Raw genomic sequence first — 144,179 nt, 5'->3', positions numbered from 1 at the left:
AATTCACCACCAACATATGAGGTCGAGCATGACAGTTAGGTTTACACAATAGAAATTTTCTGTTTCCTGCATGTTCTCTCTCCCTACTGCCCACAATGGCAGTTCAAGTTGATCTCTTTAGCAATTCCCAAATACTCCACTGATTTGTCTTGTAAAAAGTTTCTTCCCACGATTTAAAACTATGAAAAGATGCATTCATTTACCATATTTGCCCATGAAATGTCTGCATTTTTTCTCAGAAATATGTTGAGGGCATCTGTTCACAATCTACCAGTAATCTGTTACAACTAGCCAAAACCAGAGACATTACGTGTGCTAGTTTTACCAGAAGGTCAAGGGTCAGGTTGGACTGGGTTATAAAGCTGCTACTTCTTTGCAGCTGCCAGACTGAGCCCTTTTACAAATAAAAGTGTAGTAACAATTCTTTAAAAAACAACTGTCTAATATCCATTTTCAGAGATGGAGTGGAGTTCCAGCTTGCAAGAACTTCCCTTTATGCTATATTTGGTTCAGACTGACTCTTCATGACAGCACAGAGAGTGATGGAGTGCTGTAGCTACATCTCCTGCCTAAGGACTCAGCCTGTCTACAAAGGATGTTGCCCGCAAACCACCCTCAGCACATCTAAGGAGTCTATGTCAACATGTTTCATATACAAACTTCTTATGAGAAAGTCTCTTTTTTATGTAATCATAAACCTAAGAGAAAAGGAAACTGTGATTAGAGCAAGTAACGAGAAACAAAACATCATTACAGTGGGAGAAGACAGGTAGAAAGCAGGGGAAGGCAAGGGCAACACAGGGGGACTGTATGGAGTGGCTGCTTGGTTTGGATGAATAATGCTAGAAGAAAGCTTGAGGGGGTATTAGTCTCTTTTTCTGACAAAGTGGCAGGTCTCCTTTCCCTGTGAGGCTCTGGAATAACAATGCTTCTCAGACATTAACATGTTATAGCTTTGGGACTCTGAAACCAAAAGTATTTTTCACTTGGCATCAAAAACATCAGTGTCTCTCTGCTTTTTCCTAGGAAGTTCAGAGTAAAATTCATGTTTGCAAAATTTAAAATAGACAGTCTCTACCCACACATCTGTTTCTACTTAAAAGAAAATGACAGCAGGGGAAAAGATTTTCTTTGCATTTTGTCTAAATCTTACCCCATCCCTCCTGCTCCAGAGCCTGTTTTTACTGGTTTCATCCTTGCAAAGAGATTTCCTGTATCCCTGACTGTCACAAGAGCAGACAGCTACTACAGATCTACTGGCAAAGTGTGTAATGAGTGTAAGAGTGTTTACCCTAGTCAGGAACAAATTTGAAGGTTTCATGTTCATGATGCCAGCACTCCAAAATATCTCTGAGGCAAGATCACCTACTAAAAGGCCCAGGTAATGTCTTTCTCGAGGGCTGTGCTCGTTTACCAGGAAGAAATGTGAGCTGTCCACTTTAGCTTCCAAGAGCATCAAAGGTATGTTCAAACGCCAGGAGGATTGCAAGAGGGCAGCAGTCCAAACCTTTATCCACCACAAACTGCCCACAAACAAAATTAGAAACCATCAAGTGTCAAAACCTGACAGCTGAAGAGTAACCTAATTGTCTACTACCAGGAACAGGCTATAGTCCTCGGGGTTGACTAACCACAAACAGAAACAGTGATTTGAAGATTTATGGAAGTGTGAATCTGTTAAAAAGAGGAGGAGTCGTAACCAGTCACACAGCTTAACCTGCACAGTATGGGTCTATAAATGCCAAATAATCCTTAATTGGTGCTGTACTTTCATTTGGAGCACCCCAAAATCAGTCATTTAACACCAGGGAGATTTTTGAAGAGTTTTTTCAACGTGGATAATAGTGCTAGAATAACAGTTATTAACTTCAGCAGAAGCACAGGTCTAGCTCTTATGGGCCAAGCGTATCCCCCAGCTTCACAAGCATGTAGATGCAAATATCCACTCTGAAACAAGCTATGAGTAAAATTGTTAAAAAGCAAACTGGACCTGAGGTACCACTAGTGAAAACATCCTTGGAACATTTCAGAGACCTGTTCCTGATGAGGCTTCAGTATTACTTCGAGAGCAAGAACCCCCACGGATTCAAAGATTCCTGAAAACACCGTCTGGCGCTAAGAAGAAAAGTAGCATTTTTCCACAGGCAGAACACCTATAAAGGCTTGTTTTGTGATGGAAAGTGTGTTGTACCAGCAGAAAGGGAAAGAGGGGAGACAAGTGTGCTGCAAAACCTCATCATGCATCTTGTATTTTGGAATGTAGATTTTTGAATAAAACAAAGCAGCTGATAACAGAGTGTGAGTTTAGCAAGTGACTCTCCTGTCAGCAAAAAGATTTTGGTAAGATATCTGTCACACAGGGACTCCAATATCTCCAAGTCTGAGAAGAAGAAGGTCAGCAGACAAAAACACTATCTAGAATTGCTAGAACTGAAAAGTGCTAGAATTGAAAAGAAAACAATTCCAGAAAGACAGTAGTTTTATTGAGTTATGAGTTGTCTTTTAGCATCACATTATTATCTCTGGATGATTTATGTTGTCCTAGGAAAGCTCTGGTGAGCAAAATGTTCAATCAAAAAACATGAGTTCAGTAATTCCTCTGAGCCTGGCATAAACAAAGGTGTTTTATGCCAAGTGGACATAACCAGGCAAGATCTTTGACATTCCTACTGCAACAAGTAATTGTTATTATCCCAGCTTTAGATATGACAATAGCTTTCTTGTCTCCTTATATAAGAAAGACCCATCATTTGCTTTATTAGGCCTGGTAATCTTCCCAGTAACACGACACACAGAATGTGGGGAAAGTTGTGACTAGTGCAGCGTGCTCTTATTCACAGCATTATTAGCTTAAAGCCATATGAAGTCTCTAGTTCCTGGTGCTTTAGTGAGACCAGAACTGAAGGGAAACAGTCTTATTTACCACATGGTGTCCTTTCCTTTCTAAGAAAAGCTGCTGTTATCTTTGTAGCAATAGTTTATTACTGTAGCAATGGCCTATTACTGTAGCAATAGGCAAAGGTAATTTACTTCTTTTGTATCTCAGAGAAGAGTAACTTAGTAGAATTGATTTTTGCACAGGTCTCGAAGTTTGGTCAGCACAACAGTATGGTCACGTCATGATGTGAATGAATCCTCAATGCAATAAACTTGTTTTAAAGCAAACTTTCAACCTGTTGAAGCCTCACATTGGGTTTTGGTGGTGGTTTGTTGTTTTTGGTTGGTTTTTTTTTTTCAGTTATTAATATCTTTTTTATTAGGGGAATAGCCAGAAGTTACAAGTGACCTCAACCCATGTTAGGTATCCAAATAATAAAAAAGAGCAATGTCAGCCTGGAACAATAGTGTCACTTGTCCAAAATCATTTGACAGATTTCATGTGTGTTGTTGCATCACTACAGCAGAGCCTAGTGAAGGCTCATTTCAGCACATGGGGAATGAATCCTTGGCTGAACAGCCTCCATTACACAGATCCTTGTGACCTTTCTTCAGAGGTGCACCAGCAATTGCATTGCCCAGAGCAGCTCTTTGAAGTGCAGCAGGTTTGCTTTTAACTTAATTTTGCCTTTGGTGTAACTTGTGGAAGACTTTTCACATCCATAAGAAGAAAAGAAATATTAAGAAAGGATCTTTTTACTTTTAAAAGATATTGGTTGTCTCAAGCTGGACTGCTAGAACAAGGCTGCAGAAGATGGATTAACAGTTTTGGCACTGCAGAAGTGATTGCAGATCTGCAGTGTATGACACAGCCAGACTTGCTTTTGTATAATTTTTTAGAACATGCCTTCTTGGGGAAACAACATTTACATGTTTCTTCTGTGTGAATTTACATTTTCAGGACTATTCTAGCTGTGAGCATCCAGAACATCTCAAGACAGGCTGCTGTGCTAGTCTGCCTGAGGGATCATCTGAATTTCCCTGATGAGGTTCAAGTTTGATCTCACTTGTGCAGTGATGTGGTGCATAAAGGACCTACTTCAGGTTGCCTGGTATTAATTTTCAGGAGATCAGACTCTGACCTGATACAGCCTTCGTGGTTTGTGTGTGTTTATTTCTGTTTGAACCCCTTCAAATTGAGTTTCTAGATACACACACAAGGGATGACTGCAAACATTCTTCTCACAACCAGTGCGTTGTAAATCCTGCAGCTCCTTGGTGCAGTATTTTTTTTTTAGGACTGTAGCAATTCCCCATCCTTTTACATCCCGTGACAAAGGAGAGTGAAGGTTCACTGGCTGGATTTCCAAAAGGGCGGACAAATTTATTACCACTAATAATATTTTCAGCTATGAAATTAAATCAGCTGAGCAGCCAAAGCTTCTGACTGAGGAAGGAGGAACCCACATTTGGGACTTGCTCTGTGTAACACATTAGCAGTCCCCAGTCAGTGCTCAGTCTCCTCTGTCCATGAACTTGAGGGGGGGAGAGTGCCGATGGCTCAGCAGGCTGGCTCCTTGCAGGCATTTAGGGCTCCCCTGCCACTTGACAGCTTAGAAGGACATGGGAACAAGGAAGGCAAAGCAAGAGAGAGAGAACAGTGTGGGAGAAACAAATCTCAGTTCCTGGACACTATGAGCAATGTCTCAGGGAGGATGGGGAGGGCTTGGGCCATCTGAAAAGACAACCAGCTGTGTTGGCTCAGAGTGCAAACTGGTGATACTTGGGGCAGAAATGTTTTCCAGGGTGACATGTGGCTGTGGTGTCACAGCATGCCATTGCCCCATTTTGTTCCGTATGTCTTTGCTTCTTCTGCAACATCGAGTACTGGCCAAGGCTGACAGATGAGGAAAGTTTCCTGCAATAGCAAAGATAGCTTATTTCTCATTCCTCACTCCCTCATCCATCACTCACACCTGTCCCCAGGCTGCAGCTCACCAACCCTCAAGCGTTCTCCCTCCCCATCTCCTCACAAAGCAGTTTATTTTTTGTTAGGGGGATGTCAGTGCTCACAGACAGAAGCACTCCCCACATACAGCTTAAGCAGCACACCTGAAGGCCTGGCAAGCTGTGGCACAAGAGCAAGAATGAACTTCCTGTGATGGGGTGGAGCCAAGGGATCACTTTTTGTTGTCTTCATACCAGAGGAAAATTTAACATGTAACAACAACTGAGATGGGAAACTCTGGTCTTTTCTACCATACTGTGGGCACAAGATCCATCCACTGTTTTCAGAAATGTTCTTTTTGTGTGTATTTTCCATAAAAGCCATTTCTGGCAAAGTTTGTCTTGCTGCACCACTGACTCTGGCAGGGTTTTAACCTTATAGAAAATGCTTTCACAAATGTCATTCATTGGCCTTTTTCTACCCTCTCAGTTTCACTACGTTTTATATTACATTTAAATATTTTTTTTAAATGTCCTTACTGTCTGAATATTTAAGAGTTTTAAACAAAACTTTTGCAATGCTATGCAGCATCTGACTGGATCATCAAAGTACATGGAGCATTATTAATATCTGCTGATTAAATGTACAATGATGGTTCATCACTTTAAGTAAAAAATAAGCTTTAATCCACAGGAATTTCACTGTGAGATTCAAAGTTGTTTTCCTTTCCTTTTTCCCAAAGTGCAAAAGTATTTGAAACTAGCTATAGATCAAGCTTATAACAGGATCATTTTAGTTTTATTGTGCTCCTGGAAGGAGATAGGAGTCAGGCTAAATCCAGAGTATCAATAGCAATTTTGAATACCTTCTTGTGCACATCTTGAGAGTCTATTTGTTAGAGATGGGTAATGGCCATAGCTTCATCTTAGACCTTTGCTACTAATATTAATCTGTTTCTGCTTATGACTCAGAGTGCATTGCTGCCATAACACACTGAAAACCCTAAAACTCAGTAACAATGAGTGCATTCATTATCTTAGCAGAAAAGGAGAGGAAGGTGGAGAATGGTAAACTCATTTTACAAATTGAAGTTATGGCTATTTATTATGAGTCATTTTACTGTTTGTCTCACCATATTACCTCACTGGAATATCCGCTGAACTTCATGCTGAGAGACAGCCTGTGCCCTTGGGAGCCTTTCTACCCAACTAGACATGGACCACCTGGGGGGGGGATACGCAAACCCTGAGAGAGATGGCTCCCATGGGGCTCAGACAGGGCAGTGGGGTATGAGCAGTAGTCCCAGCTCCCACAGGCTGCTTCAAAAGGGTAGACAGCTCCAGGAGAGGAGGAGCAGTTTCTTCCCCTCAGGCTTCTACCTCTCAGAACTAAAAGTAAGGAAAAAAGATGGGTCCCCCTACTCCACCTATAAGCTTCATCATCCTCCCTTGAGGACCTCTCCGTGATTTACTTGTTAGACTCAATTCCAGATCTGTCTCTGCAGTGAGAATAAAGGAAAAATTAAAATAAAACTGTTGGACATCAGCAAGTAATGTCTCCTTCATTTCTGGCCACACTTCATTTGAAGGAGTGGGATCTCTCAAGCAAGCTGAAAGGTGTTACAGACATCAGGAGAACCAAAGAAAACTCATTTCTATCCTTTAGCAGCAGAGTGGATTGCCTGAGACTCTGTTTACCATTCTTCTGAGGCAGGATTTGTTTCATTCACCCCAAGGGCCAGGTGGACACATGCAGGAAGAGAGCTATCAGATGTCGAGCTCTAACAGCGTTCTTATGGCGGGTCTGTTTTCCCCATCCAAACATCCATTTCTTCCTGCATGTCCTGAAATAAAAACTCTGACCCCAAGCCTATACAGCAAAAGCTGTCCTCAGTGCCTTCTTTCTCATTTACTTTCCATATTGTCCTTTATAGACTTGGCACCTTGATCCCCCCTTCAAGCCTTCTGCAATGCCTTGTGGGAAATTCTTCAGCTCAACCAGTTTTCAGAACTTCTAAAATTAAAAATATATATGTAAGAAAGAAAAACAAAGAATTCCAAACGCCAAAATACAGCACAGAATCATTCAGATATTAACTGAAACATAAGCAAATAAACATGTCCAATTGACCAGAGTGGTGCATTGGTTACACAACCTTCAAAACAAGGTCAGGGCTGAGGATTTCAATGTGTTTGTTTCTCTGAGTCATAAGTGTATCAGGCTCCCTAGGAAAGGCCAGCCAAAGGAGATCACTCTCTGTCTTCCTTTTTGCTTCATTCCACTGGCCATAAACAATTCCCGTACGTGATCTTGAGTGGTACAAAATAATTGGAATTGGATCTGGTTCACAGAGAGCACACCAGTGTCCCTTAATCATCATTTCTGTCTCCCTCCTGTCAAGTTCATTATCTCAGCATGACTTTTCTGCTCTGTTTTGTTTCTATTTATACGACCTTTTTTCCCCCTAACTAACTTACTCATTGCATTGAGCCAGGTGTTTGGTAAATTGAAATGAAACACCTCAGTCACAGAAATAAACACAAAATAAATAAGGGATATTTTATTGTTTCTGCAGATTATTAAAAAAAAAAAAAAAAAAAATCGATGTTCTCTTCAAGATAGCATGAAATTTGCAAATGCCTCCTGTCCTCGTCTTTTAACAGACCGATTAGTGTCCCAAGAGGGTACCAAGCAAGGGTGGGTAATGGAAATCTGTCATCTTGGACTTAGGCTTTGCAGGCATTGCATGGCTGAGGTCTCTGTTACTCTTGATTCAGCGGAATAATTCCTTAAACCAGTATTGAGAGTAGAGATTGTTCACTGTATTTCCATACAGCAGATAATGCAGCCTGTCAACAGGTAGCAGCACTGTCCAGTGTCCTAAAAATTTCTTTACTTATCTTGTATCAACTCTCCTTGAGCTGCAGCAGCAGCATCTGCTGCACTTAGAACACATTCTCGCACCTCTTACTGCAGGGGCAGAAGTCACACAGCAAGGACACACACACACGTCTACACCATATAATCCCTATAACTCCCTGACTGCAGGAATGGGTTTTTTCCCCTGAGTTCAGCTCTATTTCCACTTCCACAGAGCATTTCTTGGTGGAGGAAAGTTATCACCCCAGACCCATTGGATTAACATTTATTACAGCTTACGCAGAGCCACTGATCTGTCAAGCACAGATCTCTCCTCTCTTCTGAGGAGAGAATAGGGATAGCACATAGTCATTGTTCTTACAACAACAGACCCTAGGCAGGAAAATCTGGACTAGAAGTAACTCTTTCTTTCTAACAAGCACCTCAGGATGTGAGCAGATTGATTGGTTTCCATTTTTCTTGCTGTCTCCACAGCAAAAAGAAAGCTAGAAAACTTCATCACACACACGTCTGCAATGAGAGCAGAGGTCAGCACTGGCACTTGATGTGGTTTCAAAACTGCAGAAGCAGTTCCCCAGGGTCTATTCTACTTGGCAAGCTATATTTTTTTCCTTCATGAAATGAAACCAGATACAAATCTGGGATTTCTAGTTGCTGTAAAGGAGAAACGGTGTACCACATGGTTCATTATTTGGGGTTGATCAAGACCTACCCACCTGGAGTTTTGACTAACCTTTGGATGGGTTTTCTCCCCATACTGCCTAGAAAAATAAACATTATAAATATCTCTTGCAATGGTCTTCTCGCTGACTCATTTGTGCAAACTACAATAGTTTGAGTGGCTCAAATAAAGGTCAGCTGAGCATTCAACTTTGTACCTTCCTAATCGTGGAGAGTTTTCCCCACCACAATATCATCTAGCATTGACCATTCTAAGATCACATCAAATTACACACACTACAATGGAGGCATTTGCAGGTACTGGAGGTATTTGCATGTATTCCCAGCATAGAATAGAATCATAGAATCATAGAATAGTTACGGTTGGAAAGGACCTTAAGATCATCTAGTTCCAACCCACCTGCCATGGGCAAGGGACACCCCACACTAAACCATGTCAACCCAAGGCCTCATCCAACCTGCCCTTGAACACCGCCAGGAATGGAGGCACTCACAACCTCCCTGGGCAACCCATTCCAGTGCCTCACCACCCTTACAGTAAAGAATTTCTTCCTTAGATCCAATCTAAACTTCCCCTGTTTAAGTTTGAACCCGTTACCCCTTGTCCTATCACTACAGTCTCTAGCGAAGAGTCCCTCCCCAGCATCCTTATAGCCCCCCTTCAGATACTGGAAGGCTGCTAATAGGTCTCCACGCAGCCTTCTCTTCTCCAGGCTGAACAGCCCCAACTTTCTCAGCCTGTCACCATATGGGAGGTGCTCCAGTCCCCTGATCATCCTCGTGGCCCTCCTCTGGACTTGTTCCAACAGTTCTATGTCCTTTTTATGTTGAGGACACCAGAAGTGCACACAATACTCCAAGTGAGGTCTCAGGAGAGCAGAGTAGAGGGGCAGGATCACCTCCTTCGACCTGCTGGTCATGCTCCCCTTGATGCAGCCCAGGATATGGTTGGCTTTCTGGGCTGCGAGCGCACACTGCTGGCTCATGTTCATTTTCTCATCAACCAAGTATATATCTGCAAGTATAGCTGCTAAAGTCAGGTTTCAATGGGAAGCAATAGGAAATTTTCATTCCAAGCAATATAAATATTAAAAAATGACCATTTTGCACAATTTCTCTCAAAGGATTTACAACTGGTTTAAATTCTTTTCAACTTTTTATTTCAGAAAATATTTATCCTATTTCTGTAGAAGAAAATATTTTTAATTCATTTTCCATTAAACTCTAATTTCAAGTATGACTTTATGATGGAATCAGGCAGTAAAAATCTGTGCTATGCCTACTCTGGAAATGCAAAATGATAAATTTTAAAATGTAATGTTTTTTAATGGTCAGCGTTCGAATGATTAGCAAAAAGGGATCAGTATATCACCACAGTTGACAGAAGACAATAAACTGCCATGCAGATTTGTGGTCTTCAAATAGTTTATTTAGTTGCAGTCTCAGACTATAGATGAAGTCTCAGAATATGGATTAAAAATATTAATCTCAAATTCACTAACAAGGCAAAAACAAGCAACACAGTCCTCTTCAGACTGCCCCAAGCTGTTAAGTAATATGCAGCACAGAAAGAACTTCATACAGATCTCAGTCTTTGGCACGCTCCCTAGTATCTGTCTACACCAGGTACTCTCTCATGGCCCAAGGTAGAAGAGTTTCAGGAGGCAGAAACTTCCAGCTTTGCTATTTCCCTGGAAAACAGAAACTTCTATTTGCACTTTTACCAAAGATTAACAAGGAAAAGAATTTGTATCCCGCATTGAGCTGAAAACAATCCCTGACTTCTGCCTGAATTTTTTTTAGCAGCATCTGCTTTGTATCTTGCTCATCTTACGAAGTCCTTTTGATTTTGAGTGTGTGGCAGATGTCCAGGATGCCTTTCATCCCAGAACCTGTGGTTGTATGCTCTGAAGGATCAGCCAACAGCAATAGTAGCAATATTGCCTCACTCTTCAAGGAACAGCACGAACATGCCCCTCTAGGATTTGCCTTGCAAAAGTTGCAGCTGGATATTCCTGGTGCATAGGATTTGTCAGAGAGACAGAGGTATTTAGAGAAATATGCCAAAATTTGGGTATTTCACAAATGTTTTAAGAAAAAAATAAATTATATTTTGAATGCAATCAGAAGGATAGGTCCTCCATGACTTCTCCTCAACCACAGGTCGCAGACAACAAGATCTTCTCTTTTGACACTGTATTGACAGATTTCATTCCAGTCTGCAAATAGGAAATTGGAGGTTGGGGGGAAGGAGGATCTGTCCCCCAGCCCTACAAGAACTGAAGTTGAAATTCATCTTTTTTTATTCCAACTCTTACAAAATCAAAGAAAACAGATGTAGTGAGGACTCTGTGACCCAGCAAGGTTTGAGATGTAACCATTCACAGATTCTGAACTGTGAAATATATTCTAGCTTGTTCATGGCCTGGAAAATAAATGCATTTGACAACAGTAGGGCTCAGCAGCTGGTTGTTGTATTAGAGCTGGCCAGCTGGAAGCCTACAGTTTAAAAAGTGTAATCTAGAACACAGCGGTAAACAAAAGGATTTGCCATAAACGTCTGAGTAGCTAAAAGGTCAAGGAGAAAATACAGGAACAATGGGAGAGAATAATAACGTTAGATCAGTTATTTACTCACTAAGTCTGATAGGAAAGTTTGAACTAAACATTTAGGTTATTCCTTGCTATAGAGCACATCCAAAGTGAATGATTTAACACCACAATGTTTATGAGAAAAATATTCTGTTAGATGCTGAGAAAAAGTAACACTTTTCTATAGAGAGTTTCTCCTGAGGAATTCTCCAGAACTGGTGGCAATGTCCAGTGTCCAGTGCATCCATGTCCACTAAGGGATGGATTCATCACACCTAGCTTTGAGTCACAAAAGTATAGACATCCAATCTAAGTTGACCACAGGCAATGGAGAGTGCTAGGTATCTTCCCAGAATAGTTAATTTCACTGGTCTTTGCCATCTATCTCTGTCCAAAATGCTCACAAGACGATTTTGAGAGCCACCAATATAATCAGGTGCTCAGCATCTATTTGAGGGCATGAGAACATTAAATATTCTGTAGGCCACGCCTGAACTCCCAGCACATTCTTTTTGAGCAGGCTGGAGGGAAATAGCACAAGGCTTGCTGCAGAGGATCATGAAGTCTAAGAAAACAACTGTGATAGACCATGAGGGCTGTACATGAGCGTTTGCAGTGGTTTTTCTGTAAGCCCAAATAACATTTCTTGTACACAAACTGATCATGTTGTTCCCAAAGAGAGCTAAAAGCACTAACTACACCTCTCTTCCGATACCATACATGTATAAGTGATACCAGACTAGAAGAGGAAGGTGGTAAAGTTAGAGTAACTTCAAAGACTTGCCTTAACAACAACACTGCAGACATAAAGGGATAACGGATTCCTTCTCACATTAAGCCAGTTATTTTTATGTAAATTCTATAAAAAGTTTTTTGGGAAATGTAAGCACAAGCATTCAAGTAAGTCAACATATGTCCTGATCTACAAATATGCTCCAATCAATCAGTGAGGAAATAACACAGATATAAGGAGCTAATGAGGTTATGGTCAAAGGCACCAAAGGGCCAAGGTGAAAGACTGAGGACTTTTCCAGAGACTGCACAGTGGATTTTGCTAGTATCTCACAATATCATAAATGGGTGAAGTTGTTCTGTTTCCTAATTTTCAAACTGAGAAAATTATTGGGCTGTTGTCAATAAGCAGAGGTCTGAATAATAAATCATCTCACTGATGATTTCCAACTCATTTTGCTGTGTACTAGAGAAGGAATGGCTCTCATAACATTGGATAAAAACTCACAATAAGGGGTCAGTTTTCTTACCAGGAGATATGCTATACAGATCTTCTCCAAATGTAAAGGGAGGCAAAATAGATTTACTGATTTTTTGGCTTTTTCAAATGAATGAAAAGATAATGAAAACGTACTACGAGAAAACTATACCAGCACATATATATTAACACTATATTACACTAGGTAAACTGTAGAAGCATCCACTACACCATATTCAGTTTTATTCACTAATGGAAAAATCCTTTAGATTATAGTAAGAGTGACGTCCAAATGGCCCAATAGAAATTACTTTATCCAACATTTGTATCCCTCCTATACAGTTCTCTAAATTGATTTCTAAATTCTGTAAGAAGACTATCACTGTATTAAAATCTATTGTACTTTTTCCATAAGTTCTACGTGCAAAAGTGCTTATAGCAAATATTCCCATGTTCTCCTGCAGCAGAAAATCTCCAGCAAAACCTATGACCTTCTGTATATCCATTTCTTAATATTCAACTGATTGATACTAGAGAATAGAGAACTTTCCTTTTCTCTGGAGTTACTGGCATTTGGAAAGAGACCCCCTGCAATCCATCCAACAAGGTTCAGTGATGTGAGAAAGGAGACCACTAACACATCAGTGCTCTATAATATTGGAAGGGAGACCCCCTTTTTCACTGGATTAGTGCCTGGAAAATCTGCTCCCCTTATGCTTTTTCCATGTGATTTGCTGGAGTTCACTCTTGCTCCATTACTGGGAAGGCCAGGACATATCCCCTGGCAGTTTTTACAACTTTTATAAACTGGAAAGTATTTTGCTGGCTTGAACTTTGCTTGCCTAGAATCTATGAAAGATGCTGCTGTTATTGTTGGGGTGTTAGTTGAGTTGAATCATGTTATTCATTCCTGTTCAATGGGGTGGTTTGGTTTATTTTTAAAGCTTTGTTATTTACCTCAGGCTGTCAATTAATTCAATTCCCAATTGCTTATTTGTGCTTTGTCCCTTTGGTTCATTCCAGTATGAGAAGGAACTCGAGGGGGGAGAAGGAGAAAAATATGTATTGTTCCAGCTTGGTTTCCAATTTGTTATTTTAGTTTAGGTGAGAAGGCAAATCTGCAGTGATTCAAATACCTGCAAGGTGAGAAAAAGATGGGTGTTCTGGTGCCAAGAAAGGAAGCCTTTTTGCTGAGGAAAGTCTAGTTTGTCTTAATAACAGCTGTGGTTTCAGCATCTGTCAAATCTGAGAAAGCCATGTATGGGGATCCTCAGTGTTCCAGGTGAAAAAGAACAGTGGGTTTGTGATAAGAATTTGCATGTATTGAATGTTAGATCAGTGGCACATCGTGATGTTTTTTCTAAGGTGATGACTGGGCCTCCCTGAACTTCCATTGGCTGAAATACTGACTTGAAATCCTGGAAGTGTGTGTGTGTGTGTGTGTGCATGCAGAGGATGGGGAAAGCAGAGGCATTCTTAAGTATCCTTCCAGTTTACATAAAACATGTAAAGATCTGAAAATGGGTATAAAGTTGAGATCATAAAGTCATTTACCATTCAGTGCACTCAAAAATTTGCCAACAATTCATTCACTTACTTACTTGGCTCCTTGCCTACAAAATTCACTGTGGAAGGATTTAAACAAAAAGTTTTATGGAAATGGGAGACCAAGTCAAGACTATATTCCTGTGCTGCTGAAGAAATATGTTGAGTAAAGTGAACATATTATTTAGTGTGCCTGGAATAGAGTTTTAGGCTTTGGTTTGAAGCTGGCGATTTGTGTACTTTGAACTCTATACTAGAAATAATACCAACCACTGGTGTGTGTAAGACGAAATCCTGGGATTGCTGTTATCTAATGGTTCATTTTGCTGTTAAAGAGAAAGCTATTGTGTCTGAAAGCAATCACACTGGAAAACAGTTGGGGGAGTACATAAAAAAAAAAAAAAAGCAGCCATAAACTACTAGGAAAACACCAATTTTGATGTTTCTTTTTATCTGCTATATACTATTATAAATGTGCCATGTAGCTGCAGTTACATAGAATGTGTTATGAAATACCAAGGCTAGTTTCTACCACCAGCATTAAGATTTAAAGGTAGGAAAAAAAGCAAACAAACATGTAATATACATGTTTGTCTGTGCTGGTAATTTACTTGTGAATCAGCTGAGAAAGGGTCACTGGGACCTCACCAGATCATTACATAGAAGAGCAAACAGGTGGGTATAATCTTAATCCCAGAGCACCCTTGGTTTACATCATATTGGAAGCCTACCAATCTGCTCATGAACAACTTCAGTCTGCTTGACAAGTAGACCATGGCCTTCTCCTGACTCTTTGAAGCATGCAGCAAGTTGTTCCCAAGACTCCACATCAACGAAGTGCTCTCCCGCTGTGTTCCATTGGCTGTTGTCCTACACAAGGGCACAATATGTGCTTGGTATCAGTGGCAGCAAAGTACCTTGTGAACGACACATGTAAGAACTTTTGGAAAGTTTATTTTTATCTGTGTCAAAATAGAGTGCTTGAAAGAGACACAGCTTGGAAGAAAAGAGATGTCAAACATATTCTTCAAATGTAGCATTTCTAAGAGGCCTGGACCTGTGTTGTATGATTTGGATCTCCATGCTCATAAAAACATAGAAAAGGTGGGGCAAATCATGGTGAAATAATTTCTGGCCTTGTCTGAAGTAGCCCAGATGAGTGCCAGTGTAGCTGAAATGGATCTCAACAGTTTTGTTTCTCCTCATCAAAATAAGCGTATGTTCTCAGCTCTGTATACAGCACATGGATTGCAAACCCACAGGGCACGGGCAGATGAGCAAGGATACTGGGAAGTCTGTGCAGAGAGAAGGGACTCATTGAATTAGCTGAATTTCTGTAGATGTAAACAGACCCTGCTAAGCAACATAAAATATAATAACTAACGAGCCATAGTTCAGTGAGAATCATTGGCAAAATGACATCACCTCTGGCTTAATTTTTTGTTACGAAATTATAGTAAGTAAATGAATTTGCAAAGTTTAATTTCAGTACATTTGCTCTGGGCAGAAATTAATTCTTCCTTTTCTGTATGGGCTTTGCTCCTTCCTCATTTTTGTCCTATCTAAACCCAACATTACCTAAACAGTGCTCCTGGACAACTTTCTCACCAGGTTGAAAGGAGAGCAGAAATTCAAGTGAATAGGGAGAACAGAGTTCAGTATTGCTCCCAAAATGTGTTGCGGAGTGTGGTAGTTGTTTATTACTGGTTTTAGGCAGACAGTGAGGAATAGAGGGCTAATCCTGAACTGTACCTTTCTTCAGGAATGACCCTCCAAATTGCAGGGAGAGCATACTGCATTACAGTGGTGCATGCATGCCTACTGCTAGTAAAATGATCCGTGATTCAAAATAAGCCTATTTATTTTAGCATGGAAAACTACGCGATGTGCCGCATTCCCTGACATTGGTACATGGGCTCTGGCAGACCACCCGCATGCTCTCTGGTATATGTCATCCACAGGATAGAAGTAAAGCACTGTTGAGATCTGAAGTTATCGATCCAGTTCTCAGACAGAGATCATTTTGTGGAGGATGACTAGATTCTAGGCCAAAAAAAAGGGTAAATCAGGTCTTCACTTTTGTTACTTTTCTAAGTAACAGAAAAATTCCTCAAGGATAAGTTTCACTTTTCACAGAAACAACTAAAACCAGAGCATGTACCTACTATTTAACAATTCCTCAAAATAAGCCTGTCATTAGGAGGTGGCAAATACAGTCTGGATCTCAGTGTTTATTCCCAGTTCTCAACAAGAATGTCCCTGAGGGCATGCTGTACAGAGACCAAAACCCATGAAGCGCCTGTAAAATGGTTACAACTGGAGAAGAAGTGCCGGCTAACACTAAGCCTTTTAAAATACTTTTAAAATAGCAGCACTTCAAGAAAATGTATTGTAAGCAGCTTCAAAAACCCTGATCTTTTCCTGTTGACAAGAAAGCTGCAAAAATGAAATTTACATTTCAGATACCCAACACAAAAGAATAAAGCAGATTGCATGAGTGTCTCACCTGTGCAAGAAAAAAAGAGCAGACACCATGAGTGCAGGTCTGATATCCCACAGTAACCCAATGAAATCCCAGTATGAGGGCTATTTAAAACTTTCCATCCTCCTTTGAAGTCCCTCCTAAGAGGACCCTAAAGTACATATTATATCAGCATATACATGACATCATGGACTGCAATGCAGTTTGGAAGCTGAATCTCCTGAACACAAGAGGAATGTTTCTCAGTAACTCCAAAGCAAACACTTGAATATTCAAGGGTGCTTTGAACTAGGACAAAACTTACCCAGGCCCAAGGCTTCACAGCAAGTCTGCAGCCTTCCAGGCTCTCAGCATGCTCACTTTCAAATCTGTGCACCACCTTCTCTGTATGGCTGGAAACACTGGGCATCTCCAATAGATATCTTTCCCAACTTCTCCAGAGGTTCTACATCCCTCTATTCTGACTTCACCATTCCACATAACCACATCCTCAGAGGTGAGAACTTTTATTTCAGTACCTTTGCTCTAGGCATAAATTAACTCTTCCCCTTCTATATGAACTTTGCTCCCTCCTGACACCACAGTCCTCCATCATTTTCTTCTATTATCACCTCCACAATCCAATTAACATTGCTTGTCCAGGTGAAAACTCCAGACCTACAATTTTCCCATGAGTCTAAATTAGCTGTCAGGCACAACTTTGGCATCTGATTCTGTGTAAAAGAAACTGCATAGCATGGATTCAGCAATTACCCAACACTCAATAAATTCTCTACTGCTTGATTTACCTTTAATAATAAATTGAGTCAAGTCATGACTTAGGAGGTAACTGATTGCCAACAGCAAAATACTCATCCCAAAGGCACCTCCTGGGTTTGAAACACTATCCAGGTGTCTACTTGATTCAAGCAAACTTCTTGTGTCTCTGAGTTTCTAACTGACTCCCACAACTCTGTCATTTTAAGAAAGGATCCGCTCTATATATCGGCATTTTCAGACCCACCAACCTAGACAGGAATGGTGGATGGGAGCAGGGAATGATCCCTGGGGTTTTCTCAGGTCTTCTGCAGAGTTGCAGAAGATGCCAATGGCCTTGTAACTCCTCTTGAATATCACACTAAAGTGGATGCAGGTGGCTCACAACTCCATTGTCTATCTTATCCACTCTACTGGACGCTACCCCAGACATGGAGTTTGGTTTTGGTTACAGAAATCACTAGCACCCAGATCCTTTTCTTGTCAAATATAACTGCATGCTGCGAATGAAAACCAACAGCTGGGGAGCCAAGGACACGAGAGCAGATGTAAGGCTTCTTGCTTGAAACTTTGTTCCTTATCTAACACTTTTACTATATTTACGGAAGAAATAAGCACAAACCGGAGATCATTGCTTAAGTTTTTTCCAGAGTTCACTAACTGCCTCCTAGGAAAAATCTGATGAAGAAATACAGCCAAGCAGCTTCCCCACAGGTTGGATTTACGTGAATTCAGATCTCATGGCTCTGTTCTGAAGTCCTTTTCCCCACTCCTGTCAGTTGATGCACTCCCAGTTCTGACAGAGACACCCCATCTTGGTGACCTCATGAGATGAAGAATCCACCTCTTCCCTTGATAGTTTTTCTCATGCACTGTTAAAACCATACGGCCGCAGATTCTTCTTATCTTTTCTTGTATGGATCTAAAATTAGTACTTCCTTTACCCTAGACATGAAGGTATTCAAACAGAGCAATCAAGCTCACTTCCTTTTTGATAATCTGAACAGATAACAGTTTAAATATCACCATATGAATAATTTATCTCTTCAGCTGTTTCTGGTGTTCTTTTTTAAATTCTCTCTCTAATTTTCCATTTTTTCCTGATGATTGGTTGACAGCAGCATTGAATCTTTAATGTCTGGCATGTTCAAAGCAGAATCACTCTGCTGCTCTCCTAGGTCTCCTCAGCCGTGTCCCAGTTTCATGTTGTAAGTTAATCACCAGCTATAAGTCCACTGTAACCCCTTCTCCAGCTGCTGTGTTCTCATTTTTGTATATGACTGCCAGTTTTGCTCCACTGGCAAATTTTATCTATTTTATTTTTCTTCCTCCATGTTACGGACACATTGAAGATTGCCAGCTCAACAGGGCCCATTGGAGAGCACACTTTGAAATAATTCCTTTGATAATGGTTCTCCAATGACAATTACTTTTTCACTGTATTTTGCGAGATTCATCTCACACACTATCCTTAATCCATTTGAAATGCGTTGTTACTGTGAAGTGTTAATTCAGATACCATGCTGTAGTAACCAAATTGCTTTACCAAGTCTAAACCACTCCGTTATGCAACTCTTTTGCATTAGTTATCAGAAACCTCTTCAAAGATTTATATAGCATTTGTTTAACAATAACTTTTCATGCATTATGCTGTCATCATTTGTAGCCTCGGCTTTTAACCATCATCTGATATCTGTATCAATTGTCTGTTATTTTATCCAAGACCTAATTCAGATCCAGTATTTTTCATCTGAACATAGTATAGTAGTTTTCTTACATATTGGCAGAACATTAGCACACTTAAATTTTATGAAATGTCCTCAGTTTTTTCAAAGATTTATTTAAAAACAGTATCAGGAGGCCAAAGATATTCTCAGCTTTAGAATTTCTGGACAGAAGTTATCTGTGTCTGATGGTAAAGAATTTAATACAAATATATTGACTTCTATCAATATTAAAGGATTATATTTTTTAATTGGTGCAGTAAGCTTGCCACTCCACCATGGTTTTAGTACAGAGACATCCTTTATTTTCTGATGCTTCCAAATCCCACTCCTGTTCTTGCATCCCTCAAGCAGAATTGGCCTTTTCCCTAAGAAATCAGCACTTGGAGGCCAGTGCTTTGCCCCCTCCATCACTTCAGGTACTGCTGCATTCCTGTGGCCCATTCCCTGGTGCAGAGCCAACACCAGGAGCATGGTCTGTGAAGGACCTGGCAGCCACACAGACCTGAGCAGCTTGACAGGATAAAGTCACCTTTAGCTTTTGGCTGTAGATGCCATGCTCTGCATGAACAAAGACAGAGTTTCTTTGTTTCAGGAGCTAAGGACTTGGCAGAGAAGATAAAACATCTTAGATAAAGAACTTATGTCAGTCTCCACTTGGCTATTTCTGAGCTTTCTGAATGTTTTGGCAAACTTCAGCCCTCTCCACAGGACCTGGAAAGCAACTTCTTTACTTTGTAGTACAACCTGCTTTGTTTCCACAGGTTGCCAGTGACCTAATCATGGTTCAGGCTAGTATAAATCTCTGACCTGGCCAGCACATTACTGCAGCCTGCCAATTAGATGTCTGCACTTCATACACAGCTTTATGTCTTAACAGTTGAACATTTAACACTGAAATGGGGAACTCCAGATTTTACCCAGTGAACTGGAAAGTTCTGGGCAAATTATCTGCTGCCTCACCTGCAGCCTCGATATTACCTCCAGAGCCAAAGCCCAGAGCTGGGTTTCTCTCCATCTGATAGCTCTTAATTCAGATCAGACCCCAGAAGACATACTGCAAAGCTCCTGTGGGTCAGCATTGTTGATTGCAACCAAGAGCGAAGCAGACCTTTTGGTACTTTTTAGACAATCAAATGTTTACAGTTACTCAGTTTGATTAACAGCTGCAGCCATGCTCAGCCTGGCTCAGCTCAGAAAAATTACACTGTCCTGTTTACAGCTCTGGGTAAATGGAGGTAGGAAAGATAAAAGATTTTCTTTATAAACTACTGATATGTTGCCTAAATCTGGCTAAAGAGGCAAAATATCAACAGCTGCGGAGCATGAGATTTTTAATTCTTGGACAAACTATTGCAGTTGTTTTCCCAGTGATCTGGCCAATTCACAGCCCTGCAGCCAAGATACCACTGAAATAAGGCAGCTTGTGAATTGGCTGGAGGGAGAGTAATGAATCTGAGATTCTCCCCCAACCTCTGCTGCAGATTTGCTGTGTAAATAGCATTGTGCTTTCATTTACACCTCTGTGGAGCAAATAAACTGGCACAGTGAGGGCAAATAAAGGAGTTCATTGATTCTTTGGAACATTTTGAAGACAAATACCTGAAAACACCAGAGCAGGAAGATTAAAAGAAACATAAATAGAGAATAAGAGCATCATTTGTGAATGATAAAAACATAATCAGAAACTGTTGAACATTATTAAATATTTTTGAAAACTTGAACATTTTTATTTTGTAGCACCCATGCTCCTTCTTGGTCAGTCACCAACAGGCTACCACAGAAGCAGGTTTTCAACTAGTACTTGTTTATTCCTGTTAAAATCTATATGTGAATCAGGCAAGAAGACTCCTAAGTACAAACAAGTATTCACTACTTGTACTGGAAGATATAAAATTCATGGAAATTTAGTTTTTCATCCAATATAAGGACTGTTTATCAGTCACATGTGCCAGCCACGTCCTCAAACGTTGTTTATGTACATTCACAAGTAATGAAAAGTAAAAGAAAGGATTTACAATGCCTGTATTTAGACAGAGACACTTCAGAATGAATAATATAAAAAGCAAGGGCAACAGCTTGCATACAAATTTGGTGTAAATCCTGCTAGCTCAACTTTAATTTGAAGATATGCAGAAATGCCTCCGCATTGTGCTTCAGGTGTTAAATATGCCCAGGGAGATAGCAGTCTGCTGTAGAGAGGTGATCCTCCGTTGTGGGCATAGACAGATGCAGAGCAGCGCTCTGCAGCCGTGCCTCTAGTGTAGCCATCCAGGCCACTATTCCTACCTCAGAGAACAAAGTCTGACAAACTGCTCCTTCCTGGTAGGAGGTTTCAGTAGCTTTGTGCGCTTACTGATAGCATGTTTGTCATACTCTGGCTGCCATCCCTCCCATCCAGGAGAGAAATTGCCTCCTTCCCTGCCTCCTGCCTGTTCCCAGACACTCATAAGACCTGCCAGGAACCCTGTACCAACCATGTCACTCCTCCCTCTGAGCATCTCCACTCTGGTGGAAAGCAGCAAAGCCCGGGCTCCTCCTGGTCCAGACTTGTAAGGAGCTGCCTAGGCAGAGAAAGCAGGCAAAGAAAACTGTTGGGGACCTTTGCCACCATCCATTCCTAGCTGAGCAAATAAAAGGTTTACAGGCTGCCAAGGAGAGCTAACAGGAATTATAAGGAAAAGAGGCACAAGATGAAAGGAAGCTGGCAAGAAGAGTGGGGTCCAAGCAAAGGGGAATAAAGAAAATCCTCAAGAAGCAGCCAAAACAGTAAGAAGATACAGTCTTGAAAAGTCTGTGGCTACCACAGCAGTATTTCTGAGGATTTTTACAAAGCAAAGCAAGCTATTCTTGCCCTATCCTTTGTTTACTATCTCATAAAGGAATAACAAATGAGAAGAAAAACATGCTGCAAAACAAATGAAAAAAATCAAAATATTTTCAAAGTTGCTGCTTCAATTCAGCTTTCTTGGATCATTCATGCAGCCTGGAGTTCAGTGTAACCAATATATTTATGTGTATTTTTCCTAATGAAGTTCCTAAACACTGCTGTCAGTACTGTATTAAGCTGAAAGGGGAAAAAAGTCACATTAGGATCCTCTTATTCGTGTATATGTCTCTCTGTTCTTGAAGAGACGTTGCCAGAGAATGCAACCGGGGAATCATGAGTCCACAATCCTTTATATTCACATAATGTCCTTTGGGATTGTGTAAATTCTAGCACAAAGCCATATGTTACGTGATCATGGAGAATAAGCATTTAATAGTTACTATTATATACGGCTATGATTTTGTTTTGATGGATCAACTGAGCATTGTTTGCATAGCAAGCACCATAGAGTCTACATTTCAAGCCAAGTGGCTAAACAAAGCAGTACCGTTTCCCATATGTTACGTGAACTTCATTATCACCCTTTTCTTTTGGAACTGGGGGTGATGTTCTTTTCTTGCATGCATTGCTTTTTTGGCATTTTGTACTTAAATCTTCAGAAAGAATGTCATAGCAAAAAAATTTAGGAGGGTTTTGTCTCATCAACCTTTGAGGAGAGTCTCAAGAAACAGGAAACAGGATATTCTCCCAAGCAGAGAAAGCAGAGCCCCACTGTTCCAGTAAGGACCAACACAAGAATATCCAGACAGCAACACTGATCCTTTCTTTTGTCTGCAGTTTGAGGCAAATCTTAAGGTGATGTATCAGCTCTGATTGTGCTGTGCAGCATGTACCTTTGAGTTCAGATACAGTGTACCCAGTCTGCCGGACCGCCCAGTGTTGGACTGATTTTCAGTACCAACGTTCAAACAAAACTTTGAATCATTTTGCTGTCTGGAGCTCAGACACAGTGAAGGGTGAGAGGGATGGGAATGCATATGGTGGAAGAAAGAATGAGAGCCAGGATGTTCCAGTGTTATCCTAATCCACGCATATACTTCGTTCTCTTCTGGTCTTTTTCAGTGGTTTATACAACAGCAGTCCTGAGTCTAGCACAGAGTGTACCTATGATCAATTCCATGTAGGGCAATTTTGAACATGATTATTTTTTTCACTGAGACTGTCTCAAAGCATGTAAGGTGCCTGGAACAAACACCTACAAGCCTGGTTCTGTGTACAGAACAGGCAAAGTGAATGTAGAAAAGCTGACTGGTCTTTGAGGAAAAACCGGTGCCCATTAATATTGGTTGATTCCTCAGTAAGACACACACACTTCTGGGTCATTCACTTCAATACATTTCTCCTTTATAAGACACAGACGTGGGTCTCAGTGGCTTCTGACTTAAGGCAACCTCAGTGAAGTGAAGGGAGGTAGCTGGGCAATCTTGAAACTTCCTGGCACACAGAAACATATCTGCAAGTTCGCTCCACCCATCTAAAAACTGTTCAATCTGGACAAAAGGAATTTAAAGCAATTAAAACCTTCTATGAGAGAAATTTCAAACAATTTGATGTAAAACATGAGAGTAATCAATGCCACAGCATGCTGAGTTTAACACACATGACCAATTTGGTGGCCTTCTATGATGGGACTACGGAATTGATGGACAGGGGTAGAGCAGTTGACGCCATCTACCTGGATTTGTGCAAAGCGTTCGACACTGAACCACATGACATTGTTGTCTCTAAATTGGAGAGATATCAATTTGATGGGTGGACCACTCAGTGGATAAAGAACTGGCTGGATGGCTGCACACAAAGAGTTGTGGTCAATGGCGCAATGTCCGGCTGGAGACCAGTAACGAGTGGTGTCCCTCAGGGATCGGTGTTGGGACCGGTCTCATTCATCTTTGTTGGTGACATTGACAATGGGATTGAGTGCACCCTCAGCAAGTTTGCCAATGACACCAAGCTGGGTGGTTTGGTTGATACACTGGAGGGAAGGAATGCCATCCAGAGGGACCTTGACATGCTTGTGAGGTGGGCTGATGCCAACCTCATGAAGTCTGACCATGCCAAGTGCAAGGTCCTACACCTGGGTCGGAGCAATCCAAGGCACAGCTACAGGTTGGGCAGAGAAGAGATTCAGAGCAGCCCTGCAGAGAAGGACTTTGGGGTGTGTTGGTCGATGAGAAACTGGACATGAGCCAGCTTCAGTGTGCGCTCACAGCCCAGAAAGCCAACCGTATCCTGGGCTGCATCAAGAGGAGTGTGACCAGCAGGTCGAAGGAGGTGATCCTGCCCCTCTACTCTGCTCTCCTGAGACCTCACTTGGAGTATTGTGTGCAGTTCTGGTGTCCTCAACATAAGGAGGACATGAAACTGTTGGAACAAGTCCAGAGGAGGGCCACGAGGATGATCAGGGAACTGGAGCACCTCCTATATGGAGACAGGCTGAGAAAGTTGGGGCTGTTCAGCCTGGAGAAGAGAAGGCTGTGTGGAGACCTCATAGCAGCCTTCCAGTATCTGAAGGGGGGCTATAGGGATGCTGGGGAAGGGCTCTTCGCTAGAGACTGTAGTGACAGGACAAGGGGTAATGGGTTCAAACTTAAACAGGGTAAGTTTAGATTGGATCTAAGGAAGAAATTCTTTACTGTTAGGGTGGTGAGGCACTGGAATGGGTTGCCCAGGGAGGTTGTGAATGCTCCATCCTTGGCGGTGTTCAAGGCCAGGCTGGACAGAGCCTTGGGTTGGCATGGTTTAGTGTGAGGTGTCCCTGTCCATGGCAGGGGGGTTGGAACTAGATGATCTTAAGGTCCTTTCCAACTCTAACTATTCTATGATTCTATGACTCATACAGTACCAGTAAATGCTAGTCTCTGGTTAACACTCTGATTGCCAGGAGGTCAGTGGGTTCAACAGACCCAAGAATTTCAACTCTTCTTATCTCTTCATCTGTACCAGCATAAAAATTTATATCATGTGAGTATCTCTGTGCTACTAATGTGCCTTGCTTGAACATGATTGAGAACCCCAAACCTCAGGCTCATATGTACTCTTCCTATAGATAAGACTGGAAATAGAAAATATGTGTGGTAAGAAAGCTAAATGTTATCAAGAAAAATACTACTTCAGATTGCATTTGAAAGTCATGTCATTAGAGACTTACTGCTTTTATTTTCCTAGCAAAGTTATATTGAATGTTTTACATCTTCATTTGGATTTTCAAAGGTCCTCTAATGGTAGTAGGAATCCAAATGAAAGTGTTACAAGGCTGTAGCCTTGAAGGACTTGAAATATATTTTTTCCTTCCTATTTAAAGTCATGGCCAAGGCTATGGATAAATCATTCCTGAATTTGGTTGTCAGTTACTAACAAAATTAACTTTTTATCTGAGAAGCACGCATATGCCACAAAAGCAATCAAACCTAAAGAAATAATATTCAAACCTAACTTTATCCTTATTTTTGGGATACAAACAAATTCCTCTCAGCCACCCGCTGAGTTACCCTGAAGAAGAAATGCCACTGGAATTTATTGCATTTGCATAAAACACAAGCTGCCTTTCTCTGTACTGCATGAGCATCAGTACTGCCACAATTCTACTCCTTAGGTGGCAAAAGTTGTCAAACCTAACTAATATTAGTAATTTTGGCTGTAGCCCTTCAACATAGCTGAAAAAAACCTTGGGTAGCATTTAGGCCAGAGAAACTAAGTCAAGCTGGAGCCTGAAACACTTTCATCCTTCCAAAAGGCTGTTTAGTTCCCTTAGACTAGCATTAAAAGCATTTTCCAGCCTCCATGTGACTACTCAGTTGAGGCAATGCAGTGGTATTTCATGCCTACCTATCTCATCACAGAATCACAGCATGCTTGAGGTTGAAAGGGACCTCTGGAGATTTAGTCCAACCTACTCAGTCAGGATCTCCTAAAGCAGGTTGCCCAGGATCATGAGCCATAAGCTCTTGATTGGCTCCTGACCTGACTCATCACAAGGCAGAGCTCCACGCATTCCAAGTGGACTCCTATTTGTAAACCAGGACAAATTTCAGACCCTAATGCCTGAATATCGTTTTCCAGCCCCGAGGAAGAGCCTTTGGATTTGCATAGAAGAGGTTGCTGAGCTGGATCTGGGAGGACGTCCAGAGGGCTAGGTCTCCTACTGTACTGCCTGGAAACTACGCCTGGGTATAACTGGAAGATCAGCAATATGTAGCAGATATCCCACAGATGTGTCAAGGCCTTATCCCAATGAACATTGCAGGCAGAGATACCATACTTGCACACACCATCAGGGCAAAATGTCAGTGTTATGGCTGACGTTTCCCAACACAGTGGCTTTCTGGTGCATGAAGTGTGGCAATGGGCTGAGGGAGCTTTGTAAATACCCTGTGGTCTGTGATCTCCTGGTAGAAACACAGAGCCCTTTATGAGCAGATCTTGGAATAACATGAGAGGTCTTGATGGCAAGCCCTTGACTTTAAAACTGAAGTTGGACTCATGGAAAGACTCTCCCACTTCCTGCTTTGTTCAGCAAAATGAAGTCAATACAATTTGAAGCTGTGGTTCTGCTATTAAATGTAGGCCATTCAAACGCAAAGTGATCTACCAGGTCTGGCAGGTATCCAAGGGGTTGCACTGAACAAATGTACTTCTCATAGTCTGACCGTGCCTAGTGATCCCGTGTGGTTGCTGTGCATTAGGATGCAATCTGAATTTCACTTTCACTGGGATTTTGCCAGTTAGTCTAGTCGTAACCTCATCTTCTGATTGAAGCCCTCATTAAAATGAAAAATGGTTTAATAGAAAATTTCTTACGGGGCAAAAATGTGAAAAATGCAATCTTTTGTTCTCCTGCAAAATACAACGTGGAAGTGGGAATGAGCTGATGAGCGTAGGCTATTCTCAGCCTGAAAATTCAAGATTTCAAGCTATCTAAGAGAACACAAGTAGAAAGAAAAGCCATTAACTTGTTAAATACCATATGGACCATCAGGGGTTTTACTCCGAAAGTGCAGAATAGAAGGACTTTTTCTAGGCTGGGTTTGCAGACACATCTTGTCAGAGTAAATGTGCACTCTAGTTCCTAGCCCCTTGAAATCCTGAAATCCTGTACATTTCTGGAGTTTGCTGATACAGGAATGGTAACTAGTTCTGGTGGAAGTTTTTCCATGATCACAATTTTCCATGGGAAAAGGCTGATGCTGTGGCAACTTCAGAAAGAAACTTGGCACATTTCCGGCAGAGAACTCGCTGCTTATTTGTAATTTCAGCCCACCTATGCTATGGAGTCCTGGTTTGTCTGTACACACCCTGGTGGGTCAGCTCTTTGAGGTCTTCACCTTTCTACATTTGCTCATGGTCTCCAAGAAGATGCGAGGGATCTGGATGGAGGCCTTTGTTTTTCCAGATGTCAGAGGCAACTCCAAGCTGAGTAAGCAGCCTACTAGCTCCCCAGTCTTTATTGCCTTACTGTATGTGCCAGCCCAGCAGCCAAGCAGTCCACTCCATGGCAAGCTCCCTGTCCATCCAGCAATTTGAATTCTCAGATCCCCAGGCTTTGCTGTTCCCTGCATTGCTTATGGAACAAGAATAGCTGTTCACTGGCTCCTAGAGCTCATCTGGGACTTTGAGGGTCTCCTTTCCAGGTATCTGACTTGCCATGTTCCCTGCTATCTTGAAAAGCAAGACAATATGGAGGCAGGAAGCCTGTCTGCCTACAAATCAGGCAGGAGCAGCAAGGAGAGCAGAACATTTCATTTTTTTGTCTCATGAAGGAATATTTCCTGGAAATCTCCCCATGTTGGGAAATAAACCCCAAAGTCTGCCCTTTGACATTTTGTCCTTGTTCAAAACAAAGCCCTTTTTACAATACAGCAACATTTCCCAGGAAGATATTCCTTTTCTGCCAGCACCACGGATGGGGCTATTGGTTAATTTTGTTTCAAATGGGAGCCAGATACACATTCCCTCTCTCTCTGAACTGTGCACACAAAAGAAGGATGAGGAAAGCAGAGCTAAATGTGACTAAAACTTTGAATTTCTGCAGAGCGCTATTCCTTAAGGAAAAAATGCCAAGGATGAGTCCTGGAGTCTCAGGCATTTCATTTGAGATATTTTTTTTTCTCAAAAATAAAGGCTAAAAGAGTCCTTTTGCAGTAAATGGCAAATTGCAAAAGCAGAGGAGGATAAGCATCTAGAGGAAGGGCTAAAAGACCATGAAAATATCAGAATGTCTTTTTATTATATTACTTTTTAATCCAGACTTTTATGTTAGGAAGTTTTCCCAACTAAATATTAATGAAGGGGTTAGGATTTGAGAGGAAGTGGGTGTCGCAACTCATTTTATTTTATTTTATTTATCCTTTGTATAGAACACACAAAGAAGCAGAACATAAAAACAACTATTTTCTGTCACAGCGAAGGCCAGTTTTAGGGGGAAGGTTCTTCAGTGGGTTACCTGCTGTTAGGGACCCATAAGCCTGGAGTCAATATTTTTAGCAAAAAAAAAATCCTTTCTGCTTTGGTTATAGATTTTGCTATAATATAGGGCCTTGGAAACACCAATTAGACCAAAAGAAATAACTGAAATTAGTTACTTAACCAGGCCCATTTTCTGGATATCATTTCCTATGCTTCATTTAGAGAAAATACAGAGAATATATGTTCTCAGTGAATCTTAGAGAAGACTGGGACTTGAAACTCTTGTATCTTTCATATAATTTGGCAACCTCCTGGAAAGGAATTTGGAAAAAGCACTACAAGAGGAAACCTCACCCTTCTTACAGGTTTCCCTTGGGGACAAAGCTATTTCCCTTCCTAATTATGTATTTTTATAGGTGTCGTCTTAAGTAATGTATTAACTGCATACAATAAATATGAAATGCATAGGGATGTTGCTGGGTGTTAGTTCTTGTTGTCATTTACTTACTTTAAAATGTTTTTTCCACTCTATCTGCCAAAGGACTATGTAGGATGATGATGGTGTGCATATACTATGACATATATAAAGGGCGTGCAACTCCATCACCCTTAGTGAATGTCCACACTTTGAAGAAAAATGCCTTAAATCTCCAGTCTCCTCCACCCAAAATGTGTTTGTTTTTACATCATCCTTATAGTCTTTATTTTAATCACTGTATATTAGATTACCCTGACTGTTCTCAGCATTCAGATCATCTTAGAAGGTGCTTGAAAGTGAGATAACAGAGAAGATTATTTGTATTAAGGTACTGACTAGTGATCTGGAAAGTGCAAAAGCATAAAATATTTCTAAAGAATAATAATAAAAGCATGCTGGTATGTCTCTTAAATGAAACCTGAAATTATATTTTCACAACTATCTTATTACACAACTTTGTTTTCTTAAGCATTTTCATTTAAGCAGCTATCATGAAATCAAACTGCTGTGGATAAAAAAGCTTTTGGATGAATGAAGAAAAAAAAAACCCACACTACTCTATTAGAAGTAGTAGAAGAAGGTAATTTGGTAGGTAATTTTGAAGAAGGTAATTTTGGAAGGTAATTTGCATTTACTCTATCCCGGCTCTACATCATGCTTCACTTGAATATATTCTCTGTTATGACTTCATAGGTGGGAGCAAAGACGATGAATGGGTAAAAGGATACATACCACCATGTAGACCATTGATCGCAGTGGTTTCAACTGGAGGTGGGAAAAAAGCTCCTTCCAAATGTATTTTTCATAGCCAGGATCACACATGGTGAAAGTCATTTAATTCATTTTTTCAGCTTCTATTTCCTTTCCTCAAGATGTCTTTTTTTATCTACAATTGTGGAGACTGTGTTTTATATTCATTAGGCCAAGCTTGCCCCTGGTGTAACCCAAGCCAAATGTGTGGTGTTGGGCCAGGAACATTTTCAGCCTCTGGTCTCCTCCTTTCTGGGTTCGCTACCACCTGAAACCAGCATCCTCCCCTGAGGCATGGCTTTCGGGTTGGCTAGTCAGCATGCACAGACGTGAGGCAATACTTTCTGCCCAGGGATTGGTAGCTGCCTGTGAGTCCTGTCTACAAATTGGTAAATTGAGATACCTCTGGGTGTTGTGGGAGAGTAAACTATATACAGACATCTCTCACTTCCAAAATGAAAGTTTAAATGGCAAGTTTAGGGGCAGGTGCTGCACTGGGAAAGCAAAAAGTGCTTAATCCAGGGATTTTGGCAGGTCTCTGAATAGTAGTATGGAAGCAGAACCACAGCCACATTACTATGTGCTGTTACTTTTCACAGCTCACGTTGCAAGTCAGCTCTTTGACATTACAAACTCCACAACAAACGGGAAGTACTAAACCAGTATTCCAACGAACCCTGAATTTGGGCCTGTATTTAAGCTATAGCTGTCTTTTCTTATTTACTGTCTCACTGTGGCTTAAAATAATAGAATGTGCTGTGAATCTTTGGCAGTGCATAAGCTGACTCCCTCTAGGAGGAGAGTTCAGCCCAACTGTCCACATTGCAGTGCCTAAGCAGAAAGAAGCTGGGTGATGCTTGTAGATGATTAGAAGCCTTCTTTCATGTACAGACTAAGAAATTTTGAGTTGACAGGGCTTTAAGACTAATAACGTTCAGAACTTTGAAATCCTGTCTTGTTTTAGAATTGAAACAAGGTGCAGGAAAATCAGGTTAACTTTTATCCTTTGCTTTTATTGCTACTAATTGCCACATGAATAGCCAGAAACAATGGGGAAAATGCATACTTAAGATAGTCTGCATTTTTCCTCTGGCCTTAAGAAAATTGTATAATCCTTTTCTTCTGTTAATTCAACTGCTCACAAAAATATTATGCAATAGTATCCAAGCTCCCTGTACTTGACACAGATAATGAGAGAAACAGCAGTCAGAGCCTCCAGTACATCTCCTTGAATGGCTGGTATTGCATTAGGACTGCACTGCACTGCACCCTTTACATGAAAACTGCATAAAAATCAGAAAATGTTTTCTTGAAGAATAGAGCGGTAATCCTTTTTTCTTTTTCCTGTCCCTTTCCAAATTATGCGAGTTCCCCAAGTCTGAATCAACACAACCAAACTGCAGCATTTGGTGCTACTTTAATACAAGGTCATTGAAGGGAAGAAAAGTCAAGAGATTTAACTCCTCTTAATTCTATTGGTGCAAATGAGGAACAGCTCTTTGAGAATGAATGCGGAGATTAGGTGTAAAATAAATATGAACTTTTTGTGGCTAACATGCCTGGTCCAAGGCCCAGTTCCCCTTCTCATGGTAGGAACATCCTTGAACCTAATAAGAGAGTCAGGCCAATACATTGTTTCAAAGCCCATGTCTTCAGATAAAACCGAAATGTGTGCATGTAACTGTGCAAAATGTTTGGTTTACAGCAGAGGACTAACGCATCTATACAAACCCCTGATAAGTGAAGGAACAAGAAGTTTGCCCTGTGACATAGTAATGATGACACTCACATGTTGTTGACCTCAACAACATCAGTAAAAGGTGAAGTGCCCTTCCTTCACTGGATTATTAGAATAAGGCAGTAATTTCAGTTTATTGTTTCACTGGATGTCTTCTCTCCCTGCCACCATCTAGAGTAAGTGAAATAAAGAAACCACCTTTTTTGGCAGTGAATATATAACCTAGGAGCCAAGACAGCAAGCAATTAACTTCCTTCACCCTCCAGAATCATTACGTATCCAATACATAGAAAATAATGAATTAGGAGGGGCTGGAGGCACTTGGGTTTGTGATGTTGGCCAGTTGGAAAAAAGAACTGAAATTATGCAGGATCCAGCAAACCTAGGGCATGAACATGAGTCAGTAATGCCCCATAGCTACAGACAAACTCAACAACACAGTGCAATGTCAAATTATGAGTGCCATATTTAAGATGCACCGAGTGACGCCTTCAGCCTACACAGTACTGGCATACCATGTAGTGGTGTAACCTTCTGAGAGGACTGCACTGCTAGAGAGAGGAACATGTGATTGGAGAAAGTACAGAAACCAACCCAACAAAAAATAGCAGAGGTGTAGAAAACATGACCTATGACAGACTGAAAGACCTGGATTTGTTTAGAAGAGAGCAGACTGAGGCGAGACATGATAATAACTGCCAAGTATGTAGAAGGTTGCTACAAGGGGAAGGTAATGAATTATCCCCTGTGCCTAATGGATTAAGACAGAGAGTAATGGGTTTAAATTGCACCAAGGGGATTTCCCACCTAGGAGGCTGTGGAATCTCTGTCACCAGAGGTTTTGAGGAATAGTCAAGGCAAACATCTGTCAAGAATGGTTTAGAAGTAAATGCTTTGGGCTAGTGGACTGGTCTTTGAAGGTGACTTCTCAAGGGTTTGTCTTTCTTCTGTGACTGGATGACAGGATCAAGATAATTGCTGTATTATCTTACAACCCTTTTCTGCTCAGAACAGGATTTTGTCCAGTAACTAACAAAGCAAAACCCAACAAATCACAAACTCTCTTTTTTGAATGGAAGGGAAGGCATGAGTTCATTTGTTTACATAAAGTATAGCAATGCAAGTGTTTCATTATGGTTCTTTTAACTTTGGCCACAACATAAAATTAATCTGGAAGCTCTTCATTAAAGAATGGAATGTAAATCACTTAATGTTAAATCAAATTCATCATAGCGATAATTCTTCTCATTCATGCTACATCATTTACTCTGGTCCAATATCTTCATTTTAGCAGCATTTGGCTTTCATGAAAAAATATACAAGAAAGGCCTTCAGCTAAATAATACCTTTTGGATTAAGATATTTTTCAGGTAAAGATACTGTATTGACATAAAACATGTGAAGATTTAACATAAAACACAGAACCTGCTTGTCATCAGTAACTGCTGTAGTCCTCCTCAGGTGTATCCAGCTTTCATAGTTTACACTGTTCCATCACCAAAAATGTGTTATTAATAGAAGTATTCTGTTCTCCCTTGAAAGTTATTAAAATGCCTGAGGTATTCCACTCCCAGTAGCACCATGCTCATGAAACCAATCAGAATTACTCCTACTTTACTGTAGGACAGTAAATTCTGAAGAGCAGAATTTGGATTGATGATAGGAATACTGGAGCAGAAGTCAAATTTAGACAACAAGATAAAAAGTAATATCTTCCAGAGCGACATCTTACTGTCCTTAAATAAGATTACTCTTTTAAATCTGCAAGGATTTCAAGGAAGGCATTGATTCAGTCTTCTTTGAAATCCTTTCTGTTGGTATGCATTCTAGAACAGTTCTTCATGCATTGAAGCAAGGCATCCTTAATTATATTGATAGCACTCTCATATCACGTCACTTCATTTTTATTTGTCAGGCACACCCTAACATCTTTTTAAATTGTTTTAAGCAATTTTATTGATGTTTTTTCTCTTGTAACAAGATACAATAACACAAGCAGGTCTGTTCATTGGTTAAAAGGGAAAATATTATTCATAATGCAGTTTTGATAAGATGATTTGGTATGATTAAATGATGGAATAATTGAAGGAAAATAAGTGCCACTGACTACCTCCAGATATTCCAGGAATATTTAACTGTGTATTTAAATGTAATCATCATGTGTAATGGAAAGCAATATAGTCTTGAAGAATACATCTAAAGAGCACTTCTTTCATGGTGAATGGCCAAGAGAAAGTGAAGTTTTTTCATGGTCTTGCTCTTCCCCTCTTCCTGACAGTGCAACCCAAACTTGTCCATCTTTTCTTTCATTCTACACAGAAAAATGGGTAATACCTGATATTTTGCAAATCACTTAATCCCAAAGAGTTTTCAACAGGATCCGCTTCAGAGCAGTGCTGGCTGCTCCTCCGTGCCTTCTGACCTTTACAGCACCAGACCAAAGTGCTGTGTAAATCCATTTCAAGAATTCCACAACATTTGGTAGAAGATGTTCATCTGGGAAAGGCTCCCACATAACAGCACACACAGAGTCAGAAATACACCACTCCTGTCCTTAACATATAGGATAATCAAGGTCAGATGTGACATAATGACACGGCAAATATTTAATGAAACTAGACTATTCTTCTGCCAACTGTTTCCCTGTTTTCCTCACACATTGCCACATATTCCTTCAAAGCCACGCTTCTAACTTTCGTTAAGATATTTGGAAGATACCCTATAGTCACTTTATTCCAAAATACCTCACAATGACCTATTAAATATTTACACTTCCAGCTGTCTGTGTCAAGTGTTTATAGCTGAGATATGCTATCCACTTTAGCTAACCAGGAACTTTTCCTATCTGCTTTCAGGACTGTCTCGTTTCAAATAATTCTGTCTCTATGCCAGAAACTGAAAATACAAACTGTTTAAAACCAAAGGTATAGTGCTTCTGCAGATAAAACATTATGTTGAAGAGTAATCTTTTATGACTCTTTAATAATTAAGTAGTGTCCTGTGTCCTTCTATCAATCAGATCTCAGAAGGAAAAGCTAGTAATCATGAAGGTTTTAAATATTATAAGATGGTAGCATCATCTGCAATTGTTTTTTCCTCCTATGTGCCATTAGAAAACCTGCTTTCAAGCATTTAACTTTGCCAAACTTGAAGCATGTCAGCTAAAGTTTTCCATTCTCAAAACCACAAGAATTCAGGCATTTCTGGGAAACCCCGGGGGGGAGGGGGGGAGGAATTTTTTTTCTTTGCTTTTCTTTTTTTTTTTTTAAACATATGAAAAAATTGTTGTGAATTTCCATTTGAAAAGTTCTTGTGCCTGTGTGGTCAGATTCTCTCTCAACCCCTGAGGGAAAAAGGGGTTAACAAATTCTTGGTCTACTGAAGAGCTGCACATCTGCAAGTTCTGAACAGATGAAAGCCTCTATTCAGCATGGATTGATGATGCTGTGGTTATGGCCAAAATGCCCCAAAGGGCTTTTCTGTATAGCAAAAGTCCTTGATGAAAGTAACCAGAAAGCATCAGACAGCTGAGCCTTACCTCAAGGAAACAGAGATAATACATTAGATTTGGAAGAAGAGCTCCTCATGCAGAGATAAACTTATCCAGGATTAAGAGGGAGTTTTGTGATTCACACTGGCTGACTGAGGACTGACAATAATTAGTCCTAGAAGATAGGAGATCTGGAAAATGGAAGCCTTTCCCTTTACTTCAGTTCCATGAGGGTTACGACAATGTCCATTCTCGCAGCTCGAATTCAGAGTTTTTCTGTGCGTTCTCTGTCTTGAGCCTTGAGAATGCTATCCTGTTTAAAAATGTGGCACTTTTAGAAGAAAAATAATAGTAATAATTACAGTTCACATCTCCTCAGCAAATGTTTCAAACTCTCCGAAGAGTTGGTCATTACTAAGCAAGTCACAACAGGGGGTTGAAGAACACTTTTCTTGCAAATACAGCTATGAACCATGCTGGTTTTCTGTATTTCAGGTGTGTTGTCCAGAGCACACAGATGAGAAATTTAGCTAAATGCTCATTGAAGACCATCATAAGGATCCCTGTGGGGGAGCTAAAAATTCCAGCCTTGCTGATAATCTGTGATTGTAGTGTACCAGTGTGCAGCCACAGCATAGAAGGTGTTCTCTTGGTTAATTTGATTTTGAACAGAAAAGCATTTAGGTGACTTATTTCAGATTTCTTTTAATCACACCAGGTCTGATTCTGATGTTCAGACTCCTGCTGAGTACGATCTAGATGCACTACATTCCTATAGTTATTGATGAGACTTGTGTTTTAGAAAATGTCTGAATATGATACAAAGTGACAGTAAATTATTTTCCTTAGCAAAAAACAGCTAAAGCCTTTTCAAAAGAACATTTGTTATGGAAATTAAACAACTTAGTAATCTGATTAATGAAGTTTAGTGATTCTGTTCTGGCAAATTTAATGGAAATCACAGCACAATTTTGCAAGGAAAAGAAGAAATCTGTCTCCTTCCACAAGTCATATACACGCTCTCTACTCTTACCTAGAGCCAATGACCACTATGAATGCCTATTAAAAAAAAAAAAAAAACAAACAAAAACCAAAGAGTTGTTTAAGAAATCTCTTCTAAGATCAAGTCAAGTAAGCTAGGAAGAATATAAGAATTTAAATTTTTTTCCCATAACTTTATTTTCATTTTAGTTAAATAGTTTAATTTTTAATATTTAAGCAGTAATGAAAAGACAGAAATAGTTTCTTTACAACTAAAGCTGTTTTAATAATATCAGACTGCAGCAACAAGGTAATATTTTAAAAAGATCTTCCTCACATATTCCCTAAGAAATTTATAGAATGTAGTATAAAGGGTAAACCAGTACAATTCTGCCTTCAAACAAAAATCATGCTGATTCCAGTAACCCCAAAGGAATGTAGCAGAAGAACTCTCATGGCATTTCAGAAAGACATACAATTCTTCCCTCTTTTAAATATCTGGTCACAGACAGATCTAGCTTTAAAAGTGGAACAGTTGTTATTTTAACTGCATTTTCAATCAAGACTAAAGGAGTTTCAGTCTAGCAAAGCAATACAGAATATACCTAACAAAGCACCCAAGCAGTCCTCTGAAAGCCATTTCTGTGATGACTTGCTAGAATGAAGTCAGAATTAGTAGTGGCTTTCTTTTCTTGATCTTTTCCTCTAATTTTTGCAATAAAGGTAACAGATTGTACAACAGAAAAAATTTGAAAACAGCCTGAGGAACCTGCAGAAAACAAAGTAAAAAGAAAACTGCATTTTAAAAGGAAATATTATACTGCTTGCCTATGGCCAGTTACCACTCTCCTTTCTGTCAGCAAGTCATTATTCTCAGACCACCAGGAACAAAGATACACAAGCTGGCAAATTTCAGGGTAGAAACAATCGGAGTTTGCCATCCAAGGTGGCTGTGGTGAGCTGCAGTTCAAAAGAAAAGAACATATGGCTTTAATAAAGATCTTTTAAGTGAGTGAAGTTTGCTTTAGAGCAATGAAATGAATGAAGAACATTAAGAAGACATTTAAATTACTTCTATGTTAAAAGGTCCAGGATTCACTTCAAAAACAGAAACAAATTAATCTATAGACTCTTCTCAACCAAGCTAATCTAAAAATTCCATTTTACTTAGATTTTTATTTTCCAGCTATTTTCAAATTTGTGTCAACATCCGTTAACACATCAACAGTCTGCAAAACCAAAGCATATGTTTAAACCACATAAAGTCAAACAGCAGCCACTCTGTATGACTCAAGAAGGGAGCCTGGAAGAAATAAGAAAGAGCTGGAATAAATGAAGATGGAAAATACTATGAATTCAATCAGGCATACCAACAAATGCAGTTTTCTGATTTTTGTTGGTGTTGAATGCAGTATAAGAATTTCCTTTGTGAAAGAGTACTTTGAAAAAGGCCAAAATCCTTTATGAAGAGGAAAGTCTCAAAGGCATGCATAAAGAGCCTTCAACTGCATTAGCTTTCTTTTACCAGTCTCAAAAAATCTTAATTATAAAAAAAGAGCAAATACTATTTTCTGCAATTACTTCTACGAACAAGGAGTTGAAAACCTGCTGTAGCTCAGAAAGTGATGAACTACACACGTGTAGTATACTACTCTAAAACTGTGTTTTAATTTATATTTGAAACCTCTACAGTAAAATCAATATACTAATTAAAATCTAAAAAAACCCAACCCTTACTATTATGTATTCAAAATTTGGCATCAGTTCTGTGAATAATTTGAAACCTATGCAAACACTACAGTATTATGGAATATTAGAAAGAGTATGAGAGCATGGACTATTTTTCATGTCAATGAATGTATGAGTAGCGAAGGCCATAAAGCAGGGTAGAGAAAGTTTAGGGTTTGTACATTTTAGAGGAACTTCAAGGTTTACAAAGCACCTACAACACCTGGTGCCAGAATGGGGGGAGAGCAGCTTCTTGACCACAGTCCTCCTTTATGTGATGGGCTGCAAAAGGTGTAATAAATTTCTTTTTATAATAACACAGTATATATTTTGTTTCAGACTTATCTTTGGAGGGTGGAAAATATGCTCCTGTAGTGATGCCACCTAAAAAATGTGTTTTAAATTAGAGAACTGGAGGTTTTTAAGCCACAAACAGTTGGTTATGCATAGCAATACATATAAAAAATATTTTGTTTTAATTTTTCATATGACATGCTTATGTGTACACAATGTAAGTTTTAGGACATACTGTACTTTAGGAAATAATAAGAATCAAAGCAATTCCAGCTAGTTTCACATTACAGGCACAAAATATGATTTTTGCTTCATTTTAGTTCGTATAAATATGTATAATATGCAGAGAAAAAAATATTAAAAAGGTCCACAACTGCACAGCAAAAAGTATAATCTTGCCAAAAATCCAGTATCTCAGAAGACCAGATGGGAATATAGTTTTTAGGGGGTTAGCTTTCATTATTCAAATTGTTGTTTGAAAATGGAAGGGCATACGTAGAACCAAAACTGCCAGAAGCAGACAATGTGGACTGCTATGTCTCTGTAAAGCCATAGCTCAAGCTTCAAAAAAAAAAAGAATTCTTCAAGTCAAGCATACAATTACAGGAATAATATATAACATATTATATAATATTATATCCCTGTTACATACAATTTATAGGAATAACTGCCACAAATTCTATTTTCAAAGTAGAAATCAAATTCAGGAAAGCATTTATTTATGATTTGGCTAGTTAATCTTACTGTTCCCCTCATTTTTTATATGGCTTATATGGATGTGATAGAAAAAAGTAATCAAAACAGAAATGAAAGTTAACATAATGAGTTATTACTTAGTTAATACCTCAGTAAGAGACTGGAGAAATACTTACATATAAGTAACCTAAATGTTGTTAAGTACCAACTGTAACTCCAACTTCTACACAAGAGCCAGCAACTGCTGACTGTTCATTACGGAAGTTTAGAGCCCTTCTGCATTCTGCCTTGTTCTTGACAGGTAAAATAAACATACCAAGTTAGACAAATACACAGATTTTCTAATTCAGCTTACACTTTTTTACATCTGCTTTTGAATAGCCTAGTGGCATTTTCACATTATAGACTTTAGTTCCAGGTCATCTTCCTAACATTGTCTGGGCTCCTATTCCACTTGTTGCAGAGGCTTGTCATTGCCTGGGCTTCAATACACCAAAACCCAACTTGAAAAGAAATAAATGCTTTTCAAAGGAAGTACTAATTCATTACACAGCCATCAAACAGCATAGACAGCAAGTTCAAGGTTTAAAGTAATATCCCATAGCCTTCTGGTCTATTAAATTAGCATGTTTTGAAACTGGTCATATGGAGCTGCTTCCCAGCCACCTCAGTTATTATATAGAGAACTATGAAGTAATAAACAGTAAACAATGTCAAATTAAAAATAAAAATATTTTTTATTTGTGTACCTCAATTGATTTTGTATAAATAACTTACATACCAAAATCACAAATTGAAGATATTCAAAACCAGAATCATTGATTTTTAATAGAATCAAGAAGTCCTATGCCAGAGCCTGTCACCTACTGAATTGCTCTGATTACAAACTAAGTATTTCTGTCCTTCTAAAAGAAAGAGTAAAAAAACCCACTAACTAAATTAACTAATTGCAACTTTTCAGTTGACCCTCACAGAAACAGGGAGTCTGCAGCTGGACAGTGAGAACCCATCCTGCAGCACAGTGTCCCACTCACCCCACAGACTGGCCCAGCTGGTCCTGCTATACTGCGGTGGCAGTCCTGGGCATTGGCAAGTGGTACTGCTGGCCCTGGCAGCAGCCCCTGCAGGACGAAGTGGCAGGGACTTCCTCATGTAGGAACTTAAGATGGACAAATGTCATCAATCAGAGCAGCAGAGACAGGTCTCTCTTCAATGGATATAGTCAGTGTATATTAGAACAGATTTTTGGTTTTACCACCTTTGAATGAATAGATATAAACTCTGAATTTATTAGTGTCACAGTTACAGCTGAAATATAAAACTCTCAGAAAGCAAATTATGTGGCTGAAATTAAATTGATAGGATACCACTAAACACTAGAGTGTATCAATCAAATCAAAACCACCCATACTGTAGTACTTACTGCTGCTCTTGAATCTTGCATTGGTTTGACAGCTAGCAACAATCAAGAGCAATGCGAGAAGGAGACATTATGGAGCTGACTTTTATTATATTTTTCTTGCTCAGAAAGTGGTGTCTAAAGCAATGTAGAATTCCCCACCTTTACTCCTGAAGATCTACAGTACATGAAGGGTTTACCAGCTCTGGTTTTGTGGTGTAATCCAACAACAGAAGACATGTAAGTAGGACTTTGAAAGATTTGTTTTGTTGAAAGATGATTACTTAATTTGACAGCTACACAACAAGCGTTCAATCAGTTAGATCAAAGCCACATGTTTTTTTGACAGACTGAAGACAGAATACAAGGTTTTATTGTTAAGATAGCTGTCCTACTGCAGAAATGAGAACTGAGAAAATGCAGAAAACAGGTTAGCAGCTTTTAACTATATAACCATGATGTGTTTCACTGGTTAGCCTTCTTCCAACAAATTTGTGATAAGCCTAACAGATCACCCAAGGCTGCCTTCACCCAGCCCCAAACATTCCGTTTTCCCATCTTATTTCTTAGTATTTGTGCAAATGTATCACAGGCTCTGTTCTTGGCAGCCTAACTTCTATTTTCTACCTGTCTGTTTCTACATATCTGTGAGAATACAGAATTTCTGCACTTTGATTTTTCACAGAAATGTCATCCCAAACCCAACCTTGAGTTTTAAAACTTTGGTTCCCTTACGATTCAGATTAAGCTCATCTCCTCTGGACAGATGTTCCTGGAACCTCCTGCACAGTTTCCTCCAGGTATCATATTTCTAAATGTATTACCTGTTCCAGCACCTGCATCTCTTTGCTGTCAGCTTTTAGTATTATTCATGTGCTCAAAAAAACCCAGAAGTCTCATCTATATTTAACATGACATTTTAATAGGCAAGTAAAAACAGTAATTTCCACACATCAAAACAAATCTTTTGATGTGTGAAATTTACTCGACCAAAATATAGTATGTGAAGCAATCTTAAACCTATCTTATTGCTTCTAAACTAACATTCAGAAATCTTTTTCATTTAAATCTAATAATTGAAGAAAACCTGAATAAGATATCTCAAATAACTACAAACTCCTGAAACGGATATAATTTGTTTGGCTTTGCCTTCTCAAAGAATCTGTATAAGCAAGATAATAAAAAATATATTAAATATCCTCATCTAAAAGAATGTAAGCCACTTCATAATTTCCTGCCTCTAGAGCTAGTGAAGAAACAAATACCTGACAGAAGATAGTTAGAATGCTTACAAGACTACTGGAAGATAGGTCAGCACAACATCAGTGCAAATATTCTGAGTATAAATGTGATGCAGAATAGGATCTTATGGAAAACTCTGTACATTTTCCAGCTTTAGGATATAAGCCAATGCTTGTTAATCCCAGCAAGCGAGTTTCCTCTAACTCCAAGGGGCACTGAATCAGTTCTTAATGTAAAAAGCCAATTACTGGAACAACACACTAGATTTACTCTTTACAACTCACAATGATCAAAAAATCTAGTTTCACTGCTTGCTACTAGGCTATTAATGACAACTTACATAGGCCCCCAAATGCTGTTTTTATTTTAATAGGCCATATTAAATATTTCCATTCCCAAAAGCATGCCATTTTGGCAGTAGACCCTCATGTGTGCAGAGCACTAGGACAAAGTAGGGTAAATGTTCCTTACATAACTAAATACATATCAGTACACCAAATCCCAGCAGCTAGAACACAAGTGAAAGCAGACACTTAAAAAATAACTGAAAATAAAAATATGTCAGACTGAACAGAAGGTTGTGGTGAGCAATGGCAACATTGGAAAATGGTTCAATAAACATAACAGTCATGATTTAAGTACTCTCATATATGAAGCGTTGTTTGAACTTTGCCATTGAAGTTGTTGGAGAACTACTGGGAGAATGTTTCATACAAAGTTTGTATCGTGAACCTAAAGAAATTATTTTTTCCTTTCTTTAATGTAAGCTTTGCTCACTACAGACATCCTCTTTCTCCAAACTTATTTTTTTTACTGAAATAATTATATTGGCTTGGGCTTTATGACATCATACCTGGTTTTCTATCAAAAACAATTATTGTTTTTGTTATTGATTTCACAGCAAGCAGAAAGCTGAAGTTTAAAAGAATGGTTAATTTAAAACCCAAAACCATCCTAGTAATAAAAAGTGAACTTAGGAAAAGTCTCATTAAGCACAATTGCTTTTTTCACACAATCTTTTGTTTATTAAATTTGGTTCCAGCATGAAGTTCTGTCTCAGCAGACGTTCCATCTTGGTGCTCTGACACCTTGGGGGACTGCTCCAAGATTACACAGAGCCTGGCACTTCGAAGCAGCTAATTCCATTTCAGGTTAGTATTTATCAAATGCAGCTTACCACTCACTTTTAAATGGGTGAGGGGGGAGGCTCACTCTGCTAATGGGAATGCATTTGTGCTATGTAAAGAAAAATCACAAATGGCAATACCGAAGAAATAGGTGTGAAATTAGACAGGGTCAAGGTACTGAAGCACAACAATAAAGTGCAATTCATTACTCTCTATGCTTCATGATTAAAAGAGAAAGTTCTCTACAGACCACATCCCTTTTAACAAGAAATCACCACACTCCACCTCCCATAACATAGAGTTCTACATATTATTGTTTTAGACATGTAGCTTAGTCCATTGCAGGGACTATCAGATGTATCAGTTTTCAGTAACAGTAACCACGATTTGTCATTAGTGTAATTACAAGGTAACAGCAGTGGAAGTAGATAGATACACTACATATAAACTCTTATAGTAGCCTTCCATGAGAGTTATCCAGTCCTTTCAAATGCACATCTTGGATTTTTCACTTTTTACTGAAATCATACATTGGTGTATCACTCAGTTTACCTACAAGAAAGAAAACATAATTTTGTGCTAAATCCTCAACTTATTAAGATCCAGAAGAAAGTAATAAGAAGGATGTCTAGAGCGAATAGGGATTGATGGATGTGCTGGCTTTGGCTGGGGTGGGATTCATTTTCCCTGGGTAAGCTGGTACGGTATTATGTTCCCAAGAGAACTGACTTTAAGAAGAAAGCAAACAGGGAAAACAATCTCTCAACAGAGTAACCACTATGCGCACAGTTTATGAATAAAAATGCTAAGAGAAAAAAGATAAAAGATAGCCCAGAAGAGCAGGAAAGAATGGTACTAGAAGCCATAGTTCAGAGCCATTGTACAGTAGGAAATGAGAAAATTTAGTAGTCAAAATGCACAGGAAGAAAAGAAAACCAAAACAGAGTAAACTAAGAAAACATTTGTTTCTCTGAAGGCATACATGAGCTGACAAAAGCTCCAAGTGGAAAAAACATCGTATAGCAGACATATAAACCATGCCCTGTCCCAAGAAGGAGTGGAATATACGTACCCTTCTTAAAATAACCTAAGTTACAAAGCCTCTGCCTTCAAGTGCTAATGAACACCCACCTGTGCTGTGACTGTATGTATGTGCTTTGGCACAAAAAAAAAAGGCAACATACCGTGAACGTTTCCTCTTCTAACTATAACACTGCATTACCACCCCACTGGTAATATCATGCCATACACTAACAATGCATATTTATATGGCATAGATGCATGAGTTCATATTCATGCACATAAATAAAGTTTATTTTTACTTTCTTCAAACTTCAGAAATTGGTTATGTGTTGGTTGTGTTTCAGATAAAGAACGTCCCAGAGCCTTTCTTACTGAACCCACAAAGGTTCAGAAAGATGCATTTAAACAGGAGTGCTATGCTTCTATTACCAGGTCTTTATAAATACACATCAATTAACATATAAAAAAACAAAACACAATGTAAAATACAGCTGCTTTGCCTCGGGATACTATATTGCAGGAATTAAATATGTCTTACCTCAGTGGTTCATGTACATAAAAACATCTTTCCATTGTTAGAATAACACAACCTAAACCTATACTATTTGTTCAGAATTTGCAGTATCTAAACAGCCTGTGAGCATTCATATCTTTTATTTCCTTTGAGAGTTCGTACTCAGAGTCAGTGCTTTGTTTCTTTCTGATAAAAAGCTAAAGAATGACTATGTTCCTGGATGAAGCCCTGCTCCCAGTGGAATTGAGAGGAAAGTCACCAGCAACTGGAAAAAGCTGGAATTTATCTGTAGGCATTTGTGGTTTATACCACCAACAAAGCCTACTACTTCAGCTTCAGGTATTCATATTGACTGCTACATCTGTTTTGCAGTCACAAAAAGAGACTCAGTGAACATTATCTTTCCTTAAAGATCTTGATGAGATTGAAATGTGGAATAGGAATGTCACAAAAATATTTTCAGTTCTAAGAACAATGAAAATCTTCGGAATAGATTCTCATTTCTGATCAGATTTAAACTGGATAGTTCTACTGGTTTCCACATTGTAACTCCAAATTTTCATTGTTTTGACCGATATCATAGTCAATATTTGAGTTGCAAGTGATGCTTCTACCACAAAATTTGACCATGCAGTTAATTCTCAAGATGGTCATCTCAGATCTCCATAAAATGGTTTAAGGAAAAGTATGCACCTCAGAATGGAATCTTTAAGAACAACATGCTGAGTAGGAAATTGTTTGCCAACAGACCATAGGAGCAATGATGAAATCAGGGATATGCCTTAAATTCTGTCCTTTCCCACGGTTCAGTGGCTTACTGTGGACTAGGTAGTCAAAAGCTCACTTCACTCTGGATTCATGGTCTAGAACATTTTGCTTAAAATATTTACGGGCTGCATTGCTGTAACTGTTGGCTGGCAACTGTGATCCACAAGGGATTTTTTTAATATTATTTTTTTTTTTTTAGCTTCTGAATGTTTTATTTAGTATTAACTTAATACTTAACTTCAGATATATATATATATTATATATATAATTCAAACAGCAAGCTCTCTAGATAAGGACTACCGTGTTTTGGGGTACTATCAAACAACTGATACTGCATAAAAGAAACTGATGCTAGGAAAAAAACCACCAGTATATGTTATGGCATGTGGTTGCAATTCTGTGCTCAGAGTTGTTTCAGTGACAGTCATTTACAGATGAATCAAATAATAATCTTCACTGACACTTCCCCACAAAGGGAGTATAGGACATGAAATAAAAAGAATATTCTAGATCAAGAAATGTTGTTCTGTTTCATATATTGTCAAGATCTATCTGTTGCTAAAATGTTTTCTGTCCTTACACCTTCAATTAGAAGTCTGTTCCAGGTCCCCACTTTGTTGATTACTGGGCAGGAAACTAGGAAGGATTTTTTAAGTTTTTCCACGATTGTTGTTTCTAAGGAATCCTTTTTGAAAGTTTCATGGCTGGACCAAGACTTCTACTAAGAATTCCACATATTCACACTTCACAATATGTGAGAATTCCATACAATTCTCCTTTCCTTGAAGTTCCCAAACACAAGTTCCATGAAGCAGACATAAATTTGCACAAATCAGAGGACAGCTGCTAATCTGGTTGTTTATGTTTTTCAGCCACATATCCACATGTATCTCTTACTTATTCTATTTCAAATGTGCAGCACAGTAATAAAAGATTTGTCATAATTACGGTATATTGAAAGCAGTCCTAAAGCAGTCAGATTGATGTCAGGTTGCCCACAGAGATTGTTCAGTTGTCCTTGGAGATATTTAGAGACAGAGATATCTGAAGATACTGCATGATGCACAACAACAAAGAGTGTAACAGAGGACATTATTGTACTCAGTCATTAACATATGAGAAAGAAGGATGCCAAGATTAGCTAAACTCTTGAGTACATAAAAGCAAACTTCAACTAAATTCAAAAGAACAAAAATACATAATGAGCAGCATGAAAATGTCTAATAAACCATTTTTAATGCAGAAAACACTTTTACTATATTCTTACAATAGTGATTTTTTAAAGTCTGCAAAATACACTTCGAACTCACATGGCTGGACAAATAATCAGGAATGATTTCCAGATCATTTTCTTTAATGATGGGTTTGAAACAACTTAAATGTAATCTCAGACATTCTTCAAAAGCCTGCCTTAATCTCTGAGGCTGCTAATGTTTGCATGACATCATTGTCATTACAATCCTGTCTCTTCACTCAGTAACTAGAAAAGCTGAGGGAAACATGAAAAGGAGTTTTTACTAGCATCCTACTCAGGTGTATAATTTCAAATTCCACTTCAAAATTTGGACATTAGCCCACAGAAAAATACACTGAAACCCCAAAATTCTTTCATGCAAACCTAGCCACACAAGCGTAGTCAAGCAGTCCCCTTCAAAGTAGTTGTTTTATACCCCTAATTATCCTTGATACACCAGAGGAATGAATTTTTCTTTCTAAAACCAAAGCATATATCAGAACTTAGAAAGCTCACATTTCTTCTTTTGTTATTCCACATTCAATTGACTGAACATTTTTACTTAGAGTATATTGTTGGATTTTTTTTCTCAAAACCCTGACATGCTCATACAACTTGCACATTTAAAGCAGTCACTTCATCATGAAATGACGCTTCACAAGAGAATGACAGCTATCAAAAGATAGCTTTCTGTATGAAGAAATTTCCATGATTTGTTCCATTCAACATTTTCAAAACAAAATGCAAGAGTAAATGGAAATTTTCAGTATGATTCATCTTTGATATGTTGTTTCTATCCCCATATGGTATGTACAAATTTTCTCCAACTGTTACAATGTTCCTGCGTTACAAAAGCTGAGAGAAAGAGCAATGCTACTTTAAAAAGTAGGTGTTAACTACTGATCACATAGGCACAAAGCAGCCTAATGAATTCATTTGTGCCTGGCAGATCTAGACCCAATTGAAAGTAACTGCAAGTGGATAAATTTCTTCAGGACATCTATGTATGTAGTTCACATTGTCACCATAGTTTAAAAAACTTTAAAAAATACAAAGACCTCTTATTCATAGAAAATCAACACTGCCTTAGATTAGTTGTCTAAAAGAAAGGGGTAGAAAAGCAGACACAGCACTAAAACATTTAGCAGTTACTACCTTGACATGAGGCATCTTAAATTTTGCAGTGTTTAAATTTACTTCCGGGTCAGCAATTGAAATAAAGAAAGTAAACAGTGATTAGTAGCAATCTTCTTACGTGGTCATACCAAAAAATTTGCTGACATATAGTAAATCTATTTAAATACGTAATTTATACTAAAAATAACACCAACGTAATTTTAAATAATGTTAAATCAATTGAAATGCTAAACAACCTCAGTTCTGCCCTGCACCTACAAAATAGAAAATGATACTTTTATGTAAGTTAAACTAACAAAAGTCTCTTAGCATTTAGTAATGAGTTTTAGGCGGACTAAGTAACAGACATGTATTGCAAAATTTATTAAAATGAAAGTACAGTCCTTAAATAAATAAACAAATCCAGATGTCTATTCCTTCGGCCTGAAATGGTAGAAAAGAAAGAAATGTATATTTGCATTTTCCACAAACGTATGTACTCAACAAAGCTTAACCTGAGATTAAAATGTAGCTTCATGCAGTTCTCCATGAATTGAAGAATTTTACCTTGCTGAGAGAAGTAATGGAAATGCAATTTCACTAAAAAAAAAAAAAAAAAAAAAAAAAAATAAAATTGCAGAAGTATTATAATATCACTTTCCCAAAGAAAGAAACAGACGGCCCAGGGAGATTTTACTGTGTCAAAAATACTTCTGGAAGCGACTACTGAATGTGATTCTTAAGATGAACTTTGTAGAAAAAGGAGGCGCAAAATGTGTTTTCCATGCATAATGAAGTACAGTTGTTGGCAGTCAAAAAACATAAAACATAGTAAGACTTCACCACATGAAAATATTATCTTCCCACTACTTAGTGACACACCGCAACATCTTGTACATGAAAGAGTCCAGGTAACTCATTAATAGCAATGTGAGTGTGCATTTATAGTCTCCACAGGCTATCTTCTCAGAGTCACAGGCTATTATTTAGAATCTAACAAACTAAAAAGTACAGATGAGCCCTAAATCTATATCCTAGTTACATAATAGAATATGAAAAAAAACCTCTTTAGTCCTATATTTTGATGAAATTTAATTTTTAAGATTATTGTGATCTTCTTCAGATTCACCTTTAAGTCTTTAAATCCATACTGTAAGCCTTAGTGATACTTAAATGTAAATGTCTTTTCAATAGCCTCCCATTCCTGTGCAAAATATGAGATGAGGGCGTGCATATTTCTTCTTTGTTACCTTGCACTGTTACTAAGAGTAGGTCATCACATCTGGAATACTCTTCATTTCTCTCACAAAAGCAAGCAGAAGAAGAAAGAGAGCATGAACTGATTTTCCTTTTCACTTTACATTTTAACTTAGCAAAATTAGGAAGTTTAATGTTTCTGGTAGCTGAAATAAACCCATCAAATGTATAATTGCCAGATTCATCACCATTGTAATTTGACTATGAAACAGTAGGCTCTACATGTGGAATTACTTCTTTCATCATATGAATATTATTTATAAACAATTCATTTAATATTGTTTGCTGCCGTTTGGGAAATAAGGACTATATTTTAAGTTCCTACAAATTATATGCTTTACTGTTTGCAATTTCCTCATTAACCTGATATCTTTTGGACAGCATATACAACATAAATGCATCATACCAGAAAACTGCACTTTGAAAAGGGATTATACATATGGGGAAGAGGTAAAAGTCTTGATGAGAAGGCATACTACATACCAAGTTTATAAACTGCCCAGAAATAAAATTCTCAGAAAAGAAGATTGCTACTAAATTGACACATTCCTCAGATGTGACTTCAGTGCACTCACTGCTGGAGATAGCAGTACTCAGCACATGAAGAACTGAGTGACTTGCCAGACTATTAGTAACAAATAGCTTTCACTAGACAGATACTAGATCAACAGTCATAAAGAATTATGTGAACTGATTTCCATGGCCAAAGCCCAGGGACTTCAAATACAAGCATTTACAGAAGTCTCATTAAGACAAGGACTCATATATCAGATTTGTTACTTTACAAGAGAAAATAAAATAAATTTTTGTAAGGCATATTTCATTTCTAAAAGAAAATTTTGCTGGTATACCATAGTTGGGAAAATCCATTATTTAATACCATACATAATCTTTCTGAAGTAAAAAGTTATATAAATAATCAGTTTGGTTCTCAATATGCATTATTAATTCTTTGTTATTTCGTACAATTTTCTGTGCTTTTCAAACTAAAATGCTTCAGACTCCTTGAACTATATTTTTCTTTTCTACTTTAATGTAATTTCTAGTAGCAATTAATTGTTTATATTAGTGAAGGAAATACAATATTGTTTATGTGAACATCACATAAAATATCTTTATGCAAAAATGTAAAATAATTTTTTTAAATCATTTTTTGATTTATCTATCATTTCATGCAGATTCCTACATACGCTTTTAGCAACAATCCTATAAAATATGAAAGCCCCTAAATATACACCAGGGTAAACATTCTCTATAGCTAGCAAGTGACATGGCAAATGCATAATATTAAGAATATTTTTATTTTCAGAGCACTGAATATTTGCTAATTTCTGCTAATTTTTTGAAATTGTAAATAGGGAGAAATATTATGCAGGGAAAAAAAAATGGAATGGCACATTGCAATTTGGAACAAAAAAATTACTAAAATAATACACACTCACAAAATACTCAGAATACCAACAGAAGACTAACCAGAGTTAGTTTCCTGGAATTTCTTAGCTCACAAAAGAAAAACAGAAGAGAAATTAGATTAATAGCTTTCTTAAAACGTGTTTTTCCTAAGTGCACGATTTGTACAGCCAAATGAGAAGTTTAAATGTAGCATGTCAAGTAACAAGCTCATTCAGTGTGCTGTACTTCAAATATACATATAAAAACATTTGCATTAAGTAACTTAGGGGGGTGGCTAGAATGTAAACACTAAATTTAAACCCAAGTTTTAAAACAACTGTAAGTCTTGTAAGGAAAAGTCTGCTATTTATATTGTAATAGAAACAAAAACAAAGAACTTCAAGGTATGAAATTTAGGGCATGTCTATACTGTGAAATGGACCATGGTGCTGTTATCCTTGAGTCACCAGAGGACCAAGACGATATGTCTATATGGTTTAGTACAGTACTATGCAGTCTTATTTGTGTGAGCAACTCTTATGTGACAAGAGTTATTAGCTCATCTACAATGCTGGAATAAAACAGTTATCCTAGTTCACAGAATGGTTGCCAGTACTGCAGTGGTGAGTTTAAGTCTGAATAAAGCAAGGGCAGATTCTTCAAGCACACCTAAATAAATGTGTTCTTACTGCTATTGGGACTTCAGTCTTTACTGATAAAGGGAGGCCACTTATTAGTAAGTCTAAAGTGGAGTGGTCTACACAGACATTCACAGTCTGTGCATGTGTGGGTAGTCAAATATCTTAGACTAGGGATAGCCATAAGGTTTGCACTCCCGTTTGCTGTCCTGCTGTCTTGAGCGTGAGGTAAAAGCCGTATAGAGTGACCCAGCTTTGTTTACAAACCTAACCTTTCCCTTTCAAAAGGACTTCAAACCAAGGCAAAGGAATGCAACTGTGAATATAGGCAACACTTTTCTAAGAATTCCCCCACCCCAAGTTTTTAAGGAAACAATTTTTCCCTTCAGGTGATTATCCCTGCACACTCATACTCCAGGTGACACCAAGCACTCTCATTCCTAGCCTACCTGATTAGACAAACTCAGAGATACTAGGACATGTTCACTTTGGCAGTAGCACAATTTGTAACAAAAGCATGGGTTAATCTTCAGGCGCAAGTATACGCACCACTACCTTAGAAACATTTCCCGAATTTTCTTGGGAGTCCCTCTGGCTTAAGCTGACAATTTGCTGATGATAGCTCTCTCCAGGACCTTCACAGTAGATAAGCACAAAGCTCACACTATTGTGGAGAAGAACTTAGTGAAAGCCTTAAAATAATCACATTAGGAAAAAGAAATAATATGCAGCAGTTCTTTTTAAAAAGCCTGAATCTACCTATTTTTTCCAGGGAAGATGATGGTTACCAAAAGGTCATTTGCATTGAAAGATAAAGACACTAGGTACAGACATAAAGGTTCACAGCAAATTGACATCCCTTTCTGGAATACGGCCTCTAGGAGAAAATGTCATTTGTTTGAAGAGCTTAAGGGTGTCAGCATGTGAAAAAAATTGAACACTCTTCCACAAAAGTACTGAGCAGAGAGTGATGCTAACCGTGTCTTCACACAGTTCACAGAATTCCTCATGGTAAAGGGGGCGGAAATATTCTGGGGGGATTGAAAGAAATCTGACTAATTCTACATTAGAATGCCAGTCCACTGCCTGCTTGCAGGTTCCTTTCTGTTATTAGTTAAGTGCCAAGTAAATTTGCTTTAGTCCTCAGAATCATAAAAAATCCAGTAGGCTGGACCAGATTTATAAAGTCTGTGTGGATGCTTCATTCCAAGCCATTAGACAAGTCTGCCACCAAAGTTAAAGACTGCACTAGTAAGCAGAGTACATCTCAAAATCAAGACTTGTCAATACCATGGATGTGAAATAATTTTCTTGGAAACATGATGCCTTGCTTTCTTCTGTATTTATAGTACTAGAGCAAAGCAGTTTGATAAAGCAGAAACAAAAAGACACGTATCAGAGCCTCAGATAGAGACAACAGATAGATCCAACAGGGATCCATAGGCTAGTTCTGGAGCAGAAAAACTGGCATCTTCCTATTGGTGGAAGAGCTAGCAGTAGAGGAAAACTGGGAAAAGGTCCATTATGGGGCCAGCTCCTGGCTGGCAGCAGAAGCTCCTGGATTCAAGCCAGTGAACAGCCTGAGGGTGCTACAGACACTGGTTGTTTCAGAGGAAGCAGGGCACTGTACTTTTTCTTTCCTTTCTATTCCCCGGAACAGTTCTCATGTAACATACAGAAGCATCAGTTGTTATAGGCTTCCTCATGTAATGCATCAGACGCACAGAAGGTGAGCATGCACTTCTTTACAAAGCCTGGACCAACAAAAATTCTTGAAACCTAGAACCAAATTCTCTACTGAAAACACCCAATTTTTTCTCTGCAACTAAATCAGAGTCCAAAACCTGAACATCCATGAGCTCCTGATGAAACAAATAGTAGTGAGAATGTCAGAGTTTTTCCTGATAATTCTGCCTAATTCAGGGTTTGGATATCCAAACACTTAGGTGTATGTGTTGTTCTTTTAAAGAGTGGAAACGGACCCCCAAAACAGTGGCACAGCTCAATCTCAATCAGTTCATCTAGGAGACAATAGAGAGACCAACAATGACAGAAAACTACAAAATTAACACTAAAATGTCAACATGAGAAACATAAACCAAAAATCAGTAAGTAAGGCAGAAGATTAACATACAGAATACAACTGAAGCACTACAGCAGAAAAGCTTTTCCTCCCCTGGGTGGTTAAAAAGAGAGGTGGTATATTCTCTATGAGTTTCAAATAGTAAACAACGGAAGATTAGGAACATGCCTACTGCAGAGGCTACAAATGTCTTGTTTACTGCCAAGGTTTGCAGGTCAGGTTTTAATTTTATCCTTTCATATCTAATCCTGTCAAGTTAATTCGCAGATACCTAGATGTGGTTGAAAACTTACGGAAATCAGTCCCACTGCACCTGTGTGGAATACTTATACAGGAAATAATGTCAAGAATCTATCTTCGTACTTTTAACATTTTCTTGAATAAGTTCTGAAAAAAAAAAACCCTGATTGCTTATGCACCCTTCACAAAGAACTGGGTTATTTTGTGTATTTGGGTTCCCTATTTATTATGTTATATAACTGTGGCTCTAGGTACTACTTTAGTAGGCTTTGATACTGTTTATTATAATTTCACGACAGCCTCTGGACACAATATTGCTCCAAATGAAACAGACAGCTATTTCCACTAATGTCAATCAGAGCAAGGTCTATAGTTTTGATCCTGTACTTTGAGCATACAAAACATGAAAGCACCCTAGCTTATATTTTGAAATCACTGTAAAATTAAGTACAATTACAATGATTAACCTTTAAAAACAGATCTGTATTTAGAAAAAGATCCTGTCTCCAAATATCAAGATTTTTCACCATACATATAGCATAATGTTGTATTCAGGCCAATCAAACCCCAAGCTCTTGGCCTGAAATGCAGAATCCACAGCCAAAAAAAAAATAGCAGTGTGGATCTGTTATAAACATTTGATGAAAATGTGTCAAACCTAGAGTTTTCAATTCTGTGAGTATATTCTGTATTCCAAAGAACTGAAATTCCTTCTGAAGTTAATTAAGCTTTTTTCCAGTTTTTCTCTAAATTTTACCATGTATAAGAAAACGGCTGTGGTGTAAATTAATAATATACTGTTTCCTTTTAAATTAGAATACTTACTAAAACAATTTCCTTCTCAGAACTCTGGAATTTGAAACTCTATTTTTTTAAGTTATAACTGGAAAACTGGATCTACTTGCAAAAGTACGTTTGACACTACTACTACTAGTACATCCTTATGCACAGTGGTACAGATAATTCTTTGCATTCCATGATAACATTAGAATCCACTGTTCCATAACACAAACTTTCTCCCAATATGGCTATCAGAGCAAAATTCAATTTCTGTTGAATTATTACTGGTTTTGGTGGAACATAATTTCTAATGTCATTGTCTTGCAAAAACAAATCATAGAATCATAGAATAGTTAGGGTTGGAAAGAACCTTAAGATCATCTAGTTCCAACCCCCCTGCCATGGGCAGGGACACCTCACACTAAACCATGTCACCCAAGGCTCTGTCCAAACTGGCCCTGAACACCGCCAGGGATGGAGCATTCACAACCTCCCTGGGCAACCCATTCCAGTGCCTCACCACCCTTACTTTAAAGAACTTCTTCCTTCTAAACTTCCCCTGTTTAAGTTTGAACCCGTTACCCCTTGTCCTGTCACTACAGTCCCTGATGAAGAGTCCCTCCCCAGCATCCTTGTAGGCCCCCTTCAGATACTGGAAGGCTGCTATGAGGTCTCCACAAAGCCTTCTCTTCTCCAGGCTGAACAGCCCCAACTTTCTCAGCCTGTCTTCATAGAGGAAGTGCTCCACTCCCCTGATCATCCTCGTGGCCCTCCTCTGGACTTGTTCCAACAGTTCCATGTCCTTTTTATGTTGAGGACACCAGAACGGCACACAATACTCCAAGTGAGGTCTCAGGAGAGCAGAGTAGAGGGGCAGGATCACCTCCTTCGACCTGCTGGTCACGCTCCTCTTGATGCAGCCCAGGATACGGTTGGCTTTCTGGGCTGCGAGCGCACACTGAAGCCAGCTTATGTTCATTTTCTCATTGACCAACACCCCCAAGTCCTTCTCTGCAGGGCTGCTCTGAATCTCTTCTCTGCCCAACCTGTAGCTGTGCCTGGGATTGCTCCGACCCAGGTGTGGGACCTTGCACTTGGCTTGGTTAAACTTCATCAGGTTGGCATCAGCCCACCCTACAAGCGTGTCAAGGTCCCTCTGGATGGCACCCCTTCCCTCCAGCGTATCAACCAAACCACACAGCTTATTGTCATTGGCAAACTTGCTGAGGGCGCACTCTATCCCACTGTCCATGTCACTGACAAAGATGTTGAACAAGACCAGTCACAACCCCTGACATTGAACCATTGACCACAACTCATTGATTGCGGCCATCCAGCCAGTTGTCCACCGAGTGGTCCACCTATCAAATTGATGTCTCTCCAATTTAGAGACAAGGATGTCATGTGGTTCAGCGTTGAATGCTTTGCACAAGTCCAGGGAGATGACATCAACTGCTCTACTCCTGTCCATCAGTTCCGTAGCCCCACCATGGAAGGCCACCAAATTACATCTCTTATTTATTCACTTCACACTTACTGGGTTTTTTTAGTAATTTTTTTTCATTACTCTTTGTTTGAAGAACTTTTCACATTGTAAAAATAAACATTCTACCCTTTCCTGCACTTTAAAGTTTTATACTAAAATTGTGTGTGAATACACAGCTTTCCTTTGTTTCTTTCTTTTCTTTCAGATTGTTTACTCCTACTTCTTTTATTTTTTGTTGTTACATTCCGTGAGTTTAATTGTATACAATTATCTTACATCATGTTTTAACACTGTGATGTGCTAAATTGCTAGTACTTCTTTTGAATTATAATTTTAAGTCAAATTACTGTCAATATATTCCAGTATATTCAAAAGAACAAACCTGAGATCTCAATGGATTTTTCTCTGTATTTTTTCCTAGGATTTCTCCTTTTGGTCACAGAGGGAGCAGAAACAGGGAGAAATCTTATTGCAAACTTAGTAGGTGTATCTCTTTCTGGAACAAAAGGCTTTGCAAATGGAAACAAATGTCAAACTGTCAAGGTCTGAAAGGTATACATAGTGCTAATACCTCCTCTTTCAAAGGTTCCTTTAGAATAAATACAAGCAACCAGATTAATAATATGTTCCATGTATAACTGTAGAGTAGGATGGTGCAATTACTGTTTTGGCAATCTAGAATTTCATACGGAGTATGAAATATGAAGTATAACTCTTTGTCATGTAATTATCCAAACATTTATTATTGGCATTAGCTAACACTGGTAAAAACTACCCATAAAGCAAATCCTTTCCCTTGGTTCTTATTTCATTTGAAAAAGTCAGAACTTAAAGAAGTTGTAAGACTGATGGATCACTTTGGAACAGCATATGCAAGAGTTGCCATCATTCTTGTAAAGTGTAATCCATAAGGAAAATTATATTGGTCTGTATAGCTAATAAAGAAAGATTTTAAGAAGCTCAAATAGATCTATGTTAAAATTGAAAAGAAAAAATTCTAGACACTTTTAAAGATTACTCCATTGTCTTCCCCAAAAGCTTAAGTTTCCCAGCACTTTGCATAATGATACATAATATCAAAAAGATTAAATAAAGAACAATTGTAAAAATCCCTGCATACTCCATGAAGGGCTATCTCTTCTATCTGTACTTTGTGTGCTCAAAGTACAGATCTCACACGTAAATTCCACTGAAGATAAAATATGGAATACCAGGAAATGCAATAGAAAAAAAAAACAAACCCCCACCCTAATGACAGATAAAATCTGCTTTGTATGTATATGGGTCCAGGAGCAACAATTTAAATTTGGCCTGGCAAACTGTGCTGCATCAGTTAAGCAGAACAGCTTTAACTGTAGTAACTGTCAAGAAGAGTTTCAATTAAGATTCTGAGAATTATTTTTCTCTGCTTCTGGTGTGGTTACAACCTCGGCTAAATAATACTACTTTTCTAGCATGGAATTTCATGTCTGTAACCCCCATTGCTTCTTTCCTAACAGACTTTATTTCTCCACAGGATTTTCCAGCTCTCAGCTTCCTTTTTCCCTACTGTAATGCCTGCTTCCTTGTCATTTGAGAAATTTCTCTTCTGTTCTCCTTTTCCTGCCTCAAAGCCCCAGGCTCACACATTAACTTATTTCCTTTATTCTCTCCCTTACTTATTAACCTATCAATGTCATCTGGCTCTTCCTCTTTCCAATGTAAACATTCCTTAGTTTCTGTGTCCTTAAAAGGCCTGCTGTTGTCCACACTTTTTTCTCCAGTTACAGATCATCTCTCATTTACTTAACAAAGAAAGTGCTGTTTGCAGTCAGGTTTGGTGGGTTTTTTTCCAGTTCTTTTCTCTAGTGTACATTGTGCATTGAATTTCATTGAAATGACTCCTCACAATCCCTCTGTTCCTAGCCATCTGAGAATAAATGTCATCCTTATTTGCTTCCACCTATCAAGCTGCCTTCAATATAGCTGAAAATGGTCTTCCTGGAATCTAGATCTCTCTTGGCTTCTTCGGTTCTTCTCTGTCCTGATTATCTTTCTGCTCCATAAATCAGTCCTTCAGAAGAGTATTCTCATTTTCCAGTCAATTCGCTACAACCTCTCACAGAAGTCTTTTCTCTTTCCGCTTCCCTCTTTACATCTTAACTTCAGATATCAAACTACTAGTTCTCTACGCATGACTTACAATTAAACCTATCCAGACCTATCTGCACATCTAATTATTCACCATTATTTCAAATCCAGCAGGATTAGAACAAAGATCCTCATTCTTCTTCTACTGAAATTTTTGCTGAAAACTTTTCCATCACTTCAGACAGCAACTTGTCACTGGTACAGGTAAGTTCACAATTATCTACAAATTCCTTCTACATCATCACTTCTAGGTTATGTGTTAGTCCTACAAATTCTTTCTGCTTATGACATCAAGGGCACAGTCTTCCACATTCATTTAAACAGCTAAAACATTTCTCTAACTCTAGGTCTCATTGCAACAATGTACTTTTTCCTTGCCTTGCTAGCTGGCTTTTGTCCTGCCTTTTCTTCACTGTTGGCACCCCTTGATTCAAAACAAAGATCACAAGTCCATTACTTTGACCACGCCACCACCTTCCCTTCTTTTTTTTACTGCGTCAGACCTAAGCTAGTCATTTTCACTATCGAATTTGCAAAGTTTGTTCCTGCATCAAGCTTTGAGCATCTTGCTTGCACAGGGGCACAACTCATCTGCATCAGGCAATTTTGCAATGAATGATTCATTAGCCTACCCTACTATTTAAAAACCCCAAAACAGTTATTGTGAAACCCTCCAAAGTGTTTATTAGTGCTACACTGATCCATTTTGACCTCCAAAGGTAGAAATTAATCTAATTGGTTCAAAACTAAGTTAATAGCCAAAATGAGAAAATCAAAAAGATGATGTTTGAATACCAAAGAAAATTACTCCTGAAAAGATTATTAATATAAATATAATTATCTTTGAGGTTTACTGTTATGGTAGTATAAAGTAAGAGAAAGCATGCAAGTAAAGTATACTGCTATTCTGTCAGAGTATTAATTCTTACTCTGAGCAGCATAATGAGGACCCACAGGCAAGAGATAAAAAACGACTGTGATGTAAAAACGCAAAGATACATGCCACTATTATTCTTTAATAACACAATAACAAATTTAAACTGAAAATATTTACTAGTTTCATAACATGTCATCTATAACTATATTATTATTCTTTATATAACCTTTCAGTTTAAAAAGACCATATTACATCAGCTATAATAATATGCGTTTCATGTCTCAAAAAAATAGCCTAAAATGGGCATTCAACACAAATTGCTAATGTCAAACAGAGATTAAGTTTCTTTGGAACTTGGAATATTTAGCTTCGGGCATGCTGAATGTGGGTCTGATGTGAAATTCCAGTACTTACAGTTGCCCACACATCGACCATAGAATCCCTTTATAGCACAAGGACAAACTATAACAAGGCAGGGTAAGCAATCTCTGGATTTTCTTTAACTACATGCTGTGGCAGGAAACTTTCTTACTCAAGCAGACACACAATGGATGCTCATGAAGTCATTTCTTTAAAAATACATTCTTACCTTGTTGCAAACTCTCTATTTCATTTGTTGGAAGTTTAGAAAATTCCCTAGTGGGCTGGTCCCAAAGAAATACATCCTTAATAAATATCTGGAATTCAGCCAAAATAGGTAATTTTGCCTTTTTTTAATTATTATTTATTAATATTTCTTGTGGCTCCCTTTGTTTTCTTTCCCCTGTTACTCCTTCTTTAACTACATGCAATTCACTCTCATCAGCCTATTTCCTTCCCTCTTCTCTCCAGCTCCACTCCTGACTCAGCATCCATGCAGTTTCCAAAGGGCACAGTTTCCTTGCAGATCAAATGCTGTGCAGAAGCCTAGATGGCGACTATATTTCTGGCAATCTCATTGCCCTGTCAAAGCTTTTCATGCACGCAGCTCTTGACATAAAGCAATTTCTTGAGACATGGCCAGCTTACCAGTTTTCCATTATTATAGTTTTTACAAAGAAAGTTATTAAATAGAAACCAGTAATGATGGAGGTAACAGATTGGTTTTGTTGCAAATACTTTAATGATTGATCTTGTTCTGTCACTTGATATAAGGCAAAGAACAAAAGTACAGACTGTTGATAACATCAAGCTACCATTCATTACCCATTCTAAGCATCCACGGTCCAAATGAGATAGAGACGTATGAGCCATTCTGCAGATGCTTCACTTTCAGAAAATTTTGTTAGCGTGATATCCTTTAAAAATCCACTAGTGAAATCAATCAAAGCAGAGTAGTGTTCAGGGCTGTCCAGCAGAGCCACCAAATAATCACAGACTATTTGAAATGGTGATAGAGAAGCTCAGTTAAGGACACAGAGAAATCAAAAAGAGCTGCCAACAGTTCTGCAAGATTTAATTATCCCCAGCCTGTCCACCTCAGCATGGTATCAGATCGTATAAGGGATCTAGCTGTGTAAAAATATTTTTTCAGCTGTAATGACAGGAAAAGATTGCTGCCTAAATTAACTTTCCATTTAGAAACGTTCAAGAACATGTAAAAGCACAAACAGGTCATTAATTTGCTTTCATTTTCTGCAATACCTAAAGATTTCTCTGTCACTACCGATCAGGAAAAGAAAAAAAAAAAGGAAGAAAGGTTTGCATTTTGCCCAAAGAATTAATTTACTTTTTAAAAAGGCCTGCATTTCTTAAATAGCATGAAGGAATAAATGTCTTCAGTGACAACTGACAATATTTATAGCACCATAGTTATAAGCAGGCTGTAATGGCAGCCACAAATAGAATCACAGAATAGAATCATAGAATAGTTAGGGTTGGAAAAGACCTTAAGATCATCTAGTTCCAACCCCCCTGCCATGGGCAGCGACACCACACACAAAAACCATGTCACCCAAGACTGTCCAGCCTGGCCTTGAATACTGCCAGGGATGGAGCATTTACCACTTCTTTGGGCAACCTGTTCCAGTGCTTCACCACCCTTACAGTAAAGAACTTCTTCCTTATATCTAATATAAACTTCCCTCGTTTAAGTTTGAACCCGTGACCGCTTGTCCTATCACTACAGTCCCTAATGAAGAGTCCCTCCCCAGCACCCCTGTAGGCCCCCTTCAGATACTGGAAGGCTGCTATGAGGTCTCCACGCAGCCTTCTCTTCTCCAGGCTGAACAGACCCAACTTTCTCAGACTGTCTCCATACAGGAGGTGCTCCAGTCCCCTGATAATCTTCGTGGCTCTTCTCTGGACTTGTTCCAACAGCTCCACATCCTTATGTTGAGGACACCAGAACGGCACACAATACTCCAAGTGAGGTCTCACAAGAGCAGAGTAGAGGGGCAGGATCACCTCCTGCACCTGCTGGTTATGCTCCTCTTGATGCAGCCCAGGATATGGTTATCTTCCACACAATCGACAAACCTCCTGGATTACTTGTGCCGGGCCACACCATCCCTCCAACAGATATCAGGATGGTTGAAATCGCCCATGAGGGCAAGGGACTGTGAGCCTGAGGCTGCTCCTATCTGTCTATAGAACGCTTCATCCACAGAGTCTTCCTGATTGGGCGGTCTGTAGCAGATCCCCACAGTAATGTCCCCTGTCACCTTTCTCCCTTTGACTCTGACCAACAAGCTCTCTGTTGACTGACCACCTGTCCCTAGATAGAGTTCCATACTCTTCAGCCTATCACTGACGTAAATAGCTATTCCCCCTCCCCGTCTGCCTGGCCTATCTTTCCTAAAGAGCCTATAACCTTCCATTCCAACACTCCAGTCATAGGAGCCATCCCACCACATTTCATAAATAACATACTTAACATAAATAGCAACTTCCCCTCCCCGTCTGCCTGGCCTGTCTTTCCTAAAGAGCCTATAACCTTCCATTCCAACACTCCAGTCTTATCTACTCACGTTCCAAACAACAGCAATGTGAATTCAAAAATCAAAAAGAGATAGTTTATTCTTTCATAAACACTAATATGCAGAGAAGTGACCATACCATTCAATAAATCAGCTGCAACATTAACCTGTTGTTAATTTAGTTGGTTTCAGATTCACATGAAGAATTCTGAAGACAAAAGACAGCAAGACTGCTACTGCTGAACCCAGCACAGCCAGTTTTTCTGAAATCACCAGGCAAACTTGAAGTGAATTCAAAACGTTGTCAACTTTGCACTTGCAAAATCAATTATCAGTGTTTATCTTGGAATAACCTTCATTTTTCTAGCCTAATTAGGTATGGATTTCTAAAAGCAGATGACAAAGAAAAGAACCCTAATTACTGCTAAAAGAAAGACTTCAGTAGTCTGTTTCTATTTTCGTATTATCAGAGAAGTAGAGGGATAAAAACAGAGACATAGTGCAGATTTCAATAACTAGTCTGATTCATATGCTTGCATAACTAACCATAAAATTGCCAATAGCTCATTCCGAGCTTTCTGTGTCGCTTTCTGTGCCAGAATTAACTATTAAACTATTAACTATTAACTATTAAATACTAATGCAGTGTAGTTTATTGTTTCTTTCTTTGTGATCCTTTTTTCTCCCCTCAAAATTAAGAAGCATAAAGGCTCATGTCAGGTTTGTTGTACATGTGAAACATGATGCAGCAGAAAACTGCAACTGTGTCTTCTCCTGAGCCAATGAAAGACATTTCATGAAAATACAATATCCTTGCTATGATTTTAGTGTCTATTTCATGCTCCTGAAGTATTCATATTTTTCAAGACAGACAAGGACAAGCACAGAAAAAAGTGCAAATAAGAAGTCTTTTTGCTCACTTTAAAAATATTGAAACTTTTTTTCTTGAGAGCTGAGAGGAAAAACATGTGTTATTAATTTGCCCAAAAAGAAAAAAAACTCAGAAATTAATAAACAACTGACGTGCTAAAATGAAAACATTCATGAAACTCTAGCATGATTCAACCTTAATGGCTGTTTATAGCAACATGCTTTTTCTGTTTTTATTTCATTTCACTTAGCATAATTGTTTTTGTTATTGGAGGATTGACATTTTATAAAAAGACATGAGACCACTACAGTTAATGCAGAATAAACATATATTACCCAGACTGCTGGAATGAAAAAAAAAAGGCTACTTTGCTGATTTTTCATTGCTGGATTTTACAGTTTACCATCTCTGACATAAATATGCTAATATAAGCCACTAAGAATGGATAAATGCACTGACATATGGGGAATACATAGAAGAATTGAAACCATTAGCAATAGCACCACTGATATTTTAAACAAAAGGAACTGTACTACTGGAGATAGTATCATTCTTAAGAAACAGTCAGCAAAAAGAAACTCTGCTCTAACAACAAGGTAATCGAAGTGATTCACTCCCGTACTAAGCAAACAGAATTCAAATCAGCATTTCCCCACAGCAGTTTGGCACACAAATTCCCTTCAGCTTCAAGGTCTGGAAAAATTCTGTAGTTTGATAAGAAAGAAGCACAAGGGTGCAACTGTATATAGTATTAAGAAGTAAAACTGTATTCTTTCAGAAGAATGTCACTATGATACTTAATGCAAAGAGTTTATTTATTTTAAAGATATTACAAAGTATGTAATCAGATGTTCTGATCTTTCACTATCTTACCACAATCCAGTAATTATGCCTGCCTCTCTAGTTATAAATTTAGATTTGCGAACTCTGATTTTCTTCACTGAAAAATAAAAATACAGTTAAACAAAGAATGCCTTAAAATGAGACTGTGACCTATGAGTTAATTTCATATGGAGTTATTATGTATGCAGGATCTCCTTTTCTACCTTTTCTATAACGTTTCTCTCCTTCCCAGTGGAGTGGCTGTCACAAGGTCAGCCATGCTTAGCAGAATAAATGAAGAACACATCTATGAACAGAGAGCACTACTCCCATTCTAAGCCACAGTGTCTTCCTGAAACTGTCCCTCCCAGGAAACTCTCGGACCACCCATGATACATGCTATTTGACAGCTATCTGTTATTGATGGACTCTCACAGACTGCCAATGTATTATGGCCACCCATTGTGGGTTTGCTTGAGGAATGCAACTCAGGCCATTCAACAAAAACAGTAAGAGCCTCCATGAGTTAAGCTAAAGCACTAAAAGCTGAAACCCCAAATAAAAGATCTAACCAATTAATAAATGATAGCTAAACTCTGACAATCCGATCTTCAAAAAGGATCTTCAAAAAGCTCTCAGAAGCCTGAATCACTTGAGCATCTTTATGTCATGCTATTTAGTCTATCAGCCAATGTGTAGTAGATGTCTTGCACTCTTACATATAAAATCTTGGAAGAGTACAAAAGCCTCTGATACATTAATATGGGTTGTATGTTCTTGCAACGTACTTATATTTCCAGACTGCAATATTACTACTGATAAGGTGTCTCTTTATCAATATGAATAGTTGTCTCATGAGTATGTCATGAATATTGGCATATGACCTATTCTAGCTATAAACCAAAATTCCACTCCCTACAGAATACTGTCCCTACCATGCACTGAATAAATTTCAGTCACTTTTGAAGTTCTGTTAGTTTTAACTGTAGCAGTATTTATTTTTACTTTTAAATTGTTCCAATTTTTAGTCTAGGAATTTGCAAGTTAGAAGCATAGTGGAAATGCAAATGGAACAAGAGGATGCACAGTTGATATGGCTTGAATATTGACCATTAATGACCTGTAACTTAAGCTTAGCTCTTAGGTAGCCCTTCATTCTAGGTCTTGAATATAATTCTGATGGACCCCCTCATTTTTTCTTCTCTTGAACTGTGAGGCCATACTTTGTACCCCTCAGGCACAAAAGAGCAAACAATAAATCAAATAATTTCAGAGAAAAGGTATACATGTCTAAGTTGAAAAGCACTTTGCCATCTAGTATACACTATTCTACTAAATTAAAGTAAGTGCATTTCATATATGCTTTTTATACTTTGCTCACTGGCATCACTTCTTTGAAACCACTGCCCATCAAAACTCCTAAAATAACTCAGTGGAACAGGAAGCGTTTACAGAAGTGGGGGCTTAAAAACTATGACTTTTTCACTTCAGCTGTAAGCACTGTAACAGGCAGGCCAGCTGTAGTGATGTCAGTCAAATGGATTCCAGATCTGATATCATATAGATAGTTACAAAACTATTTAATGAAATAAATAAAAATCTCTTGTTTCTTTACAATTTCCCATATAGTGCAATAGATTAAAGAAAATTATCTTTCTTTTCTAATACAAGTCTGAATTAGTCTTTAGAAATATTAGTCTTTACTAATATTAGTCCTTACTAATACAAGTCTGAATTAGGCAATTAAACAAATATATTAACACTCTTTTTCCTTATCTTGGTCCTGGAGAATCAAAAAACAGTCTCTTCCTCCAGACTCCATCATGGTCTGTTTTGTTTGCATCTCTTTTTTGAAGAGACCAGAAATGCTAGCTGTAGTCTAGGGTTCCTTTGCATGCACAGAGGAGATAATATGGCTCATTTCACTGTATAAAATTCCCTCACACTGATCAGTTTTTATTGGTTATATAATAATCATATTTTCATGAAATATTAATAGTGATTTGCCTTTTAAAATAACCTATCTGAAAGAAGTATTTCTGCCATTCTAACACACCCTGCAGTTCTTACTACGCAACCTCATCATTCCATCTGAATGACTTAGATAACACCTGGTTTTATTAAAAAAGTACTGTTTCCTTTTTTTTAGAGGTTTTGTTTTCCTCTGGATGGTATACTCACTCATTCTCTGTGGCTGAGAGTTTTACGATATATATATGTGCCTGGATGATATAGCCTGGGACCGAAAATTTATTTCTAAATTATTCCTCCCCATATCTGTCTACCAACAGAAAGTTAATTTTATTGTTGGGTAATCCACCTTTTCCTCAGGAAAATATTTGCAGATCATAGCAAATTCAAAAGCCAAACCATGGTCTTAAATGACATACTGCATATTTAAACATTTTCAAGAGAAAGGGATATTCTGTTGCAAAATAATAAAGGCATATAACTCACACTTAAAGAAAGTGGAGTCTTATTTATTCCATACAGACCTTTGTATCACTTACAGGAATCTTGAAATAATGCACTTAATTTTCAAGATGGACCTTATTATTTACAAGATGTTCTAAAACCTCTGTTTCTGTACCTAAAGTAAAAGTAACAGGAGTTGTTCAAGTCATGAGATAGCAATGCTTGCATAACACTTGGTAAGACAGTGGGAAAACCAGCTAAACCTGCCAGATTAGCAGCTTCCCAATGGAGAGTGTATCATATTCTGCAGTGCAAACAAAACATTTTTAAGTTGAGTCATTCATAGACAGAATTTGTTCCAACCTTCAAATATAGAGTAAATCTGACATTTGGAAACAGAATGCACTGAGAAGTGAAAAACACTTCACTCAATAAGTATCATAACTGGATACACACATTATTGATGGAAGAACCTCAAAAGTTGAATTTCTGAGCAGATGCCAGCTAGCAAGCTGGAATTTGTTCAAAACTTTCAGATCAAATATAGATTACAAGGAAAACAAAGTGGTAGACTGTGTTCATACTTCATACTAAAAATACAGTATTCTGCCACACAGAGAAGGAATTTTGGAAATCTTTATGAATTTTGAAAGTAATCACAGTTTGGGTGTCCTTTATTAGGTATTTTTTTAACCTTAGGATGAGTTCTAATAGATATTTAACTAAAATAGCAAAATGAAAAGGTTATTTTTCCCAAATAGTATTTTTTTGCCATCATTATTATTTTCAGTAGGTAAATTACATATGATTGACGTTTTATAGTCATCTATTGTTATCATTAATGTATTCCTCTAGACTTTCGGACTGCTTTGTAAGCAAAACCAAAAAGGTTTTTCTTAATTTTGTATCAGACTTCATAGTAAAAGAGCCCTGAAAATAAAATGGAAGGAATGCAACTTTTAGTTAGAATCACAGGAGAAAATGTTACGTGCTCCAGATACAACAGAATGCTGCCAGATGTAGTGTGCTATTTCATAGAATCATTGAATCATAGAATAGTTAGGGTTGGAAAGGACCTTGAGATCATCTAGTTCCAACCCACCTGCCATGGGCAGGGACACCCCACACTAAACCATGTCACCCAAGGCCTCATCCAACCTGGCCTTGAACACCGCCAAGGATGGAGCATTCACAACCTCCCTGGGCAACCCATTCCAGTGCCTCACCACCCTCTCAGTAAAGAATTTCTTCCTTAGATCCAATCTAAACTTCCCCTGTTTAAGTTTGAACCCATTACCCCTTGTCCTATCACTACAGTCCCTGATGAAGAGTCCCTCCCCAGCATCCTTGTAGGCCCCCTTCAGATACTGGAAGGCTGCTATGAGGTCTCCACAAAGCCTTCTCTTCTCCAGGCTGAACAGCCCCAACTTTCTCAGCCTGTCTTCATACGGGAGATGCTCCAGTTCCCTGAACATCTTTGCGGCCCTCGTCTGGACTTGTTCCAACAGTTCCATGTCCTTTTTATGTTGAGCACACCAGAACTGCACACAATACTCCAAGTGAGGTCTCAGGAGAGCAGAGTAGAGGGGCAGGATCACCTCCTTCGACCTGCTGGTCACGCTCCTCTTGATGCAGCCCAGGATACAGTTGGCTTTCTGGGCTGCAAGCGCACACTGCCAGCTCATGTTCATTCTCTCATTGACACCAACACCCCCAAGTCCTTCTCTGCAGGGCTGCTCTGAATCTCTTCTCTGCCCAACCTGTAGCTGTGCCTGGGATTGTCCCGACCCAGGTGTAGGACCTTGCACTTGGCTTGGTTAAACTTCATAAGGTTGGCATCAGCCCACCCTACAAGCGTGTCGAGGTCCCTCTGGATGGCATTCCTTCCCTCCAGCGTATCAACCAAACCACACAGCTTGGTGTCATCAGCAGACTTGCTGAGGGCGCACTCAATCCCACTGTCCATGTCACCAACAAAGATGTTGAACAAGACCGGTCCCAACACCGATCCCTGAGGGACACCACTCATTACTGGTCTCCAGCCGGATATTGAGCCATTGACCACAACTCTTTGAGTGTGACCATCCAGCCAGTTCTTTATCCACCGAGTGGTCCACCCATCAAATTGATGTCTCTCCAATTTAGAGACAAGGATGTTGTGTGGGACAGTGTCGAAGGCTTTGCACAAGTCCAGGTAGATGACGTCAACTGCTCTCCCCATCCATCAGTTTTGTAGCCCCATCATAGAAGGCCACCAAATTGGTCAGGCAGGATTTCCCCTTAGTGAAGCCATGCTGGCTGTCACCAAGCACCTCCTTGTTTTTCCTGTGCCTTAGCATGCCTTCCAGGAGAATCTGCTCCAAGAGTTTGCCAGGCACAGAGGTGAGACTGACTGGTCTGTAATTCCCCGGGTCATCCATTTTCCCCTTCTTGAAAATGGGGGTTATATTTCCCTTCTTCCAGTCATTGGGAACTTCACCTGACTGCCATGATTTTTTAAATATGATGGACAGTGGCTTAGCAACTTCATTCGCCAGCTCCTTCAGGACCTGCGGATGGATTTCATCAGGTCCCATGGACTTGTGTACGTTTAGGTTTTTAAGATGGTCTCGAACCAGACCATCTTGTAAATTTGGTTTACAGTACAATTGCTTGGAAGTTCTCAAAATTCATCTGCTGGCTCTGTATCTGCTACTTTTAAGAAATTCTAAAACAATTATTAACACTTGAAAGAGTAACCTTTATGTCATACTCTTCATAAATTTGTAGGAACTGTAACCTTACTTTATGCCTTTTCTTAGAATGACAGCTCTAAGATTTGTTTCCTTTTCCTTATTGTATTATTAATTATATTTGGATCTATATAATTTTTTTTTTGAAAAAAAAAAATCTCTACTATAGCAAAGTTAGCTAAAATCTGATAACTGGAATCAGCTCTTGCTTTTCACTACTGCAGGCTTTTTAACCCCAGTTCTGTCCAAATTCAAACTGGGCAGTTCAATTCTGATTATTCTATTCTACAAAGGCTCCTCTACTACACTCCTCATCACATCTCAAAATCAGAATTTTAATTGTAAAAAACATAATCTCATTCTGCAATGGCACATACTGCATTTTAGTGTAAACTAAACGAGTGAAGAACAACTGGTGACTTTGCAGGGCTACTGCTGAGACAGAGCTAGTAAAGTCTAATGGACTCAAGCTGCCTCCATATGATCAGTATCTGTACCAGAATCCCTGGCCTATAATAAAAGTGTCCATATTACATAAACTTTTTCATTGCCTGCAGTATGCCAGACCTTATAGAACTAGAAGAAGAAACTGGTGTGGAACAGCTGCCTTTCAAAACTTTTGAACTGCAGTAGATGCATTATAACAATTCTCTCTGTGAGGTCCATGATTTATCCTGGATAATATGCTGTCAGCATATGAATCGTTTTAGCATTTTTACTAGCAAAGAATGTTTTCATATCGATAGTAGAAGTATTAATTTTCACCTTACCTGTGAGGATTATAAATGTCAAAATAAACCCAGCAAATTCCAGTGTTCTGAAAGGTCCCTTTAATTTTTCTCAATTGCTTAAAAGGAGACTGTCCTGGGTTCAGCAGTAGCAGTCAGTTTTTCTCCTTCTTAGTAGCTGTTGCAGCACTGTGTTTTTGACTTTTGGCCTGGGAACAGCTGATAACACTGATGTTTGGACTGACCAAGGACTTTGTGAGTCTCATGCTCTGCCAGGGAGGAGGAGGGGCCGGGAGGAAGCAGGGACAGGACACCTGACCCAAACTAGCCAAAGAGGTATTCCATACCACAGCACATCATGCCCGGGGATGTAACTGGGAGCTACCCGGAAGGGCACGCTCTCTTTTCGGTCGGGCTCTTTTCCGGCGAGCGGTATCGTGTTCTCTTCCCTTGTTATTTCTCTTATCATTGCTGTTGGTGGTGGCAGCAGTAGTGATTTGTGTTATACCTTAGTTACTGGACTGTTTTATCTCAACCCGTGGGAGTTACATTCTTTCGATTCTCCTCCCCATCCCTCTGGGGAGTGGGGGGGGGCAGTAGACTGCGTGGTTCTAATTTACAGCCGGGGCTTAAACCACGACAGAGACAAAAGCCAAAACACAAACCAACAGAAAACTCAAAGGTGACAAAACCAGAACTGCATAATGAAATATCTAGTTTTCCCAAAGTTAAAGCATGTTATTAATGGCATTGTCCAAATGCCTCTTAGACACTGACAAGTTGGGACATCGATCAGTTCTCCAGGAAGCCTGTTCCAGTGTTTGACTACTGTCTCTTTAGCGAAACGTTCCCTCATGTCAAGTCCAAACCTCCCCTGACGAGTGCAGCTTTGAGCCATTCACATGTGTCCTGTCACTGAATACAAGGGAGAAGAGGTCAGCACTATGTCCACATCCTCATCTCAGAAAGTTGTAGAGAGCAATGAGGTCATCCCTCAGCCTCTTTTCCCAAACTAGACAAACCCAAAGGCCTTAGCCACTCCTTGTAGCAGAGGAGCTGAAATGAAAGTCATGAATGTTGAATTCCCATATGTGGATCTATGGTACGGTATGGCATGGTAAGGTATAGTATGGTATGTCGGAAAATGATCTATTTCTCTCAGGTAAGGCTCTTGAATGACTAAGCAGCTAGCTGGATTGAATACAGCTACAGTTCTGTAAAAAATCTTGTCACAGGGTGTCTCAGGTACTATGACATTCTAGATGAAGTAGATATATTGTGTCTGAATTATGAAAAAGCATAGATGAACCAACCTCCTCAGATTACAATGCCAGTATTTTAATGCATGAATTACTGTAATCATTAAACATCTCAAATACCACTCTTCAGAAACACGGTTGCTAGCAACAATAGTGATTCCAGCTACCGAGTTTTTCTATGGTGTAAGAAAAAGGGCCACAGGATCCCCTTATCAGCATCTATTCTCCCCAGCCTTCTCCAGTTCACACTGCAAGCCTGAAAGGAAGAAGGCAAAGGAGAAGTTCCCACAGCTGCCAAATCAGCTCATAGGGTAAACTTGTTAGGGAGTGCAGAACCAAGCACTTACAAGCCTGCTGTACTTATTGCAGTGAACTGGAAAAAAAGAGGCACAAAAGGTAGCTTTAAAGAATTTTTGCTTCCCGCCTTCTCTGCACTCTGCTGTACACAGTTCACACACAGCTAGGAGCTGGGCCAAAATGCTTGGTGTGGCTATCATACTCCATCTGACAGCTGGAATCATTCTATGTTGCTATTTTAATTTGAGACAGAAGAAGTTATGTCTGTTTTTCTTTTCATATTTAATCTGTTAGCTAAGACTTAACTTTTCCTTTTCCAAAAGCTCATGTAGAATGCAGTTCATTCCATATTTCCTTTTCCTTACATTTTAACTAATTGTATATTTAATGGCTGAATTCTGCTTTTTATAGGTCCTCTATACATTTACATCGTAATTGCCAAGCATTTTGGCCCTAAGTTTCTTAAAGACCGAGTAAGAAGGGAGAATCTTCTTGGAATGCAAGTGCTTGAATTTTATCTAAGTGGGAAAGTGAAACCTACTCTGGAATAGCTTTTAGTATCAGCAAATGTCCAACTGCATTCTATGAATGTTGAGCAAGAGAAATGCGTGATAGACTCTTTTCAAGATGGCAAGAAAAAGAAATGAGATACTGTAAGGACAGCTTCTTAGAGGGCTATGTGAGATAATTAAATTCTAATTTATACTTTGATATAAAAGGCATAACTGAACAAACTCCTCATGATTAGTCCTTTAGTTCTTCCTATTTGGCAAACCTTCCTCACTTTAGCTTCTCAGGACAGGAGACTGTATTCAAAATTCAAAGTACACTTCACAACATATTTTTCTACATGCCCCTTCATGGAGCATGCTCACTTATCCCTTTCAATAGTGTATTACTGGCTCCTGGAAGACAGTTGTGTAGTGTGTGAAGGGAGCAAGAGAGGTTTATTTTGTCTGGCAGTTTCTCTTCATGTCCTTTGAAAAAAACTTTTTTTTTTCTGAGGCATTGAATACACTGATTTGCAGAACTGTTAGGTCAAGAGCAACCTCTTCTAGTTTTTTACTTCTCAGTAAGTCTGAAAACCAGGCCATGGGCATCTCACTTTTGCAATCTTTTTCAGAAAAAAAGGCTTAACTAAAAGTGCAGAAATTCCAGTTCTTAACCTTGCAGCTATCTTCTCTCAGCAGAGCTTTCAATCCCTCACTCTAGTCACTCTCTTAATCTCTCCATTATCATCACTTCTCTCCACATATATGCTCTTTCCATCCAGTTCTTACAAAGTTAGTCTCCACCATTTCCTCTTCACTCTCATTTTCTATCTGATGATTTCCAAGAAACTGCCTGTTCTCCAAATTATCCCTATGACGACAGTTAGTGCCTTTCCTTCCTACTCCCAGCCAATACTTTCTTTTCAGTGCACAGGGGACCCCCGCCCTTCCTGTCTAGATACTTGGTAAACAGAATTTACATTAAACAGCTGAGTAATCAACTGTTTAGTACCACCCCTTTCAACCTAGTAGTGCCATTCAATAAAATATACCCTTGAAAGAAATGCAGTAAAGAATTTGTAATAAACTGCCTATGAATTGAGAAGCGTGCCACTGCAAGATTCATCTAAAATCATGTGGTGTACAGCTGTTATTTGCTGGCAACACACTTAGAATGGCCAGAGTATCCCATGATTAAGCTGAATTATAACGTCCTTTCTACTTTACAGAAGGCTTTTTCTTTCCTTTTTAAAAATCTGCCATCCTTCTTCAGAGTTGTCATATGTACTTACAAGAATTTCTTTGGCACAAACACTTTTTCCACCAAACAACATCAATTCCTATATTAATTGGCACACAGCATCACAAGATTTTCTTAGAAACTGCAGAAGGAATGATCTTCCTGCTATAAGCAGAGACATACATGTGCAGTGAGGAACTCTGATTCTGAATTCTCAGGGACTGGAATAAATTCAGTAGGACTGTCTGTGGTGTCACATCAATAGCTTCTCCACAGGTTTGACCACCCTCCTCACAGCAAGAGTATGGTACAACTCAAAGCCCTACATTGTTTTCCATCAAAGCAGCTTTTAAGAAAGCTTGGCAAGGGCCAAGATTTCCAAATGTAACCAGTGACTCAAACATAGCAGTCAAATGAGGCACTGTAAGAAACCAAATCCACTTTGAGAATCTCCCAAAGGTGGGTAAAGCTGAAGCCTCTCTGTTCCCCAAAGTCACGGAGACTAGGACTAAATTTAGGATAAAAGACAAGCTATACATCTGCGCTTTCCCTGAATTTCTAAATTCAGTTAACTGCTGAAAGTTGGATAGTTATGCAATTCTCTAAATTTGAACACTATCTCACAGGTTATTAACAAGTTACGGCCTTGTAAAAAACACAGCTGCATCAGTCAGTGACTGCTAATGATTTTTTTAAAAGCACTGTCTTACATGAAAAAAATCAAAGGTCTCGCTCACTGTCATAATGATTTATCCGCTTAGCAGCACTCAGGGTGCTGTTCCCTTTTGCAGAGATCTTTTTACTGCAGTGTTTGGTCCAGGGAATCCAACTTCTCCCTCTGATAAGTCTTATTTATGAGAATTATAAGAATAAGAAAGGGCACATGAAACTGCCTTAGACTGCATTATGTTAATATCTTAGTACCCTTTACAAGTTGATGAAACTGGAACAGCCTTTAGCCTATGAAAATTCAGGTAAATTGTATTAAGTGCCATCTCAGGTGTTTTTTTTTTTTTGTTTTACAATTAATACCATGATAATAAATCTGTACATTTGAGGATAAAAGAAGAGGTATACTGAACATGATGGTGAATGAAAATAGAATGTTAATAAAATTTAGGCAGACTGCTATTTCAGTAAATTGGATAGAAAAAATTAAACTTACATGTTCATTAAATTTCAGATATGTGTACTCCAAATCCTTGTTTAATTCCCTGAGGTTACACAAATGAGAGTACACAAATCTGGCTAAAAGACAAGGAAAGAAATACATTCAGAAACCTCAGAAAGCATGTATATGAGGTCAGCAGCAGGCTTTTTTTCTTTTTAATGCAGCTGTCTTCTTTGGCTGGACATGGGTAAAGGAAAGAATTTCTCAGCAGACACAAGCTGCAGCAGTCTTTGGCAAAGACAGTCTGCATACAAAGCCTGCATTACTGCACACTACTGCTCATAAAGACAACTGATGAGATTTCTTCCTCAGCACCTTAAAGTAGTACATAGAAAGAGAACAGGTTTGTGAAATGACTGAAGAGTTGAAAACCTGATGTTAAGCATAAGGATGTTCTAGAAGAATACTAGTCTCTTACAGTCTCCTCTGTTTTGTCATTTAATTTTAATCACACTCTGCATTTGAAGATTCTCAGCCAAGCCAGTTAAGTGACTGCATATCTTATCACACCAGACAATCAAAAGAATTAAGTAAAACATGCTAGCTTAAACTGCTATAGTTGCAAGCACGTTTTATTTAACATGTAACCTACATTGTCATAGGAGTAGAAACTCTTAAGATGGCAGCACAGGAAATGCTCGAAGGTCTCTACAGTAGAAAGCCCTAAAGTGAAAAAAAAAAAGACCTGTATGGTACAAGCAGGTTTGGGAATTCTTGTATTCAGGAATAATTAACAATTCAGCAGTCCATTTCTGATGAAAAAAAAGCACATCTTTTCTTCTTCTTTATCAATAATTCCTGAGCAAGACATTACTGCATTTAGAGAATTATGTTTTATTAACTGTATATTATGTATTATGTAAATTAACTGTAGCTGTTTAACATGCATAGTAGAGGTATATTGAGTTCCAGCTCAGGAAATCTGTGAATTTCCTCAAATTCCAGGAAACTATGTTTTCTGAGATGAATAGTAACCTATTTGCAAAAGCTTATTACTTCTGAAGCTAATTAAAATACTAAAGAAAGTAATCTGTCTTCAGAGTTTTACCAGGTGTCCTTTTCCACAGATATGCTTACATCCCAGTCTCAGTTCCTAACTTTCTTCAGAAAACCCATTCTAGCCTTTATATATGTGGATGTTTTTCTTTTCTCAGACAGTACAAGAGGATCTCTGCCCATTGGCTGCTACAGTTGCCAGATTTTCTTTTAAGTGAGCTATCCACCCTGATCCTGATTGCTTTTCTCAGATTTCACCTCAAGCCTTTTCATTGCTACTTCTTCTCTGCTTTCTTGTTCCTTATGAGAGCACTCCCACACTCCTGAAGTTTTTCTCACATGACAACAGCTTCCCCTCAGATGTCCAAGCTAGCTTTACTTTCCATCTTCTGCTTCAACTTGTTTCATTAATATATAGGTTGCTCAATCCAAGGGCCATAAATAAGACAAAGGTATTTTACCAAGTAAGTTTTCAACAAATGTCTATAAAAAAAACCTTTTAAAACCAGATTCTTGAAAGTTATTCTTATCTTCAAGCAGAATTTTTTTCAAATACATTTCAGAAAAGCAAAAGAAAAAATTGAATTTTTAGAATCTGATAGTATTTTCTAGCCTTTGAATTTGATCTTCTGGAATAGAAGATCAGAAAAGCTGACAGTTGGCTGCTTATTCCTCTCAGAGATAAAATTACAGGAGAGATAAATCCAAAAATTATGAAATTACAACTAATTTTGATGTACTTACGGATTATGAGAGGGAGGAATTGGGATCGACTGGGACAAACAGTAGAGTCAAAAGAACCATGTGAAAGAGCTTTCCTAACTTCTGTGAGATCATATTAGAGGTCAAACCGGTCACAAGTTTTAAATCCACATGATCTAGTCTGTGACAAGATAGCCCTGAATCCTAAGGAAGAATATCATACTGGAAAAAATGTGCTCTACATAGGAATCAGACAAGACTAATACAATACTAACGTCAAAACTCAGCAAATTAAAGTCTGAAAAAGAATTTTCCATATCAGTATGAAAGCTACCCCCATTGTGGAAAATTTTATGATTAAGTGAACCATCAATGGTGAACCAAAATTGCAACAGAATGGAGTTTTCATACAATTTGATTTAAAGTGAAATCTCCAGATGTGACCACCAGGAAATATATACCTTGTTAGGAGCTAGTAAAAGGTGATAACTCATATTTCCAGACACATCCAAAACCACTTGTAGCCAACTCTGACTAAGCTGTGGTTTTAGTGTGAAATCGTATTACTATCTGAGACCCACAAGCAAACATCCTGACTGGGAACATGAAGTATGTCCCTCTTCAAGCAGGTCGGCAGAAAATCAGTACTTAATTTTCAGTGGCTCCCATGCAAATATAGTTGTGAAAGAGTTCTCCAGCTCTCTACTATTCATTTAACTTTCTCCAGCTGCCAAGTAATGCTCATGTGGTGAGTTAGTATCTAATCTAAATGTGCCACAATATAATAACACCTAAAACTACTGTTATTTGAAATAGCTGTACTTCTAAACATAAAATCAGACTTATAAATTAATACAAAATATATATATTCTATTGAGTAAAAATTTTCATTAATATCTTCCACACATGTAAATTCGATATTTTACTGATAAACAAGCCACTAGCTGAACTTACATGGTAATCACAAGATGTTAATGTTTATTACATGGCAATTTTAAATTGCCATGACTCCAGTAACAAGAAATTTCTGGAGCTTGTATATACATCCCAGAGAATAATTCAATTTGCAGGAATAACATGAAATCTTATCATCCCAGTCTGCCTGAAGTAAGGTCAACACTGAACTCAGACCAGGCTGCTGAGGACTTTGTACATTTTAGTCTAGTTTTGATCTGTGGGGTTTTTTTAATCTTGTCGTTATCTCTCGGGATATCAGTTGGGTGGCTACATCATACTGTCATATATTTACTTCCTTTAAGTCTATAGACAAAGAGAATAGAACAGATTTTCCGTATTTCGTATAATGTAAATTATACTTTTGATTATTTTTCTTCAAATGCCCTACACTGACTTATCAAGCATGTGTTTAAATATCTGCATACTTCAAACAGGAAACCTTCTGAGGACTTGAGGAAATGGTCTCACCCAACCTTCCACTCAAAATAAAGTCAATGCTGAATTCAGATCAGGTTGCTCAGGGCTTGTTCTATTTAAGTGTAGTTTCAGGTGGGTTTTCTTTCTCTCAAAGCTACCTCTGAGTATATCAATACTGTGGTAGCAATTGCATACTGAATCCAAAGTCATGATTCTGTCATGAAACATTAAATTCCAGCACATTATACTGGCTCAGAGTTTGGAGCTTTTTTAATTCTTCTCTGCATTTTTTTAAATTATTTTTCTTAAGCAGTTACTGATGAGGATAATAATACGCAAAAGTGTACTTGGATGGTTTTGCCACACAGTGTTCACTCAGCTTGTACAAAGGTGAAACCAATACTCAACTACAAGCCACCAAAAACCAGCTGATGACAGTAGTATCCCCATTTGTTTTTATCTTGCCTCAAAAACATTTCAAAGAGAGATGATTTATTGTTCCCATATTTGGAAGGTAAGACTCCCACCCTATTTTAACTTAGATTGACTCAAATGTGTTAGAGTTATCACAATTAAACACTATAATATCCCTTAATGTATTTTCCCTAAAATAGATTGAAAATCAATTAATATTTTTGATAAGATAAACACTTTGTGCTATGTAAGTTTTGAACAATGAGTGAAAATTAGGACGTGACAATAAGAATAATAAAACTGATAAATCATCTTGAAAATAAATCTAAGATAATTGCAAAGCTTCTATCTTATTTCCCTTGTCCAGCTTTCATAGCAACCATTTGATAAATCATTCCAGAGTATTATATGATGAAAGCAACAATGCCCCCCATCAGTTAAAAAATCACTATTATACCCATCCAGGTTTTTTCCTTTTTCTGGAAGAATACTTATACAAGTGATATATAATGGCTGGAACAAACTACCTCATGGACAGGTGCTGGGCAAGCAACCACTGAACTGGAGTGCTGCCAGTACACCTCACTCTTGGCTGGATCTTTCCACAGCAGAAAGCTTAGCCATAATGTTTGAATTTCACTCATCAGCCACTTCCCTTTTTTCACCCCTTACTTCTTCCCTGCCAGTGTTTCCCATTGAATGCAATGGGGCTTTGTGCAGAGGTTATTCAGAATCCAATATAATTCTTGGTCATATTCATTCAAATTTTGGATGAAACAGGAACAGTGTCAACCTTAAAACCCTCACTAGTGGTAGGTATAAAATTCTTCTAGTGTTGGAAACTCTGGTTGCCTAATGAAAAGTCTTTCTTCCAAGGCATTGCATTATTCTTTACTGATTTAATAGAGGTTTTCTTCCTTTCCACTCCACAAGTTTACCATTTCATTTCTTAGCTTCTTTTCCTAACTTCATGCTACATCCTATGTTGGAAAGCCCAGGTGATTTTTGATTTCTTTTTTAATTTTTTTTTTTTTTTTTTTTTTTTTTTTTTTGGTTCTGCAACTCCCCAAAAATGCTTATTTAGAAAACATTTTCGAGTACTTATTATACAGATTGACTTGATTAATGGAATTTACAATGCAACTGTAATCCTTCAAAGGAGCAGTTTCTGCACATTCCTTGCTTTTCAGTAAAGTCTTCCTACTAACGTCATCTTCAAAATCTTCCCCCAAACCATATCTATAGGGAAATTTGTCAGCTGGTTCAAATCCACAGCTCTTGCTTCCCAGGAAAGTTCTTCAAGAAAAGGGTTTCTGGTCCTTGGACTTCAGATTTGGCTCTTAACCAAACTGACTTTACTTCATACAGTTCAGTATTAAGGGCTTTGAGCCCCAAGGAACACTTTCCATTTAGACCAGTTTGGCTTGTAACCATAGTCATTATTTTATACCATTTATGGATTCTACCCACCTGATAAACAACTTATTTGCCTGAACATAGTTACTTCAAAGCCTTCATTCACAGCATTATTGCAATTGAGCCTCTAGACTTTTAACAGTTAAACTTTAACAAGACATTTTCCACTAAAATACATTCCAACAGCTGGACCACAGATCAGGATGCTGTAAGCCTACAGTCAGCTCTATTACTTGGTATATAATAACAAATTTTTTGCAGAACTCTGTCCATTGTTAAACGTCAAACTAGTTTTTATCTGGGTGCAAAATTTAATAAACTATACCATTTGGTTGAACATAGCATTGCTGAATGCAAAGAACAGAAACTCAAAATGTTCACCACAAGATAGCAATTAACAGTTTCTCAGTTCAAACAACACATACACAAGGAATAAAGCTTCCAGAAATTCTAAAATCACAGGAATGCTAGCATCTTTATTTACAAATAGAAGGAGATATGCAAATGTGACAATATTCCTACATGCAAAAAAAATTATGCTTACTGCATAAACATTTTTTGATAGTATCCAGTACAGCCAGTGTTGAGGATGTAAAGAGCTACTGTACACTCTTTTGTATGTAATGACCATTGTTGTCTTTTTAAAATAAGAAGTATAGAAAGTGTCAATCCGTCAATGTATTTTCGTGTTTCAACAAATGAAAACAAAGAAGGTAAGTCGATAGGATTCAAAACAATATACAAAAAATTCATGTGACTGATAAGCTGTAGGGAAGCTATTGTTCCAAGATAAAACAGACACACAGAAGTCTGTTTTCTATTGCTGCACTATAATTAAACCATTACATTGAAACATAATGCTGTTAACACAGTTTATTTTTAATGATCAGTAAAAAATAGGAACTGTCATTGCCTAATGCCTAACTTCTTTGGACTACTTTTTACTTATAGATATCTGAAAGGTTCAAAACACAACAGTGATAGTTGTTCAAAACATTGTGATAAAGTTATTACACTATTTATTCTGACATGGCATCATTTAAAATAATATTGCTTTTTAAATCTTTCAGGCCTTTGAGTAAATACAGCATGCCAAAGCCCCTTGCCATTTCCCTGCCCCTACTTACTTCTCTCTTACATTTTCAGAATTAATAATCCAGTCAGGTAATTTGAGGTGGATGCACATTTTCCCAACATTCAACAAGTACAGTTTTGCAATAGTTCCCATGCCAGAATTCTTCTTTATAGGCTCTTAGTCAAAGCATTTGTCTCTGTAGCATGAAGCATTTTGTATGAGTTTATAACTGACAGAATAACCACAGTGGAAGTAGATGAACAATCCTTTACAGCCACACAGCACTTTGGCAGGTAAGTAAAAGAGTAGTAAAAAGCAAGCTTACAGTGAAGATTTTACATATTTTAATTACAAATAGGGGAAAAAAAGCAACAACTTACCTGTGGAGACGAGGGACTAAAAGTCACACTGATAACAGATTCTGTGTGTCCCCCCAGTTTATGTGAAAAAGTGCTTGAACGCATTTCATATATGTAAGCCTAAAAAACAGTAAAATTGTATTTTCATTTATAAAAAAATACATTTTGGAAGAAAAAAGTTATAGTATATGAAGACTAAAGATTCAGCCTACAGAGAAGTTAGAGAAACTTCATAATAGCTAAACAGATAGAAAAGTCACCAACATCTTAGAATCTATTTCTATAATTCAGAGCAATTTAGCAAATGGTTAATTAAAAAAAAATATTTACAGAGAGTAACACAATCTTTTCCCCTTAAATAACAAAACATTAGTTACATTTCACGTAGGCAGGTAAAATGACCCTTTAAAAACGTATTTTAAAGGGTGTCCTTCAGAATTTAAACCATTTATTTTAAGTAGAAATATGTAGAATCTAAACCCAAGGTTTAGAAACCTCAGTTTCTAAATTAAAAAACCCTTAAGTTTGTCGCTACATTAAATAATTTTTTTCAGTCTCTACACAGGTCTTTGCAGTTTTTAATTAAACAGTATTGAATTCAATAGCAAGTTAATAATATTACAAGTGATGTGGGTATCAAAAATGAGAAAAAGCATACTCCCTGCTTTTCTCCTCAAAGGAGAAAGGGAAAAGTACTTTCCAAGGAGTAAATTAATTTCAATAGCAAAATAATTATATTCTTTAATGAAAAAGTACTAATGCAAAACTGCATTAAGAAAAGAATCCAAAATTCAATGGAAGTCATAGACATATTGATACTATGAAAATGGTTGGACTGTGGTATTAAATTAGCATTATCATACATAAATAAAACAGAAAATTATTCAAAATAAATCCTGTAGTATAAGTCCTCCACATAAGAAACACTTGAGAGAGTCACATACAGGCACATAGGATTGTTTTAGACTATGCCTTATCTAGTAAAAAATAATTATTTGCAGGATACAGTCAGACAATATGCATACACAAGGCATATCAAAAAAGACACAAATGTAGATGCAGACTTACTTTGTACATTCTAAATAAAACATGCTTCTCAAAATAATATATTGTAAAGCATGCAAAAAATACTCAAATATAACAATCCAAACTTTTCAGTCACAATAAAAAAAATACAATGTTCCATTGTCTTTACTAAATCTCTTCAGTTAAGACTATGAACATGGAATTCAGAGCACAGCCTAACATAAATTTTTTCGTTGATACCACCCTAAAATTAGTTATCATTCAGAACCAATGCAGCTGAGCTTCCCATAGCAGATGGCAAACTGCTGCAAGATATGCGTCCCAAAAACTTGTGGACTCAATAGACAGTCTTCCCAATTTATTAAAAGATTCATGGACCAGTGTAGGTCCTGAAAAACACTTAATGCCTCACTCAGAAAACAAATCTTATCAGTCAACTCCAAAGATTGTCTAGTCCAAGCCAGCACTGAAAAAGCACCGGACAGTCCTCAGTGTCAAATATTCCATTCGTGGCCATATTAACTGAGAGGTAAACCAACAGGCCAACTGTAAATCTACTTAATTGCATTCAGTTTATATACCTCACATATGCTGGATTCAGTCCAGTGTATAGAATTAAAACCACCTACTGGCATAAATGAAGTACTTAAAACCAGACAGAAACATAGGTATCCATTTTTAACCTCTGGATCTTACGTAGCATTCCACAAAGATATTGCCATGCTAGCTGGGAAAGTAGCACAGTTCCCAGTAATGTGTTAAAATCATTGCATCCTTCCTAAAAGGATACAGCAAATGCTTGGCAATTGGAAATTCTCCCTTAAAAAGTAAGATCCTCCTCCCTACTTTTCAGACATCTCAGGCAACTGGTCATAATAATGAGTATTTGATTGCTAGTAATATGAAAGCCGGATTTTTAAAATGTTTGTTTTAAAGCATACGGCCACACCACAGTGACAGGACTTATACCACCTGGGACATGATCAGTTCACAAGGGAACAGACAGGAAAGGTGAACCCAAACAAGATAAAAGTGATATGATGCCACAAGAAAAGCATTCTACTGTGTCTCTACGACATGAAATTATTTTCTCTGATGGAAAGTACACAATTAAAAAGAATAGAACTGAATGAGGAAAATACTGGAGATAGTTGAATCAACTCTAGAATTTCTAGATTTATGAAACTCCTATTGCAAACAATTATTTCCATTCACAAACTAATTACTCTGCAATTGCAAGTTGTTTGAATGCCTGAATCGATTCTTCTGCATATACTAAGACCAGTCTTTGGCAAAGAGGTATAGGCACCAGACAGCACTCTGCTTTCTATCGCACACCATCTTTTCCCTTTCTAGCCCCAAATTGCCCTACTTTTACTTTTCAAGCCTACTTTCCTCCCTCCCTTTCATGAAATTAGACACAAAGAAGAGGGAAAGTCAAGGACAGCAAGAGTCAAAGCACCAAATGCTTGGAATTACAGATCTACAATGCCTTCCAACAGTTTCTGAGCTAGGAAAAACCATGGCTTCATGTTTTAACCAAGGGAACATACCACAGAGAGACATCGTTAGTGAAGCTGAAATTTTTCCATCCTAATCTAGTGGCTTATAGACCTTTGCCAAACTTATCCAATAAAAATTAATTTTCCATTCTAGGTTCTCAGTTTAATTTTGGGAGAAGTACATTCATTTTTGGCTTAATCTCTATGTCCCCATTCCACTCTATAAAGTAGATGTGATAATATTTCAATGTTGGGTTTTGGTTTTTGTTTTTTTTTTTTCAAGACAAATCCAATGCTTGTGAAACCCAGGTATTCTAGTAATTTATGCTCTTCCACACACTTTCTAAATCAACCATTTGGTTCACACCTTTCTTTCAAAAATTGCTATGCAGCAGTTGTGCAGCTTCAATAGAATCTAGCAAGCATGTATTCAGTTGTCTAAAAGGAGACGACACCTAATCACACCTCTCAACCTAAAAAGCATTGAAAGTCCTACAGAAATTATTTCAAGCTCTGAACTACAGTTAGGCTGGGATGCAGCACTCTTGTAAATCATCACATTGTGTAACAAGATTCACTCAGTCAGAGAAAAATAATGACAAGCAAGTACTGAGAGATGCCCACCTGTAGCTAACCACTGAAGCATTCATCAGCTAGACAAAACACAGAACATGGCTGGGAACACAACTTTCCCATTGTACTTTATTCATACAATTCTATCCTAACAGAACTAGCATTAAGCTTCTTTCTGATACTGAATTTCTAGCCCTATAAACCTGAAATATTTAGGGTGGGCTGTTTAGCTTAACAAAAAAAAAAAAAAGTGGCAGACTCCGTAACTACATCCCGCAATAGTTTATTATGTAGTGGCAGCTATCATCTTCTCTTCCATTTATGGTGGCTTTAAGGAAAGTATAGCAAATATTTTAAATCAGACAAATCTTGACATGTAACACAATAAAATGTGATTAAAAGAAAAACATCACCATTAAAAAGTATATAAAACCAGTTTCTATATAAGTAACTCTGCTCACAGATATTTAAGGTAGCCAGGGATAGTCTTAAATTCTGAGAATAAAAGTCAACTTGGTGCAAGATTGAAAATAAACTTTTCAGTAAATTTATTTTTAACTTCAATTAAAAAAAAAAAGGAAATTGTATTTTAACAGAAATTACATTCAGGTATTCATAAAAGGTGGAATAACTACAGTATAAACATTCTCTTACTGTATCCTGCCATCATTCTAGTTTTACTACATTTTGAAGTCATTCAAATTGGTTTTCTACTCTATACTTACTAGATTTTTTTTTTTAGCATATTCTTCTCTACAGAAAAAAACATAAAGAACAGTAAGTGGATTATAAATGATACCATAACACTAGCCACAGAAGAAAAAAAAGTTAAAGTTGAAAATATTAATTCAATGACAGAGGAAGAACTTCAGAAAACCAAATGTAATAAAAAAGAAAGCAAAACAGTCTAGGAAGTACTCAGCAATCCCCAAAATCCATATGTGCACATAATCTGTTATAGGCTTTAGCCAAAGTCAATCCCTTTTTTTTATATTAAGACCAACTTCTTGTAATAAAAATACTGCTGCAGTAGATATTGGCATTTCCTTTCCATTTCTGTCCAAGGGTCAGCCAAAAGTAAAAATCGTTTACCTGTACCAATAGCTTCCAAACAAGTTTCCTGCACCTATTACCACATACATATTTGTGTTTCTTTTCACTTGAAGTTTGAAGAAAATTTGGAGTAGTCAATTTTCATTAACCCACAGTGTAAGAGCATATTTAGCACCTTACATATATATACAAACTTGTGCTTTCTTCTTTAAGTTTGCAGAAAGAGACAAGGAAGAAGGGTGAAGACCCCTCCTTAAGGGGAAGGTTTTGTATCGGAATGGAAAACTAATTCTACTGCATTGGTAGAGAGACTGTGCTATATAAATTGACTCTTTATCTGCAGTTTCACTAGAAATTTTTTCCACTGTTTCTTATATTCTGTCTTCGAACGAAACTTGTCCCCATCTGTTCCCACAGCCTCCTAGTCCAATCCATTGCCATATGCATTTGAGTCAAAATACTTGTACTCCTACTCCCTCCTGGGAAGGGAAAGAAAGGGAAGGAAACCATAGAACCACAGAATCATAGTATGGCTCATGTTGGAAAAGATCTTAAGATCATCTGTTTCCAACTCCCTTATCATGGGCAGGAACACCTCACCCTAGACCACGTTGCCAAAGGCTCTGTCCCACCTGGCTTTCAACACTGCCAGGGACGGAGCATTTACCACTTCTTTGGGCAACCTGTTCCAGTGCCTCACTACACTCACAGTAAAAAACTTCTTCCTTATATCTAACCTGAATTTCCCCGTTTTAAGTTTAAACCCATTACCCCCTTGTCTTAAATCAATCAAAGAGAAACACTGAAAACATGACAGAAAAATTCTTCTTTTTATCAGCTCTTGCACAGGGACCTGAAAAGCAACAGCAGTTTAAAGAAAAGACATTTGTAATTGCTGTGGCTTTAGACTGGAGCACATATTTTACAAACAAATCACAGAAAAAAAATATTTTAAAAAAAAAAAAGAAAAAAGAGACACTGGTATCCAGGATACTTAATTTGACTTTACAAAAATAACACTTTTTTTAGTTCAGTAGTTTTGCATAGATTTGCCAGTCATTCCTTTCCTACGATTATTTTTACTAATATTTCAAATGAGCTACAGAAGATGGAAGCTTTAAAGCCTTTTGATAGAAAAATAAGTAAATAATCTTACTTACACTTTTATGAAAGATATCTGGATTCACTAATAAGGTATTAGTCTCCGTTACCTCCATTAATGCCGGCAAACATGATGCACATTCCCACACTACATGATCTAATTGTTTGGCTTGCACTCCACCACCACCCCCTGTTTACACTGGGGCACATCTCCCACTAAACCATATATTTTTCCTCAACCTCATGCTGAAAAAGCACCTGAACTACTTATACTAAAACAAAAAATAACAATCAGCCTGAAGCATGGAAAGTTTCAGCCCAAAATGTTCTCAATTATAAGCAACTGAAAACAGAATTATAGTGGAAAGTGTTAGACTACGGTAACTATAGGCATCAGTGCCAAACCCACACATAATAAAACAGATTTCACAAGTATCCTAAGCACTGATTAACGTTCTTTAGTCCCAAGATATCTTTTACACTTGCCACATGGTAGCATTGAAAGTCTATTCAATCCTGTCACCAAAATGTTGAGTACAGTATGCCCTCTGAAAGGCCCTTCCCCTTCTAAATGCCTCTTATGGAGGCTGTCTTTCTGGTAGTCACAGGAAGCTGCCCACTACACTAAGATCCAAGTTTCCATCCGAGTTCTTTCGACATATCTGCAAAAGGAGTAAAAGGAAATTAATAATGCTCTTTATTATTATAAAGTTAATATTATCAAGATTGGTCATCTTTCAATTTGCAGGGGTTACTTTTCAATTGTATCAGTGTGCTGGCAGTTATAGTCAATGGAGTTTGAATTTTCCTCACTAAAAAAAAAGATTACATAAACCAATCTAAACCATATCTCTGTAAGCCATCCTTCTTAGAAACTCCAAATTTATATTTTTCCTGATTTTACTTTCCATTTAATTAGTCAATTTCAAAGCCTCATGTATATGACCGATTTTACTTATCTGCCTGTGGAATTTGTGTAGCACCAAACACTGTTGTATTTAGGTTCCTTTTACTTTTACAACATACTTAGGTTTGGCAGAGTGCAGAATTATTACTTGAAGATTTTGTTCTAAGAATATTGAAAATTTCACTTCTCATTATGAAGCAGCATGGTTGGATCACACCCGCTCTGGCCCTGCCTCTTTTCTGACTGCTGCTGAGACTCTTCTCTATTAACTGAACCAATAATTGCATTCCTTGCTCACATGCCGGTGTTGACTGGCAGAAATACTGCAAGATTCACATGATGCAGAGGATCTTCATTCAGATCTTCAGGTATAATAGGGAATTCCATTAGCTTTACAAAGGATTACCCCTCTCTTAATAAATTTGCAAGCACAATGCAATCAACTTGTAGGTTTACAGGCATATATACCAATGACACAAAATTCAGATGCTGTCAAAGTTGCAGAGTAGGAGGTATACATATAGAAAACACAAGCCCTCTGGGTATAACTCTATACATATCCACTTTTGGCACTTCACTGCTACATACATGCATTCCTAATGAAACTTGGGTATTCCTATCTACTTTGGGTTCCCATCACGCTTACATCTGAATATGGGGTATTTTTGATAAAATTATTTTCTTTGGCAAAAAGGCTAATTTCTCATACTCTCACTCAGCTCTCTAATTACCAAAATTAAAGGTTAACACAGTAACACACTGCAACCTCATAAAATTCAGTTTAACAGGCCACTAGAAAAAGAGATGTTCTGTAGTGGTTAAATATGCACACATCTATAGCCAGCAGAAAATCCTCCCATAATCTCAACTGCCAGTCTGCTTTCTTGGTGGTCACTTCAGAGGTGTAGAGGCTTAGACAAAGCAATAGTCTGAACCGATCAAGAAGCAAACTGATGTGATGAACATGATGTGATGATGAACAACTGATGTGCTCAGGCTCATATAATATCATGGTTCATCAAATAACCTACCAAGACTAAGATTTGCAATCATCTTTAAAGATATACCCAAGAGACAACCAAGTAACAGCACTCTGTAAAGTCATGACTGTATTAATAAGAAATCAATGTTTATCTCTTCCCTCCTAGGATAATAGGTCTAAGAGACAACCACACTACCAAAGAATCCAAGAAACTGAGGTTCAAGAGTATCACAAAGTTGTGTTCTTGTTTGGAAAGGGATAGATTTTCTCTAGCTGGCAGAGAGGTAGTTGCAGTATATGTCATTCATTCTCTGCCATGGTTTTCCTTCTGCCAAGCAATGTTAGTCCTGGTTTTTCCACAGTAAACATTACTAGTGCTATTTTCTCCAGATGTTTTCCCTTAACGAGTATCTTAGTTAAAAAATATGGACATAGGAAACAAAACTTGAGCAATATATCATTGGCATACCAATGACACTGAAAACCAAAATACCCCAAATAGTCCTCAACACTGCTTCATACAATACATTATGTTCTGCAAGCCCTCTGGGATGAAGGATAGACCAGACCATATATACTACGCAACACCAGCGTCAAACATTTCTAGAAGTAATTTCCCAGTGAAGAAACTATCCTCATAGTTTTCAAACCCTGTATTAGTCAACACTACAGCATACTCTATTGTATCAAAGATTTAAAATTTAAAGATTTAAAATTTAAACATCAATGATACCTCCAAATACTCTCAAGAATAATGAACTACTATTAAACTACTTCAAGTTATAGAGCTGTTTTCACTATGGCTTCGCAAAGCCAAAACATATGTGGCTCAGTAAAGTGTATGACGAGTTTTACAGATAGCACTGCATTTTGAATGCATTTTGAGATTGACAAAATAAAAAATAATACATTTAAAGATACCTGTCCTGATGTAAGAATAAATAAAAATAAAACTAAGAGCTCTATTATACATATTTTTCTTGTCCTTGTAAGTTATTTTTCTAATCCAAGAGGGAAAACAATAAACATATTATACTATTTGAGACTGAATAATGAGACAACTAAATAAACATATCATAGCAAAATATTAAAATATGTTGCTCAGTAAGACTGACATTCTATTTGCAATATCAGCCTCTGTAACTAACAGTTCTAACAGTCTGTATTATGGCAGATGCAGAATCTTGTATCTGAAAACAACTAAGTCTGCAAGCACTATCAGGTCCAGGTTTGCATCCAGCCAGAACTCGCAGGTTTGCAGAATTCTTTGATTCTGTCCTCTGACCAGTATGGTTTCAGCATCACTTGTATAATGGAAATTTACTCTAAAACCAATTTTGTCCAGATGTTAACATTCAGGGATTAACATGTGGTTAGAACTCTAGTGTTACGTATAAGCATCAAATTGCCTTATCCTGTCTCCTGTTACTTCTTTTAGTGCTGATGCCCTCTGGAGAAGAAGAAACAGTTGTCTTACTCTCTCTAGATTTGTTGTCTTCACAGTTAGAAGGCATAAATTTAATCCTGGATTTAGAATGTTTTCCAAAGACAGTGTTTCAGGCAAAATCCTTTACTTTGATGTAAAGCATAAATAAAATGGAAGACATTTGCATACATTACTTGTTATGTTGAAAAACTTCTGAGTTTGCCATATGTGTCAGTCAGTGTGAACTGTAAGCCCAGGTTTGAGATTTGACATGGACACGGTTTTACGTTAGCAAATTCCGTTTCAGCACTAGGATCAAACATGCCCCTTAAAGACTACAGTTCAAAGAGAACTAGCAAGAATGAATATGTAAACAACTAAAGAGCCAAATCTTTATTTCTGAATTCCCTGCTTTATTTTCTGTAAACTTGGAATTTATTCAGAGAACCCTAAGGTCTTCAGAGACAGAGATGAAGAACCTATTTAGATGTGAAGCAAACCAGCCAACTAGTACTATATGGAGCACAGGAGAAGTTTAGCAATTTCTATTTTTAAAAGTAGCATTTAACATACTCCAGATATTTTTGTCCTTTTAGACTAAGATTGCTTTGGTCAACAAATGTTTAGGTAAACATAATTGTACAGAGCCCAGGAAAATAGAAATCTAAATCAAATCAGAGTATTTGTCCAGCATCCTTAATATTATTGTCTGATAAACAGAAACCTCACACTAACCTTTTGCACAATGGTTAGAAATTAAAATATTATGTGTATTCATTTAAGAAAATGTCAACCCATGTCATTTGCAACCTGAGGCTATTTAAGATGAAGAGAAGATATTAGAAATGTTGACTTTCTGTGTTTTCTAATCACAATGAATTATGGAAAGGATAATCACAATCAAAGCCAGGATACTGCAGGTACCTGCTTTGATCACACTGTCAGGACCTACACCTCTTGATGAAGGCTGTCTTAAAGAAGCTGCAGTAGTCAGTTAGCGGAACACTTTCAACATGTGAATTACAATATGTACAAATCTCATACTAACACACACAAAAGCAGTTCAAATAAAAGTAAGTGGCTGCTTCAGCCACAGAGAAGCTGTTCTCATATAAAATAGGTCCCCTACTTTGTAAGTAGAGAAAAAGGCAGACAGAATTTGCATCTCTTTGTTTACAATAGCGTATTTCAGTTTTCTAATTCTATGCCCTGTGGAAATACGGTTTTGATTTTTATATTAATCAGGGCAGCCAAACATATTCCTCTCTGTCAAGCACTTCAAATATTTTGGAATAAAAAAGGCAGTTTAAGATTAATGTCTCTCAATTATATTCCAGTTCTGCCTCCTTGGCTGTAAATTCAATCACATTTGTTAACCACAGGGTGCAAGCATTGCACTTGATAAATTAATCTCTGAGATGATTGAAGATGCAGTTGTTGGTCAGTGGAAAGCTACATAATGTATTTCCAGAATGCATTATTTCGAGGTAACGCTTTGTATCCGCACTGCTGAAGTTTTATGCAGCTTTTTGAATTCCAATGGACATTCACTCATAGAATACAATCTGCAAAAATATGTGGCTTCTTGATGCTCTTAAAACAGTTCCAGTTGCACATCAGTCCATCTGTAAGGATATTATTAGTTTAGCGATGTGAATGAACTATTCAGTGTCATGTTCAATTTTCTTTTTCAAGAGGAAACACAAAGTTTCAGTCTCAACATTTCAAAGAGAAGCCTCTGAAAAATGCCCTCAAACTGTATTTTGTCCTAATAGTCAGTTGTAGCAAGAGTCTGAAACTTGACTCTATTTTCCTGAGGGGACAACAAGAACAATGAAAGATCTATATGAAAGACATACGATGAAAATTATGCAAAATTCCAACCCAGGAGCCATACTGAAAAGTATTGACTGGCACAGTGCCTACCAGAGACCACATGCCAACTGGAGCAGGATGCAGTCCAGATATTCATCAACCAAGTGCCAAGAATTTTGGAGTAATGACAAAATCAAGTTTTATGCCTTTCTTTTCTTGTATCAGCAATAGTTCCAAATAACCTTAATGCAAAAGAGGAGACAGAAGGTCTTGTGACTGCACCTTTTTATACTAATCAAAATCAACTTTAATTAGCAATCTCAACTAAATATATTTATATCATATATGTCATGAGCTGAGATCAATATTAGATGCATTTTGTTTCACAAACAAAGCAAAAAGCCTTTCTTTTGTATTGCAAGCTATGTTTTGAAATGTAAATTACCAAAAACTTGAAAAAATATTTTAACATGGAAATGTCAAGAACACCTTAGGTATTGCCAAATGGCAATATGCCAATAAAATCTCTAATCTTCACACAATTTGAGCAAGTATTTCAAAACTAGCCACAACAATAAATTCCTCTTGTTCTGAATTTGAAGTTGACCAAAAAACCCTGTGTCATAGTCCTGGTGAGTCATCTAGAAATACCTAGAAATTAAATAGCTTTCCTACACAGTTGTTTTGGAAGGATGTGTTTACAGTGAACCCAACCCTAACCTAGTTCCAAAGGCATATATTACAAGCTAGGAGTCATTTACCTCTTAGAAAACACCAAGAAATTGAGGCAACAATGCAGGACTTACTGAATTAAAAATAAGTGCATAGTCAAAATGGTAGCAATACACTTTTACTCAAGACTCTTTGCTAAGTGTAATAATTTAAATACAGTTGACACTGAATGAGAAGGGAACCTTTCTGGGGAGGAAACACACACACAAAAATTACGCCATGAATTATCAAAAGTTCTAATTACAGTTCAATGACTTTTTATTTTGTATTCAGCTGATGGGTTCATACAAAACAAGTAATGAAAGATTCATCATGCTGTATTTGGGAGCTTAAGTAAAATAATGCGTAGTTGATACATAGTTCCTAGTGGTCAGATATGTACACACTACATAAAGCTCTGCTACAGGGGTATCGTTCCCATCTTTGATGGCAAGTGACAATTCAGTGTCAAGCTCTATGAAAACAATCAGAAACAAGCTTTTAACAATTACTTTGAACACTAAGATTTGGTTGTTGAGGGATTTTTCAGGCAAAATAATGAACATACAGATCAAGAATCATATATAACTGATATATAAAAATGAAAGATATGAAACTATAATAGACCTGTTTTGCATCAAGCTGAATCCTGGAAACATGCATAGAAGACTACTTTGCATACAGTAGGATTAGCTTCTATAATTTAGGAGGAAAATAAGGAAAAACATTACTTACATATTTGTCATCTGATCCACTGGCTATAAACCGTCCACAAGGAGACACTGCAATTCCACATGGATAGCAGCGGCTGCTGTGCCCTTCAAAACGACGTTCACACCTTCAGAGAAATTTCAGTCTTATTAACACCAATTGAAAACTAGCTCCTTTACTGCCATTTTGATGAAATGCTGCTGAAGTGTCATCCATTTCTCTTAGTCTACAAACTTACTGCGGCAAATCCACCACTTAAGTTTTAAATATCTCTGCAGTGGGATTTTGACTAAACTGAAAGTCATTAAAGAATATTAACAACTAAAAATAAAATAAACACACAAAACTGCCACAGGAAAATGCCCAAAAACATACTTGGGCATTGTTTAGTTTACAAAGATAGGAAAATCATTCCTATTTAGAAATGGGAAGCTGTGATGCCTACCATTAAGTTACTGTTAGTCTCACAGCAGGGAAAACCAAACTCCCCTGCATTAAGGGTAAGGTGCTGTGAAACCCAGTCTGCCCTGTGACACTTCAGAAATCTCCCTTGAGTAATTTATAATATCAAATGAAAATCCAGTATGTGGAATCATAACATAAATAATTACTGCTTGCTATTCTTATACCCAAATCTGGATATTTAATCTGTGCTACTCCATTTACATTCCTACTCCATGCACTAATTTATCTTGTAAATTCAAGAAAAACAATATGCAAATGACAATCAAACTGATAAGTCTAGCTATCTACCCTACAGCGGTAGAAAACTTCATACATATCTCTGTTAATATAGTCTAAAGGAAGGAATGCATTTAAATTTAATACAAGGAATTAATTTCCTACTTTTCATGTTAATATTGCAAGGCAGTATTGTGGAGTGAGTTCTTGATAGCTGAGCACACTTGGAACATCTAAAAATAACGTTTTTAATGAAATGAAGATTAATATCCATCTAAAAAAAATCCATGGCTGTAAAGATAGCTTGGTAGCCACTACAAAACTAAGGAAAAAAAGTAGCATTTAAGAGTTGCTTCTATGTTAAAAGACATTTTAATACAAGTTTGAACCCCATTCAGAATTATCATTTACATGTGAATAACTCCTTTCAGGGCTTTATTTCTGTAGCCATGAGGTATCATTTCAAAACAGATATAATAATCTGTTTTCTTCTTTTGCCTTTATTATGAATGTTATCAACTTCACCATAATGCAGCTGTCACATATTCTTTTTTTTTATGCATGCTAGGTCCAGGAACAAATCTGGAAGAGTAACATCTCCTGCCAACACCTGTGATACACAATTTTTCCTGGCCAGTGAAATCACAGACGCTGTGTTAATGTGATTGACTGAACCCATATGCAGGAATCTCTAAATCTTTATACTACGTCGTTCTGTTTTAGACACACATGTATATGTAAGAATGCACTGAATACCGAGTTGATTTTGTTCACCCAGGTGAAACAGGAATGCTTCAACAAAAACATTACTTTATGACTGATCCAATGGCTATCATGCAGTAAAACATTAAAAAAGACACATCATTTTACTGAGTTTGACTCTGAATCTTCACAGATAGTACACATTAATTTCTGTATAACAAAACTACTGATATTAAAGGACAATTTGAGTATACAGTAACTGGACCTTTCATCTCAGACTAGTTCTACACTAAAACTGTTGAAGAAAACACTACAGTTCAGAGAAGTAACTTATACTGTCAATTACTGTGACTAAGATGTAAAAATATTCTTTAACTTCAGTTTGCACATAGCTCTGCATGAATATTCAGGGACTTTGAATAATCGATGGCCACATTTGGGTCATTGAATAACCTACTTCTATTCAAGCTTCCTGTTGACACTAAATGAGGATATTAGCTACCTCAGTCTCCTCTCAAATGCAGTATTCTAACATATACAACCCCAAATTTTAGGCAGTGTATGACTAGCCACATATTTGATTTATACTTTAAAAAAACTTTATTTTTTTTGGAAGGTACTTCAAAAGAAAACAAAAGAAAACAAAAGAAAAAAAAGAAAAAAGAAAACAAAAGGGTAACACATGCTTCTCATACCACAGCTTTCACAGAATCATATAATGATTGAGGTTGGAAGGTGCCTCTGGAAGTCCCGTTATCCAGCCTCCCTCCCCATCTACACTGTTATTGAGGACCGTGTCTGGATGAGTTTTGAGTATCTCCAAGGTATGAAACTCAACAACCTCATTGGGCAACCTGTGTCAGTGCCCAGTCACTGGAAATGGTTTTCAGAATTAGTTGTTCCATCACCTTCACAGGGATCAAGGTGAGACTAGTCCATGGTTCCATGGGATCTTCTTCTTGGCCTTTCTGAAGACAGGATTAACATCTACATTCTTTCAGTCTTCAGACACCTCTCCTGACTACCGTGATCTTTCAGATAATTGAGAGTGGCCTCACAATGACAGCAGCCATCAATGAGCTTCAGGTAGGCTTTAAAGAAAATAGACTTAGCTCTTTTCAGCAGTGCCCACTAACAGGATAAGAGACAATGGACAAAAATTGAAATACAGGAGATCCAGTCTTAACTTTATCAGGAAACACTTTCTTACTGTGAGGGTGACTGAGCACTGGCACAGGTTACCCAAGAGAGACTGTAGAATCTCTATCCTTAGAGATATTCAAGGGCCATCAGTATATAGTGACAGATAACCAGCTGTAGGGAACCCTGCTTGAGCAGGAAAGTTAGACAATACCTCCAAAGGTACCTTCCAATCATCATCATTACATAATTCTGTGACTAAGCAGCAAAGGTATTATTGTAACTTTGGCCAATTCTTTCAAATAATTTAGGCAGAAATAAAAATGAAGCATGATGTGTTGCATCTGTCAGCTGTTCCCCTTTGTAGTTTGATGTGACATTGCAAAATTTTGCCTTCAGTCTCCCACCAAATATTAGAATCATAGAATAGAATCATAGAATAGTTAGGGTTGGAAAGAACCTTAAGATCATCTAGTTCCAACCCCCCTGCCATGGGCAGAGACACCTCACACTAAACCATGCCACCCAAGGCCCCATCCAACCTGGCCTTGAACACCGCCAAGGATATTGCATACAGTAGATCTCTCCCACAACTTAGCCTCAATCACGTTTTTTTATTGTCTCTGCCAGAGTCTCAGTTGCACTGTTTGTGAACCAGAGTACCCCCCCAAGATAAAGTTCTTTTCAGTGTAGTTGCTCACTGTCACATGTGGAAAACTTTCATGGAAATGTTTGAAGGAAAAGTTTCTTTTTAATCTTATACTTGTAACATTCAACGGCATCCCACGAAAGAAATTTCCTCATAAGAAAAATAAACCAAATTCATATATCCTCTGTCCCTCCTGAATATGCCTTCAGGATGACCGTTAAGTAGAGCTCTGGACAAACAGGACTAGTTCCCAGCGTTTAAGACGTTGTTCTCAAGGCCTGTAAAAGCTAACTTCCTCAATGAGGTGTTTCTTCTTCACAGAATAGTCGCCTAATAAATCACTGTAAACAACTTCCTTTCACAGGAATCTGACTCCTCCTAATTTCTGACCAATAACTCAATTACTCCACCTAGAAATAGATGTGTAAGAACTAACAGGATTCCAGTGTTTTTACTGATCTCATTTCTCTGCTATACTACAGCAATATAAAACATGTATGAATGACAGGACAGTGTCACTTTTCCTTGTGTTAATATGGTCGTAGTAATAACTAACATCCTGGGTTCTGTTTTCTTAATTGTTTTCCTGTTTAACTTTTCCATTACAATCAGGATGTATGTATTACAAGTATAACTACAGCCCCACCTCCTCAAAACCCTGCTTTAAAAAGACATTTAAAAAATTGATTCCAATTAAACTTTCCACAGAATCAAGCAGAAACTTTGTTATGCAATTAACTCCAGATATCTCCAGACAATGGAAAAAAGTAGATAAAATATCTTGGAATAAATAGATCGATATTCTGTATATAATTTTAGCTTATTCTAGGAGTTCTCTTATTTCAAGCTTTTTTTTTTTTTTTTCCCTGTTATTTTTTAAGTAGCAACAGGTGGTGATTGAACTTATTTTGGATTTTGCAAGCTTTACATAGCCAACTGGCATGATGTCCAGCCTCCTAAGAATGCTTCTCTGGTCAAAGCCTTTCAGGGGTTACCATGACAAACATCTGGCAACTGCATGGGACAGCAAACAGCCAAGTTTTCCCTATGTTCTCCATTGTACAGCTCTATTCCACATTCCAAAATATGTATCTTTTTATGTTGCAAACAAGTTACAGAATATTAGGGAAAAAAAATGTTTTCTGTCTTTTTAAGAAAAGGATACTGGAATGGTGTAGACTTTATAAAATACTCTCACAAATAAGTCTATTTCATTCTACTTGCTGCATTAAAACACATAACTTGACAGCAAACCAAAGTTTTCTCTTTTTTTCAACCAGTTTTCCTTGTATTCTACTGCTTTGTCTTAGTGTTCTGGTAATTGTTCATTGACCATTCAGTACTAAAAGATCCACTGAGACTCTATGAAATCCAAGTATAACTTTACAGCTGTAGAAGCTTTGTGAAACATACATGTTTAATTTTAAACACACAGCAACCTTTCACGTAGGAGCTCAGCATGTTTTCACCAATGGCACGCATCAGGGACTGCATGTTCCCCATCCTATATACTTTCATGCATCCCCAGTCTCAAAACTGGAGGAACTCTAGCCACTGCTTTATCCTTTTCTCCCCCTCAGAATCCAGATAACAAAATTCAAAGCTCCAGGGAAAAAAAGAGATGACAAATTATGGGATCCTCATGTTCAGAAGAGACCAAGAAGTAATCAAATTCTGAATATATGCATATCTAAGGATGATGTCAAGCAGTTAGTTCACAGTGGAGATACAAACTGAAAAGTATCTGAAAATTTAAGGGCCATTCACTCAAACTGCATGTCTGACCCTAGGGCTCTCAAAGGGTAATTCTTAGAAAATGTATGCGATAAGCTCCATGTGGATGAAGGAATTCTACTAAAATATGTTGCCAGGGAAGCTTATGATCTTGTTGCACAGGACGATAATATTAGATTATTAGGAGATTTTACCTTAATGTCCGAAACTATCTATATATGATTGGCAAATCTTCTCAGAGTCTGAGAGAAGGTGAAATTGATTTTCCCTAGGATCATGCATCAAAGCACTATCATGCATCTGAGTTTCTGCAGAAGAAATTCAGTATGTCCAAGTAGCCCAATATTTTTCAGATATCTTTCCTGTGGTCCAATAAGGATCCACTGCCTTTTTTGCAGAAAGAGATAAGGAATGGTTATTTCATCATTAGAGCAGCTGAACTTCTATTCCTTAACTGTTCAGAGTATGGGTCAGAGGGAGGCTGCTTCTGCCACCAAAGGTGTTAGTATGGTGGTGGTTGGGAGCTCCTCCCAACACTTTGCCCCTGCCAATCCCATTACTTCCACCAGCAGTCTAGCAGCTTTCACATCTACCTTCCCACACCTATTATAGTAGCAGCCCAGACCTATAAATTGGGCAGTAAGAACTTTTCCCTGCTCTCCCCACCTCTTGGTAGATGACAAGCACATCTGACGGCATGTCTCATATCTTCTTTCTAAATTTATTCCCAATTTCACAGAATCATAGAATGGTTTGGGTTGCAAGGGACCTGAAAGAGCATCCAGCTCCAACCCCCCTGCCGTGGGCAGGGACACCTAACACTAGAACACCTCACTAGACCAACATTCACTAGAGATGCTCAAAGTTCCATTCAACCTGGCCTTGAACACTTCCAGGCATGGGGCAGCCACAGCTTCTCTGGGCAACCTGTTGCAGTGCCTCACACCCCTCACAGAAAAGAATTTCTTGTTGGTATCTATTCTAAATCTTCCCTCTTTCAATTAGAAACCATTGCCTCTGCCCCAACACTATGTGTCCTTGTAAAAAGTCGCTCTCCAGCTTTCTTATATGCCTCCTTTAGGTACTGGAAGGCTGCTCTAAGGTCTCCCCTGAGTCTTCTCTCATACTGCTTTTTTACTTAAGATTATATCAGTTCTCCCAGCAAATTTCCTATTTTTGTATTTCTGTGGCAAGTAGAGAAGAGCAAATGCTAATTTCATAGAATCACAATGTCATGTTAAGTTCCAGGTTGCTAGGCAGATCTGGAGGTCATCGTGATCTAATTTCCCTGCTCACAGAGCCAGTGTTGCTTCACCAACGCTAAGGAGAGGGGGACCATCACCTCCTTCAGTCTGCTGGCAACATTCTTCCTGATGCAGCCCAGGCATCCTTAGCCTTCTTTGCCACAAAGGCATGTTTCTGACCCATGTTTATCTTGGTGTCTTTTTCTGCAAAGCTGCTTTCCTGCTATTCACTCCCCCCCCCCCCCCGGCAAGCATATACTGGTGCCTGGGGATTTCACTTTTTGCAAAGGGGACTTTGCACTTCCCCTTGCTGAACACACGAGGCACCTCTCAGCCCATTTCTCCGGAGTGTTGAGGTCCTAGATCACAGCACAACCCTCCAGCGCATCAGACACTCCTTCCAGTTTTGTGTCATCATAAAACGTCTTACTTTCTGCCCCATCATCCAGACACTTAATGAAGATGTCAAACAAGATTGTTTGGAACCAGTACTGATCCCAGAGATACACCGCTAAATATTAGCCTCCAATTAGACTTCATGCCACCAATCAACCCTCCTCAATATCTGCTCATCCAGCCCATACTTCATCAGCTTCAATATGAGGATGTTATGGAAGACTGTGAAAGCCTTATTGAAGTCACAGTAAACAATACCCACTGCTCTCCCCTCATCTACACAGCCAGTAATTTCATCATAGATGTTTATCTCATTGGTCAAGCATGACCAATGAAAATAATTTTCAGAATTAAAATTGGTGAATGAAATTAATTTTGCAGACCTATGCACCTTATGTGAGAAGTAAATATAATGGTGAATATGCACATCAGCATGGAGCAAGAGCAGGGCTGAAACAATAGGGAAAACGAATGAGAAGCCAGTGGTGGTCATGCCACAGTTTTGTCACTGACCAGGGCACTGTCTGACCATATCTAAATAAGGTGAGCAGAGTAGCATACTGATAACAAGGTCCACCAACAGTCCCAGAAAAAGTGACATGAAAACCAGGTCCAGGGGCATCCTGGGAGTCCATTTAGGAGATGGAGGCAGATACAGGGCTGGAGGCAAGATTGAAACATGGGTCCACTGAAGACAGAACTCAAGGCAAACTACCAGCAAGGCAGGTCAAGGTCCATGCAGAAAACAAGGCCAGAGGCAGGACCTGAGACAGGTACACTGACAGCATAGTTCAGACAGGGACTAAAAGTCTAGGCCTGAGCTTAAATGGAGTGCCTGAACCAAGGAGAGAGTGCATGTGTGAGGTTCCAGGGCTGATCAGGGAACTTAGGACCCAGTAGTGTGCTCAGGGCTCTTAGGGTGCAGTCTGTATCATCAGTAAAGATACATCCAAAAATCTGAGACCAACAAGGCCATACAATTAGTGTCAAAAGAGGATGAAGCTTTACTGCACTGTGACTTTAGCCACATTTTACTGATTTACAGATTTACAGAAAATCTGAAATTCCCCTTGGGGAAGAAAGCTTCCATTACTTCACATTCAAGAACATCTCTTAGGAAAGTGGCTCTTTGGAATGAATCATGCAAGGGAAAGAGCAAGCTACTACAGAAACCTAGACAGCTGATTTTTCTCAATATCAGTCAGTCATGAAGAGGAGGCTATTCATGTAACTTTGCCAGCAAATGTAAGCTGGTGCTATAACTAGGTGTTTAGTCAGTATTCTAAATGTTTTTAGCAATGTGAACAGGACAACACATTGAATTTATAGTTTCCTTTTAATACAATTAATGAAGGAAACTTCCTTTCTTCTAGATGCTTTAATACATTGAATTATTTGATCAACAAGTGGGAGGAAATGAGAAATTAGAAGGATCCAGAAAGAATTAAAAACTATTATGTGAAATTTAACTGACATATGAACATATTACATCAGCTGGTATTTAGTCTGCCATTTTATGTTCTTATGGGTTTACTGTGTAAGGGAATGGACTTTTGCTAATTCCCAAATTTCTACACTCTTTCTACGCATTGGTTTTATAGCAGTAGGATGCTGAAATATCTGTCTCTCATTGTCCCACATGTTCATGAACATAGTCAATATAAACAGTCAGTACTGGCAGATTAAGGAGGCTTAGTGTACTGGAATTTTCTGATATGTCTAGTCTGGGTGATCAGTAGGACTCACCAACTTGTGCCATTCCAATCCAGACTTTCCCAAAAGATTAAAATTAATTGGTGGAGACAATCGGTAGAGATCCCTATGAATCATTGCTAGATTCCTGACTTCAGAAGTTGTGATGTCTCTAAAAGACATTCAATAGACAGACAGCAGACAGAGGTAGATTGGTAAAGTTTCTTGCATGTTACGGGCAATTAAGAGTCTACTGCATGTTCTGTATGATTCATCACACAGAACACAAACTCCTTCAAAATATGGAAGCATGCATCAAGCTTTTGTACCTCCCGATAACTAAATGTTTGTCTGGCTCTTTCTTGGTAATCCTGAAGATGGTAACTCTAATGATCTTCTCATTCAGTTTCCCATTGCACCTCAGTCTAACTCCTGTGTTCTGCTTCCACTTTGGACCCAAGAGAAAGTATTTTCCTTTGTTCTCCAAGTAGCTATTCTTTTAGACAATATACTTAAATTCTTCTTTACAATTTCTCGGAATCTGATCAAAGGTCATTATCTTACCCTAATGTATTTATTCATAAAGCCTTACAGTTTATTATCCTAACCTGGAAGAAGAGTATTCATAGTTCTTCCAAAAAGATCTGTTCTCCCTGGTTCTTTATTCATAAGTCTGCGTTGTAGATTGCCTGGAGCTTTTCTTAGCTACAGTTATAAATGAGGAGAATGCAGGAGAAGTATAAGAACATTTGAAATATTGAGATGAACCTTTACAAATTCATGCATTTCAAAGCAAATGAAGCAGGAGTCTGAGTAAATCCAAAAGCCACTAGCAGCGTCCAAGATTCCCTCATTTATTGGCAAGATGACCTGGCTGCATGAGATTGGCTAACAAGATCAGAAAGCTAAAATGCCTTTTCCTGTACCACCTTCAGAGGAGCTCATAAGATTTTCTGGCATTCTCTGAAGAAATCTTGGAATGCCTCCAGATCATGAATAGTGAAAGAGAGAGACAGATTCACAGCTTTATCCAATAAGGATGATGAAAATGGAAGTTGCAAAATACTCTCACCAACTTATATATATATAAAAAGAAAAAAAAGTTAAATTATTTCCACTGGAAAAAAAAAAGTAGTTTGATAGCACAGACTGAGTGGAAAAAATCTTGCAGAACTCAGAGCAAAAATATCAATATATTTGAAACCTATAACGCCACAGGCCAGGATAACAAGTCTGAAGATTTACTCTAAACAAAGATCAAAAAAGAACCTGAGTCCTCCTGTGATTCCTAAGCCAATTAAGAGAAGAGGAACATGTCAGAAAAATAAAAATAAGCAACCATCATCAACGAAATTAAATAAAGAAACAACTAAAGAGTCCCAGGAAACTAAGCAGTGTTATTCTGAAAATTATTTCCCATGCTTTCAACTGCAGCTTTCAAGAGCACCATGCTGGAGATTTTTTTCCCCTATTTAATCAGAATTTTGTACTTTACAGTATTATTAAATACAGTAACAAAGAATTGAAATCATGAAGGGCAACAAGCAAATTAAACAAAAAGCAAAATAATTTTCACTGTGGATGTTTAGGGCAAATATTTAGAACAAAAATCAACAAACAATAAAGTTGAGATCTTGCAGTTAGTGTTATTAGCCACAACACTGCAAACAGTATAAATGAGAAGGTGAACTTACCTTTGCTATATTTCAAGAACACTGGACAAACATTTCACTAAACAAACCCTATTCTGGCAAACCCAAAGCAGAAACAAAAAGAGGTCATTCCAGAGGGACTATTCAAAACACAGCAATGGCTGATACACCCACTTTACAAATCAACAACTTTAAGAGATTAAAGGTACTGGCCCACCATAAGATTGTATAGGAACTAATCTCCCCTTTAAGCACCCAACAGTGCAAGGGATGGACCGGATTTGATTGGACAAGACTATGAACAAAGAAAGTAAAAAAAAGGAAAATTTTTCAGCAGTCTGTGTAACTGTACAGTAGACCTAACACTTCAGTGGAGACTCATTCCAAGTTCAGATAGATCTTTCCAAACTCAGCCATTTCAATTTTATGTATGTGTAAAACACCTGGTGAACACATTAGGAAAAAGTGAACAGTTTTCTTCCTTCTGAGAACTCAAGAATAGATCTTAAAATGCAGAAGACTCAATCTCTGCTCTGAACAATGAGAGAAAATTTCGGTTTTAAGTATTTTCTTTTCCTGAAAGGTGAAGTGAAAGGGAAAAGTAATTATTTGGTTTCATCATTTATTCTCCACAACAGTTACTACCGCTGTGTAATGTGTAACAAACACACACATTTACATAATACCTAACACCCTTGAAGTATATGTCATTAAGGACTTGAATTACTTTTTTGAAGTTGGGCTAATAGAACTCAGTGGACATTGGAATATACCAACTTTGCCAAATTAAACATAGAACAAGAACATACATAAATTATTCCTCTCTTCCCAGGACATATTCATATAATTGATTGCCCAGATTTTACACTTTAACTATTTTACCATTCACCTGCTCTACTTACATTAGCATTTAGAAACAGAGACACATAAGTGATCTGTGAAAAGCTTTCTACTTTTTCATTCCTCTTCAGCAACACAGTTTGAGTGGCTTATTAGAAAAACATAAAAAGGTAACAGATTCCAACCCTAGCAGTCTCTAGTTTCAATATTTTTGACATTCAGTGCAGGTAATACAGCAATGTTTTTGGCAAGAACATATATGCCCCCTATAGAGTTAATGTATCGTTCCACAGAAAGACAGAAATAAATGAAATAATCATTAAACATTTCCTAAATAGAAAATTCAGTACTAAAAAAAAATAAAAATTACATCTTTCAATAAACTTATGCTTACATACACACAAATCAAATATAAAATTATTCTTTAAAATATAAACATTCTCCTATCCAAACTCCTTTGCTTTTAAACATAATTCTTTCAGCCTGTGCAACAGAGATTGCCCCAAGTATTTCCTTTCCTGAACAATGTTCCCTTCCCACCACTATCTCCCTTTGTCCCACAGCTTTCCCAAGGGCAACACTGAAAGGTTTTAGGCAAGTGTAGTGTTTTATTCTGAGTTTATGATAATGTATTATGCAAATTCATAGCACTACATACATAATTTGTCATTTCATACAATTACTTTTGTATTTTAAAAGCTGGATCATAAATTTTACCTCCTTTAGCAGTAATGATATGCCATCAGCATTCAGTACAATATAGTATTTTATATATACAAATAGATGTACAAAGGTAGGTAAATACGGGTGATAAATATTGAACATTTAATGGTACAAAACTAACTACTCCTGAGGAAGGAGCATTTTATCTGGTCTGTTAAAATTAGTAAATTCCAATTAGCCTTTAATTTTCTTTTATAAAGACCTGACTGTACATTTTATTCCACATCCAAATTGCTACCGATATATCACAGCAAGTATGACAATTCTGAATAAAACATGGAGTTTTATTCTAAGGTATCTAATTCAGCCTTACCTCAGAGTTCTTAAATCCCATAGTTTGATGCCATCACCTGCAGCTGTGGTCATGAAAAGATTATAAGCTTCAGGTTGTTGAGTACTGAAGGATGACCCCTGTAAAATATGAAATCAGCTTCAGATAACTATTCTTGTGGCACTAAATATTTATAGAATTAAAGAATCGTAGAATGCCTCGAGTTGGAAGGGACCCACAGGGATCAACAAGTCCAACTCCCCGCTCCTCACAGGACTACCTAAAACTAAACCATTTGACTACAGGCATCATCCAGACATTCCTTGAACTCTGATAGGCTCAGTGCTGCAACCACTTCCCTGGAGAGTCTGTTCCAGTGACCAACCACTGTCTCAGTGACAAATTTAGTCAATTTAAAAAATAAACAAAAAGTGTTTGTTAGATTATGTGTGAAAAAGCTTGTTTGCCCACACATAAAGGAGTGCAGAGGCAAGCTAGCATGTGGAGAAACCTCCGTAACGCAGTCAGAGAAATGGAGCACTTCCTCGATTCTTTGCAGCGTTGTCCCAAGACAGCCATGTGAGCTCTTTGGTCCAGGAGTGACACCCATCATGATGAGTCAATGGGAGAGGCTCTCCAGGTCATCTCACAGACTGATGGGGACTACTACCTATTGGGGTATGGGATCCTTCATAGGATGCAGGGGAAGATAATTTTGTGATTGCACAAGACAATATTTATTTAAGGCAGGAAATAAGGGCAGGAAAAGAGGGAGGGATCAAACAGTAGTCTAACAAATATAAGCTATATTTAACCTTGCATAAGTGGGCATACTTTTCATTGACTTCAGTAGCAATTGCATTTTTCATAACAGGACTGATTTTGGCTTCGTACCTTTTAAATAATTAAATTCAGCCTATCTTTAAAACTCTGATTTTTTAACATCCATATTGGCAAATCCTGGCCTTTTCGCTGGCTACAAACTTGTTTCTCCAGGGAACTAAATATAAACAGTTAAAACTCCCTCTTTCCTTTCCCCACTGTTCACATTCTTGCTCTGGCTGAATACATCACAGAAACCTCAAGGCCATTTCCCGCAATCAGTGCTTCACTGCCAGGAATCTTCTATTTGTTATGAAAACTGGCATATAACTGGAAAATGCTTTAGTATTTAGTCAATAGAACTCCCCAAATGGCAAAACAAAGTGGCGTATTCAGCATTAAAAAGACTATAGGAGCTTTCATTTATTTTGCTTTAAGTGGGTTTCCTTCCTAAACTGAGGATTACCACAGCCTGCTCTAACAGATGAACTACAATGTATTGTGCAACATATTTCCCAACAAAGTCTACATAATTTCACATTAGCTGTGTTTATCTGTTAAAAAAAAAAAAAAAAAAAAAAGCGCAATTGTAAAAGAGAAAGACAGTAGTTGTCTAAAGGATAGTATTCATTAAAAGTTACAGAGCACACTTTTTTGCTTTTGTAACTTTTACTCACCATCTCTTTCTTCAGTCCGCAATGACCTCAGAGTCCAATACAAAAAGTTCTAAACATACATACACACACATTTTTACTTCATGCACTAGTTGGAAATCACTGGTTGAATTTGATTCTATGATTCTATCAATAAAACAGCTTAAAGCAGTGTCAACACCAGCCTATCACTGAAAAGTGGGAGATTTCCACCAGTTGCCGCAGGCTGGAGAGGAAAAATAAACCTCTTTCCCCCAACTGCAAAGCACACTGAGAAGTAAGCTATTACGTGAATCTGGAGCAGTATCATCACCGCATTTCCACAGGACCATGTATTTAGCCTACTTTCCCAATTAAATTATGCTTATGCAAGTGTACTGTCTGCTGATTCCCATCCAGAATTTTTTTAACCTGCTTCACTATTTAAAACCAACCTGACAGAGGGATAATGGTCTTACAATGTTTCCACAATATACATGTAATTAGCAGACAGAAATTAAAAACAGCACAGTCATTAAGAAAAGTGATTTTCTCTGACAAGTCATTAACCAGTCACCACAAGAATAATTTAGAACACGCATGGAGTATGGCATGCCTCTCAGTCAGCTAGTAATAAGGACAGCACAAGAAGATAAGGCTGTGATAGGGGAGGAGTCTTTAGGGAACACAGGGAACAAAACTGAAAGTGCATGTGGTAAGGAGCTGAAGGTTATAAAGAACACAATAGTCAAGTTTCTGTGGCGGATTTGGACGACAATATTTTCAGAACACAAGCTTTAGAAAGAATGCTCAGTTTTGTTACTGCTGCAAGAACCTGCATACAAAGACAGACGAGCTTTGTATCATCATCATATGGTATGCCCTATACTTCAGGGGAAATTGGTGCCAAAAAGCTTTTTAAGGAAACTAAAATACACTGAGGTTTAGAATAACGAACATTAATGTTAATTAGACTAAGATTATAGATGTTCTAAGCAAGCAGTATAAGGCCTGAAGTTCTGAAAGGAATTTAACTGAGTAGGCTTTAATCATACATGGAGCTTCAAGAGCTAGGCATGTTTTTTGTGGTTTTCTCTGATGGATTTCAATAAACTAAACTGCATTATTGTAATTCCAGGATTAAGGGGTCTTTATATATCAAATACTAAATAACTGTACTAAACTAAAATAAATGTCAAATGGAAAGTAATGTGCCACATGTAATACAAATATATAGACAAAAATCTGGTGGTAAGCACACTACCCAGAACAACTTCTTCCCTAGGTGAGGGTTTTCTTGTTACTATTTTGCCCAGCTTTCTTGTTTCCTTTTACTGATTTATTTTGTCCAGTACTTTAGATTTGTCACAGCCCCATAAATGTAGATCTGAAATGGTCTTTTTATAAGTTTCAGAATATCTATTTCCCATCAGAGAGATGCTTGCTGCATTCTTGCTCTGATTTCCCTTCCCTCATGTTGACAAAATAACGGAAATTCACAACACAAAATACTGTTCTGTAGAATATAAGCAAAGACCTGAGGAAAACAATCAAGTCACTGAAATACTATAGATGGAAAGGTATAGTGTGAAAATGTTTATATACCTTTGACAGACATATATATACAGTGTGTATACATATAGACATACATTACTTTCAACCACTGCTGTAATTTAAGGTTTTAGAATTAAATAGGCTAGTATTTGGCTATTCCTACAGTTAACAGAGATAAGGAAAGATGAAATACAGCAATGTATACTTTCCATCATTATGCAATGGTAGTGTGCAGATATATTTTCATTATATTCATTATTCTTCATCTCACCATAAACATGTAACAACAAAACACAGCTTCTTGTGCAAATAGCGAAACTATTGATTTTTAAGATTTACCAGCCAAGATTTTTTTCTTACATTTCTGTCTGCTCTGAGTCACAGTAACAACTATTTTTCCCCAGCTTCCATGTAATTTTTATAATTTGTATTCAGCATTATACTGTTGAATTTTTCATTTCTGAAGTAAACCTTTGCATTCAAAGTTGGGTGTAAAATGAGACTTGCCAACTGTGCTACTGCCTTTAATTTAAAGATGTTTAGAATTAATCTTCATACTAAAGCAGAAATCCCAGCCTTCTGGGAGCGAGCTTTACTGATGCTGCTCTCTTCACCTCCCTGCATCCTTCTCTTCATGGCTATTACCTCCTTAAACCTAATTTCTTCCAGTCCCTGTATATGTGTCCTCTGGACCCTTGCAAGATACTGAGGTTCAAGGAGGTGAGAAGGGAAGATGTAATCAGGAGCTCTGGAACAACAGTAAGTAATGTGTGGTTGTGATTGGAACAGTATGGGGCAGGGGTAGTGGGGGAAAGATTTTACTAGAGTGAGGGAATTAAGTATGAGAAGTAGGAGAAAGGAAAGAGGTTTTAAGAGGTGACGACTCAGTTGCAGAGGCAAAGCACCTGTAATGATATAGAGAGATACAGCCTAGCTTCAACTGGTGAAATAGATTTGGAGATGTAAAGCGACCAAGCGACACAGGATCAGAGGTGCAGGCTTCAGCCATATGTTGGTTGTTCTGGAGCTCCAGCAAACTGTAAGGAAGCTTGAGGCAGTACAGTCATCCCAGAGGTTGCCAGTGAGAAAGGGAGAAGAGTGACAAGACAGAAGACAAGCTGGAAGCCTCATCTGATTGCTGCCACTGTTCTTGCCTCCAGTGAAGGAGATGAGTCAGTAAGAATGTGCAGAACCACCACCAGATTGACACAGCTGAAAAGAAGAACCATTGCAGCAATTTGCTAGCCTACAACAGCAAACACTCCATGTACCTATTTTACAAATGTACACTGTATAGCTACATACTCTATGTTCATCGGCAATATTTCACAAAGTGTTAACAAGAAGAGAGATTACCTTGCATAATTCAAGCTTCAAGTAAGGGACAAGTATTCATCAACTCTACTTATATCTGTACATAGGCTGCAGATTTAATACCTCAGGCAAGGATACAGTCTGATTTTATAATCTTTTACAGTCAGGAAGATTTAAAACATTGCTGTGGCAAGTGATTCAGTAGGGTGGTTTATCATCTTCAGCATACCAGTACTGGATAAAGGCTTCATCAAACTTATAACTGCCACTGCAACAAGGGATGTGCTACTAAATGTAAAATGATGGTTTGGACAACCTATGGTCATGGCACAGTGTGGGTGAACTCAATGATTTTAGCTGGTATAATTTGGACAGATTTAAAGAAGGGCAACTATACTGCAGATTTTGACAAAGCAAAACAGGAATTACACACACCCATTAAAATAGGTGTCCCACTCCATCATCTTCTAAGAGATATACTTTACAATAGTTCAGCCAAATCTTTAATATGTGTGTATATATATGTATACATATGCATATGTATATATATGTATTTGCAATATTCCTTCTACACTATTCTGGAAGAAGATTCAGAATACTGCTCTATTTTATATCACACAATGTCTCCTGCGAAGAGAGCGCATTTGTCCTGGGTTCAGCAGCAGCAGTCAGTTTTTCTCCTTCTTAGTAGCTGGTGCAGCGCTGTGGTTTTGACTTTTGGCCTGGGAATAATACTGATAAAGCCGATGTTTTCAGTTGCTGGTCAGAGTGTTTACCCTGACCAAGGACTTTGTGAGTCTCATGCTCTGCCAGGGAGGAGGAGAAGCCGGGAGGAAGCAGGGACAGGACACCTGACCCAAACTAGCCAAAGAGGTATTCCATACCATAGCACGTCATGCCCAGGGATGTAACTGGGAGTTACCCGGAAGGGCACGTCCCTTTCCTCTGTCGGGCTCATTTCCGGCGGGCAGTATCGTATTCTCTTCCCTTGTTATTTCTCTTATCATTATTATTGTTGGTGGCAGCAGTAGTGATTTGTGTTATACCTTAGTTACTGGACTGTTTTTATCTCAACCCGAGGGAGTTACATTCTTTTGATTCTCCTCCCCATCCCTCTGGGGGGGTTGGGGGGGGAAGTGGACTGCGTGGTTCTAATTTACGGCCTGGGCTTAAACCACAACAGTTCTTTTTGGTGTCCAACGTGGGGCACAAAGGGCTGAGATAACGACAGATCTGACCGGAGTGTGTCTAATCGTATTTGTGATAAGCATTCAGTGTTTTGGATTAATAGTCACTCGTCACAATGCTGATTTATTGGCTCTCAAAGTTGTTGGTTTTGACCTCACAGTTTCAATATGCTGTAGCTTACTTAGAGCCGGTATTTGCTGTGTTAGTGCTTTTCAAGTGTGGGGCTTGGGCTAAGGTTACTGTCTCATTGTATTTTATGGTAATGACTTGTAATACAATAGAATCATTGATCATGAAACTGATCTGGCTTATGTTCCCAGTGTGGTCACCACCTTTATACTTTGGGAAGTATATAATACAAGTGCTTAGCAATTACACATCTTTTTTCTCCTTCCTGGGTGGTCAACCTATGAAGGAGATATTCTCTTACCCTCCCAGTGCCCCTCCCAGACCATTTACACCATCGTTTGAGAGTTTTGAAGTTTTTGAATGGCCTTTTAATATTGTTGAGAACTATTTGCTGATTGTGATGGGGGTCACCATGTTGGCACACATACAGAGTGTGTTTTGTCCACAACCATTACGTCTGATCTCAAGCAGAGTCAGGTTTGGGTCTTGTCTGAGGTTAGACGACAATACAGGGGGACCGAGAGATTTTCCCCGAGGCTGGACAGCCATGAGTGGCAAGGTGTGTGGGATAGTATGGGCAAGTATCTAGGCCAGTGGGCCCCTCCAGTGCTTTGGAATTTCACCACCGAACAAGTGCAAAATCCAGAAGAATTAGTAAAACACTTAAATGAGGTGTGTTGTCATCCTGGTCATATCAGAGAGGGACAAATCATGTCAACGTGCTGGGGCTTGGCCTACGCTTACAGGGCCTTGTTCAACACTATCCAGCACCTTCAGAAGTGAAAAAATGTCCCTGGATGTGAGGGTGAAGCACCAGACAGCGCAGCTACTCCAGCTCCGAGCACAGCAGCTACACCACCCCCAACGACAAGTACAGTTGCTACTCAAACCACAGTGATAATGACTGCAGCTAAACCAGAGGACCAATTCGTACCAATATCGATTGCCCCTGTACGCAAGAGAAAAAGCAAAAAAGAGGTAAGAAGGGTGAAGCAAGATGAGGAAACAATGTATTCACCACCCAGGCCACCATCTGATCAGGAGTCATCATTACATGACGAAGAGGAAGAAGAGGTGACTTCTCAACCTCGGACCTCAACGGAGCTACGGAATATGCGAAAAGATTTTACTTGTCAATCAGGGGAGCACATCATCACCTGGTTGCTCCGATGCTGGGACAATGGGGCCGATGGTCACGAACTAGGAGGTATGGAAGCCAAGCAGCTGGGATCACTTGCTAGAGAAGGGGGAATTGACAAAGCAATTGCAAGAGAGAAAAAGTCCCTCAGTCTTTGGAGGTGGCTCTTGGCAGCTGTGAAAGAAAGGTTTCCATACAAGGACGACGTTATGAGTCGTTCAGCCAAGTGGACTACTTTAGACAAAGGCATCCAGTCTCTGAGGGAATCAGCCGTCGTAGAGATGATCTATCACATCAAACCGAATAACGGAGATATACCCATAGACCCAGATGAAGTCGAATGTACACGACCCATGTGGCGAAAACTTACACGGAATGCACCCTCATCATATGCCCATTCATTGGCAACAGTAACCTGGAATGACATAGTACCACTAACAGTGGATGAAATGATTCATAAACTCTGAGAGTTCGATGACAATCTCACCCCTTCCATCATCTCAGCTGTGGAAAAACTGTCCCAGGATGTCAAACAATTGAGGGACGATCTATCTGATTTATCCAGCTCCTCACATGTACCAACACACGTCTCAGCTGTTAACAAAAGATGTCCTATTGTTCGAGAGAGAAGATATAGAAGGCATACACCACAGGCCACCCTATGGTTTTACCTGCGGGATCATGGAGAAGACATGATGAAGTGGGACGGAAAACCTACTTCAGCTTTGGAAGAACGGGTGCATGAATTGAAAATAGGAACAAGGGTCAAGGCTGATCATCCCATGAGAGCTGCGGCTTCAGTCTCTGGTGAGCAGGTTCCCAGATGGAGCGGAAGAGCTGATTTTACTTCAGCTCCTATGATAACGAAGAATAATCCCTTTCAACACGACTTAGGTGTCCAACGTTGTGATGACTGTTAGAGGGGCCCTGCCTCCAGCCAGGTGGAGGTAGGGAACAATCGGATTTACTGGACTGTGTGGGTCAGATGGCCTGGCACATCAGTCCCACAGAAGTATAAAGCTCTAGTAGATACCGGTGCACAGTGTACCCTGATGCCGTCAAGCTGTCAAAGGGTGGAACCCATCTATATCTCTGGAGTGACAGGAGGATCCCAAGAGTTGACTGTACTGGAGGCTGAGATCAGCCTGACTAGGAGGAAATGGCAAAAGCACCCCATTGTGACTGGTCCAGAGGCTCCATGCATCCTCAGCATAGATTACCTCAGGAGAGGGTACTTCAAAGACCCAAAAGGATACCGATGGGCTTTTGGTATTGCTGCTTTGGAGACTGAGGAAAATGAGCAGCTGTCCACCTTGCCTGGTCTCTCAGAGGATCCTTCTGTTGTGGGGTTGCTGAAGGTCGAAGAACAACAAGTGCCAATCGTGACCACAGCAGTGCACCGGCGGCAGTATCGCACCAACCAAGATTCCCTGATTCCCATCCATAAGCTGATCTGTAGACTGGAGAGTCAGGGAGTGATCAGCAGGACCCGCTCACCCTTTAATAGCCCCATATGGCCAGTGCGAAAGTCTAACGGAGAGTGGAGACTAACAGTAGACTGTCATGGCCTGAATGAAGTCACACCACCATTGAGTGCTGCTGTACCGGACATGCTAGACCTTCAGTATGAACTGGAGTCAAAGGCAGCCAAGTGGTATGCCACGATTGATATTGCCAATGCATTCTTCTCAATTCCTTTGGCAGCAGAGTGCAGGCCACAGTTTGCTTTTACTTGGAGGGGCGTCCAGTACACTTGGAACCGACTGCCCCAGGGGTGGAAACACAGCCCTACCATCTGCCATGGACTGATCCAGAATGCACTGGAACAGGAGCAAGCTCCAGAACACCTGCAATACATTGATGACATTATTGTGTGGGGTGATACAGTGGAAGAAGTCTTTGAGAAAAGGAGGAAAATAATCCAAATCCTGCTGAAAGCTGGTTTTGCCATAAAACGGAGTAAGGTCAAGGGACCTGCACAGGAGATTCAATTTTTGGGAATAAAATGGTAAGATGGACGTCGCCAGATCCCTACAAATGTGATCAACAAAATAACAGCAATGTCTCCACCAACTAATAAGAAAGAAACACAAGCTTTCTTGGGTGCTGTGGGGTTCTAGAGAATACACATCCCAAGTTACAGTTCGATTGTAAGCCCTCTCTATCATGTGACCCGGAAGAAGAATGATTTTAAATGGGGCCCTGAGCAACAACAAGCCTTTGAGCAAATTAAACGTGAGATAGTTCATGCAGTAGCCCTTGGACCAGTCCGGACTGGGCCAGATGTAAAAAATGTACTGTACACCGCAGCCGGGGAGAATGGTCCTACCTGGAGCCTCTGGCAGAAAGCTCCAGGGGAGACTCAAGGTCGACCCCTCGGCTTTTGGAGTCGGGGATACAAAGGATCTGAGGCCAGCTATACCCCAACTGAGAAAGAGATACTGGCAGCCTATGAAGGAGTTCGAGCTGCTTCGGAGGTGATTGGCACTGAAGCACAGCTCCTCCTGGCACCCCGGCTGCCCGTGCTGGGCTGGATGTTCAAAGGCAGGGTCTCCTCTACACATCATGCAACCGATGTGACATGGAGTAAATGGGCTGCACTAATTACACAACGAGCTCGAATAGGAAATCCCAGTCATCCAGGCATTCTAGAAGTCATCATGGACTGGCCAGAAGGCAAAGATTTTGGAATGTCACCAGAGGAGGAGGTAATGCGTGCTGAAGAGGTCCCACCATATAATAAACTATCAGAAAGTGAAAAGCAGTATGCCTTGTTTACTGATGGGTCCTGCCGTATCGTGGGAAAGCATCGGAGATGGAAGGCAGCCGTATGGAGTCCTCAACGACAAGTTGCAGAAACTGCTGAAGGAGAGGGTGAATCGAGTCAGTTTGCCGAGGTGAAAGCCATCCAGCTGGCCCTGGACATTGCTGAACGAGAAAAGTGGCCAGTACTTTATCTCTATACTGACTCATGGATGGTGGCAAATGCCCTGTGGGGGTGGTTGCAGCAATGGAAGCAGAGCAACTGGCAACGCAGAGGTAAACCCATCTGGGCTGCTGCACTGTGGCAAGATATCGCTGCCCGGGTGCAGAACCTGGTGGTGAAGGTATGCCATGTAGATGCCCATGTACCCAAGAGTCGGGCCACTGAGGAACACCAGAACAACCAACAAGTGGATAAAGCTGCTAAGATTGAAGTGGCTCAGATGGACTTAGATTGGCAACATAAAGGTGAATTATTTTTGGCCCGGTGGGCCCATGACACTTCAGGTCATCAGGGCAGAGACGCAACATATAGATGGGCCCGTGATCGAGGGGTGGACTTAACAATGGACACTATTGCCCAGGTTATTCATGAGTGTGAAACATGTGCTGCAATTAAACAAGCCAAACAGTTAAAGCCTCTTTGGTATGGAGGACGATGGCTGAAGTATAAATATGGGGAGGCCTGGCAGATTGATTATATCACACTCCCACCAACCCGCCAAGGCAAGCGCCATGTGCTTACCATGGTGGAAGCAACCACCGGATGGCTGGAAACATACGCTGTGCCCCACGCCACTGCCCGGAACACTATCCTGGGCCTTGAGAACCAGATTTTGTGGCGACATGGCACCCCAGAAAGAATTGAATCAGATAATGGGACTCATTTCCGGAATAACCTTATAGACACTTGGGCCAAAGAGCATGGCATTGAGTGGGTATATCACATCCCCTACCATGCACCAGCCTCTGGGAAAATCGAAAGGTAAAATGGGCTGTTAAAAACTACATTGAGAGCAACGGGTGGGGGAACTTTCAAGCATTGGGATACACACTTACCAAAGGCCACCTGGTTGGTCAACACCAGAGGATCTGCCAACAGGGCTGGCCCAGCCCAGTCAGAACTTTTACATATTGTAGAGGGGGACAAAGTTCCTGTGGTGCACATGAAGAATTTGCTGGGGAAGACAGTCTGGGTTATTCCTGCTTCAAGTAAAGGCAAATCCACTCGTGGGATTGCTTTTGCTCAGGGACCTGGATATACTTGGTGGGTAATGCGGGAAGATGGGGAAGTCCAATGTGTACCTCAAGGGGATTCGATTTTAGGGGAAAACAGCCAATGAACTCAATTGTATGCTGTTGCCTGCTATAGCCCATCAACTAGAAGTCTGCAGGACACCAGCGACTGGCCCTGACTTCCATCCGACCATCATCCCAACAGAGAATGAACTTTGATAGAACCAGACGAGTTCTACAGTAAAGGAACGATCAGCATCAGCAGGCAACGATCCAACACTGCACACAGCCTCTCCTGCCCTGAAAGTCTGTTATAAGAGATGGAGCCCAACATCATGGACCAAATGGACTCAGCAGCTTTATAGGAATTGGTCCGTGCACTAAGATAACAGTGCACTGAGATGAGAGTGAGGGTATGTCGTGGTTTAAGCCCAGGCCATAAATTAGAACCATGCAGTCCACTTCCCCCCGAACTCCCCCAGAGGGATGGGGAGGAGAATCGAAAGAATGTAACTCCCTTGGGTTGAGATAAAAACAGTCCAGTAACTCAGGTATAACACAAATCACTACTGCTGCCACCAACAATAATAATGATAAGGGAAATAACAAGGGAAGAGAATACGATACTGCCCGCCGGAAATGAGCCCGACAGAGGAAAGGGACGTGCCCTTCCGGGTAACTCCCAGTTACATCCCTGGGCATGACGTGCTATGGTATGGAATACCTCTTTGGCTAGTTTGGGTCAGGTGTCCTGTCCCTGCTTCCTCCCGGCTTCTCCTCCTCCCTGGCAGAGCATGAGACTCACAAAGTCCTTGGTCAGGGTAAACATTCTGACCAGCAACTGAACCCAGGACAGGGTATATGGAAAATGTGGGATCTGAGCATGACGTGAATGGTATGGAAAAAGGGGTGGATACTGTTCAGCAGCAGCAGTCATTTTTTCTCCTTCTTAGTAGCTGGTGCAGCGCTGTGGTTTTGACTTTTGGCCTGGGAAAAATACTGATAAAGCTGATGTTGCCAGCTGCTGGTCAGAATGTTTACCCTGACCAAGGACTTTGTGAGTCTCATGCTCTGCCAGGGAGCATGGGTTGGGGGGGGGAGTAGACTGCGTGGTTCTGATTTACGGCCTGGACTTAAACCACGACAGCATTCAAAATTATATAATAAATTTATCAAGTATATATTGACAGTTCTTGCAAACAATCCCTAAAATAGACCAAAAGACAATTTAAAATTGAAGTCATTACATTGCAAGTTGCATAGACTTTCTTACAGCTGCTGCTGCCCGAAACCAGAATTAACAAGAATGTCCTGCTCTTCACCTATGTTTCCAGAATATCCTATGTATTTAATAATTTGCTAACAGCTTTCTCCCACATTTAATCAGAACATATCTTCCTTAGTGTTTTACAAGACCTTCTAAATAGATTTTCCTTTTTTTATTTATTTAAAGAATAAATCTGATCATCCTCACTTACTACTGCCCAGGTAGCATCAAAAAGCAGTCTTAGAACATGGGAAGTAATTTTAATGAATCTAAACCAGAAAATGCACTTCAAGAATATATATATTGCAATCACCAACGAGCATTCAGTCCACAAGGCAAAATTAGGGCTAGTCGAAAGGAAAGCCTTCATAAATTTTGTTGTGTAGGCACTGAATCTTCAGCATCAACTATCACTCCGCAGATTTGCTTCTATTGCACTACCCCTCATGACTACCTAGCCTTAGACTCCAATATGTTTCACACTTCAAACAGAATGTAATTTACACACAGCGTTCTGCATATTTTTCAAAGTCTATAAAATTTTTAGGGTATTTTCTTAATGTAAATGCACTGGCTTACATTTATCCTAACAGATATAAACTATACAACTGTAACAAAACAGTTGATGTGTAATTTTCTTATTGACTTATCTAAAGTATTAATTTCATATAACTGAAAAAAATAGAGAACCTTGATCTATAACATTCAAAAAATTTGTCCGTTTTATTTGCTATACCACATACCTCTAGGCTTTTCCCCAAGTGAATACTTGCCCACAGCTTTAAAGTTTTTCTTGATTAAATAACCTGAAGCCACTAAGCTGACCAAGCAAAAAGAAAAGCCAGAACCTTAAGCCTATGTGTTAGAAACAGTACTGAAATAGTTAGCACAATTTTAAGTGTTTTACCAGATCACAATTCTCAGGAAATCCCACAAATTTCTACAAAAGTAGTTATAAGGAATTGTTTTAAACCCACAGAAGCAAGGACTTTCCAACTGAGGATGAGGAGCCATATTCAACCAAACCTAGCGTAGTAGGCATTTCAGTGTGCATGGTACCATAAGACCCCCAAACATTCAAATCAATCTTCAAGCAAGAGAAAAAAAAAAGAGCATGGATGAGGGATTTTAAGTCATCTGTTCCGGTGCAGTACTAAGCAAATTTTTTTTTTTTTTTTGGTTGCTGTTTCTGAAGTTTCAGAGTAAATCAGATGACTTCAGATTCAACTTTAGAGGAGAACAATTACATTAGGAAAAGTTCCCACTGAACTACAGTATTACAGTTAAGTAAAGCCAAGGGCAATATAGAATCCCCCGATAGCAAGCTTGTTCATTTATTCTCACTGCTCCCTGCTTTCCATTAGATATCAAATGAGATCTGGGTGCCTTCATCACACAGACTTATGACCTTGCCCATCCTTCGAACATATACATATTCTATTACTAACAACAATATTTTTAGCCTCCAATTTCTTCGTTCATTGAGTTGTAGTGGTACTACAAATAAAATTCAATAAAGTATATACCTTATTTTGGCAGATCTGATGGACTGATCTAGTATGAACTTCTGGTATCAGTGCTGTGCTGCAGCCTGCATTGAGGTCAAAAACTTCCAGTGCTCGGTTGCTACCAGCTGTAAGTACAATATCTGTACAGTTCTCTGTGTTAAAGTTAATCTAATCTAAAGGTACAAAAGCACAGATAGACAACAAGACAGATACATAGGTATCAAGACTCCGTTGCATTTACTGCTTTATGAACAGCATACAAAATTTTACAGTCGGAAAATATTTATGTCCAGGTCTGAAGTTCAATACCACAAAAAAAATACAGCATTTTCACTCTGACAGAAAAAGAGTAGTAAAGAACCAAATGTTAATTACTATAACTGAAGTTATTTCATGTAATTACGTCCAAAGAGCTATAAAGAAAATAAGAAATATAAAGGATACAAGAGTAGAATTCATTTACTGCTGAAAGGCTGGTAATCTTCATTGTTGAAGCCATGGGAAATTTCTGTACCAATTTGCAAACGCTTCTCTGTTTATATCTGCAAAAAATATTTCATTAACACTAGCAGTCATTGGATAAGTCATGATTTGTGGCCACCAGTAAACTCCTATTGGAATAACAAAGCAAATCAAGATGCTCTCCTTCATTATTAAAAATAAAAGCCACAAACATTTTGACTTGTTGCTGAACTCTATTAAAAACTTGGGAACAAAACTCATTTGGGTGAAAAGAAACAAGATATTCATATAAATTAGACAGATCTTCCATCAACACGAAACATTGAAATAATCATGTATGTATACACCAGTTTCAGTTACATAAAAAGGAAAAGAATCACTTCATCTTCTGGAATGTTTAAAATTTATCATAACTGAAAAACTATTCTCTCTCACACACCAAGGAGGAGAGTGGACGTCATTCAATGAGCCTATATAATGGATCTTATATATAGTAAAAGATAAGCACCAGAAAATCTAAAGTAGTTAGAGATGGTTGCTGTTAGAATCTTGTTAGAATTTGTCTTATGACTTAGGTACTTCTTATCTAGTTTCTGATAAAAAGCAAAGAGTGTTTAAGTTCTTTGATCTAAATGCTAAAGCTCAAAGGAACCAAGCTCAGAATATTTTTGTTATTATACTGCCAAATCAGGTTTGTGTAGCCCAGTTACGTAAAAAGTTTAAACTGGCCTAAAGTGGTTTGCATGAAAATAATTATCTTCTTAAACATTAACTTCCCAGAAGTACCTGAAATAATCACTCCCCTATGTACGATTAGCATGCTACATTTTAAACCCACTTAGCATGTTCTGTTATAGTTTCCTATTTAATCAGCGTAGGCATTTTCTCATTACTTCCCTTGCTGTATGTTTAATCACTACAACCAGCTGCTAAATATAAATGACTTTTAAAGGCATTATTTCTGTGAATGGAACACATTTTCCCCTTTTCAAACTCCTTTCAATTTGCTCATGCTGATCTTTAAAAGAACATATAAAACTAAAAATGAGATAACAACTCAAATATGCTTTGTTCTGCACATATTCATACGTGAATTAAAAATAATTAAGAAACAAACAAAAGATAAACAGCACATTATACTTCATATCAGCATGCACAACTCCTGATGAGTATGGAAATTCAATAGCTAGCAATTTTGGAGAATGCAAAGAAAATAATTTAGGTTGTGGATAGTTTTCAGATTAATTGTTGAAACAGAAGTCAGGGTATCTGCATCCTATTCACAGGACTGCAATAAATCTTCTCTATGGCATTTGTAAATAAGGATGTATTTAAATGAGCCAATCAGGAATATAACATTCTTTTTTTCTTTTTTCCACTTCTCAGTTTCACCTTTAAAAATGAACCAAGATTTAACCATTTTATTAAGTCGTTGTGATGTTTTAGTTAATTACAACTTATGAGTTCTTTGAAAATTCTGCACAGAGAAACAGTGATTTGTCATTGTACTGTCTTCACCTCTGAAATACAGTAGCAATCTACTGGTTAGCCAGACTGCACTGCCATGCCCTTCTAATTAAGGGTATAAAGCATGCTTTGGGGTTAGAAGTAGCATCTTCTTGAATCAGTTCCATTCAAGCATTCTTCCAAACTTGACTCAGAAGGCAGAATGAAAGAGTTGTGAGGAAAAAAAGAAGGAACGCTGCAGTGTTCCATAAAACAAATGCTGGGAAATTAACTGAATTCACAAGAAAATGTCAAAGCAAATTAACCTTTAGTACCTTTTTAATACATAGATATACATAAGGCCTCAAACTATTTTGTGGATTTGTTGTAATGCCTACAATTGTGTGTTTGGTAGTTTGGCATTACACTAATATCTCAGAGTGTAAATGCACTTTTTTGAGGTAGTGTTAATAACATCAAGAAATACTGACAGCATGACAACAAAATTCTGCCATAAGCACCACCCTCCATACATACTTTGACAGCTTTAAACCAGGATTCTATATGGTCCTAACAAAGAAACTGGAACAACACAAAACACAGTAAAAGTTCACTGTTCAAGTCCTTGGAAAACTGCTTGGGTGGATTCTACAATTACATCAAGTTCCATACTATAAGTTTCTGAACTAACTAGCTTAAAGGTGGTTCAGACAAGTCTCCCACAACAGTAACTGCAGTACAGATTTTCTTCAGGTTGCTGGATACTTTCCCCTGGGAGGCATGGGTATTTGTTAATAAATAAATAAATAAGAAGATACCTAGAGCCAGCACATTATATACTGCAATATCAGTTCCTTACTGAATCCTAAGCCCCCATAAATACAAGGAAAAAATAAATTAACTAAATCTTAAACCTGAAAAGTATTATGATCTAAAAGGTCAGAATATGGTTTTCCATCTTCTTTTTCTAAGTTTTTCCACAATTGCCTCTATAAATTTTAAGACTAAAGAATGGTATGAGAGAAGCAATTGCCTGCCTCAGTTTCCAAATATTACTTGCCTGCACTATGAATAGTTTTCTAGCAAAACTAGGAAAAAGAATCACTTTTCTTGCCTTCCAGGTTCCTCTTGTACTGTTACACTTTGGATTTCAGGGTTTGGGTGGGGTTTTTTTTTCATTTTATTCTATTAGTTTTAGCCTCTTAATGTAATGTATATACTATAAAATCAAAGCAGAAAATTCTCTATTTCTTAATATTTAGTTTTCTATCCTATTTGCTATATTCCTATTCCAAATAGAGTACATGGCTAAAATAAGAGCAACAATACCCCCTCCCATTAAGGATTTTGACCAGAAATGGAAGGTAAAGAATCACAAGTGAGAGTGGATTAACTGAAAAACCAAGCAGACGCCTGAAAACCACAATTAGCTAACCATTTTGAAGAATTGTTTAAAAGAATTTAGATCATAATCTGTTAGCTACTTTTCCAAATAAGGAGGGATTTCTGTTCTTTAAGAAGTATATTTTAAAGGAGAGAGATAATTTGCCATTTTTTCTCCTTTTGTTTTCTTGTTGAGCATTTAACATTTCAGTGAAGTTGTACTTACCAGGTTCATACCTCAGTCCAGGAAAGCACTCCTATTCAAAAATGTACTTAAACCTCTGCTTAGTATGGTTTTCTGTGCAGTAGCAAAACTACCAAGGATATAGGCCAGTTTTATCGTCTAAGGCTGCAGCAGTTATTTTTAATATCATGGACAGAACACACCATTCACAATACTAATAGACTTCAGTGTAGTAACCATAATTCTGTTTGTCCTTCCCGTCAAAATCTGATGTCATAATATCAGACAAATATCTCTTCAAGGTGTTTTTAAATGTTACTGTGTTTAAACATACACATTTGTATATATATTTGAATGTAATAAAGTCTCATGTACACAAATACTGCTGGAAACCAGCAAGAGCAAATGAAGAGAAACTTAGTAAAAGGATATAAGGAAAATTTTAGCTCCAGTTATAAATTAAAAAGAACATAAAAGGTATATCAGACATTCAATAAAAGAACTGATTTCAAGTGGGAAAGAAGGAACAGGATAGTAATAGGAAAAAGTGTATGAACAGTGACTCACAATCAAGAAATACAGGGACAAAATAGGATAATAAGTAATTTGATGTAACAATTGGAAAGTCAGTGAAAGTTATTAAAAAGTGATTACTTCCTTTTTTACAGAGAAGGAAGAAAAACATCAGAGCATGTTGTTGTCTCTGAAGGAAAAAGTATATAGAATATTCCCACAAGAGAAAGTTTTGCAACAGCTACTCAAACATGACTTCAGACTTTAATTCACACTGGGATGTAAAGAGGCAGAAGGTAAAGCTCAGAAGTTCCCAAATGGTAACACTAATAGTAAAACAGTATTTGCAGCAGTTAAGCTATGCATTATAAAAAAAAAAAAAGTATTTTATGTTTTTTCTATTATGCCAGAACAAACGTATTTTTACAATTAGCTTTTACTATTTGGTTGAGGTTTTTTTCCTTCTTTAATATTCTTGCCCCCCAGCCAATCTCACCACCCACAAAATCCCAGATCAAACAGTACAAGTACTTTCACTAGTCTGTTAATGAAAAATTGTACTCACCTTTTGAGGTCATCCTTGGTTGTATCTGGATGGAAACTTAATACATGAAATTCAGCTCCACAACACAGCAATATAAATGCATCTATAAAATAAAACTGTGCAAAGTGTACAGTCTTACGGAACTTTTCTTTACCCTGAAATGTGAAGAAAATTATTAAGAATGGATTCTAAGATAATTAATATTTTTCCTGAGATTCCTACTGTTAAGGCATAGTTTCCCTGTTTATCCTGGTCATATGCCAGGAGGTTAACCTACTGTGTAGCGGCACTTCCTATTTCTGACATGTTAATCTCAAAGTTTTCATTCTACTTAAATTAGTTGGCAGTAAAGTCAATAGTATCTGTAGCTTATTGAATCTAACACAATCTAGCTTCACACTCAACTCCCATTTGAATTGGGGAGTAGACTACACAGTCAAGTACAGATGAGCCAATGAATGCAGAATAAACAGAGCAGAAAATAAACCCAAAACTTCCAGACACATCCTCTAGTTTTGTCCACCAAGGTTGGTTTCTCACTTTCATAAATTAGCATGATAAAAGCTTAATTTGAAGCCATAAAGACCACCTGTATCGTAGTATCAGTTGGAATCACCACCATTCAGTAGCTCTGAAAATGAAGCTGCATGTTTCTTCTACAGAGCTGTTAAAATGGAAGTAGATGAAAGTGCATAACTGTGCCCTTTTAATAAAGTGCCCTATGAACCAAACCATATGAAGTTTCTCATTACCAGAATTAAGGCAGGTTCATTACTGCAGACTGACCAGACTCTTAAAGTTCTGTCTTCTGATGCAGAAACTAACCACTTCTTGTCATGACTCCAGCCAACAGAGTTAACTGCACCATCATGACCTAATAAAAATAATAATGGAAATATCATAAAGGTTGTTTCTTCTGTTTATATGTTTATCCAGACTAATTACATTGCTTTAATATAATTATACACAATATTAAAACACATTTTAAATACAGGCTTCAAATGGTTGGATTAAAACTGGTAACAGTAAACCAGGTATTGATTTTTTTTTTCTTCCACCAAAACCATGGAAAATCTCTTTCATTAATAATCAGACAATGATAATTCTGACATTTTCCAAAGTTATTGGAAGACCATTTCCAAGAAACAGCCATGATATTCAATTTAAGCAAAGATACAGTATTACTTGAAAAGACAAACTGGGTATTATATTATATAATTTTATATTAAACATGATCTGGAAACAAGACCTTGAAAATAGTTGCAGTACTTTATTTTATTAATCAAGCTTTTATTACTGAGTTACCTGGTTTTTTTAAAACACAAAATGAACGTGCCACAACAGCTTCTGCAGGACTGCCTCATTAGATTAAAAAAAATAGAAATATAACTGCCTGTTTAAAATCATAGTTTAAAATATTATAACCTCCAGTTAATAGCAAAAAGTTTCTACAATAGACTTTTCCCATTTGGTGTGACGCAGTTAAAAACAAGATTAGAAACTTTCAAAGGAAGAATTTCAAAAGCCAGAAACATCATCTAGACGCTAAAATTACTAATGTGATATAAAATTAGATTGATGCTGATAAAAAAGGTCAAAAACAACAATATATGTTAAACAAATTTAACAAACTTTGGCCTGTGTTATTCAAATTTGTCCAGATGAAGTCTGATGAATTTCACCTAGCCTTAAAACATTTAAAGTTCTTATGCTGCCCTCTTGTGCGCGTTTTCTCTTTAGTCAACTTAAGTTTTATATTGCTTTAAATTACAGGAAGGCTAATCAATTTATCTCAGCAATTAAGACCTTCTATGGTAATATATACCTATAAAAACGCTTATAAACAAGTTTTTTTAATTGCCAGTTACCAAAGTGCTGTAGAATTTTCACCAGGAACCTACACAGGTACTTGGTAAGTACTATACTTCTTTTATTCTCAACACAAACATTTATTTGGAAGCTTTGGTTTTGAAAAACCATTTGGAAGCCTTGAAATATCTGTATTAAACAAAAAAAAAAACCCAACAACAAGGAACATCAACAAAAAACACTTACTAAAATATACAAAATAATGTTCCAAAGGGGCAAGGAACATGAGAAACTTCAGAAAAATCTGAGATCTGGAAAATGGAAGAGCCATAAAAAAAAAAAAAGCCTAAGAATCTCTACACTCCAGGCCCCCCCATCCCAAAGCACATAGAGGGAGATGGCTGCATGCCGGCTGGCTTGCAAGAGGCCAGTAAGCTTCCAAACAGGCATTACTCAGAGTCCCCAAGTCCTGAAGCACATTGAGAAGGACAGCAGCTGCCTTTGTAGAAAGACTTCTTCAAAAAGGCCGTGTTGGCTGCAACTCTTTTAAAGCTGGTCAGCATTACCTGCACTTCACTATAAGGCACAGACACTTGAAGAGCCAACAGTGGAGTGCAAAACTACTTAAAACTGTAACTGAGCACTTCACGGAACAAAACTGGATAGATTAGCCTTATAACAAAACTGCTGTTGCTATACCACTGCTCTATGGTGCACTATAAAAATGATTTTCAATAAACAGCTATATTCAGATGTCAATGCTGCCTTGAAACTAGTTCATTTTTTTTTGTTACAGAATACATATCAGCCATTTCTTGAAAAAGGAAAGTTTTACATTACCACTGATTGGACCTCTGAATAAGAGTAATGCATCGTTTTTAATGAACAGAAAATACATTTATTATGACACTTCAAAACCAAAAGCATCTAAAGTAGAAAATAAAATAGGTGATTTCATGATAATTTGAACTATACAGAACTACATGAATGACATAAGCATGTAACTGATGGTTTGCAGTTCCTACTGCCCTACAGAACAATATCTGACAGTGTCACATTTATGTGGCTTTTGAAAAAACCTATATGCACAGGTTGCACTCTTATGCTACCTAAAGAGCACGAAGTAGAATTTGGTTTACACCAAATTTATGTTCTACTTCATGTTCAAAGTAGCACTGCTACAAACCAAAAGACAAAGTTCTTGAAAATCATTTACGTTTTAGTTTCTTCAGATTACTTAAAAAGATGTGTCAATAATCTGAAGAAACAAAAAAAATTCTTCGGGCACGACTGTTGATCTGTTGTGTGCCACTGCTGTATTATTATTTTTACAGATGCTTGTAACAAGTAAGGGAAGGAAGGAAAGACAGAATTTTGATCTCTTTTGGTTTATTGCATTTCTTAAAAAATCCGGATCTTCTAAAATAATGTTAAATATGTTCAAGATATATGTGGTCCCTTCAGATAAAATTACTGCATTTGTTCCAATAAAATCTCACAACGCTATTCCTGTGTGCTGTTTATATAAAACTGCACCATGAATTTGCTCAAATTAGTCTGTGATACATAAGAAAAAATAACTTAAAATAGCCTAATTCTATACTTGTTAAGGTCTGCCTAAATTACAGGCACCTTCCATTATGAAATTACACAGGAAATTCATTTAATGGGACTGATATAAAACTATAAGATTTACTGTTCTTAAAAATTTAAGATAGTTCTTGAAGAAATTTAGGATTAATTTTTAAGCCTCATTTGCAATGCTAACTAATGCAATATACACAAGCATTATCATTACAACTGCCTTTATTATTTCTATTTAATTATTGTCATATGCATATGTAAGGCAGATTGCAATATATATTGTGATAGATTATTATTTACTTCCCAAAAAATAAGAAATGGGAAAACCTAATAGGCAGTTTAATTCTAGACAAAATTAACCAATCACAGAAATTAATTCTACATCTTGAATCAGCAGTATCCCCTCTCCCTTGTTATTCTCAGGGTGAGATAAATGGAAACTTTTGGTTACTATGCTACTTTAGGTTAAACTTAATCATATTAAATAATTTATTAAATAATAGAGTTCATAACGCTACCTGAGAAAACATTATATGTATCAGTGAGATTGGAATTGAAGATCAGCACACTTTTGTCAGCCAGGCCACAAGCCAGCATCTCTCCATCCCCTATAAAGAAGAGTGTCTGATGATTTATATTTGAAAGCAACAAGGACCTAATATGCTGTTTCTTTTAATAATAAAAATCACACATCATTTCAACAAAACACACAACAGATACTTATTTCATACATTTAACACCTATTTTGTCTGGACATCACAAACTCATGTTACAGAATTCGGTAGCAATTTGTACACAATTAATTAATTGTCCTGGCATATTCTGAAAACAGTTCTCCATGATACAGGAGAATTTCACTATTCACCAAAAAAAGGCTACAAAATCTAAATGCCGTGGTCCTAATAAACAATGTCAAACAATTACCTTTTTTTCCTTTCTGCACAGTGACAGAATTGTACATTTTATAAAGCCTGTACATACCAGAATACTGAATACAACAAACTGGGGTTGGTTTACAGGTCACAGATATCTCTTTCTCATATTTGATTGGAGGACAACTTTCCAGTGGATATTCTTTAATTTTACTTCAAAGAAGGAAAAAAAAGAAAGAATAAAAATATTAAGATATCTAAACCCAGTACATTTTCATTTCACTTAAGAAATAAATGTGCTTTGGGTGTTATTCTAAGCATCTTTATATAAATATTTCCAGGAAAACATATGTTGAATCCAACATAAGAGGCAGGATTAATTTTAAATCATCATAATTAAAATACTCCAGGTATGAATTCACGAGAATAAGAATTAACATAGATTGGCACATAAAATTAAACTTCTGCATACCTATCTCATAAAAGTATTTAAAGAATGCAAACTCTACCTTGTTGTGACAAAAAGCAATATGAAAATATCTTCATATGTAAAAATAAGAATTACATTGATCATTTAATCAAGATACTGAAAAAACCACCACACAAAAAATACTAAGTAGCTTAACCTATAAGAAAATAGCACAAACCAAATGTGAAATTATCTGAAGTGCTTACCTAATGTGTGCAAGGATTACAAGAACTTAGTTTTAAGATATTGAGTGGTTTTTAACACACTAACAGGTTGCTGTTTCTTTCCTTAAGAGCATAAGGATGGCCTTAATTATAGTACATAGGTCAAGGTCTTTGTGTAATACTAAAGAGAAATAAAAAGTTCCAATGAGACCTTCCAACAGACCTGTATTTATCCTCAGTTTAATTTTTTTACTCCTCTAATGGAATTGTTAAATAACCTACCATTTATAACTGGTCTTCCACTTTGATAGCCTATTTTTCTTCAGATTATTAACAGGGGAAAACATGGTCATTCTACAAAAAAAATGAACACAGATTCTCCTATATGAAATATGAAACGTTGCATGAGAGAAATAGTTTATTTCAAACAAAAAACAATCCTGCTTCCTTCTTACTATTCATGTCTACATGTAATGTCAGTAATTAAGATAATGTACTCATTGATGACAACATAACTTTCTATCTAATGCTCACGTTTGCACCTAAGTTTTGTTTTCTGCATGTTATTTGTTGAATAATTCATTCTGAAGGTCAAAATCCATTGACATAAAGTTCTCAGATACTTCTTTCTGCAAGCTGAAGAAACAAGAGTTTTATTATATGAAAGAGACAGAATGCCTAATACAGCTATTGAAAGGAGGTTGAACACTGGCCAGAAGCTGTGAAATTTTTTTTTATGACATATTTTTTAAATTGTTTGATAACATACGTGTTTTTCAGGGGTGATTAATTTTACAGTCACTAGACTGTGTGTCTTTAATGTGACAAAACGTCACACTCCAATAAAACATAGTAATGCATCTACTCACCGTGGTGCTGCTGTATAACCTGATGACTTAATTTTATTATGGAACATTAATGGCTGATCTTTCACTGTGCTTTTCGCTCCTACAGCAAAATAATTTAATTTACATTAAAAGGAGGGGAGTTTAACATCATATTTTTACAGTTATGTAGACAGGCTAGAACAATGGAAGTATTTGATGTCTCCTTATGTTACAAAATGTATTTATTATCAATCACTCTAAAATAAAGATTACTGAGGAAAGGAAAGAAATATGAACTGTTACACTGCATAACAGCTCTCCTCCAATAATATCAATGAGAAAGAACTTCATTAAACTTTGAAGTAACACAAATATAATTCTGAGGAACCTTTTTCATTGTTCCTTCACAAATGTGTTTTCTCAAGGCCTACTTTATGCTTTGACTTTATATACACACTACCCATACTGTATTCACACCTTATACTTGGAATATGGGATGCATCTAAAGATCATTAAAATACTGTCAGTGGGTACACATAGATGCCTGGGGTTTTACATGACTTAAGTCATTAATAATGTCTGCATTCACACTACTGTACTAAGAAGCCTGAAGGGTAGCCTCTAGCCAAAACTAATAATGAGTATTTCGTACCAGCAGAAGGTAACTAATAAAATAAATGTTGCAAAAGGGGAAATCTTGCTCAAATTCCTGGGGAAACATTTCAGGTGCATTGGGAGTGATCGCATGGACACAGTTATGTATACTGAGGATAGAAGTTCCTTCAACTCCCACAAGCTATCTTTTCTCTTTGAGTGTCAATGCCATTCCTGGGAAGCTCACAGTACTACTTGTCATGAGAGACCATAGGACTTCCTTAGAACACCTAATCTGAGCATAAGGTGTCAACATGGGTAGTACAGGTATCAGTGCTGGGTGACAAAAGCAGACAAACTCTGTAGATGCATTCTTGGAATATCATACAACATTAAAGATAAAATCTTTGACATTTTAACAGGTCCAACAAGTACAATCAGTATAGTAAAAATCAATTATTTCCACATGTCTACAGCTACCAGTATTTTTACACCTCTCCTAAAGAAACGGGGATGATGAAAGTTATTCTGTAAGTACTTTTTGGACTTTGCTTAACTATTGGTAAGCAAAAAATCTACAGGTGTTTCAACAGCAACTGGAAGTCAGATTTTTATTTTTTTTAAACAGGAGGACAATGAGGCCAAAATTAACTTCCTAAACTTGCAGGTATTGACAAAAGACTATTCAGGATAATAAAATTAACCATAATAGGTAATCAAGGTCAAGAAAGAAACAACAAATTATACGGAAAAAAATATAGTGCATGTCATGGAAAATGAATGACTTATGAAAAATCTAAACATTCTACACCCTAACTCATTTAAAATCCACATAAAGTTCTTAAAGTATTGTTTTTAAAATAAGAAAAATACCTTATTACCATCATTTTCACTACAATTATGTATGTATGCTATGAAACACTGCTAGAAGTATAAAATTTTTCCAACTAAAATAAAAATACAATGCAATACATATTTAAAACAGAAATCAATATACTAGTTGTATTAGGCACCAGCCAGCTGTGAGTCAGTTACTTTTAATTAAAACAATATAAATAACTGTGTTAAGTAATTTCGAGATCGGTTTATACTTACCAAGTTTTTTACTAGAAGGTTCTTTCATGTTTTTCTTTAAACCTTTACACAATGGAGAACTTTCCAGTAAAGAACACCTAAGTTATAAAACCAAGCACAAAAAAAAAAAAAAAAAAAAATCAATCAATGTAATGGACAAAAGCATCGTATTAGGAAAAGCTGTCAAAAATTATTTTTAGTTATTTGAGTGCTTGTGTGTATGTATATGTGTGATACCAGTGAGATACCATAAATATAGATAAGACAGTGTATTAGTTATCAGCTCAGATATCCAGCAGCACAGACAAGCGTTGGCCCCAAGTAGATTCATAGACCATTGCATTTACATGTTAAATCCCATTTCTGTGAATATTATCTGATGATTTTAGAATCATAGCATCATAGAACAGTCAGGGTTGGAAAGGACCTTAAGATCATCTAGTTCCAATCCCCCTGCCATGGGCAGGGACACCTCACACTAAACCATGCCACCCAAGGCTCTGTCCAACCTGGCCTTGAACACCCCCAAGGATGGAGTATTCACAACTTCCTTGGGCAACCCATTTCAGTGCCTCACCACCCTAACAGTAAAGAATTTCTTCCTTAGATCCAATCTAAACTTCCCCTGTTTAAGTTTTAACCCATTACTCCTTGTCCTATCACTACAGTCCCTAATGAAGAGTCCCTCTCCAGCATCCTTGTAGGCCCCCTTCAGATACTGGAAGGCTGCTATGAGGTCTCCATGCAGCCTTCTCTTCTCCAGGCTGAGCAGCCTCAACTTTCTCAGCCTTTTTGTGGGAAGTGCTCCAGCCCCCTTATCACCCTCATGGCCCTCCTCTGGACTTGTTCCAACAGTTCCATGCCCTTTTTATGTTGAGGACACCAGAACTGCACACAATACTCCAAGTGAGGTCTCACGAGAGCAGAGTAGAGGGGCAGGATCACCTCCTTCGGCCTGCTGGTCACGCTCCTTTTGATGCAGCCCAGGATTGTCTTTCTGGGCTGCGAGCGCACACTGTTGGCTCATGTCCAGTTTCTCACCGACCAACACACCCCAAAGTCCTTCTCCACGGGGCTGCTCTGAATGTCTTCTCTGCCCAACCTTGTAGATGTGCCTGGGATTGCCCTGACCCAGGTATAGGGCCTTGCATTTGGTTTGGTTAAACTTCATGAGGTTGGCATCAGCCCACCTCACAAGCAATGTATATTGTATGGGGTTTTATTGTCTTCAAAATATCAGGATTTTCCTAGAAGCAATAGAATAGTTTGGGTTGGAAGTAGCAGTCAGCATGGATTCACCAAGGGGAAGTCATGCTTGATTAGCTTGATATACATTTATGATAAAATGACTGGCTTGGCAGGCAAGACGAAAGGGGTTGATATTGTTCACTTTGACTTCAGGAAGGCTTTCCACACTGTCTCAGATAAGATCCTCACAGAGAAGCTGATGAAGTATGGGCTAGACGAGCATACAGTGAGGTAACCAGCTGAACAGCCAGGCCAACTGGGATGATCAGTGATTCAGTGATACAAAGTCTAGTTGGAGGCCACTAACTAGTGGAGTACCTTAGGTGTCAATACTGGGTTCAATTCTCTTTGTCATCTGCATTAATAATCTGGAGGAAGGAGTAGAGTATGCCCTCACTATGTCTGCTGATGACATAAAAGTGTGAGGGGTGTCTGATACATAAACCAGAATGCTGTGCTGCCATCCAGAGAGATATCCACAGGCTGGAAAAATGGACTGACAGCATGAAGTTCAACAAGGGAAATCGCAAAGTTCTGCACCAGAGGAACAACCCTATGCACCAGTATTGGGCTGTAATGAAGACTCCAGAGCAAAACTCTGTGCCGAGTGAAAGAACAAGAGGGAATGGGCAAAAAATTAAATACAGGACGTTCTGTCTAAATACAAGGAAACACTTTTTTACTGTGAGGGTGACTGAGTACTTGCACAGACAGGTTGCCCAGAGAGGTTGTATTGTCTCCCTCCTTGAAGAAATTCAAAACTCATTTGGACATGGTGCTTGGCAACTGACTCCAGGTGGCCTTGCTTGAGCAGGGCAGTTGGACAAGATGACCTCCAGATATGCCTTGCAATTTCAACCATTCTGTGACTTCTCTCACTCAATACAACTAAGGCATGACAAAAAAGAAGTAAAATAAAACCTTGCCAACAGAGAGCACTGTACAAAACCATTTGATGCACTTCATTGTCAGGAAAACAAATGCATAACACAATTTAGAAGAAAAAAAGCATTCAGTTATTCTGTACCTGGCAATAACTGATAGACTCTTCTCATTTCCACATGGGAGAAAATCCCTCTGCTGAGTTCTCACCAATGCAGTAAGGTTAACTTCCAACACAGCAATCATATCTTCGAACATTGCTGTGACCAAGCATAAAACCTGCAGCAATTATACCATCAAATAGCACTTTATCTAATTCATAATTGAAGCTTCAACACTGTATGGATGTGTATGAATTATGTGAAGTATTTATAATGAAAAATTAAATCACTTTGTCACTTATGAAAATTAGAAAAAAATCCATGAGTTTAATCTTGCAGAACATTAAAGAGTAAGAAGTCCTTCAAAATATGCTTATGTTGCTTAAATATGCGCCTTATATCTGGAAGTCACAGAAATTCCAAGATGTTCCACAATAGAGATATTTCTGCAGTAAGAGTTGTGAGAAAAGCAGCAAACGTGGAAGAAAGACTGCATTCAGAGACATGCCAAGAACATGGTAAGAGCCGAATTTCAAACAAAATCCTTCTTTAAAACGAAACACTGGTATGTTAAATATGTAGAAAGGCCTAGATTGAGCTCAGTTCTATAGGAAAACTAACATCAAAAATGGACTAATCAGACAAGAATGCCTTTCAGTTCCTTAAAAGCACTTTTAGTGACTTTCCACAAACATTTTTCACAACTCAAATAGTTTTCACAGATTTCTTGGAAGGATTCAAAAGCAGTTCATCCTAAGATTTGTTTGAACAAGGTGTAACAGTGCTTATATGTTTTTTCCCAAAAAAAAAAGATTGCCCACTGGGGAAGCAGAGGCATTCTTGAAATTCAAGGTACACACCAAACACTATAAAAAACAATACACCTTTTTCTTGTTAATCAATTTGGATAGTATACAAATTATGAAAGCTTCAAATCTATGCAGCTATTGAAAATAGCAGATCCCATAAAGAATCAACCCTCTCCAGAGAAGCTACTGTGTAATTCACATCAAGAAAAAGAAATGTGTACATCAATCTGCAAACAAAATGCATAATTGGTAATTATTGAAAATAAATGGAAATATAAACATTTGTTAAATAGATATTTATTGTATACTCACCTTTCCATTAACTGACTTCCTTGTTAACGCACATGATCTGACAAACTGAATGCTGAGGTCACTGAAATCTTTACCAAAAAGAACACAGTGCTATAAAACTGTATTTGCATTTCAAAAGAAAAAGCTATCATCTCTAAGAGTGGAAAAAAAAAAATTACTCGTACTAATCTGACACCACTATAATCAACCACCTTCAGTGTACATCCTGCTAGCTTACTTCTACATTGTAATAAAATAGTAGAATAACATTCATTGTGCTTAACACTCATGAACTGCAAAATCAAAATAAAAATTCACTGCTAGCCAGTACCAAAATCTAGTGCCAATACATCTTCTGAGACAAGTCAGCAGTGCCATAAAACCACAGAAATTAATTAGAATGAACATTTAAGGAAAAAACAAAAAACCAAAAAAAACCCAAACACAAAAACTCCACACAGTTTCTATTGTATTCTGCTATTTTGCAAACCAAATTGTTATACTATTTATATCAGGTAACAAAAGCAAATTGATCACATTATGGTTTGGTCAGATACCTTATAATCGTACCTTTGTAAGATAAATAAGCTTCTAATTCAAAGTTTGCCAAATTAAGTATTAACAAGCCAGTAGAGCTTCCTATCCAAACGTAGCTAGTATTCAGGGCTGAACACCTTTCAAGAAAGGAGAAAAAAAAAAAAAATCAAAGTATGATGATGAAGCTTTCTTTATTACCGTATAAGGCAGAGCAATTGCTTTTTTTAATACTTGTTACCTAGTCCCAATAAAACAACAGTAAACACCAAAAAAGAATTTTAAATTTACAGCATTTTTATGAAATCTGGAGCTCAAAGTAAAGTCTTTCAATCAAAACTGATGAAGTTTTGAAAACTAGAAACAGGACACAATGCTTGATTTTATGTAAGCACTTGTGGCAAGTCTAAACCAGCATAGGAAATACTTTTCAAAAACTACTGTGGTTTGTAACAGTGGGGAGGTGCTGTAAAAGCACTCTATGTACAGAGAGCAAATTCAAACAAAGAGGCAAGTCCACATATATTCTTACTTTTACCACCTGTAATATGAACATGTAAAAAAATGGTGAAATTTAAAGAGTCTTTGTACGTAGTTAAAGTACTAGAGAAAAAACAGCACAAACTAAGTGGGGGGAAAAATAAACCAGGCAAGCCTGGAACATCTGTCTCAGTCTGTGCTTAGTGGTAGTAGTACTGCTGTTAAGTAATGAAACCCAGTCTTCACAAACGCCAGAGTAGACCAACCGGTTACAGTTTCAGTCAACACCCTCACAGAAAAAAAACCAAAACGTTATCAAGCAGAAGATAATTATTACAAAATAACAGTTGTCATTCTCAAAACCCAAAAATGTTTTGATGCCACAGTAAATAAAAATTGACATCAACATTTTAATAGATTTTCCAAATAAGAGTGAGTAAACTTATTGGTTTGATTTCTAAAGTCAGACCACAAGAGCAGAAGCAAGGGTATGGAAAAATATACAGCTGAAACTTGGCATGAAAAGACCCACCACAGTGGCTTTTTTTTTTTTCCTTTTTTTTTTTTTTTTTCCCCTTATATAAAAGAAAGGGAAGAGAAACAGTCAAATACTTTATAAAGCAGACTGGGAAAGAGTTTCAGTTCTGGTTTGTGATACTTTTATGTGCTCTGTGTAGTTTTATTTGTGGTTTGTGCTACTTTTATGCATGGTGGTAACAGACTGATTTAATTTGTGAATCCTTTGAATTATTTCAAAGTGGCACTATCAAATTATTATAAACAATGATATCAAGTGATAGATACAGGAAGTTGATCTCACATCCACTTTACAATAATGAGAGTCTGCAATGAAATTATTCAATGTCAAAAAGCTTATAGAATTATAAGATAATTTTTTGGACATCAGTGTTGCAAAAATATTTCATTGTTGTATTTCATTTCAGGCAGGAAAAGTGGTAAATCAGGGATTGTTCAGTTGTTCAGAAGAATCTGAGCCACCTGCTAAAACCAACACATGGTAATTTAAAAAGTGAACAGAAAAATATTTTAAATACAAAACCATAAAACCAGAAGACAATGGAACTGGATTAATAATAAGAATTTTATGGTCATGATTGTTTATAAGCAGAACAAAACCTCCAACTGTGATGCAATAACTGAAAGGGTAAATAGTCCTTAGATGTACAATGCTAGGCAGCATCAGGTGGGTATTGGAAATTGACGTTATCTGAACTCAGAAAATTATTTCAATTAACCTATTACCAGGGATCAATTTCAGGCAACCCTGTCCAGAAAAAGGCATTGAAAAAGAAACGAGACTGAGTCTGCCAGAAGTTTGCCTAGAACAAGTTATGTAATTTAGAAGTTATTTAAATTTAGAAAGCAAACAGACACAGGCACACAATGACTGCATTAGACATATTTCCATAGGAATGAAAACTAAAATAAATTTGGCTTTTTAATTCTAATGGGCTTCTTAATTATTTTTTAATTGATATTTCCTGATCAACTGGCATCAATAGATGCTAAAACAGATATTCCCAATGCCATTTTTATAGAATTACTTTTCAAGCAAGAAATCAGTTTTAACTGTGCATTACTTTGTGTATATTATCTGCCTCAAAATAAACGACGAAAACTTGCATATCACTAAAAATATTCTTTTATTCTTCCTATTGCATGTTTAAAAGAGTAAGCTGCAATGGAAATAATCCAAGAACCAATGGGAGCTCCTAGGAATAGATTCCATCCAAGTATTTGGTGGTATTTTAAGGGACTTACACGTTTTCTTCATTATGGAAACACACTAAAAAGTCACAGTGTTCAATTAAGAGGATAGGCAACGATGTTTCCACTGATCTTTCTGGTCTCATGGGTTTTCTTTTGCAAAGCTTGGAAGTATTTTGCTCTTCACCTAAGAAATACAATCAACACTAGCTATCAAAAAACAATGGAATAAGGGAAAGAGTTAGGATTTAATAGAGAATTTGAAGGAATAAAGTACTATAAATAAACATAGCACTATAAATAGAAAAATAAATTACTATAAATAAAGTTATAAAGTAATAAGGTAGCATGAACTAACTCCACAGTCCAGAAGTTTCTATTTCAACAGATTGATATAGCCTAAGACAGCCCTCTTGAAATATCTTTCCTCATTATTATGCTTTTTTTAGTACAGTCTTCTTTCAAATACCTAGAGATAAAAATCTAAAAAGCCTACTTATGGACAGAAAAGGAGTTGGCAAAATTCTGATATATCCATCTCAAAAAGTGACTCTGAAAGCCATAATCTAATGACCCTTAAATATGCTGGGCCACTTTCCACTTAGTCTGAAAATTCCCTTGACCCTAAAGTTATAACATAATCCAAAACCAAGATGGAAAGTCACCACTAGTTTCATCCTCCCAAGAAGTCTCCATCCATTATGCACACGCAGTTAAAATCTAGGAATGACTAGCACTGAATTCATCATTAGGCACAGCCACTATATCACTCTCTTTCAAACATCCAAATATGAAAGTGCCATCCATATATTTTAAATAATAACAAGAAATGTAGCAGTCTTTCTCATTAGATTAGGACCTTAGAATTTTTGAAGCTGGACCACTAGGCATCTAAGAACACAACAGTCATTGAAGCCAGGAAAAGAGCAAGCAAGGGAAACCAGATCTTCCTTTCCCTAACGAAAGCTTCCTCTTGCTTGCCTTTGGGAGGACCTCATCTCACTTCATGTGAGGTGCAGGTAGTCTGAATGCCTCATTTGGGAACATGAAATCACCTTGCTGAGGTGACCAAGTGCAGTTTTTCAAGATTTATAAGTACTCTGCATTATACCACTAGAAATACCACAGCCAGAGAAATATCATATCATGGAGGTACTAGTATGAATTTAAACAAAAAAAAGAAGAAAGAAAAAAAGAAAGATGCCTAGGAGTATCAAATGTAGCTGAGAAAAGGTATCCCACTTAAACAACAGATTAAATTTTAGGCACTCATTCTGTTCTCACTAAAGTCTTGGGCAATGAATTCAGTAAAAACCAAATACTTAATAGTTCATATTCTGCAATGTTTTATAAGCAGATGCATTACCCGAGATTTTATTACACCCATACAAGCTTAATTCTTTCCAGATATGTCACATAATTCTTTCCAGATACATCAATACCCCAGTTCACATCAGCTTCAGTAAGAATTCCATGCCACAGTTTGAGACTCATAACTATCACTTATAAAAAAATTCTCATTGTACAAAAAGCATACACTCAGTAGCCAATAACAACTAGACTATACCATAAACAGCATTCTAAAAGCACTGTGCTACCTATTTCTTTTCCAGATTTCAACACTTCATTATAGAATTTCTCTTGCTTTTTCTTTAAGTTGATACGTGTTACACAACGGTAATTATGATCACTGATTAAACTGAAGATCCAAAGCTGCAAGAAAAAGAAACAGCAATTGCAATAACTTTTTGACAGTAAACATAAAGCTTACATGAATGCAAACTAAAGGTCTGATATAAAACTACTTATGCAACTGTTGAATTTTTGTATCTGTAATCTCACCTTGGACCAAAAATTCAATTATATGCATTTTTAAGATTATTAAAGAATATATTCAATATTAGCAGAAGCAGACATTATAAATTTGAACTGCACATCTAATTCCCATATTTATGTCTTCAGAAAAAAAAGCCTCATAGACTATTTTCCCCATTAAAAATAACAAGTAACCTGCATGTAATTGCTCACTGAATAATGAACAATAATATTTCATTTATACCTCTCTGATTTTAGGCAGTACTATAGTTAAATCTTTAACTTTCTTCACAATTCACTGAACGATAACACTGAAGAAAAGCAACTGGAAAATCTTTTGTAAATATATTCTTAACATTAAATTAAAAAGCAGGTAAAATGCATATTCATGTTTATCACATTTTTTTTAGAATTTCAACATGCTGAAATCATAGTCTCTTCCATTTATTGTCATGTGTTTCATTCCTTAGCTAGAATAGAAGAATCCTATTTTTCACCTTTTTTATTTTGAAACAGATATATTTATAGCCTGTCAGTGTACTCATCTTTTGTGAACACTTATTATGCTCTTAAACACTTCCCTGGTTTTCAGAAGAAAGTTTCCATTTTTTGTAATAGAAGTCTTATATACCATATATGGTTTGTGCTCAAAGCATTGAATTATACCTAAAAAAGTAACTGTTGTAACAATTAAAAACAAATATGTAGATTATGAACCTTTTTTATAGACAGATACATTAACAATAGATGACTGTTTTGACAGAGACTTTTCTGGGTAATTCTCACCTGTCCCTCAGAACATCCAGTGATAATCTGTTTATTTTCTTCATCAACTAGCAGACTTAGCAAAGGAAATGCTGGCTCAAAAAAAGATAAAATTATTTCCAGAGTAGACACAAATCAGATATGCAACTCAAATTGAATCCTCCTGTTCATAAAAGTGAGTGGGAAAAAAACTCTTACTGCAATTCCTATGGTTGCACAATACTTTGGGTGGCAAAGGGCTTTCCATTTACAGGTCTACAGTCTGCTTTCCAGCCACACTGCCATGGTAGTGATTTTCTGCAGCCTTTCACCCATACTGCTGTGGTATGGTTTTCAGGGCCCCATGTGGGAGTTTTCATTCCCCTGCTGTTACTCTCATGGCCTCCACCTGCAAACCCTGATTTCAGTTGGGGCAGGTTTTCAAGGGAAGCAAATGCCACAGGTAATCAGGGTAGAATCACCCCTTCTTTCTCTCTTTTTCTACCATGTGGTGTTAGCTTTTAGTTTACATGAGACAGTTCAATAATACATATGCATAAAGCTTAATAACCAGTCTCCTCACAGCTCCTGCCCCCAGAGTGTGCTTCCACAACCACTAGCAGCACCACAAAAAAATCAGGCACAATCAAAGGCAAGTTGGAGCAAGTCCCATTGAAAACTACATGTTTCTTGTGTGGAAAGTACTATTGGAGGAGGAAGCCCTGCTGCACTGGAAACAATGCTTGCCCTCCTCCTCATCATCTCTTATCTTGCCATAAAAGTAGCTTTCACCTTTAAAGTCAACATATGCCATCAGCTGCAGACACTGCTAATAGATCTACATATGGCATAGTATTTCTTTCTATGTCATATATAAAGCTGAAAGAAAACAAGCACATAGTACTCAGACAGTGGAACTGTACCTACAAAAAGACAGCTTCATTTGCTTATCTCAGCAAAATGGCAACAGCACGCACACCCAGTACAAAAAGAGCTGTTTATAAAAGTATACTAAATCTACCCAGAAGTACACATTAAAGGAAAATATATTTACTACTGGCTTTAAAGGATATGTTTACTACTACCTAGTCTACTAGAATTATTTTCACTAAATCTGCTAAATACTTCCATAATAATTGTGTGTTATTGTTTAGGAAAAATAAATCTTTTCTATGAAAAAGCATATATTAAAATAAAACTTACCTGTTAGTACTCCTGACTGATGTATTAACTGGCCAGTAGCATAGTCCCACACCTTTAGGAAAAAAAAAATATATAGTCAACTACTTGGATCCTTAAGGAAAACAAACTTCAAAGGCCATCATGTGGTGAAAACGGAAAAATGCGGTCACTAAAAGTGATGCAACATGGTAAGGGTTTCTTTCAACATTTTTCAATAACTAAAAAGAGATTTGTTTAATTGATAAGTATCTATAGTGAAAAAGGTGAAACTCACCTGGTATGGATACACAAAGTACTTAGAATACTTATCATCTTTGCTTAGGTTGATCTCTTAGTGACTTAAGCTAAATTAATGAATATACGTACTTGAACTGGTTCTAAATTTCACACAGGGACCTTGCATAATTTAACAGTTTTCATACTGAGCTCAGGAATAAGAGATCATAATAACAGTAGTTATTATGATATATAGACACACATATAATTCAGCTTTCATCATTAACAAGACAAAGTGATGAGTTCTGTGCTTAATAGTCAATTAAGAAAGCTAAATAAAACCAAATTTTTCCTCTCGCATTACTTCTACAAGCCTTCCTCTCCACAAACACTTTCACTACATTATTATAGTTATCACAGCTGGGACTGAAAAAGTCACAGCCAGACAGTCCCTGCTTTTTTAAAGTGCAACTCTACAATTTCCATACCTTAAAGGTTCTGTCTTCTGACACTGATATAAGCATATTTTTCTCCCATGTACAAAACTCAGCAGCAGTCACTGGAGCCACATGGCCATCCAATTCAGCTAGTATAGCTTCCTTCTATGATAAGTCAAAATAAAAACATATTATATTTCAAACTAAAAATTACAGTTAGTTAGATGTTTTAATAATTAATAACAGTTGATAAAAATTGTCAGATTTGGATACAAAATATTATTTCAATAAGATTTTTCTTATTGAAACTGTAGCCCTGTATATTGTTCTGCTGGCAAAACCACACATTTCCATTTTCTTCTTCAGAATGAATGATATAGGAGTAACTTTGCAGCTGTTCTCAGAATGTTTTCTTCTTGTAAGTTACTGTAACACCATTTCAATTTTTTAATCTAGTCTTCTACCTGGTGCATGATGCATTATGAAGCATCAGTTCATAGTTATTGTCATCTATATGAGAAAAATGAACGCTTTTGCTTAATTATACTAACATTTCTGTATCATGATTTTATTTGAAAGTAAGTTAAAAAAATATCAGCACCATATCTACAAAGACTGCCATCTCACCTTTGCACTTAACATGTAGATCTGATTTCCAGCACATACTGCCACTTGTTGATCATCCAGACTAAATCTTACATGAAGCACCACTTCCAGAAGAGTTCCAATAACAATTCCTCGAGGTGTTAACCCTGCAGCAATTTCATTGTTAGGGAGACTCACTGAAATATAAAACTCTGGTGCAGTGAGATTCTTAGAAACTTTTGCCTAACCACAGTGCTATCCTGGTGTCTGTCAGGAAGCTGTACCGAACAACCCACAGCTTTATTGCACCAGGCTATTGGAAAGCAAAGCACAGTACTATGTGCCAGTAAGATTCCTCCATCTGCCTTGTTGCCTAGACAAGATGTGGTACTTTTTGAAACACTAATAAAAAGTGTGCCCATCAAATCATACTTCCATGGAAGACTGCCAGGGACAGGATTTTTGGAGTAGGGTTGTATGCCCAAGGAACTCTGTAGTGCCATGTTAATTTTGAAGGCAAGAAATCCTGACTGGTGTCATATAAAATGGCAGAAGCCCAGGAAAACAGGCATTTGAAAAATACTTCTTACAGTATAATATCCCAGACATTCAGCCATCAAGCAAGGGAGACTTCCGTTTTCCTGATTTTAATTCTTCTGTGCGCTGAAAGAGGAAGTACCCCACTAAATATCATTACAGACTCTCATGGTTAAGACTAGCTTTGAGAACTGGCTCATGTTTCATCCCTCTCTTCACAGTTTCATTCTGGTCTTCTCACTGCTTCAAGCAGCCTGATTTCTGCAGTTCCCAGTTTTATGACGCTACCTTTAAGAGTGTGAGAAGTTTTGGATATCTCATTAAATTTCAGGATTTCACAGGCAACAAATTAACTAGCATACAGGTACAACAACTATAGATGTCCTTTTATAGGTTTCATTCTAGATGCTATGGAGTGCTTCTACAGCTGATTAATGAGTCAAGATCTAGCAGGATGGAGAGATGGATCAAATGCCTTGATACAGTTCTTAAGAATTTGGTCAGAGAAAACATGCCAAGACTGTGTAGAACACAGTCTGAGGAAAGAAAGGCCTGTAGACAGAAAAAAGAGAAAGAAGCAAGCCATAAGCAGAGAATCTGCCTTTCAAAAGTCTTTGTACTAAAACTACACATGACTCCCTTTCTTTGTTTTTCAGCAATCCCCTACTTTCCAATCAATTTAAGCTTGAAGAGTGGTGAGAATCCCTAGAATCTAACTCCATTAGTTGAGGCTCCAAACCAAGACAGTAGTCAGGACACTAGAACTTCTGCTTTCTTTGTATAATGCCATCACAACTCTCTTTCAAGCATGCATTCTCCTCCCAGATCCTTGCATTGCTCACACACACACACACACACCCCCAGTGTTCCAGACAGAGGCAGAAGGAGAGGCAAAGCAGGATGTAAAACACTAGTTCTACAGATATTCCAGAAAAGGCAGCATTTGGTTATTATGGCATTTTATGTTCAGTTACGCAGTGCTACTGTGATTAATTTTTTTTCCCGTCCGTGTTATTCCACAGTAGCAGAACTCCCCCTTCCGTTTCCCCGCCTGTCTCCAGGGATCGCCTACTCCCGCCCAGCACCTCGGCCAGCTCCCGGGACCGCCCCGGCCCTGCGCGTTGTCCACCGCGGGGCTGCACAGCCCAGGGGCCGCGAGGGGTGACCCCGGCCGTTCCAGAAGGTACGGTGAGCAGGCTAGCTGGGCCGCTGCCCTGACGGAGCTTGGCAGTGCCGGAGAGGAGCAGCAGAGAAGTAAGCACTCTTTATTGATGCTGGGGCTGCAGAATCTGAGTGGCTAACACATGCTCCTCAGAAATAACCATCTCTTTATACAAGTAGTACTGGAAGAAAGGGTGCTGTTGGGGGGTTATTTTCTAATGTGGCCGTAGCTCAGAGACTGGCTGGGCCTTGGCCTGTTTGTAGGAGGTGGTGAGTTACTGCTTTTGCACTTCTTTTTTATATATACGACATGTATAGATTGTATAAACAGTACTCTACCTTCTCGAACCTTCTGTGTGCATTCATCAAGATTCCACACTATCACACGTTCACGAGATGCAGAGCAGACATGAAGTGGGTTGATTTTACTTCCAAATGACAATGCAGAAATTGAGTAATGATGTCCTGACAAAAGTAATGGCTGACAAATGTAGATAAAGAAGAGTTAAATGAGTCACCTCAAACAAAGGTTATGACCAATACAAAATTAAAAATGGATCATGTACATGCAATTAACAAGAAAGCAACTATTTTTCTTTATTGCTTCAAAACTACTTTATCAGCTGCAGTGTACAGGGTTTGACTGGGATGGAGTTCACTTTCTTCATAGCAGCTTGCATGGTGCAGTGCTTTGGATTTTGTGATGAAACCCACTGATAACCTGAAACAGTGTTTTGGCTGTTGCACAGCATGAAGGCTTTATGAAGGGTTTCTCTTTTCCCACTCATGTCCCAGAAGGAACATGGCTTTAACAGCTGTTCCCAACTGGCAAAGGGATATTCCCTATGATATGATGTTTTGCTTAGCAATAGAACAGGCATATTGGATAAAGAAGGTGTTGGGGGCAGGAGGAGGGGTGTCTTCTAAGGTGGCCATTGCTTGAAACTTGTATGGGGATTGGTCTGCTTCTAGGAGTTGGTGAGTGACTGCCTTTGTATCACTTTCTTCCTCTTTCCTTCACTCGTTAAACTATCTTCTTTATTTTATCATGGGGGCTCATGACTTCTCACTTTTGCCCATCTAATTCTCCCTCCAAGCCAGCTGGGAAGGAGTGAGCCCGAGACTGGGTGGTGGTGTAGCTGCCAGCCACCACGGTTTACATTATTCTCATCACAAGAACAAAGCTTTATAACAAAAGCTATTCTCTTCACAGCACTAGAGTCAAACCCTCACTCCTACACTGCCCTCAGATATTTTGTTTATACCTTCCTTAAGAGGTATAAACAGCCGCCTTCTGAAATAGCAGCCTGTGGAGGGATGTGTTCTGGGTTTACCTGAGCAGTAGCTGTATTCCAGACGCATAACTCATTTTGATTCAAAGGGAAAGCGCAGTGATGGTGACTACACGCCAGCTGAACGAGGGACTCTGACAGTTCGGACCTAAACAACTGTTTTTCGCAGACAACGTCAGGGTCGCAGCTTCCTCCAGAAGCACATCCTTCCCAGTCGCCTTCCATCCTACGGCGGGGCACCACACGGGGCCGGAATCGCCTCACCGGATGCGTCCTGATCCCCTGGTAGGGGCACCCTTACACGGGGAGGCGGAGGGGCCCGGCCCGCCCCGCGCCCCGCGCCCCGCCGGCAGCACAACACGGGCTCCGCCTCACCGGCCCCTCCGCACAACAGCCGGCCCGTAACCAGGGCAGCGGCGTCCCCGACGGGTCGCCGAGCGGGACAAAACCTCCCTCGTCCGCAGACCGCGGTGGGTCCAGGCGGCCGCCTCTCTTGGGGACCTCTCGCCCATTCGCGGCACCGGGCAAAGTCCCCTAGCCTGGGCCAACTGTTCTTTTTACAAGGACATGTAGGGATAGTACAAGGGGGAATGGCTTTAAACTGGCAGAAGGTAGATTTATATCAGACATTACAAACAAATTCTTCACTGTGAGGGTGATGAGGCACAGGCACAGGTTGCCCAGAGAACCTGTGGCAGCCCCATCCCTGACAGGGTTCAAGGCCAGGTTGGATGGGGTTTTGAGCAACCTGGTCTAGTGGAAGGTGTCGCTGTCCGCAGCACGAGGGTTGGAACTGGATTAGCTTTAAAGTCCCTTCCAACCCAAACCATTCTGTGGTTCTTTGATGCAATGGGCACAGCATGGACCAGCTCATGACAGTGTGTGGAGCAGCATCACTGAGAATAAAAGCAAACCTCTTGCTCTCACCAAGTTTGTGGGTGATGGGAAGCAGTCACCAAGGTGGTGGGCAGGGCTGACAGTCAGAGGGACTCATCAGGCAGGAGAAATTGCTAACAAGAATCTCATGCAACAAGAATAAGTGCAGAGTCCTGCGTCTGGCACAGGGTAGACCATGCAAGAGGGCAGGCTGGAGGCTGGCTGGCTGGGAGGCAGCTGTGCAGAAAATGATCCAAAGATCCTGCTGGACAAGCTGAATAGGAGCCACCTCTGCACCCTCGCAGCAGAGGCAGCCAGCTGCATCCTTCAGCCTGGAGAAGAGACCTTACTGATCCCTACCTAATGGGAGGATGCAGGGAAGTTGGAGCTAGAGTCTTTTCAGAGGCACTCAGTGGTAAGACAAGCTGGAACTTGGGAAAATCCAATTAGATGTCAGGAATTTTTATTTACTTATTTTAAATACCGTGAGGGTGGTTGAATATTCAAACAAGTTTCTAAAGAGAGGTTGTGGATCTCTGTCCCTGGAGTTGTCCAAGAGTCACATGGACATGGCCTTGAGCAACCTGATTTAATTAGACCTGTTCTGAACAGGAAGTTGGAGAAGTCTGAAGGTCCCCTTCATCCCAAGTTATGATTTTGATCCACCAACTTAAACCATTTTGGTGCAGGTCAGTCTGCAGACTGTTCATCCACCTCAACTGCATTTCAAACAGATACTTTCTACAGGAATGTCCTTCTTGTAACTGTCTGTAATTAACAGTGCAAGCATTTTTGCACTGTATGACCACAACACAATCTCCTTTTATTAGTTTTGCCTGGAGAAAGTACCTGTCCAAATTCTCTTTCATGTGTCCTTGCGAATTTGGATAAAACCACTGTACTGAGCACCAGCCACACAGCAGTAACTCAGTGCACTGCATAGGACAGTATTTCTTTTCTGAACTGTGACTCATGGATAAGAACACTAGAGAAAAAATTTACTGTAATTTGCTGATGACAGTTTCCATGACTGATACAGTCGTGAATGTGTCATGACAGTTTAGGCATCAGTATAGAAAGATAAATGCTGGTAGAGAAAAAAAGGGTGTTGTTCAGCCAGGCAAACAACCCCTAGGAGTAAAGAACTTGTTCTGAAACATGGTGTGCCTTTGTCCATAACCGTTTCTAGGCAGTTTAGTATGTTTCTCCCCAGTTCTTTTCACTATGTTTTTTTCATGTTGAAAGTATTGTTGCTACAATACTTTCAACAACCTGCTGTCCATAACAACTAGGGAACTAGTAACATCCAAAAAGGTATTGGAGACCTTGGTCTGATTTCTTGACTGATCAAACAGGAGTTAGAACACCAACTCCTTTCCTGCAGCTGGACCCTCAGCCAGCAGCATCAATCTCATGGAGACCAATTCAGACAGGTGCAGACCATCACTGACTTTTGCCCTTCCAATAGGTGCTGTTGATTCTCAGTGTCTAAGACACGACTCATCCAAGAGTGACAAGAAGCAGATTTCTGCCCTGTGGAACAAGGT

At 38.1% G+C, this 144,179-nt stretch overlaps 1 protein-coding gene across 1 annotated transcript; it reads right to left on the bottom strand.

Annotated features, from left to right (window-relative positions):
- Positions 1-36,336: 36,336 nt before the first annotated feature.
- Positions 36,337-141,981, bottom strand: WDR27 (WD repeat domain 27; the record flags this gene model as incomplete). Its single annotated transcript, XM_080615873.1, has 24 exons — positions 36,337-36,384; positions 78,729-78,827; positions 90,539-90,641; positions 102,281-102,378; positions 115,808-115,929; positions 116,234-116,331; positions 120,343-120,476; positions 121,074-121,195; positions 124,233-124,322; positions 124,696-124,799; positions 125,502-125,573; positions 126,089-126,167; positions 127,736-127,812; positions 129,990-130,123; positions 131,067-131,134; positions 131,616-131,719; positions 133,842-133,974; positions 135,386-135,500; positions 136,389-136,459; positions 137,550-137,601; positions 138,233-138,346; positions 138,809-138,933; positions 140,804-140,945; positions 141,799-141,981. 24 exons carry the CDS (start codon positions 141,979-141,981, stop codon positions 36,337-36,339), a joined length of 2,487 nt encoding a protein of 828 aa, XP_080471999.1.
- Positions 141,982-144,179: the final 2,198 nt, after the last annotated feature.

The sequence above is a fragment of the Psittacula echo genome (assembly GCF_963264785.1).
Source record: "Psittacula echo genome assembly, chromosome: 4".
Taxonomy (NCBI): Eukaryota; Metazoa; Chordata; class Aves; order Psittaciformes; family Psittacidae; genus Psittacula; species Psittacula echo.
This window is presented reverse-complemented; position numbering and strand designations above follow the sequence as displayed.